The sequence below is a fragment of the Colias philodice genome, chromosome 26 (genome assembly GCF_061535455.1).
Source record: "Colias philodice isolate Cphi_HAF_F1 chromosome 26, ilColPhil1 Martin Lab GWU primary, whole genome shotgun sequence".
Taxonomy (NCBI): domain Eukaryota; kingdom Metazoa; phylum Arthropoda; class Insecta; order Lepidoptera; family Pieridae; genus Colias; species Colias philodice.
Window position 1 is genome coordinate 9,581,431 of NC_143111.1, and position 118,962 is coordinate 9,700,392.

Here is a 118,962-nt window from a genome sequence, read left to right on the forward strand (position 1 = left end):
TTTTATACTTGTAAAATGAGTATCTATCTAATTGCCAATAATGTTATTATTAAAAATAATAAAAAACACCGCGTAAAAATGTTCACAATTTTTTATAGTAATCAGTAATCACCTTGTAACAACAAAATAAAGGTATCAAACTGCTAAAGCGACATAACGACCCTAATAAATAGGCATTCCATACTAAAATACTCGTAAAAAAACAGAGATCACTAAAGATAAGACCTATTTTTCTTTTTAAGAAAGGCGATCAAGAAGACTGTAACAACTATAGACCTATCTCGATTTTACCAACATTAAGTAAGGTATTCGAAAAGTTAATATTAAACCAATTGACTAGTCACTTTGCATCTAATAATTTGCTGCACACCAAACAGTTTGGTTTCACAAAGGGGCGCTCAACCACAGATGCTGGAGTTGCACTACTAACACATATATATAAGGCATGGGAAAACTCAAAAAATGCTTTGGGGATATTTTGTGACCTCTCCAAGGCATTTGACTGCGTTGAACATTGTACCTTATTGCGTAAACTTAATCACTATGGGATTAAAGGACAAGCTCAGAACCTCATAGCCTCATACCTGCATGATAGGATACAAACTGTAGTTGTTAATGGAGAACGTTCTAGCGGTGCGTCAATTAACATTGGTGTTCCACAGGGATCTATTTTAGGACCCTTCTTGTTCTTGGTATATATCAATGATCTACCTTATTATTTACAGGATAGGTGTGAAATAGTTCTGTTTGCAGATGATACCTCATTAATATTTAATGTGGATAGGCATGACCCAAATGTTGACGAAGTGAACAGTGCTCTTTTACACATATCCGACTGGTTTACTGCTAATAATTTATTATTAAATGCCAAAAAAACAACTTGTGTTGAATTTTTACTACCAAACGTTAAAAAGTTAAGCAGAAATATTACCTTGAACGGGGAGGTATTACACCCTACAGAATCGACTGTATTTCTTGGGTTAACATTGGACGAGAAACTACAGTGGGGAGCCCATGTCAACACCGCTGCAGGTAAGCTCAGTTCAGCAGCATATGCAGTCCGAAAGGTAAGGCATCTCACCGATGAAGATACAGCTAGATTGGTTTATTTCAGCTACTTTCATAGTATTATGTCCTATGGAATTCTACTATGGGGCAGGGCAGCAGATATAGAAACTATATTTATCTTACAGAAAAGAGCCATTCGTTCTATATATAATTTACGTGCTCGGGACTCACTAAGAGATCTCTTTAAGAATACTGGTATCCTTACTGTACCATCACAGTATATATTTAATAATATTTTGCATGTACACAAAAACGCCGACTTACACACAAGAGTAGGAGATAGACACTGTTATGGCACAAGGAACAGAAATAGAATTGAAATGCCATTTTTCCGATTAGCTAAAGTTAAAAATTCATTTATGGGTCAAGGTATACGCTTTTACAATAGAATTCCTCATAATATTAAAGAGTTTAGTAGTTCTAAATTTAAAACTTATATAAAAAATGTACTAGTTCAGAGAGCGTACTACAGTATTCAGGAATATATGGACGATAAAAACCCATGGAGGGTTGTCGCGTAAAAACCACAGGACAGTTCTTTGGCATGTTATTACAATACTTATATGTTGTTTACATATGTATTTTGTAAAATTGTAAAACTGACATGATTTAAAAGAGCAACTATGGAGTTTCTTGCCGGTTCTTCTCCGTAGATACTGCTTTCCGAATCGGTGGTAAATTTTAAAATATGTAATGACGTTTCAAAAGTGCTTCTTTAAGAAGTCTAATTGAATAAATAAATGTTTGAGTTTGAGTTTGAGTTTATGTTATTTCTATGTTCCTATACTTTGCACGTAAGTAATAAAGTATTCTCTACATTTTAAAACAAGTATCCTTGCGTTATCGGTTAAATATTTCAAACTCAACAAACATTTATTTATACAACTAGACTTCTTCTAGAAGCACTTGTGAATGGTCATAATATATTCTTAACATTTACCACCATTTTTATTATATGCCAAATGATTTTACCTCAATTTGTGAACACTTTAATAAAACTGAATATAAGGGAAAAAAGACCCACGCAAAAGCTTTTAATGGTACCATATCGGATTTCGTTCCGCGCTAACCGACATGTACACAAACACGATCGCGGTTTACTTGCATATTTTATGAGATATACGAGAACTGTATACACTGGTATATTAACTAGCTTTTCCCTGCGGTTTCAGCCAGTAATTAACGATACGCGAAGCCGTTGCATATATCATCTTCTATTTTATTTTCAAGATCTTCAAGATCTATTTTATATCAGATCGATTCAGCATTTTGTTTTAAATGCCTAACATTTTTTATCAAAAAATTATACTGCCTCCAAATTATCGGAATTAAACCAACTTTAAATAGAACCACATGGGAGCTTTCAATTAAAAAAGAAATATCTAATTGAGTTCATCCTTTTTTGTAGTCGTTAAAAGTAGCCTATGTACATATCATTGTGCTATACCTATTGTATTAAAATCAATTGAAAGGTTCAAGGTGTAAAAACATAACAAAACGACTGAAATACAGTTTCTTTCTGATTTATAACATTAGTTAGAGTTTTATATAACTGCTATAAATTACCAAATCGCCAAACGGTTCTACGTCACAAATATCATTATATTCGCATTAATAATATCAGCTATGAGTCATTGTCACGGCTACATAACTTTGACAATAGCCAGGTGGTTCCAGAAAACTTTACGAGTTCTTCATTTACTTCTAAAGTTCTTTTTAGGAGTTTTTTCTCTCTTTAGTGAATATTAGCTGGGTTTCGCGTTAATAAAGTTGTATTAAAATTAGGATTTTTTCTAATGAAATTGTAGATATTAAAATAAGATTAAAAAAGAGATATTAATCCCTTGTTTTAATACATCACTTACATTATTTAAATTTATACAGTTACACTATTATTATTTGTATATTTAAACTAGCGGTCCGCCCCGGCTTCGCCCGTGGTACATATTTACGTTTTCTCTACATAAGAACCATCGTCGTACTTCAAGGAATATAATAAAAAAAGAATTATCGAAATCGGTTCAGCCGTTCTCAAGTTATGCGCTTACCAACACATTTTGGGATTCATTTTTATATATAAGAAGACTATTTCGCATTAACTCGCGATTAATCTAATGACTCTACCTTCGACCTATGTTCTAATGCACGGACTGTAGGACACTAAAATAATAAATATGTTGTAAATTTATCAATTAGTCCTACACCTCCACCTAGTGAATAAGATAATAAACTCAAACATTCGCAAATATAATATTAAAGAAATAGGGCTTTTACATCTAAAGCAATTCGATTTGCTTATTGATTATTGGATTATGACGGAAGCTTTGTAGCATAACATGTCAAAATTCAATATTGAAAGCAAAACGAATTATTCATTGATATGCATAAACTCCAATTCACTTATTGTATACATATAGACAAGATGAATCAAGCCGATTCTATTTTTTCTGAGTATTATTTTATTTGAATGTTGCTGTCTGATAACAAATAATAATCTGTCTATACCAACATTTATTTCGAGTATTCATTCACAAAAATGGCATTTATACATATTTTTACACGCACATTACAAACTTTCGTCCAAAGTTTGAAGTACATTAGTACCCAAGATACGGCTAGAATCTAGATTCTAAGCTTTCAGATCTTATTTAGCATAATCCTTTTAACGTTGTTGCGATTTTACGACTTCGTTCTCATAAATATTAACTTGATAAAGCCACTAAATCATATTACTGCTTCATGTCAACCATTTAATGTTCAGTTATGTAACACATAGGTACTAAGTAGCTACTTGCCAAAATTCCGCATAAATTGCTAAGAATAAACAAAAAAAAATGCCTTTGTAACTTAGGAATAATGTAGTTTACTACAATTGGTAGAATTTTCAAAATCGATTGAGCACTTTCAGAGCTTATTTCGTACAAATGATCTAATCTTTATAATTTATTTGTATTTATTACATTTCTCTACAATTATTTTGTACATTCAGTTAAGATTTTATAAGACATATTCAATAATAATAATTATCACAGAAGGCTATATTTTTCGAGTACATGTAAATAACAGTCTATTTTTAGCGCGCTCTATCATAGACGATTATTTGATACTAAACTATATCTATAAATAACAGTAACAATGCTGGAAATAAACCCACGACTAGTTTACATTGTAGCACGTAATCTCGGACCCAATAGCTATGCAAATTGCCTACTCGAATCCGCTACAAATTGACAATTACTCGACCATCCATTATATCTCTTGTTAAGCCTAAAAGGGTGCTCTGTACAATATAATTTAGGATTGAATACTCTATTTATTCTATAATGTATTTGCTGACCTATACTTTTTTTATTAATTAATTTTTGTAACATTTTCATAACAATAAATTTATTAAGAATAGAAAAAATTCGATAAGAGGCGGCACTCGAACCCGCATCTTTTCGCGCCAGACCGGGGCGGATGCCTGACCAATTCAGCCACTCGTGACCCGCCAGAGCTGTCGAATTTCATAACTTGGTTGTACCCTTTGTTGTACCGTAATGTTTAACCTTCCTCAATATATAAACTAAATAATATCTGACACAAAATATTCATTGTAATACGATCTCTGAAGTCAGCACGTTCTTTCAAACATACAAAGAAATTTAAAACATAATAATATTAGTACCTACTTACAAATAAATATGTTATAGACATACTTACATCACATATAAAATTCCATGATGATTAATTTTTATAAAATCCAACCGTACATTTTGTAAAGATGCTGTGATATTTTTTGTAAAGTCTTGTCCCCATCAATCGTGTCGAAGTCCTTTTTTTTTTAATAAGATTAATGAGTTCGCTCGAGAAACTTTTATACTACAAGTAATGTTAGTGGATATGCTTGTCTCAGGTATGTGATATCCTATCCTAGCCTACTAAATACTACCTATAAATGCGAAAGTTTGTGAGGATGGATGTATGTGTATGTAGAGTTTAATATTATTTCAAGCAAATACAACTGAACCGATTGCAATGAAATTTAGCACATATATAGAGGGTAAATTAAATTAACGCATAGGATAGATTTAATCCTGGAAATCTTACGCGAACGGGAACTCAGGTTTTTCTTTGTAAACGCGGGCGAAGCCGAAGACGGAAAGCTAGTTACTTATACTATCGAACGATTTTGTATAATCACCTAAAATCAATATGAACTATAATTTTAATATATTGTACGCAGTTAAGCCACTTGAAATTAGCATAAGTGCCTTTTACTAGAAGACTTTTATTATGGAGAGTATCAAGTTTTACTCTATGATGTGAATTATAACTCTATCTACCAATTATAACTCTATAGGTAACGTTATTTAGAGGGTTAGCTTTTTGTATATTTAAAGTACCTAAGTGTTAGGTAAGTGATGTTATGTTTTACAATTGATAATATTTCTAAGGGCTGATTTTTCAATCCTTGGTTAAAACTTATTCGTCGAATAATGTATAAAACTACCATTTTAAAAACGTATTCTAATTGCCCGTATTTGACAGTTTACGTGACATTTTAATATTATCGTGTAATACTTTATTGGACGGATAAGTTTTATCCAAGCATTGAAAAATCGGCCCTAAATCTAGTAACAACCATCGCGTTCAATTACAAAATTCGGTCCCTACCTAAGGTCACTCATTATGACATTTCAAAAGAAGTCTAAATAAATAAATAAATATCTGTTTTGTGTTCTTATTTTCCATAATATCTTATTTATTACTTTTAGCTTACTACCATCAGTTTCCATCGAGAATCAAACCTAGAACCTACATACTAAACATTACTCCATCAGTCCATTTCATTCCTTACTAAATAGTTACAGCAGTTTTGGGTTCGATTTTAACTAAACAAAGTAACTCGAAACATAAACAAAAACTTTTCCAAATTATCCCTCTATCCGCAATCAATTGGTATCTCATAGTAATGTATGTTTCAAACTGAAACTGCACTGAAATACTGATATTTTTTACAATTCATAGATTTGAACACGTAAAACCATAGCATGTCACTTTTTACGACGCGTTTTCCCCGAAATTTAAAATTAAATTTAGATACTATCGTATTTACTTAAAAATGTCATATCTATTTTTACGCATTTTCACTAAATGTGTAAGGTACATGCTTATTTTATTACCTTCAATACAGTTCTACTTATGTTCACTATTTATATGCTTACCTTTGGGTTACCTGGAAGAGATGGCTCTGTAGCCATAAGGTCGCCCATTGTGCAATTTATGTGTTTTCTATTTTATGTAATGTCTGTAATTTGGTGTGTACAATAAAGTTCTCATTCATTCATTCATTCATGCTTAATTATGTATGAAGTGGCGTCGTCTAAAATTACCAAGATCATTTATTTTCACACCATGTGATTCTTGTGTCTGATAACTGAAAACAAAACTCTAGTCTCAGGCTAATACTAACTATAACTTTACTTAGCTGCGAACTTTGTTTGAACTTTGAAAGACTTTATCTCGGTGAATACACTTTTAGTTCTAAATATTTTAAGCCTATTTTAGTACCTACCTATAGTTAGTATTTTACTCGATAACGTAAAAACTAAAAATTTCTGAACATTTTTGAATGAAATTATCGCTTAAGAAATTTTCTCCTTCAAGAAGCCTTACTTTTTAGTACTTTTTTTTTTAGTAAATGGTTCCGGTAAACCCGGATTGAGCTGGGTGGAGAAACTAGTCTTACCACAAAATAATAACAAGTAGTCTTACTACGATTTTAAAAGTAAAAGTTAATAACGAGCCTCATTAAGGGGGCGCATAAAGCAAAATAACCAATCTTCTATTAGATGATACGTGTAATATGCAAGACCAAATCTAAAAAATAAAATATATATCAAACTAGATGATATGTTCAACGATTCTGTTTAATCAAAAAAAACCGGCCAAGTGCGAGCCGGACTCGCGCACCGAGGGTTCCGTATGTGATGTAACTAAAAATTTATGGTTTTCGTAATTTTTCCTTTATCTATGCTATAAGACGTTGCTTCGTACCAAATTTCAAGATTCTGAGTTCACGGGAAGCATCCTGTAGGTTTTGATTCCCTTGCAAGTGGCGAAAATTTGCGGCATAAACGGCTGTATCTTTTGATTGCATTAGCTTAGAAGTTTGATTTTTTCACAGCTTCAAGGGACAGTAGACCTGAGTAATTGATATAAATTTCAGCTTCATAGCTCCACGCGTTCCTGAGATAAACGGTCTTGACAGACGGACGGACGGACGGACGGACAGACGGACAACAAAGTGATCCTATAAGGGTTCCGTTTTTTCCTTTTGAGGTACGGAACCCTAAAAACATAAAATATTAAAATTTACTCAATAAAAAAAAATCACCAAGTTAGCTCTAATTTTCACACTTTTACGTTTTCTACTTGACATGGTAATACTTACTTTTTATGATTTTTTTTTCATAAACAATTATATTAAAACATTTGCAAGATATTTGTCAGAGCATTTTGTGTAATTACTTTTAGTTTTGGTTTTATCTGCGATAAACCACTTTTATCGTGACAAAATCAAACGTTTATCTCGAGAAAAAAAGAGCGCCAAAAGTGGTTTATCGCAGATAAAACCAAAACTAAAAGTAATTACACAAAATGCTCTGACAAATATCTTGCAAATGTTTTAATATAATTGTTTATGAAAAAAAAATCATAATAAGTATTACCATGTCAAGTAGAAAACGTAAAAGTGTGAAAATTAGAGCTAACTTGGTGATTTTTTTTATCGAGTAAATTTTAATATTTTATATTTTTGATTAAACAGAATCGTTGAACATATCATCTAGTTTGATAAATATTTTATTTTTTAGATTTGGTCTTGCATATTACACGTATCATCTAATAGAAGATTGGTTATTTTGCTTTATGCGCCCCCTTAAGATAAAAACATCTAATCGGATATGAATGAAAGCCACATAAATAGATTAAAGTCCAAATTAGCAAATTGACGTGAATGCAGCCACGAGGCAAAGCAAGTTATAAATAAGAGAAACGTACCGCAATAGAATAGCTCTACCACATTATTCATTACGAATGCGAAACTAAGAGCATGTGAAACGGAATACGAAATCATGTGGTCATTTCAATTATAGCATAAAACTGAGGATATTTATATATATGTATCTGTAAGTATATAGATTATAAATAATGTGTTTGAGTCTTGCTATGATTGATTGGTGATGCTTTTTAATCATAAAAGTATTCAAGCTGTAAAAAAATCTGGCTATTTATTTTTGGTCTGTCGACAGTGCTCGACGGTCAAACAAAATGCCACGTGACATTTTATTTGTTCATATGTATGATACTGTTCAAATAAGAAAAACCTACGTTAAGAACTTTTGCATATTTGTTTGCGTCAAATTAAAACATTAAAATGCCTACTAAAAATAACAACAAATTACTGTCTACCGTAGATGGACAATTTGATGACAAAATAAGATCTTATTTACAAACAAGGCAAACAGACCCTTTCTAAAAAGTGAAATGTAACAGAATCCCTCATTATTCGATTAGACCCAAACTTTGTTCGGATTTATCTTTACATTGAACGGTAAGAAACTAACGAACTATGAAGGCCGAAACACGTTCCTGGCTCAAGCGAACCCTGGTTTTTACTTCCTGAAAAATATTTTGACCCAATACAATAGCTCAAAATCTGCGGTGTAATATAAATATAAAATGTATGTTGATGTGCCTTTTTGTAGCAATTTATATTATATACCTATAGTTGCCTATAGTATCCATTATTGTTTATTATTGCTTTTATGTTAATTATCTTATTTTGCAGTAAATATAAACTGTTTTTATTTCTATTATTTAAGTACACTATACATTTGGGTAGATTATAATCAATACCGAACCCGTAAAATGGAATTTACACTTGTATTTTTAGTAAGAGGAAATCTGTGTTCAATTACACAATAATTACACATATTTAAGAAGCACATATTTAAAAGGACAAATTAGTACAGATATAGAAGCAAAATTTTAAAAAATATGAATCTGACTAATAAATTTTCCGGTATTTATGAATTATAGCAGTCTAGAGATCATATTCCGCACAGACAAGAAAACACTAACACCTTAACAATTTTATACATAACAGACGCAGTCGAGCAAATATATCATAATTTACCTACCATTTCTCCTATCATGCATCAATACTCAGCTCTGGATAAATTAGAAATAAAAACGTAAGTATTTTCAGTTCAGTCGAATTCAGTGAACTTGTACTTACATTTAACGTTGCAGTTCACATTGCTGTTTTATTTTAGCTTGCTTTTTATGCAAATCCAACTTGTTGAAATAAGCTGTTTAGGAAGGTTACACACTTGCGACTTACTTTGTTTTTTTTTTTACAGAATGATGCGTGCAAATTAATTCTTGTAGAATGATGAATGTCCCTAACATTCATGTAGAGCAGAATTACAAGTCAACGCAACAAATTTATTTATTCCTAGAACAAAAATAGCTAGTTGGCATTATTTAACTTAAACTTTTAATTCTAATTCTTTCTTACACGTATTACCTGTATCACCATGTACCACGTAGTACCATAAACAAACGAAATTCCCATGGGAATGAAATGTTTCACTTCAGTAAAAGTTGCCTATGTCACCATCTAACCTCCGGACTATCTCCTGATTAAATATCATGTTATAAAATCGGTATTGTAACGTGAAGGAAAGACTAACAAACAAATACAGTTAAAATCAGTATTAGGATAAACAATTCTTTTAATAAAATAACGCAATAAAATCGGACGTTTATAAAAAAACGATTTTTCACTTCGAGAAAGTTTCTAGGTTATTAAACCCGTCAAAATAACTGTTTTGTAAGACATAGCATTTGTTTAGTGTAAAGGTAAATGGAGCTGAAAAGTGTTTGCGTCTCTCGCAATGTCAAGGTGTACTTAGCGATTTTGTTTTCTCTGAAAGATCCTTCAGTAAATAACCCTTTAATATAAAATTATGAAATATTTTACTAAATATTTCTTTAAAAATATTATATTCTTTAGTTAGGCTAACTATAAATTAAAAATTCTACCCGATAGGTACACCACACCCGATTTCGAACTCGTTAAGTTATTAAGTTCTAAGTAAGGTTCTAAGTATCTACTTAATATTCCTTATATACCTTTATTCCTTATTTTTATTGTTGATTTTTCAGTATCCTGAAGGTTCAGCCAGTGGAAGTCCTATCAAAATTTGTGTCGTGTTTTCGTGACGACTATTTAAGACTGCACCTTCCCTACAGGCTACAGGTATCATTATAATACTAATATAATAAGCTGAAGTTTCTGTTTGTTTGAACGCGCTAATCTCAGGAACTACTGGTTCGATTTGAAAAATTCTTTCGGTGTTAGATAGCCCATTCATCGAGAAAGGCTATACATACAGGGTGCCCCACTGTTGGTATACTAAGCTCAAAGGAGGTTAAAGTTTTGCATACGCTGAGTACGTAAAAAATACTTATAAAATTCCAGACGCAGTTTTTTTTCAAATAGATGAATTCTTAAAACTCTAAGTGTACACCCATAACAAGCAACCCGCCCAGGTTTGCTACCAGCACGTGACCTATCGTTTAAGATTATGTTTTCATAGACAAAATGCTCACATTAGCAAAGTGGTATATGCCGGCTGCGCGAAGCTAGAGAAGAAAATATGGATTTTCAGGAAAAATTTTGCAAAAATTTTTTGATGTAATTTTGTTGTTTAAGTATTTTTTACGTGATTAGTGTATGCAAAACTACAAGTCCCTTCGCGCTTAGTATACCAATAGTGGGACACCCTGTATATCATCACGCAAAGACCAACAGGAGCGGAGCCACGCGAGTGAAACCACGAAGCGTAGCTAGTACATAATAATACACACATTATAATGTTACCTTTACTTATACAGGGTGTCACACTATTGGTATACTAAGCGCGAAGGGACTTATAGGTTTGCATACACTGATCATGAAAAAAATACTTAACAACAAAATTACGTCAAAAATTTTTAGCTAAATTTTTCCTGAAAATCCATGTTTTCTTCTCTGGCTTCGCGCAGCCGGCATATAACGCTTCTCTAATGTGAGCATTTTGTCTATGAAAACATAATCTTTAACGATAGCCCACGTGCTGGTGGCAAAGCTGGGCGGGTTGCTTGTTATGGGTATACACATAGAGTTTTAAGATTTCATCTATTTGAAAAAAAAATGCGTCTGGAATTTTTTAAGTATTTTTTACGTACTCAGCGTATGCAAAACTATAACCTATTTTGAGCTTAGTATACCAACAGTGGGACACCCTGTATATGTGTGTGATACATTATATCATTGTATTTCTATTACAATACAGTTATGTTCATCGATACCTGCCATGGAATGCAGGTGATAGGCGTTAGAATGAGATAATTACATTTCAACTAGCAGCTGATTTGGAATCGATTGATAGGAATTAGGCTCATTTGGATCAGCTATAAAATAAAATGTCTTGGTCTATTAACGCAAACTAATCAGCTACTTAACAATTCATAAATAAAACAAACTAAGTAGTTAAAAAGCGTAACTTGTATTTATAGAAAGTGTCACTTTTATCGCATAAAATGTTTCTTGTGCAGAATAAATAACATAAGCATATAATATAAATAATATAGCTTAAGTCCTCAAAGCTCAGATTTATTTCCATTATCAAAAATCCAATTAAAAAAAATCTCAAATGAAATAAAAGTAATAACTATCCATATTATTAAACTATTCCGTTTGCATCACGAATTTATAAATATCAATACAAATTTCCAATAAATCGTCATAGTCTAAATAAATATTTCATCACAAAATATGAAAACCATAATATTATTTTAGGTACGCATCGCTTAGATTTATTTCATGGGCCTACAACAAAAGAGTTTTGTCATGGTCGAGTGCAGTTGTTTCGTTTGTACGGAGATAAAACAAAAAATATGCCGAATACAGGAGTGTTTGTCGCGCGAGGTTTAAATGCTTGCGATTTTGGGACATATTCTGAAAAACTGGGACTTTTCTATAAAATAATAGCTTATTGTTTGATCTATTGTTTCTGAATAATTTTACATTTTCCTTCTGATTTTATTTAAATTAACATAATGGTTTCAAATGTATTCTTTACTTTTATTTCTATTCTAGTAGGTACGTACTATAAAAAATTACAAAACGCCTTGACCGATTTTTACGACTTTTTACGTATTTTATTTTGGGCAGGTCTGAATCTGAAAAAAGGTCGTAAACTGATTTTATACCTTTGAGTGATAAGGCAGAACAACGTTTGTCAAGTAAGCAAGTTAGTATTTAATAAAATTCCGTTTTGTAAGAATTATTTCTAAAAGCATATAAAAATGAACATAATTAAGGCAGTTATAACATACCTAAGTATAAGTTAAGACTTGAAGTTAATAAGTCATAATTATGGCAACACTGTGCTGTGACATTAGCAGCTTGCAAGTGGCAGGCATTAATTAGTAATATCTCATAGTAATCTGTTAAGCTCAACAGTGTAGCGTAAGTCACTTGAAGCACTGTAGTATTTTAATGCTTGTTACAGTATACTAAGTTAAGACTTATAAATAGTAAATAGATCTTTATTTCAGACACAATATTCATATTTATATAATTACAATTTTGTACACATAGCTATGTCACAAAATACTTAAAAGTAGCTTACTATGTTTAGGACAATTAACAATTTCAATTCAAAAGAGAAAGAAAAGCTATATGCTAGCTATTTTAACTACTGTTCTAATCAGATTAACACATAACCAATAGTTACATTATAACTTATATGATATTCACCCTGTTCATTGTATGTTCATGAATAAAATTAATTCATAGTACATTAATGTACTATATCTACATTAAATTATGTATTTTATTCTTTAAATATATAAATAAATTGTAACTAAGTATGAACTTGTTCCTACACTTTTTGATTGATCGATTATTGATTGATCGATTATTGATTGGTCGATTATTGATTGATCGATTATTGATTGATCGATTATTGATTGATCGATTATTGATTGGTCGATTATTGATTGATCGATTATTGATTGATCGATTATTGATTGATCGATTATTGATTGATCGATTATTGATTGATCGATTATTGATCAGATCGATTATTGATTGATCGATTATTGATTGATCGATTATTGATTGATCGATTATTGATTGATCGATTATTGATTGATCGATTATTGATCAGATCGATTATTGATCAGATCGATTATTGATTGATCGATTATTGATTGTTCGATTATTGATTGATCGATTATTGATTGATCGATTATTGATTGATCGATTATTGATTGATCGATTATTGATTGATCGATTATTGATTGATCGATTTTTGATTGATCGATTATTGATTGATCGATTATTGATTGATCGATTATTGATTGGTCGATTATTGATTGGTCGATTATTGATTGGTCGATTATTGATTGGTCGATTATTGATTGATCGATTATTGATTGATCGATTATTGATTGATCGATTATTGATTGGTCGATTATTGATTGATCGATTATTGATTGATCGATTATTGATTGATCGATTATTGATCAGATCGATTATTGATTGATCGATTATTGATCAGATCGATTGATTGGTCGATTATTGATTGATCGATTATTGATTGATCGATTATTGATTGATCGATTATTGATTGATCGATTATTGATTGATCGATTATTGATTAATCGATTATTGATTGATCGATTATTGATTGATCGATTATTGATTGATCGATTATTGATTGATCGATTATTGATTGGTCGATTATTGATTGATCGATTATTGATTGGTCGATTATTGATTGATCGATTATTGATTGATCGATTATTGATTGGTCGATTATTGATTGATGGATTATTGATTGATCGATTATTGATTGATCGATTATTGATTGATCGATTATTGATTGATCGATTATCGATTGATCAGATCGATTGATCAGATCGATTATTGATTGATCGATTATTTATTGATCGATTATTGATTGATCGATTATTGATCAGATCGATTATTGATTGATCGATTATTGATTGATCGATTATTGATTGATCGATTATTGATTGGTCGATTATTGATTGATCGATTATTGATTGATCGATTATTGTTTGATCGATTATTGATTGGTCGATTATTGATTGATCGATTATTGATTGATCGATTATTGATTGATCGATTATTGATCAGATCGATTATTGATTGATCGATTATTGATTGATCGATTATTGATTGATCGATTATTGATTGATCGATTATTGATTGTTCGATTATTGATTGATCGATTATTGATTGATCGATTATTGATTGATCGATTATTGATTGATCGATTATTGATTGATCGATTATTGATTGATCGATTATTGATTGGTCGATTATTGATTGATCGATTATTGATTGATCGATTATTTATTGATCGATTATTGATTGGTCGATTATTGATCAGATCGATTATTGATTGATCGATTATTGATTGATCGATTATTGATTGATCGATTATTGATTGGTCGATTATTGATTGATCGATTATTGATTGATCAGATTGATTGATCAGATTGATTGATTGATTGATTTTATATAAGGATATTAACCGACGCCCTTAGTCAATAAGCTTAACACTTGTTTATATACGAATAAACTGATTATGTATTTGTTTCAGAAGATTCATCATCGTCATCATCATCATACACGTTACCACTGCAGGGACACGGACCATAATCCACTACGCTGGCCATCAGATGTCACATGTCGTCCAAATTTTATTTATTGTTGTTGTTACACGAACAAAAAAGGGATAAAATCGTTATAAATTGTATCTGTTAAACATACACAATCGATAGACTGAAACACTGGATATTAACAAATCGATGTCACTCGAAAGAAAACTCAAAATACGTCTTAGCTTAACATCAAGCTTAGCATTAAGCTAAAAATGGAAGCTGAAGTGAGTCAATAGGTACTGTAATAAAAAAAAACAAACAAAAAGTTATGAAATTGAAGTTTGGCCGAATGCGTAATACTTTATACTTATTTAAATTATTGTATTACAACAAAAAAGCCCACGTATTGTACATTTATGTGATAAAATAATTGAATGCCTTTTATAGCTTTCAGTTAAAGTAATAAAAACCCGAAGCATAAAAAGTTTTGTTCGTTTTAATATCAGAAAATTAACATAGAATATTTCTGAATGGTACCTATAGCAAAAGTGTTCATTTTTATAAACGTTAATGTTTGATACAGGTTAAATATGCGCAATACTATATCGTTGGATTAAATTTTTCCATTTAATTTTAAAGTGTAGGTATGCTTTGAATTTGCTCATAATAGAAAATGTGTTATGACTCCTGAACATGTAAAGATGGTTAAATATTAAAATATAATATCAATGGAAAGCCTGTTTAATAAATATAAAACACAAGCTTTTAATTTTTTAAAGGCTGTAAAAACACTTACCTACATCTGAAATTCAGGTTAACATGTGATATAGAGCCGAACTACAACTTTATAAGTAGGTAGATACCTAGATACCTAATATTTTACTATTTTTCTATGTTCGACTATGAAAACATAATTTTATATAACGAATTTTAAGTTCATTAAAATAAATAGCACAAGCTATAAAATAATATAGTAGGGTCAATCAAGGTAATTGCTAACTCTATACCTACCTTAAGAAAGTAGGGTCAATCAAGAGAATTGCTCGAACATTTTATACATTTATTGTAAGTTATTCCAATAACCCCTATTTACACTTACCCTGGTTGACTATAATTTCGTCATATAAATATTCTAAATATTCAGGACAATTTTCACACACGGCACGATCTGATCCCATACTAAGCTTTCGCTTGTGTTATTTTGTGTTATAGAAACCAGATGGCTGTTAAACATACATATATGTATAATTTTTAAATAAATACTTATATAGATAATTAACGCCCAGACACAGAGCAAACATCAATGTTCATCACACAAATATTTGCCCCGGGTGGGAATCGAACCCACGACCTCTGGCTTGGAAGGCAGGGCCACTACCAGCCAAGCCAACCGGTCAGTCAATAATTAATATAACCTCACTATTTCAAATATTAATAAAACTAAACATAAGACTCAAGGTAATTGGCGATTTTAGCGTAATGAAGCAATTTGCCAGGAAATTGCTTTAAACAAAAGCGTTTTGATACCAGATAGTGTCCTGTAACATAATAGACCTTATGGCTCTCCCTCGTCAACGTCAATCGCTGCTTTTGAAATCCTTATAAATAATTTGCACATACGTTGATGTGAGATATTGAACACAACACGAATGAGAATGTATCTTGGTATTTTATTCTTAAATAGAACACGCATTATCCAGAAAGAGTATTTCGAGTGCAGGTTTGACGTGGATTTTTATTCAAATAGGTATATAGTGGGATAAGAAAATAAGTTGACAATAAAAAATAAAATACGTTTAGTCATGCAAACAAATATTTAACAAAAGTTCGAATGGCCAAATAATAAAGCCTACACACTGACTAGCTTTCCGGCCGCGGCTTCGCTTTGTCTGAAAATTAATAAATTATATATTAAAACCATCCTCGAGAACCGTTCTATCTATTAAAATAAACATAAAAATCCGTTGCGTAGTTTTAAAGATTTTAGCACATATAGGGACAGAGAAAGTGACTTTGTTTTATACTATGTAGTGATATGTTTACACATTTTATCGCGTGTCCAACCCTATCGAATGAAAGTGGCTAGTGTTTAAATATAGGTAAAACACATTAGAACAACCACAAGTATTAATAATATTAAATTTATTGTTTTACTTGAAAAAACTAAAAGGCTCGTAAAATTCATTAGTTATTTGGGCAAATGTAATGGTAATGTACATTTAACAATAAACTTCTTCAAACACGTTAATTTTCCAACATTTTCTCAAATTAAAAGTTTTATGATAGCAATTCCTAAAAAAATTACCTATGGATACAAATCACATATAATATAATGAAAATGAAATGAAAATGAATGAATGATGAAAATATACCTACATACAAAAATAACAAGTATACATACCTACACTTCAATTTTCGTTTTCATTGATATCAAGTGCTATAGTCACATTTGATAACATTTATACAAATAGGGGAAATTGAAATGTATGTTTGTTATACCAAAATATTTGAACAAATACTTACTCGTTTATAATAATAATATCTAGTTATGTAATAATTTATTTTCAGCACAAGTCACATACTTATAGATTTAAGATATTTAAATAATAATAGGTAATAGGCATTAGCAAAAAAATTTTAAATGAGTGTAGGTATTATAATATTTGTGTATAAAAAAACATTTACCAAAATTCTTCGTGCTTACTTGCTCCGTGTTATCTCAAAAACGACTGGAGAGCCTTTTTCTGGCTCTACATCATCACTACATAGTATAAAACAAAGTCGCTTTCTCTGTCCCTATGTACATTTGTTTGCTTAAATCTTTGAAACTACGCAACGGATTTTGATGTGGTTTTTTAATAGATAGAGTGATTCAAGAGGAAGGTTTTAGTATATAATTTATTAGGTTTTAGACAAAACGGGCGAAGCCGCGGGCGGTAAGCTACTATATAAAATTCTTATGGAATAGTTAATCAAATAATAATGCATACCGTTTGAATACAATTAGGCTTGGTACAGATTATAAAGAGAGATATTAATAAAGTTTTGTTCCCACACGTGTGTACAATGCTTAAGAGGTAGGGCTATGTGTATTATATTATCTCAACTTATAAGTACTTTTACCCGTAAAGAGCAACCCTTGTGTGTGCAAAACATATTATGTTTATATCCCATCAACATAGACTTTTAAAATTTCTATTTACATTTACTGTATTTCTACTTTAACTACATACTTGTAATACGAATCGTAAAATCCATAATTATAATGATAATATTATCAGAATTGATCATAAATCATAATATGATAATTTAAACTACATTATAATTATTATAAGTACTTTTGCAACGTACTACCACACTCGGAATTTAAAATCACAATTCATTTTTTTTAATATCGCCAATTAAGGTTAATAAATTAAAACGTATTGTATTTATACAATACGTTTATAATTATTAACGTATTATAATACGAACTGGAGTCTGGAGACACGTTTATTTATTAGAATTCGAATTATCTAGTTGAAAATCATAAATTGTAAGTTGATGTGTTCAATACACGAAATATCTGAAAAAATTGATTCAAAATAATGTTGCTACATCATGTAAAATACTTCCACTTTTTCAACCAGGCCAAGGCCTTTCATAATCTAATTGTAACTTCATAATAAACAACTTTTATATGTAGGTATGTTCGGCATTGTAAGTTTTGGTGTGTACCCTACTAGCTAGGTAGGTATTAATTAAAAGTTAGGTCGCTGCAAAACAAGTCCAAATTTAACAAGTCGCACTGTACCAGCTTTAATGCAGATTTTAGTTTCCTTGTTTTATTTGTAATACAAATACGGATAAATAATGAGACTTTTAAAGTACCTACCTAAATATACTAGAAATATAGATGACCATTGTTACCAAGAATATAATTACATTTTATCGTGCATGTAGTTTCAGATGATTTTCATTTTCTTTCTTTGATTGATTATTTAATTATGGTACACTAGCCCCTGCACTAGCCAATATCCATCTTGCAGCCTTCCTATCTGCATACACCCATATCCTATACTACTAATATTATAAATGCGAAAGTTTGTGAGGATGTGTGTGTGTGTCTTTGTTACTCTTTCACGCAAATTCTACTGAACCTTGAAATTGAACTTGAACATTGAAATTTGGCACACATATAGAGGCTAACTTGGATTAACATATAGGATAGGTTTTATCCCGGAAATCCCACGGGAACGGAAACTATGCGGATTTTCCTTTGAAAACGCGGGCAAAGCCGCGGGCGGAAATCTGGTCATATGGAATCATAACATAACCGCTCCGCGACTTAATAAAACAAACACACTTTAATTGCTTTATTACTTTAATGCCTTTTTTTAGTGAGTATAAGTTCTTTTATCTCCCTCTCCATTAAAGATTTTACCCTAAATAAAGTCTATACCTAATTATATTAATATATCTTTAAATATACGAGTCTTAAAAGCTTTTAGGTCATATATTTAACGTGTTATTTTTTGTAAAAAAGATTTATGTCCTAACACAAGGATACATCCATCAAACTTAATGAGTAAGCACTGAAAGGGTAACCTACTTTTAAAAACATAAACCTATATTTTAACTAAAAATTCATGACTTAGAAATATATTTTTGCATCTTCGATCCTCCAGTTAATTAATTACCTACATAATAGAGCAGTTAATTTCACATCTATTCTGCTGATCTTTTGAAGAAATATAAAACACTAGCTGTGCTCCGCGGTTTTACCCGCAGTGCTCCGCTCCTGTTCGTCTTAGCGTGATGATAATTATACATATATAATATATCCTATAGCCTACCTCGATAAATGAGCTATCAAACACCGAAAGAATTACGAAACTAGCACGTTCAAACAAACAAACTCTTCAGCTTTGTAATATGTATTAGTATAGATATAAGTATTCATTAAATACATTTCATGTTAGGTAATTAAAAAAAAACAGGTTGAACGTAAAAAATAAAAACAACCTACACATTGTTACATACAAACTATCACATTCTGATGCACCCACTTTAATTATATTAAAAACAAATCAAAGTTCACGATACTGCGGGGAATCACTTACAAGTTGACAACATTGTTTCCGCGTAAATACTAACTTTGCCAACTTATAATTAGGTCTATTTTTAGCTTAAGTTCTGTGTAACCGAGAAAGGTCGATAGTTCACTTGACGCTGTAATGATGTTTTACAATAAATTACCTCGTAGTCATAAATCGGCGTAGCTCTACCACGATAATTATAAGTAATTAGTGAACGTATACAGCTAGTTAAAAGCATATTTTTATATAGGTAAGGATATCGTAGAAACAAGACTCAGTGATCAACTGGGCGGCAATAAACTGGGCCACGTGGACCAGTTGTACATAATTAATTATGCCTACTATTTTTGTGGCCAACTGGGCCGAACGCGCTTTGATCTTGCGGACGTGATTTTATTATTTAAACAATAAAAATTTAAGGCAGTTTGGTATAGTTACGAACACAAGTGTATCAAAATAAATTTGTCAAAAGGTAAATTGTGTTGGGACTTTGAGAGGAAAACAAAACATCATCAATCAATGTATATATTTCAAAAATCAACAAAATGTAGTTGTATAGACAAAGCTTAGCTTACAATAAAATGTTTTATATAACATGTAAATAATTTTTCTTATTAATCTAAGTTTTAAAATAAGGAATATAATTTTTAAAAAACACTACTGCAATCACAAATTGACATATACACGATAAACATTCATATAACACAATACAAATAAAATTGGTTAATCCTAAAAATCACAGATCAGTTCAGTATAATTTTAATAGAACTACCTTAGCTTAATATAATTTAAGTCTCAATTCAAAAATTATGTATGGCAAATGAGCCATAACAGTGCATCGTTTAACATGTTTTCTGGCTAATTTTGATTTTGTGATATTTAACTCATCGGCTTTTCGCCACAAGCTTTGCGCAAAATGAAAATAGCAGCCATTGATCTGTGATTTTAAATATTTTTATTAAAAAATCAATGTTGTATCCTGTTATGCTCATAATTTTTGAATTGAGACTTAAATTATATTAAGCTAAGGTAGTTCTATTAAAATTATACTGAACTGAACTGAACTGAACATAGTGCGATTATAAAGTACCCAAGTTTGTTTTCCGAACGTTGCTCAGTCCGTTATTGCTCTAATGTAGCTTGATAAAAATAAATAATTTATTTAGAGTCGGTTAAACATCTAATGCACATCATAATTTAATACAAGAATGAATTCCGAGATGATTAATGAACACTAATTTGTTTACCTTCACTCGAGAAATGAAATGCAAATAAAAGTTATTCAATGTCGGCTGAAGGCTGGAACAATCCGCTTACAAACTCCATTAATTAACACTGTCATCGTTAACACAAGACACTGTAATTACAATGTTTTTCTTGTAACTTTCTTTGACATAATAATGATATTTCATGCAAAAAACACAGCGACTAATAATCGTTTGCTCCGGCTAATGAAACTTAGTATTTATTTATACTTTTTGTAGTTAGCGATATATTTAGATTTTTTCAAAACCTTCATTTATACAGTGTTATAGGTTTAAATGAGTTATTCCTTTTATAGGAGACGATGCAGTTAGAGTTTACTGTACCTACTTACCTAATTATAACTCTTCTTTTTGAGTAGAATGATAATAATATGTGTCCGTCTGTTATTTTTAAGGTATCATACATTGGTATCATACAATATACTAAATGAAATATATTTCATTATACTAAATGAAAAATATTTGCAAGGCTCTGTGAAATATAACCAAAATAACATAACGTTCTCAATCGTTTGAGCTGAAATATAATTACTTACCAAACTGTCTCTACATTAGGGTGGAGTGATAATGTATGAAAGAATTTTTTTTTTGTTTCTTTTCAAATGGCATAGCGACAGAAAGGTGCCTTTTAATGAGTGAATTCAGCATAGAAAATATTGTTTACGTGTCTTGATGTTTTGAGATGCCCCAACCCAATTGAAAATTAGAAAAATATGATTTTTTCGCAAACTTTGATTTCTTTTTTAATCACAGTATTTTTATGGCCTTCAAGTCTATTATATAACAAACTTCTTTGTGATACACTAAATAATAGCCTGATTAGTTGTTTTAACGTATTTCATTAATGAAAATGATATTATAGAGGAATGAAAATATCAGAAATAAGTAATTATTTAGTACTAGCTGCGCTTCGCGGTTTCACCTGCGTGGCTCCGCTCCTGTTAATCTAAGCGTAATGATATACACTATACAGCATAGGCTGTATAGTGTATATCGAGGAAGGCTATATAGAGCCTTCCTCGATAAATGGGCTATCTAACACCAAAAGAACTTTTCAAATCGGACCAGTAGTGTTTGAGATTAGCGCGTTCAAACGATGGTTCAAACAAACAATATCTTCAGCTTTATAATATTAGTTGTATACGTAGTATATTATTATTAGTCTGTGATATTAGTATAGATTGTAATATTAGTAAGTATAGATATGGCTGTTTTTTTTTTGCAAAATTGGGCATTTTTTTATATATTGAAATATTGTGTATTCTGTATCTTTCCGTTGGCAACCAACGAGATAACACAGAATCCTGATTTAGCGTTAATTTGTCGATTTTCGACTAAATTTTTTGAATTTCTGAAAGTTCATGATGTTGGGGGCACCTCTAAATGTATCATCTGCAAAGTATAATTTTGCATGTGTATTTATGAGCAATAATGTCATCTTTTTACAGGTATGCCGAAACGAAAATGAAAAAAAATATTTCACTCCACCCTACTCTACATGCTCATTGCTCATTCAATAATGTAATACACTGCCATCTAGTTTTAAGCCCTGAAACTACAATTTATAAACAAACTAAAAACTTTGTATTAGTTCCACCATTTACCGTAGCGTTCAGTTTCTTTTATATTTTAAATACCTACTAAATGTTTTCATCCTCGTATCAAAATAAAATTCGATTTGTAATACATGAGAGACTCTCTGACTAATATATAGTAATCTGTGTGAGAGACCATGGTTGCAATTTACAAAAATTATACCACATTTTGTAAATAGTTACATCAATACAAATAAATGCATTCCAAACGAAATAAATTCTATTTCTTAGAATAGCAATTTTATTAAAATCTATTGGTCCAATTTACGAACAATAAATTACATAATAGCTAAGTATATTATCTTAACCATTCTTAAATTCACCTGAGAAGAAACAAGTAGTAATTTAAGAAATTAAACCAACTGCAAAGATGAATCCGCTTGAAGAATGCATAGAAAATGATTTGAAAAATTCTTTTGGTGCTAGATAGCCTGTTTATTGAGGAAGGCTATAGAGTATATCATTACGGTAAGACCAACAGGAATGGAGCCACGCGGGTGAAACCGCAAAACGCAGCTAGTCTAGTATACAGGGTGGACGGTTAAGATGGGGCATGAAGGGCAGGTACCTTAACCGTTGCAGCTACATGAAAACATTCTTATGAGACTATCCTTAAATTCTTGAGAAATTTTAATCTGCAAAAATTGTTCCAAATGAACAATTTTATGGTATGAGCGCGTTTGAAGACTGTTGTGAGGTGGAGCACCATCTTGCTGAAAATAATTTTTTCGCAATTCTATCTCTATCGGATTTTGTTATGTATTTCCCGGAATCTCAGGGGATTTTCAGTGGACCAGTAATGATGGTTTCTTCGGTTGTACATACCGTTATTTGAGAAATTGGATTCATCCTGTATAAAACATAAGAGAGTGAAAGAGAAATAATGATCGGAAGTCAGTCTCGCATAAGACGTGCACCATTGCATACATTAACTAGGCCTTATAAAAAATTAATTATAACAAATACAGTTCATTAAAATTTTTTGTGTGGGCTTTTATTTCACCAAAACCAGCGCCTGCTCACACATCCGTCCATAAAATGTTATTCATAAGATCATTATCTCTACAAAATTGGCCCCGTAACCATCTGCAAAATGCAACTCTGCGTGCATAGTCCCCAGATTGCAATGCTTGGACTAATCGCCCATGGCGGTAGCATTTGTAGCTGTATTTCTTCCATGTTTTTAAAACTATCCAGTGCGAACAACCAACTTCGATTGATATGAATTGCAGACAGCAATTGAATGAAGATAGCTTAATATTTATGAACATATTATTAATTGCTCTGACTTAAAAGAAAAAGGCATACAGGCATTTAATGTTTATATAATATTTATTATTCCTTTTTAATAAACAACAATCCATTAGAACAATTTTGATAATAATTTAGGTATTATTTATTCACATACTCAACAACAACTCTTTGAATATCTCAATATATATACAACACAATTTAATTGTAGTTACATGGAATACATAAAATCAACATTAATTTTACATCCATCATCTGCATGGTTGCAATCTGAAAACAATTTTTTAAGTGACATTAGTACCTATTTCGTGATAATACAAAATGTAATACTGCTTATACATTAAAAATAAAACAAATATTGTTTTTGAATTTTGAGTTTCTCTTACCTACCTATACATTTAAAAAAAAATATTAAGTGCTTAATGATAATTGATGGTTATTATAAGTACATTAGACTTTAGAGTAATGATTTCATAAACACCAGTTTGGCTAATTTATTCAAATTCCATTAAATATTCTAAGTGTAACAAGCATAATATTATGTATATTTTGAAAAATATTAAGTAAGTATTTGATTGATGAAGTTGGATTATATCTCTCTAATGCTTGACAATGTGCATTGTGCACTTGAGTGTTATCGTTTCACTAATTACTAATTAGGTCACAGCACAGGGTCACAGATATAATATTTTTTTTTAATCAATAATTTATATCTATTGTGGAATTGAGCCATTAAGTTGGATAGGACTCCTATATAGGACAAACCAGGATAAATATATGCGACACATTAGAGAAATATACACTTACTTCTGCTTTTCTGTATATCTCTATAATTTAAAGTTAATAAATAATAAATAATACTTATAATAGAATATGTCATTCAAATTATTTATGCGCATAGCATCTACCGCTACCCGATGAACAATAATGAATGACGTATGACAAAATATGACAATTGACATGTCAGTTTTGACAATCTGTGTCCTAAACTCAGTGCTACCAGCTCACCAGCTCCTAAAAAATATATTTTCTACGTTGTTCTGAGCCTTAACGCTCTAAGTTCTGAGCAGACCGTGTGGACCTTGGTGTGGACCACTTAAATCAATATGATTACTTATTATTAACCTAGTCTTTTTGAACATAGCTAAGAGCATGAAGAGTAGTAAATAATTGTAGAAACTACTAAATTAATGATTTAAGTACCTACTTCATGTAAACCATTATTACACTTCCCTAAATTTATTTCAGATGCAAAAGAAAGTAGAAGCTTATAATCACACTGACGTGCGTTGCGTCATTTTCCCGGGGTAAAAAGTAGCCTATGTCCTTTCTCGGGTATCAAAATATCTCCATACCAAATTTCATGAAAATTGGTTCATATTAATATTCAATTATTTTTTTTTAATCATGAATAAAAAATTGGGCTAATAAAAGAAGTATGTATGTGACATAATGTGTGATATAAGTTAGTACCAAGGTTTTAATACTACATGCGATTGCACCATGATTGCACGGTGCACCGTGCACCTTCTAATAAATTAATTTTATGATTCTGTCAGTCAGAAACCATCCTGTCTTCTGAATTAAGGATGCTAACTTTCTAAATACGATGATGACGACTAAATCTACACGATTAGATTGTAATGTAAGAAGCCCTTATGTCAAAAGTCCATACATATATTAGTATAAAAAAATTACTCGTATTTTTTTACCATAATAAATAATATATCCCTAGTCCAAACGGTGACAAATCCAACAAACCATATTACTATCACTAAAACCCCATTCTTATCAATATCAATAATTTGATATTGATAAGAATCAAAAATCAAAATTTTAATTCTTATCAATAATTGAAGTATTAAAAGTTAATAACTACCTATTACCTGTTAGCACAGCCTGTTAGTTTATTTTGTAAGATTTGGTCACAAAATTAGAAGTCCGACTTGGTTCCGACACTTAAAGGTGGAAATATGATAAATAAATGGAGAATAGTACATATTATGTAGTATACCTGTAGTATTAAAAAAAATATTGACAAAATATACTGCGGTCACCAACCCGCCTGCCCAGCGTGGTGACTATGGGCAAAATCCTCCCATTCTGGGGAGGCCTATGTTCAGCAGTGGACTTCCTACGGCTGATATGATGATGATGATGATGAAACTACAGAGTCTTAAACTTTAAATATCAACTAAAAAAGGAGAAAACTCTGAAGTGAAAACTGAAGAAAACTTTCATGAAACCTATTTAATACACTGGCTACACTCACGCTACACTCGATTCCAAATATAATATTATCTTTGCCTTCTCATCCCATATTTTCACCTGGGAAAGATCTCCGTAATATTTTAAATTAATTTGCTGTAAATAATTATGATAAATATTATGATGAAACAATTATTATTTTATGCGATCAAATTCACTATATAGAGGTCTATAAATACTATTATTAAAAAGCAAAATGTATGTTATTTTATTAACTATTTTGCATTACCGTATTAAGTAAGTGTATAAAATATTTTATCAATATTCTTGTTCAGTATAGTGAAAACTGAAAAGTCTATAATATTATCATACATTGTGTGTGTGTGTGTGTGAGTGTTGGCTTTGTCTTATTTAGTCTGTTATAATGTAAAAATAAATAAACAAAAAATAAAGAGGTTATACGAATGCCTTATCTTACATATTTTAGAATTATGTACATTTCGATTCAAGTAAAATTAATATATTTCATCATTAGGATAAATTGTTACTCTTATAAATATTTTATGTAATTTTTCGTCATATTTTTAGAATTTAGTTTTACCGCGCTTTGCATAATATCAATTCTACCAACATTAACCAAAAATAATGATGTGTTTATAGCAGAAAAAATAGGAATATCATAGATTATATACAAACTGTACTTTAATTTTAAATAATTTATATACGAAATATAAATTTGTATTTAATTTAAAAATGAGTTTTAAAAATATGAATAATGCATATTAATACATTTATAACGTGCTCTAGCTATAAAAAACCTTCTTCTTGACGGAAACTTTAAAATTTACTCTGGACAAAACTAAATGTAAAATAAAAAATGTTTAAATTTAACTATCAATAAATTATTAATATAACGAAATTTTAATAATACGAAAAATTTAGTGCCTGGCTGATAAATTTATTATCTATATTAAATCATAGACAAGATCTTGACGTCCGACGCCGTTCTTTCTCCTTTTGTAAAGTTGCTATTGCTGTTGCTAACGCCATTTTTGTTAAACACTCGAAGCTGCATAAGGTGATTTTTTGTTACTCATAGGGAAGACGCATGAGTGTGAAAGAGAGAGTTGAATTGGATTGCCGTACGTAGCTTCAACTTAACCGAATATTTTCTACAAAGCTTATTTACGACGTTTCTCATTGTCTATGCTATAGATACGCATCCCGAGCGATACATACGGTGTTAAGCATTTACTGACAAATGTATAGTAAAAATGAAGGAAAACGCTGTACTTAAGTGGCAAAAAGTGTACAATCCTAGTGGCCCCCAACCACGACCCCGACATGGCCATCGCGCGGTCGCCATAAAGGATTTGATGATAGTTTTCGGCGGCGGAAATGAAGGGATAGTTCACGAGCTTCACGTCTTCAATACCACCACAAACCAATGGTTCGTACCCGTCACCAAAGGCGAAGTACCTCCAGGATGCGCAGCCTACGGTTTCGTAGTCGACGGAACGCGTCTTCTAGTTTTTGGCGGCATGGTAGAGTACGGCAAGTATTCGAACGACCTCTATGAACTACAGGCTTCCCGTTGGGAATGGAAGCATTTGAAGCCCTTGCCTCCTAAGCAGGGCCTCCCTCCGTGTCCCAGACTCGGTCACAGCTTCACTCTCCTCAATGGTAAGGTATACCTATTTGGCGGTCTGGCCAATAAGAGCGATGACCCAAAGAACAATATACCGAGTTATCTTAATGATTTGTATACTCTCGAACTGTATCCCAATTCATCTATGACAGTATGGGACATCCCATTGACGTATGGTCAATCGCCACCCCCCCGCGAATCCCACAGTGGAGTTGCTTATACAGACAAAAATACTGGAAAATCTTCACTGATCATTTATGGAGGTATGAGTGGTTCACGCTTGGGTGACCTTTGGGTTCTAGACGTTGATAGCATGTCATGGTCTAAACCAGAACTGGGTGGTGCTCCACCACTGCCCCGCTCTCTTCACACTGCTACTGTCATAGGCCACCACATGTATGTTTATGGTGGCTGGGTACCGCTTGTACCAGATGAATCAAAATTAGCAACCCATGAGAAGGAATGGAAATGTACTAATACACTTGCTTCACTTAACTTGGAAACTATGACTTGGGATGATATATCCCTTGATAACTTCGTAGAGAGTGTACCCAGAGCTCGAGCTGGTCACAGTGCAGTCGCTATACAAACCAGACTGTACATTTGGTCAGGCCGTGATGGCTACAGAAAAACATGGAACAACCAGATTTGTTGTAAAGATTTGTGGTATTTGGAGGTGGGAGTGCCCCCACAAGCTGGTCGTGTGGCCCTGGTTCGCGCTGGAACAACTTCATTAGAGCTATGCTGGCCGGCTATGAATACAATAACTACTTATCTACTGCAAGTTCAGAAATGTGGTAAGGTGACTCCAGCTCGATTCCCAACTGCAGCTGAACCGGTAGCTGCTCCACCCCCACAATCTCCCGTCGCTTCCCAACCAGATGCAGCTAAGGCTTTTGGCCTTTCTTCCCCAATTGCAAGTCTACCACCGCCTCCAGCCGAAGTGCCTGCTCGAGCCACGGTGGCAGTTGCATCAGCCGCTCCTACGACAAGCACACCTCAAAAAGTTGTTGCAGGTCCTATAAAAGTACCAGGACAAGCTGCAGTCAAGATTTCACCGAGCACACCTACCATTAAGCAAGCATACCCTGGCAAAACTGTAGTTAAATCTCCTGCAGCTGGCTCATCACAGCAAATAAAGGTAGCAGCTGTGACTCCACAGGGTGTTACAAGGATAGTAAGCGGTGTAGGCACTCCTGCAACAGTTCGCGTTTCAACACCACAATCAAATGCACAGATAGTTCTAGGTTCACCCGCAGGATCCAGCACACCTAGATTTGTGCAAGTCAAAACTGGTACTAGTGGAGGAGTGCCCGTGAAACTTGGAGCAGGCAATGCAGTGAAGTTAGCTGGCAACGCTGTACCTCTCAAGATTGGCGCGGCAAACATTCAAGGAAAGTTGGCCAACAGCGTACAAAAAGTCGGAACCGCAAATATGCCGTTGAAATTAAGCGCCGGAAATGTTAAAATCGGTACTAGCAATGTTTTGGTTAAAACAGCAGGTGGAGTTCCAATACAAGCTGGTGTACAGACGAAAGTAGCGGCGGGCGTGCCCGTAAAGCTTGGGGCTGGTAATTTGCCCGTCATTGGTAGCAGTGGAGGAACAATACAGATAGCTAGTGGAGCTCTTTCTGGCCAACAAGTGAAAGCTCCCGTATACAAAATTGTGACAGCTAAATCGGGCGAAGCGACAGTCGTCACGTCATCCGCAGCCGGTACGCACACGGCGACCGGCGCTACAGTGTTGAGACAAGCTGGAGGCAACGCTGGCATTCCAGTCATCATCAAAAAGACGCCGGGTTCCAACGCTCAATCTGGCTCAGCACCTCAATATGTAACGCTGGTTAAAACCTCCACTGGTATGACTGTAGCTACAGTACCCAAGATGGCAATGGTACAGAACAGAGCAGCGGTCGCCTCGAGCGGCGGACAAGCACAAGGAATGCCCCCTGGGGCGACAATTGTTAAGCTAGTGTCGGCCAACACAGTAGGTGGTAATAAGATTATCACTCTGCCGTCGAATGTTTTGCAGTTAGGCAAGGCGGGAGCAGGGAATAAGCAGACAATAGTGATTACGAAGTCGGCGAATCAGACGACGCAACCCGGTCAACAACAGTGAGGGCCTTCGTGCTGAGCCTCCATGTGAAGTGTTTCCGAGTGTCTTATCCGGCCGTCGCGCCGAGTGAATGTTGTGGTCGCGTCTGCTCTTTAGTAATGTAAATTTTACGAAACTATAGTGAATCATTTGAACTAATAGTTTTAAATCATATGAGTTTTGTATGTTATGAAGGTTGTAGAGATGTCCTCGTATAGTTGTATCTGAAATATTTTATTTACTTTTAATGTTATTTTTTAAATTTCTATTTGTGCTTTGTAATGGACTCGTGATGATCTGGATGCTGCTGTTGCATTATCACTGGAATTGTTTGGTTTCATGCTCTGTCACAACTGACTGCTTTGTGACCTACATTTGGTAGACATAAAAGTGCCTACAAAGCAGCTCATTTCAAACTACTTTAAAACAAAATTGGCCAATTAATAAGTGTATTTAGATCTTGTAACATGAAAAGTATGTAAACTTAAATTTTAAAACATGACTGCAAATATTTCAATGATCATATCAACTGAAAATTTTAATTGTATTTATCTTATATATAAAAATGAATCGCAAAATGTGTTGGTAAGCGCATAACTCGAGAACGGCTGAACCGATTTCGATAATTCTTTTTTTATTATATTCCTTGAAGTACGAGGATGGTTTTTATGTAGAGAAAACGTAAATATGTACCACGGGCGAAGCCGGGGCGGACCGCTAGTTGATTATATTTACAATTATATGAAGTGACTTTGGACGCAGGCACTGCTTAACTCAACAATTTGATTTAAAATTTTTAGTCTTCCTTGCAGTGTTATATTGGAAAAATATTTTTGCATAATTTTTAAACAAGAATATTGTATTGTAATTGTCATAGATACAATGGTCATATTTTAATTACTAATAGTTCACGAAGTGCTCTATTTTCATAAGTAGCGATGGTTAGTTTCAATCACAATATGATAATAATAATATATAATGCACTATTTAAGTTTTATATGACAAGCCATTGTTAATGTTGTGGTGTTTTGTTTAAATTTATTTTGGGTCCGTGGTGAGTCTTGCGTGATCTTGCAGATGTTAATGACTTCAGTCTGAGGCTATTTTATGTTGACACTCCACTGATCTGAATATATAGCATATTCTAGTTACTGACTATGAGGGGTTGTAAAGTGTGCATCCCTATTGATATCCCTTACATATACATTCAAAATCTTAATGAAATTTCAGCAAAAATATGCAATTCATACCCAATTTAATTTGTAATAGGGTAATATGATTTTGTTCTTGTCTGTATATATTCTACTTTACTTCTCATCATAGTCATAAACCTATATTTTATAGGTGCAATGATTTTTGTGTGCACATAATATTTCTGTATTAAATTATAGAGGGTGCCGATTTGGCGAGGGGCACTTCAAATCTGTATGTACTCCATTAAGTCTAACTGCAATAAAACAAATATAATATTAAAACCTAACTTCATTTGCAAATAATTGGAGAAAAGCGCCCTTACATATAAATAATTGAAGTATTTAATTATGTTTGTTCTTTTTGCAGTAACCCGAGACTTGTGGGGAACTTCCAAATGGTTTGATATAATTTATCAATTATTTTTTATTATGTAAGATAAGCAATTGACATAATATATAAAGAGATGCAGAGTATATTTTCATATTTACAAAATCTCAATTATGTAAGGTAGTTGGCAGTGTGTCAAATTAATTGGATTTTTTATTTTTCTATTTGAAGCAAATGAAAACATATTCTGCATAGGTTTAGGATAAGTGTTTAGTTGTATGTTAGTTTAGCGTTGAGTTAAGTGAGGAATGGATTATGGAATGTAAATATCATTAAGTAGGTAATGTTATAGTTTGTTCATAATATTATGTTCATTTGCTTGAATAAACGATTTGGATAAAAGTGTGAATTTCATTTTACCTGAAATATCCTTTAAAATAATCTATACTAAATATTATAAAGAGGAAAGGTTTGTATGTATGTATGTATGGTTATCACGCCTAAACTACTGGACCGATTTTGATGAAATTTGGCCCAGATAATCTTTATACCCTGAGAAAGAACATAGGCTACCTTTAATTGCGAAATATGTACCAGGGGCGGACCGTTAGTTAGAATATAAAGTGCTCGTAAATACTTGTATGTGTTTTTTATAATGAAATTGATGCCAAAGCTATGCAGCACAAACCTTAATTATTCATAGAATCATAATATGTACCTATTTTATCATATATCAAAGTCCAGTTATAAATAGTAATAGCCCATTCCCATTCATTAATTTAAATAAATCATTCATGTTATGTTCAGACACGAGTAGTAAAAATTTTCGGTACCTATATAGATCGTCCAAGTTATATTTTCTAGGTAGATAGCACAGACCTATGTAAGTTAACTAAACCTATCGAAGTTAATTTAAGCGCCATCTATATACCGTAGTTCAAAGTAAGATGTTTACAGAGATTACCGTTGCTACTCTTAACTGTGGAGGGTGCCACTAGATGTCGCTTTTCTCAAAATAGTGTTGATGTATTATAAAACGATAATATTAATATCTAGCGGTTTGCCCCGGCTTCGCCCGTGGTACATATTTACGTTTTCTCTATAAGAACCATCCTCGTACTTCAAGGAATATAATAAAAAAAGAATTATCGAAATCGGTTCAGCCGTTCACACGTGATGCCGTGACAACGCGAAACGGGTGCGGACCCGCCGCCTTTTTATTATAGCTCCCGCCGCCAAGCGCGTCGAACGCGGCAACTGATACACAAAAATAATCCTTATGGCATGATTCTGAATTCACGCGCGATGACTTATAGATGCTTATAGCTTATAGCGTATATTTTCATGTATAACTTTGGTGTTTCTATACCGATTTACATGATTCCTTCTTTAATGAATAGGTAATAATGTTCACTTTTTTTAATTAGGGATGAGTAAGAGTGTTGTAAACGTAAGAGTAGACAAATATAATCATCAGGTAGAGATTTTCTCCCCGGCATCTTCTATAGGTACTGCATTAATTAATCCATTATTCCGCAACGCCGTATATGAATCATGGAGACAAGAGGAAAAAAATCTCTACCTATATCTCTCTTTCGAATTCTCATTTGCACTCAGGTGGACAGCTTTCAAGTGACGTCATAGTGCTGAAACTGCTGAATCTTATTATTTTATGCTCTTATATATCACAGACTAATAAAAATATACTACGTATACAAATATGTAATATTATATTCTCTTCTTCTTCTTCTAATTTTTGTTATTAAAATAGTCATAAGAGAACAGTTATCCAACGCTACCTTATAGGTAACCTTAACAAGGTAAATTTGAAAAGAAAAATAGGGTCATACTTAAAATAATTTATTACAAAATAATACAAAAAAATGTTTAGATTTATTTTTTAAAAATATCACTCATACAAATTTCGAATACCACCAAGAATATTACAGATTACAAAAGCACAATATGTACTGGTTTTTAATAATAATTTAAATTTACACCTATTACACGATAATTTATTATTTAAAACTACAAACATGCACATTGTACATAATCTAATCTTTTACCTGTATTGAGTATAATTATTATAGTAATTATAGTAACTAACTAATTCGCAATTAATAATTGTTATTATTGAATGTTAACAAAATAGTTACTAGGTACACAATTAATGTAAACAAAAAGCGTAACATATTTCGATATTCAATAGATATTTTTGATAATTTTTTTCATTCGTGTCCATAAAAATGATTTTCAGCCTAGCAACCCACAAGTAACTCTGCTAAGACAGCCTCTACTTTCGCCTTCTGGTTGAGCAGCTACTACCCGTTTCTTTTTCTTCCCGTTGGCGTCGTAATGCTTCTCTTCCTGAAATTAGTAATAAAACATAATTACATTTCTTATATTTGATTGTGATACAGCGCCATCTAGTTTCAAAATTCGAAAACATATTTTTAGGAAAGAAAGCAGGGACAATTTTGTATAATTACTAGCCAATAGCCATAGCTGACCCGGCAAACACTGATTCTGCTTACGCCTTTAATTTAAGGGTGTAAAAAAGATGCTGGCATAAATCTGCACGATATGCATAAGTGCAAACTTTCATGAAAACCGGTCTAGCCGTTTCTGAGGAGTTAGGAATTAGGATAGAAAATGTATAAAAATAAAGATTTCCTTTTTATGCATTTTAAAATACAAGTTTATGAAAAAAAAATATAATTCATAATGTGATTTGCTAGAAATATAAAAGTTGTTTTTGTAGGACTAATCATTTTATTTTCATGTTTCATAATAGGTAACTATATAATGTAGCTGTTACACATCATACAATGCAGTATTTGCCATCAATACAACATTATTGTAGCGAAATGCTCTGGGCCCAATGGCCAAATATACTTTTACGCCAGATGGGTATGGGCCATTCTTACTGTAAGAGCTCTTCACACGAATGCAGATGAAGAAAGGCTATTTGTTGCTTTACTATTTTTTTTCAAGTATATTTATTTTCGTTTTGTTTTACTTATGTTATAATAGGTATTCCGAATAGATACAAATACGAAGTAGATATTATGCTAGATATCAAATCATGTTTCACTTTTTTGTTGTATAAGTTTAACAATTTTTTATGAACAATGTAAAAGGCTAAAACGATATCTTGGTTATAGCCTCTTTCATTGGTGACTACAGAATAATATTCATCGCAGAAATATTTTTAAGCTTCGCCGTTACGACGCGCGGCCGCGACGTCCGCGTCGTGTGTGTGAAGAGCCGTTATAGGAATTACCACTTACTCGAATTAATCAATTACATCATTACTAGCTTAGCGCAGCGCCATTCTATTGCCAAATGTTTTTCGAGTAGGGCGAGTTGATGGAATATTTCTTATTATTTGGAAGAAATTACAAATGAAACAATGTGAATTGATTTGAAATAAATATTATTGACACGAAATTTGAATTATTTCTCACAAAGTTTTGTATTCATAATTACAGCATTAAAATAAAGCCTAAAACTTATACAGTGCATACCTACCTACTCCATCAAATGGAGCTTCTTTTTTATTATCTATTATTAACATGAAGTAGATAATGGCGATGTCAAATGACTGTGTTTTATGCACATATAATATAGACTTTGTAGGTAGGTATGCACCTAATATATCTGCATAATGCCGTAATATGTTTCAAGTTTTTTTTTTAATCTGCTATATATAAAAAAATCTGCATGGTTATATTTTAAAGTCCTATCTAGTTAGCATAAAATCCGTTTAGAAAACACAAAGAAATCCTATAGAATTTTTCAAAGCAGTTGAACATTCAAACCTTGAACTCGTGGCATTTTAGTATTTTGTTCGAATTAATGCACGCCTCATAAGCGAAGCGTTGAGGTGGGTACTACTGTCACTTCGCGCAAAACATCTGATTTTTCAAACTTAAAATGTCTTTATGTATCATACATTGCACTTGTAAGATAATACATACACACACATATTAAGAAAAAACACTATTTTTAACATTCATGATATTTTTGATGTCATTTTTGTTATTTAAACTAGTTAAAAAACAGTTTAAAAAAGTTCTGTCTTGGACGTCCGTGTGTCTGTATGTGCGGAGGATTTTCTTGTTAACACGACCGAAATTCTTTACTAATCGAGACTTTTTTTTCTCTTACGCTTGAGTATGCTCAGGAATAGAACCCTTTCATTTTTCAGGGTCTGATTCGATGTGGTTTAATTGTTATTAAATAAACAAAAATAATAATTAATAAATAATTATTAAAAAAAATTATGAGGCGTGCACTTTTGGATTTTCCAAATTATTGAATTTTATTGGCACTTTATTCATTACTAATAAGTCGGCGGCAATTATCTAAAATGTCACACTCGTATCGATACTTTAACCTTCCTAAAAGTTTTCTAGAAACAATTATTTTTCTTCTAATTCTAATACGCTGGAATAACTAAAAATACCTTTATGATTATACTCCCACATACCTATAGTTAATATGTTATTAATCCGATTCGATTCCTTTGCGTGCATAAAGCCTATATTAAGTCTTCACGCGCGCAGTCATCTATAGTAGGCACTAGGCATATAGGTACCTAGTACCTACGTTAAAAATAGGTATGTTAAAAAATATGACATAAAATAAAATCATCTTATATCTTGATCTAAGCAAGATTTCGTATGTGGATTGTGGGTACAGGAAGAGGAGTTCAATTACGTATTTTTTTTGTCATACTTACTTCAACCAACTCTCCAATCTTGTATTTGGCGAGGATGGTGTACGCGTCTGCAGTGTGGCCGGCCTCCCCGAAGGTTTTGCTGACATCCTTGCCGCCTTCATCTATCAAGATGTCGGGACCAGCTGGATGCTGCAAGAAGCAAATTTTTATTCTTCTTATTATGTTATTTTTACACTTTCAATATCAAGAGAAAATATGGCTTTTAAAAATAATTTAATTTAAAAAATGGTAAACATCCGCCCTCTGTTTACTCTTAAGAGCGCATATTCTATTTAACGCAAGTCAAAAACTCCGCGATCTATTACGATAGATCGCGGCTTGCGCTATCCTTTTACTATGAACAGCATAGGTCAACAGGAGAGCGCCGAGCAACATGTCCTCTCTCTGGAAAGGCTCGCTGCCGACTGATTTTGATCGGGTCGCGCGCAGTGTTTTATAGTACTTTAAAAAAATTTGTAGAAAAATAATAGAGGTACCTTAGTTGATTTTTTAAATTTTATCTTATAAGTAAGACATTCTTTTATTGCAATATGTATAAATTATATTCAATAAAGTAAAATATCTTGGTGAAAATAATCATTTTGTCGACTATAATTTCTAAAAAAATTCACATTGTTCGGATTTTAATTTCGTATGTTAGGAGTCCAAAATAAAAAAATCTTTTAACTAACTATTTTAATAAGGATTTTTGCAGTTAGTTAAAAATAATTGTGTGTTAGATCTGTCAGCAATTTCAGATATTTTTAGCTTTGAAATTGACACTAAAAGTGAAATCAAGTAATCATCGGCTCAGTTATCTTGATGGTATTCAGAAATACTGTATTAATTGAAAAAAACTCTTAACTAACTACATAGACAATAAAATTTCCTAAAATTATTAGTAATTCATATGTTTGTAAGATAAGTGGTTGATGGACAATCTGGTTTGAAAAATCACATATTTGAGCCAAACAGCGCACGGACCGCGTACACGGCCTTAATTTCGTTTCGACGTGTTTGTTTTTAAAATGAAAATAAATGGGTATTTAAACCTAAAAATAATAACAATTATTTTCTTAATTGACTACAGATCTAATATTTAAGTAGTTGTGTTTCGAATGTCTATCTATAAAAACTGAAAGTATGCACACATTCCGAGATAAATTTTGCGATTGCTTATAGATATCTTATTATGTAAACAAACACTTGAAGGTAAAGTCCCGAGTGTATAATTTCTGAAATACTTTGCAACTTTTGTTGTTTCATTATAAACTAAACTAGCTGTGCCCCGCGGTTTAACTCGCATTGCTCCGCTCCTTTTGGTCTTAGCGTGATCATATATTATGTATAGCCTATATAGCCTTTCTCGGTAAATGGGCTATCTAACATTGAAAGAATTTTTCAAATCGGACTAGTAGTCCCTAAGATTAGTGCGTTCAAACAAACAAAGAAACAAACTCTTCAGCTTTATAATATAAGTAAATATATAGATTAGCAGGCTTAGTAAAAAGAAAAATAAAAAAAACTGCAAGTGCTCGTCTTCACTATAAAAACAAAATATAATTATATAATTAACTTTATGTCTGCAATTATAACAGATAGTGATTAACTATTATACATCCGAATGATTCATAGGTATTATATCAAGCATATATATTATATATATATACTCATCAAATGTATGCAGCTGAGCGGATTTTATCAAAATAGATAAAACAATATTATAAAGCGTAATTGTCACGAAAATATTACTGTAGAGCCTAGAGTGAAATAGATTGCGAATATTTGAAGTGATCTTGGAATGTCTGAGCGTAGCTACGATAGAAGTGGATACTTGTAATGCAAAGCATGACAGCTGTGCAGTATAGTATTAGTATTTACCAAAAAAAAAAAGGAATATGCTCAGTACAGTTAAGAAGTTTTCACTTCAATAAAAAAATAAACAGAAAGTTAAAGGTATATTTGACTTTATAGCCCAGCAGCCCGCCGCCCAAGACGTCCGCGTCCCCATAACATCGCACATACAATTTATATCAAATCTGCAATCTTTCTTCATCATAATTCATTACTATCAATGATACAGAATCCTTAGGAACAGATTCAAAAACATCTCAAGCACATGTTTACCAGTTTATCACACTACATAGGTACATCTCATCATACATACATCATCTACCTTCTTATTAGAAATTACAGGATATCTTACCTCATCAACATATTTGGTACAATCATAAACGGAGTCCTTATATATAATCCAGATGGGAGCGCCGTTCTTACCGGTCTTGGTTGCTACCTCAGCACGTTTGTACCTTTGGAGGTCGGCCATTTTGCTGAAATTACAATTACATATTATACAATTACTTTACAGCGAATATACCTAAAAGTAAGAAAAAGCTGCGCTCAAAGCACTAGAAATGGTTTCAAGGTAACTAGTTTTTAGACGCGCCCTAAGCTAATAAGTTCGTGTTAGAAATTAATGCCACTATATGTATTATGTTTGGTTGAAAATTGAAAATTATAGGTAAGCACTCTCTGTAATAATCTGCGCATCCTACCGAAAAGATATATTTACTTTCACATTGAAATCAAATCTACATCTTATTTATCTTAGATAACTGTGTGTTGCCAAGTTAGTCATTGCATAAAAATTACGCAATAAAGCGTTTTTAGCAAAGGTAGTTTAGACCTACGAGACAAGGGAAGAAAAACAAAGGACATTGGGCACAATCTGACCCGTTTTGTGAAATGCGCGTACAAAAACCAAACTAGGTTTTAATTGTTAAGTGAAACCCCACTTACAATAAAATATATTTTTTTTCTTTATATACTATGGGAGTAAAAAGTTACAGTACAATAAAAAATCTATGTTTTTGTGAGATATCCTTACACGACATCCTCAATTATGAATTGAATCACTGGGTACATTCAACCAGACTAATCGCTAATTATCGATTGCGAATTTTATCTAAAAATTCATGGTAGACAGAGTATGGAAGGCTACTACTGTTCTTGCATTCACGGCCGCCGCACCATTGGAAGCTGCGCGCATATAGCCAGCGTGGTATAATTTTTTATCTTGGGCCAGACATCAAGGACAAATAGATGCACCGGCGGCCTTTTTAGATGATACAATTGTACCTCTAGACATTGACCACATTGAATAAATCATAAAATAAAAGTTTATTTTTAAGTACTTAGTTTTTTTTTCCATAGTCCCTACATTAATATTTGATTAACAGTAATAATAATTGATGACGCAAAAATATAATGAAAAGTTATTAATAATATGTAATTAAAAAGATAATTATTAATAAAAAATATATAGACTTGGATAATACATTTTTTTTATTCCTGACTGACAGTACCCACATTAATGCGACCCATACTATCGTAAACTAGAGACATTACTCTGTCTATTCCACCCTATTTCATTTCTGTACAGCGTGGGTATATTTTTCATACTATGGTGCCCAGTGACCTTTTACAACTTAAAATTAACGATAAACATTTTAGTATAATGCTTATCGTTAATTTTAAATTGCACCACGTTGCACTCCAAATTAAAACTTGCTGAAGTAGAGTAAAAATACATCTCGCCGAAATGTATTTGTAATATCAGTCGCAATCGCAAAAAAATATCAAACGCAGCAAGGCACAAGTGAAACAGGTAATACATAGTGGGATATGGAAATGAGCAAATCCTTGGTTTTTTATTTGTATTTGTACCGTGATGCATGGAAGTGTATTACCCTACATTGGAACATGGGATGGTATATTCAACACCCATCTCGGGGAACGAGCATAATTTCTTGATATAGTAATTAGTTTAGTAGTACTTTCGATCGAACTAATTGATCAATAAATAATTAACTATTCAAATGAACATTTCGTCGACACAACTCTACATACATTTTCAGTGTCTATTACATCGACAACTACTGAAATACTAAAACTTTGCCATATAGGCAATAATACAACCAACCTTCAACAACAACCAGCATTTCGTATCTATAACTTATAACACTCATAAAATAATAATTTAATTACTGATATAATTCTGACGTTTTCAATTAAGCCGATGAAATCACCCGGAAATGAAATCGTTAATTTTACATAAACCATTTAATGATTAAACAACACGCTTCTATTGAAACCCCGCTTTAGTTCTTTGTATTTTTAACCGACTTCAAAAAAAGGAGGAGGTTATCAATTCGGCCGGTATATATGTTTTTATTTTTTATGTATGTACACCGATTACTCCGAGGTTTCTGAACCGATTTACGTGATTCTTTTTTTGTTTGATGCGGAATGGTGTCGAATTAGTCCCATAAAAATTTTATTCGGATAGGCCCAGTAGTTTTTATTTTATGAGCATTTTTATCTGATCTCGATGACTTAATTGAAATCTAGCAAGTAATTTTGATTCACTTCCCGGTAACCGGTTGAGCTGAAATGTTGTATACGTATGTAAATTGGATAGTGATCAAACATTATCATGACATAGAGCTGATTTGATGATGTTAATATATTGACTCAACTTTATCGAGTTTGGGCTCGTTTGATTCGTGTTGAAAAATACACTAAAAAGTATTAAATAAAAATAACTACGTTAAAAACAACCGACTTCAAAAACGGAAAAGTAAATAATATGTAGTAATTAATAATATCAAATCTTTTTTATTTTTTACTTTTCCGTTTTTGAAATCGGTTGTTTTTAAAGTAGTTATTTTTATTAATATTAAAATAAATTTTGGGATTAAAATTAAATTAAATAAATAATCCACTTACGTATTGTGAGGCGGACGGCAAATGCGGGTGAGTATCTCCGGTACCGTATCGACGCTGCAGCTGATAAGCGATCACGCACACTTTATCCAAAACATTATCTTTGCCATTATTGATAATGTTCAATCGTCATATTTGGAATTGTCCCCGCCCTTCTGGGTATTTCTAGCCTAGAGACGGTTTAACATCTCAATCTAAAAGACTCTGTTTTGAACGATATTTTCCCTATCCATATATTTATGTTGCAAAATAAAATGAAAATCACGTCGAACTAATTAAATGAAACCCAACTATACTAGCCATTCGTTTTAAGCTGTTGCTTATCAGTCTATTTAAGAAACTCAATAATGAATGAATAGTCAGAGCAGGTATTATCCTTAACTGACACAACTTTGTAAGTAAGTACTTGACATTTTAGTATGATAAACAAAACTAATTGTATATTCTCAGAAGTGCGAAGTTATTACTCCTAGTGATTAAAGCCTACACTTGAAATGATTATTTAGTGATAAGCGGTAAAATTAAATTGATTTTGAATTTATCCACTTATTTTCAAAATCACCACTACTCGAAACGGTGACGGAAAACATGGTGAGGCAAAAGGCATGTCCAAGATGAAAAAGATAAACCTGTGACGTCTACTAATCAATACTTGAATAATTATGGCCAGAAACCTCATAGGAACAGCCTATATATTTTGTGCCCAAATGTAGGCAATATAATATAGCCATAAATATAGGTATATAAGGCAGATGATTACAATTATTGTATGTACTTAATTTTTGTCATAATCAAATAAAGATAAATACTTATTTATATCTGTCAACTTGCATATGTTTTATAGAACATTTATAAAGTTATTTTAATATTTAATCATGTTATATCACATATTATGTCTACTACCGTCTATTTCAGGGTTGTCTGATAGAGATAGCTTCATCGCGATAAGACCTTTTGTACCCTTCTTGTACTTGAACTTGTATTTCCTGTGTTTTATAACACTACATGTACTTTTATGTATCTATTTCTACAACTAAATCACTACTCATATATAACGGAATCTTTGAATTGCCTGAATGTCACATATTTTCTAGGTTTTTTCTTGGTATTTCTAACATATTTGACTTAATATGAAATGTTATAAAAAATATTTGCAAATACGTTTATACACACTTATTATGTAATAAATCGTAGGAACGGTTAATTATTTTTTTATCAATATCAATGTAGTTAGATAATAAATCGTAAATAATTATAAAATTGATAAGATATCTGGAAATACCTGGTGATAATAATTCTACTCATTCCTTGCATTGTTACGTGAGATAGTGCGATGACAAATCGTATTATTATTTACTAGCTGCGCCCCGCGGTTTCACTCTCGTGGCTCCACTCCTGTTTGTCTTATTAGCCTGATGATATAATATAGCCTTCCACAATGTATGTGCTATCTAACACCGAAAGAATTTTTAAAATCGGACCATTCGTTCCCGAGATTAGCGCGTTCATAGAAACAAACAAACAAACTCTTCAGCTTTATAATATTAGTATAGATTGCTATATGTTTATAACAAATTATAAAAAAGATTATTATATTTAATCACACTGTAAAACTACTCCATATTATGCAACTGAAGTGTAAATAATTAAAGGGGTGGGTTGGAATCCTGTATTGTGGGCTTTTGTTAAGGATAAAATTTTATTGTATTATTATTTGTTCTACGTGTAGGTAATTTTTGTTTTATAGTATGTATTTCTGATAAATATGGATTATTTCAATTTAATTGGAATTACATTTAAGTGTGTTATTTTGAAAAAAATTGTAATGTAAATGTAGGTGAAACTTAAAATTTATTATTTCATTTAATTTCAACATAAGTAACTACTTATAGGTCAATAATAAAAACACGGTTTGAATAAAACATATTTTATTATTTTGAATGTGAAGTGAACAAAAGAAGTGCTAAGTAATTTAAAAACAACATTTATGAGCGGGTATAGATTTTCAATTTTTTGAAATCCACCACGTTTTTCAGGCCACCTGAAACAATAAAGAAAATTATTTATTATTATCACACCTTCATTAGCTTCATAATATTATAAATGAAGCATGTTAAATATAATTGTTTGTTATAAACTTCTTAAAGTACACCTAAAAAGTAAGTTTTGGTTAACTAGTTGTTAGATTATATTATTATAGTTTTTTAAAGTTATTATGGCAATTACAATATAGACAATTTTTTATTTCAGGCCAAATACGATTTCTCTAATCTGCTCATATTTTTATAACTTCAGTATTTTCAATTTTATTGGGATTTTATAATTTAGGTGGCCACACTGGCTCTTGTCTCGAGCAGTGTCTTTGTTTTATATAAATTACAAAAAAAAAACAAATACTCACAATTACACCAACTTTATACGGCTGTAAAGTATCTTCCGAAATGTAGGGAGGTAAGCCAGAGGAACGCACTGCTAATGTGTCTCCGCCTGCACTATTTGGCGAATACTGTAAAATATTAAGAAATACTTTAATGTCGTATAAAATTAAAAACAAGTACATACGAGGGTCCTTTAAAGTCGCGGATATCCGAGACAAGATGAGAGAGAGCAGACTGCGATGGTTTGGCCATGTGCAACGCCGTGACCCTGAACACATGACCCAGAAAGTAATGTTTATGACCACGGTAAACCAACAAAAAAATAGGAAGAGGCCGTCCCCCGACTCACTGGACTTCGACCATCAAAAAAGACCTAATGACGAAGGGCCTGACGCCTGAAGCTGCAAAGGATAGAACAATGTGGAGAAAGAGTGTTGGTTGTGCCGACCCCAAATAAATGGGATAAGGCAAGGGAGATGATGAGATGATGATGACTTTAATGTCGTTTTACTTTATCTTTTGAGCAATATATATGTGGGTTCTATATGTATAGTAAAACACTGATAGGCATAGATTTGTGTGTATGACTTCACAAATTTTTTTGCAAAAACTATAGTTAAGTTATTTATAAAAACATAATAGGCCAAAAAATTATGACAGAGGTCACTGTATAGTCAAATGTTTAATTTCTTAACATATTAGGATTTCAAACAATCGGTCTTATCAATGTACTATTATATGGTCAGTTTACGATAAAATGAACTCTATTCTTTAAAAACTTTCTCAAAAACAATTTATTTCAATTATTTTCTTTTGACGGTATCAATGTTGACTCCACACGAGAAATTAGTGTCGCCTGAAGTGTATTGTATACGCCAATATCGTTTCAAAAATCTATTTTAAATTTTCATTGAACAGCGATTGTTCTACACAAAGAATATTGTTCTAAAGTTAACGTTTAAACTTTAAAGCCCGTATCGTCCCGTGACCGATAAATAAACCGAAACAAAACAAATATGCCAGATACAGGCTTTTAGAAATTTGGTGAAGCTAAAATTATCTTCATGGATCTATATCCGAGATGAATTTGTGAAAGACTATAGTCTTTCACAAATTCATCTCTTTCGTGGTTAATCACTAAAATGAGTGAAGAGGCTTCGATCCCCGATTGAAATAAACCATCTCTGGTTAGTGCTAATCATCTAATTGCACGATAGAAAATTCATAGATCAAAAGATTTGTTCCAATAATATCCCTAACTTATTGCAGGACTTTTTACTTCCATTTTAATAACATTAAATGCACTTTAAACACGTTTTTCTAATCATACGTTTATGCCGTTTATTAGTTTTGGGTAAAAACTTAATAAAACACAAAAGCCTTGTCATAAAATAAACAGATCTACACATACTCAATTTTTTAAGTGTTAACTTAAAGTCATTGTTGGCACTCAATTTGTACTGTATAATAAATAAATTACCGTACTTTATCCTCCATTATAATTAATTATTAATAATAGTTTGAAACATACCAAAATTAAGTTAGAAATATTTTTCAAGCGCATTATGTAGCAGTAAACTAAACAACAACTGGGCCAACGGTTCAGTTATTCGCAAAAGCTTTTACTTAACTTAGTTAAGTGTTAATTATCGCATAGCACATTATTTTATATGCCGCATTAACCCTAAATATTATTACTATGTTGCTGTTACAGTATGTATTCATTATATTTGAGAAAACTAGTGCATTCTCCTTCTTATTAACTACTGACATAAAAATGGTTATTTGTAAAAAAGATGTTTGTTGGATAAACATATGTTATGGGTTTTCAACAAGAGATCATTTCTAATAATTTCATTTCATAATCAAATAGCACCATTTAATCAAGAGCCTAGCCTATTAATGTAATTGCTAATTTAACCAGTTGACTGTGATATAATTAACACGAGTTTCTTTTACATATTACACTAGCTAACGGCTTCACCCGCTTCGTCTAAAGCCAAATAAATTATAATTATACTTAAAACTTCCTCTTAAAATACTAAATCAATTTAAAAAAAACCGCATCAAAATCCGTTGCGTAGTTTTATAGATTTAAGCATACAGGGACAGAGAAAGCTACTTTATTTTATACTATGTAGTGAAAGCGATTTATCTTTAATATATTATATAAATCTCGTGTCACAATGTTTGTCCTCAATGGACTCCTAAACCACTTAACCGATTATAATAAAATTCGCACACCATGTGCAGTTCGATCCAACTTGAGAGAAAGGATAGTTTAAACATGTAGGTACCACGGGCGAAGCCGGGGCGAACCGCTAGTACTTACATATGCATTGAGCTCGGTGACGTCATACACGATGTTGTCAACGACAATGTAGAGCGGGCGGCCATCGCGGCCATCGTATAGAGACATCTCCGACCATTTGAACGACGACTGCGTCTGTTATATGGATAAAAAAGAGGGCATATCGGTAACTTGGTATGGACAAAATCTTGTGCTTTAGGTAGGATATAAGAATTAAAATATAAAAGTACAGTATATAACAGGAAGCCTTTTGAATTTCACTACTTGTTTTTACTCTCGTAGTCACAGATTGCCTATATTATGTTTAAATCATTCTATCCAGTGAATGGAAAATCTTTCTCTATTTTTCCTTAAAAATAATAACAGAATTTATTTTCTTATATGGCATAGGTAGGTTCTAAATTTTAATTAAATCAGTCGCATACACTTTCAAAATATCTTCAATTATGTACCGAATGAAAATGGCAAGTTACTGCTATTACCCAAATAAACGAAACTTATGAAATGAATATATGCTCTCGAAATAAGCCAATAGGTACAGAAACACTAAATGGTGCTGATACCAAATATTGATGTCATCCGATCTGCTTTCAATTTCGCGCCTTGTACCAAATAGTTCGTATTTGAACAGTTTTCTATATCATGACATTATTACTTGATATTTTGATATGGTACTGGTGGAGGATTACTACCTACTACTCATGATAATTAATCATAAGTACCTATAGGTATTATATTGATTTAATTTCAATGAAATATATTTTAGTAGCTACACAGCATTGACTTTTAAGTTTTTTCAATGTTGATCTTCTTAAACTGAATATACCGAGTTGAATATAGACAAGTGTTGTGTCCCATTATTTTTACCAAAAAAAAAACTCCTCCTCTCTCCTCCTTGGAATAATTGAACGCTACATATTGTAGGGACACACATATGCAATTCGCTGATCGAGCTTTTTGTATATGTGTGCGTCCACATTGTTTCCCCGACGCTTTCTACATTTTATTAGAATTATTATTTAGTAGTGCATAACGGCTAGCTTAAACAACACCTATTGTAAAAAAGGATTAAAAGTGATTAAAGTAAAGGCGTTATTATTTGGGCAACCTTGGGGGCAGCAGCACTACTCAACACATATTAATATTATAATTTCATAATTATCAAATTCAGGTCATAATCACAAATATTTCAGTACATACCAGCTTAGCCTTTTGCGCCTGTCCCTTCTCTCCGGTGGCCCGCACGGAGGTCTGCGAGCGGGACACTGAAGCGCTGCTAACCTTTACAGTTTCTGGGTCTGGACGAGCTGATACTGCGAACCAATTCATCTTTATTAACAATCTATAACTATCATATACTTTTTCTTCATATTATAAAATTCGTCTGAAACGTCTGTTCGCGATAAATTAAAAATCTACTGCACCGATTTTCATTCTGTTTTCCTAAGCGGATAGCGCGGACTCCAAGCGGACTCATACTTCTTAAATGTAGATGAGTTAGGTTACTTTTACAAGTAGGAATATAATGGAATTTAAGTCACGAATATTTAATAAAAGGCTAAGCTACATATTAATATTAAAATTAGGCAAATACTTATCGGTTATTATACAAAAATACTAAATTACGGTACTAAATTACGGTAATAGTGCGTTTGAAATGCGGTGCGGATCACGAAATTTTACACTCTTTCGCAGTTTATTTATTAGTAAGAGCATGAAAATACATATAGCATGATATATTTTGTAAAGAGCAGTACATATTTTCCTTTGTTAATCAATTAGTTAATTACTGTATAGATACCAAATGAACGTACAATAATAATATAATGGCGGATAAAATTACAGCTTTGAATTATTTGCCTCGTATTTTACCTCTATTGTTAGTACATACATATATATTAATTATAAGAGAAAATGCAAATAGAGCTATTATTTACCTCGTTAAAAGAAAAACGTTTCGATTCGAAGAGGGTCTTAATGTATGCAATTTATAAAGATCTTTATTAAAATGCAAAACGCGGTGAAAATGGGTCAACTTATAAGCTCGAAGCGAAGTGGGAAAAGATACATTTTATGTCGATTTCTTCCGTTGAAACTAAATTTTTCACCCGTAAAATGTAAGAAAAATGTTAGTTAATAAAAATAACCACTATGGTGATTGATGATTTCGAATATTGTTTTTTTTTATCATTAAATTGCAAGAGGCATTTCTTTTCTTTAATGTCGATCGAACCTAGAACCTAAGTATTATAAGCAGTAACTTATTTATACAAAAAAGAGCGTGTGTGTCGAGCACACGTGTCAGAAACGAAACTTCATTCGCAAGATTCAAAGATACCAAAATCGTCGCCTTACCCCATGACGTGACGATATTGCCATTACGCGACCTACAAAAATTTTACTCTCAACGCGCCTTATAAGTTTCACGTAAAAGAATTAATTAATTATTGCAGATTGTAGCATCTATTTTTAGAACATTTATTAAATGAAATATTATATACTATTATTACTCAAAGAGAGCATATAGAACACGTACGTCGGTTATTTGTCCATCTGTGTGGGCAGAGCTACACAACTGCTGCAGCTATTTGCGATTGTAATTAATTAGATGAAGCATTTACCTGAAAGCTCTGTAATTAATTAAATTGATGTACTAAGGGATTGTTTAAGATTTATATCATTGTATATTTCAATGCGAATAATTGCATAGGAAAAACTTTTTAACGAACGTTTAATTTGGTTAAAGTTGGAATTTATTTTCTATATTCCTGTCTGACGTAGAGGAGAAATAATTAATCGATCGTTTCGAATCTTGGTGAAGAAAATACTACTCACTAAAATAAATAAGTATGCAAAAATAATTTAAAATGATACAATTGCCTGATGAGAATACCAAACTTTTCAAAAGTGAACGTAGATACAAGACATTGAAATATGTACCTCTAGGATCTAAAGTAGAGTCAAATTCAGTCAAAGAATGACTGCTCATGCGAGGATGTATGAACTACAACGATGATGATACTATTCCAGTCAATCAGAAATACATTTCCAGAGCGTTTTCATATTTCAATCTTTAGTACCATAAAACACTAGGTAAATCAATAAACACGTGATCGCAAACAAAACAGTAAAATACACCATATCATCGGTAATCTGTGCGAGTAAATATAGTTAATATTAGGACATCAATTTATTACCGACCAATCTGCGGACAAACAACGCCTGTGTGCCCAGCGCTACGTGCTCGCCGCCCTCGACTTATTTGCACAAGCTTGTTCATCGTGTATGTGAGATCTGCACTTAATATGATGCTATTTATTCACTATTTGTTTTATTAAACAGATGTATCAGTGGTTATAATTGTGATGCTTATATGATGGCTGATTATCTAGGTCACGCTTATGAGAATATCAAACTGTTTGTTTATGCTTTAAATGGACAAATAAATTTATTTCATTTCATTTTCATTTCACCTCATTTCATTTCATTTGTACCAGTTTTTATGATTTTCTATAAAACATATTAATGTTATTAATGTATTTAATTCAAATACTTATTGCATTTATATTTTACATACGAAAATAGATAATAATCTTTAACCAGACCAGCAAACCCGTTTGGTATTTTAGCCTTAATTCTTAAGTTGAAACAGACGAGGAAAGCCACTTGCTACCACTAGTATGATATAAACCACAAAGTTATACATCGCGTCGCGCCAATGAATGTAAAACGCGAAATAAAAACGGCAATAACTTTAACTGCGAGTACTAATTGATAGCTCCGGTTTACGCATACAAATAATTGTTCATCGAAGTTATGCTCCCGACGAATGCCACTCCCAGTACGAAATTAATCGTTAAACTATTATGATGTTAATTATGAAATAGAGTGACTGAGTTTGTTGTTATAAAAAAAAAATACCTACTAACGTATTCGTAACGTAGTCGCGCGGTTTCAGTTTTCACCCGCGTGGCTCCGCTCCTGTTGGTCTTAGCGTGATAATATATAGCCTATATTACTTGTGGATAATGTAGCTTTCGAATGGTGAAAGAATTTTTAAAATCGGTCCAGTAGTTTATGAGCCTATTCATTACAATCAAACAAACAAACATACAAACAAAGTTTTCCTCTTTATAATATTAGTGTAGATATTAAATTATTTTTTGAAAAATAAGGTCATAAAGAAGTTTCACTTCTTACGTGTGTACTCTAGTACACGCACACATTTTTTTTTATTATACTCGATTAACCGTTGATATAAGTACGAATAATTGTTAAGGTTCCTTTAAAATAAACTTATTATAGTTCCAAGAAAGCACCATCGTGTTCTGTTTCACTGCTCTTGGGGTGGTGGGCTTCTGGGGATTATCCATACAAAGAAGCATAGTTAAAAAAAGAATAATATTTGTGTTTTGGTTTGAACCCAGTGCTACTACTATATGCACATCTGATAATCCTAACGTTTGTATTATGTTATAAGGTTATTTTAGGCTATTTGTATGTAGCAATACTAATAAGCTACGTCTTCGAAGTGCCAATTTCATAGCAGAGCAGATAATGTAGAAATACAGCGCTTTCGCTCAGGTTCGAGTCCCGGTAGCAGGACCGTCTTGATTTTATATCTATTCATCTTATTGATCTAAATTTTAGGTTCTAAACAATATGAACTCCTTCTGATAAACTTAAAACTATCCACGAGTTTTAACGTGATACACTTTTACTTTAAATTAATGAAGAAAGATAATTATTAAAGCTATATTTAAAACAAAACTTTTGATTGTACACATAACGTCGTGTTACATAAACATAATTTATGCAAATTTGTATATTTATTTTTAACTCAAAAGCAGTAGAACCATCTTGGTTGTAAATCGCTTACAGACTGCTCTAAATTAAGACATTTAGGCTTCATTTATCCAGTCGTACTGCAAGCGACATTTAGTCCAAAATAAAGTTGTCTTTATTAATCGCTGTTAATTAATAGACGGACAGTATTTAGAGCATAAGGGAAACTGTCGGAAGTTTTTACGACTGCCAGTTCAACTAAGTTTACGAGCCTACATTCGCGTTAACAGTTTGCCAACAATTGCTCTTTATGGCACGTGACATTAAATTGTTGTTATTACTTTAATTCTTCGGCACGGCGGAAAATTCGATACAGATATTGACGAACTTTTGAATGTGACAATATTTTGTGACTGGAATTAGCACAGGTAAATTTTGTATTTATTTTAACTGAAAAGGCTTTCTGATACTTATTTCATGCCTGTAAATGTTTTTCCAATATAATTTTATAATAATATTTACTTAATAATTGCAAAGGTTTTGAGATACAATATGTGGATTAAAATATTGATTTTAATTTGAAACGTAAAAATAATACTATGGATTATTGTTACTGCTATTTAAATATTGTAATCGTTTCACCCCAGCTGTAGAGCACAATTAAGAGCAGTCTAATGATATTTCTTATCTCCAAGTATAATTTTTTGTCATAGATATAAATTGCGCAGTGAATATTTTTTTTTTATAAAACAAGCCTACAGCCTGTCTGATAACGTAAATTTTTGGTAGACTTGGACGACCACTAAAAAGACTGAGTAATTTCGCGCTTAGAAATAGATTACAGTTCAAACACAAGTAACTAATTATTAAAACAAATACACAATACCTTCTACGCGTCGCATATTTTTAGGTTGAATCGTTACTAAATGAATTTATAATTATCATTTAAATTCATTATTGCAACGAACAAGAGACCTGCCAGACTCCACAGTACCCCAATTGCTATCCTTAAAGGATTCTAGGCTTCAATAGTTTCAGTCATCATCAAGACGTCATCAATGACGTCATGAGAATATTCAAAATGGGCGGGGCTTCAACAGCCATGCGCTGGATGGCTCCGCCCATCACCCTCAACTCAACCAACTGGTATATAAGGCTTCGGAGGCTTAAAGAGCATTAGTCGTGATCGAGATACTGGCTAGAAGCTTACTGTCCGTTCCCGAAAACTTTACCTCGAAGTATAACGGTGAGTTCATTTTTGAAATTATGTTTCAGTTCGTGAAATATGAATGAGGAAAATGCAAGAAAATTGCGATATAGGGACACATGGTTTATAATTAGAAATGATTATTACATTTACTTATATTTACAAGCACACTGTAAACACTGTTTTCAAGTAATTTTCCCATGGGAAAGTATTTCTGCTTATATAAAATTTTTAGTCGTAAATCTATAACCTAATAAATAATAACTATATTTTCCAACAACAATCTCAATAAGTAAAATTTGAAGCAGAAACTTTACGATTATTTAAAATTATATAAAAATTGAGTAAATACTTAGGTATTAGAAATAAAGAACAGATACAGATACAGATAAGTTTAAAAAATAATATTGAGATTAATGCCTTGAAAATTCCAATCATATAACATTTTGTATATTTAAGAAAGTAGAAAACACGCAGCTGCTAAAAACTAATACATGTAGGTTATTTGTAAAACAAAATCTCTTCTGTCAAAAAAAGCATCACAAAAACTAATCAATGATTAACTGGTCTATATTAATCATTAAAATAATGGAATTATAAGAAACTAGTGGTCCGCCCCGGCTTCGCCCGTGGTACATATTTCGCAATAAAAGGTAGCCTATGTCCTTTCTCGGGTATCAAAATATCTCCATACCAAATTTCATGCAAATTGGTTCAGTAGTTTAGGCGTGATTGAGTAACAGACAGACAGACAGAGTTACTTTCGCATTTATAATATTAGTATGGATAAAACCGATAAAATATGATACAGAATATATAAAAAATTGAGTAATGTTTACGGATAAAAGCCAAGAAATGAATAGTTCGTTTTAGTGTTAAAAAATAATAATTATCATATTAATTACAAAGACAAGTCCAAATGAATTAAAAACATTAAATAACAGTAAAATACATACGATGTACTTACACTTTATATCATGGAATGTCTACTTTGACTTCGTTTTTCGTTTGGCACCATTGAAAACAAAAGCTCTTTGCGCTAAAACTTATCCGAGTAGGCTCTCGTATTTTGTTGACTCGCAAAAAAACTCTATCTTACGGTACGTGTATTTTTCTATCAACTTTATGAGGTGTTTTTCCACGACTAAAAGAATATTATAATACAATTTATATTAAAAGAGAGCTATTTCTATCGAACGGGGCAAAAAAGCATTAAGAATAAATGTTGAATATAAGAAGTACATTGTAATAGAAGTTACAAATAAAAATCAAGCTAATTTTTATTTATATAAATTGAATACCGTTGAAATAATTATAATTTATTTATAAGTCTCCTTATTAACCAATAAATCATCTCGATCGACTACTAGGCATTTATCAAATCAACAACTTTAAGCTCATTAAGTCCATCTATTTCAATAAAAGTCAAATTTTCTTATAATTCTGTTTAATAGCAAACAAATTTGATACAAAATGATATTGATGAGATTACTGGGGGCATAAATTTGTTCCATTCAAGGGAAAATTCATTTCAATATGTCATTTAGGACCCAATTTTAAATTATATTTATAGTAAAATAATTAAGTCTTTATCTCGCACATACTGTTAATGTTAATTGCATATTTCAACGTTACTTATTTAGTTTTGAAAATGAATAGAGTAATAAACGAAATAAATCTGTTAGATTTGGATTATTCATATAATAACTAATAAATACCCATGTTTTATTGTAGATGAAATAACAAGTAGAAACTAAATACTAAAACTTGTGGTCTACGGTTTAATGAGTTCATAAATTTAAATCTCAGTTAGATTTCAGTTCTGACAACGTCTATTAAAAAGAATTTGATTTTACAAAGTTTTTTGAATCATTCTGTAAGTGTCTGCATTAGATACCGTTTTAAATTTTTAAGTAAATGCCGAATAACTTGCTTATTAAACAGGCGGTTTTCATTTTAATAATGAATTAAATAATGCTTATAAAGGTATCAATATTATTCAAATCAATATATTCCTTGTATCATGTATGGTATAATTTCATTTGTGTCAAAATTACATAAAATTCATCCTCCAAACTCTATCTTATATGGTATCAATGTTAATGATTTTAAATGGTTATTACAACGAAATGTTAACAAATATATATTTTTTCCCAATAATAACATGTTTTCAATCATTTATTTGTATATCGAGCCCGTTTTGTATCAATCTAATCCGCCAAGTACTGCCAGCCTCGCCCGCAAAGTAATTCATCAAACAATCTTTGTTTGCGATAAAGCTCATTGTATATGTGCGTTTGTTTACATTATTTTTTCATTTGTCAAACGTGGATTTACTAAAGTCATATATATGTATATTTGTTTCTTTTGTCAAATTTTGGCGGTCGAAAACTGAGTTAGATCGGACTGTATATTGTTGTATAAATGGATTGTGTATTGTAAAAAATATTGCTAAGTACATATGGATGTGAAGATATTTGTTGAAATGCAAAAATTAAATAAAAAACTATTAATTGGGATACATGTTTAATAATAGTAGATTATAAAATAGCATAAAAAAATACATATTTCTACTAAAGGATTCACTTCTCAGTCAATTATGACACGTTATTGATTATCTTATCTTCTTCTTATATATAAAAATGAATCGCAAAATGTGTTGGTAAGCGCATAACTCGAGAACGGCTGAACCGATTTCGATAATTCTTTTTTTATTATATTCCTTGAAGTACGAGGATGGTTTTTATGTAGAAAACGTAAATATGTACCACGGGCGAAGCCGGGGCGGACCGCTAGTGTAACTATAGAAATACAAATCGTTTTAAACAATTGACAAATAACATAATATTATAAAATTAGAGCAAACAATACTTTCGTAGCCACCATCTACGTACGGTCTACGAATCCTCTACGCGAAACTAAAAGCGGGTCTACATTTTCACTGCATAGCCACGTTAGAAACTTAAATACTTCAATTTTACAATTATAGCTATACTAGCTTATCGCCCGCGGCTTCGCCCGCTTTGTTTAAACCTAATAAATTATATACTAAAACCTTCCTCTTGAATCACTCTATCTATTGAAAAAAATGCATCAAATCCGTTGCGTAGTTTTAAAGATTTAAGCATACAAAGGAACATAGGGACAGAGAAAGATACTTTGTTTTATTCTATATAGTGATTTACTATTTGGGTGTTAAATGAAAATCTTATGACAAACATAAAAATTTAAAATACAGATTTAACAAAATGAGCTACGGCTTCTGCTTAAAATTAACATTTTTATGATATTTTAACGATTTATATTACTAAGTAAACCATTTTGATCCCTTGAATTTCGATATTTCGCAATTCAATACTATACAGTAATAAACACCTAAATATTAATATTGTATTCGTTAAAACTTAGTTTTCAATTAATCCGTGGAATGTGTATTTAATTCTGGAACGTTTCGCTTATAATCAAAACCTAACATACGATATAATTAATGAATACTCGAACTATTATACTTATTATTAAATACTGAATCGGTTATATTACCTAAAATTGGCAAACGAAATAAAAAAAAATGTGTACTAGTGTACACACGTAAGAAGTGAAACTTCTTTGTGACCTTATTTTTCAAAAAATAATTTACTATATGCAACTTTACAGAAATACGTCGAATCACGCGTGGTAGGGATAAGAAAAAGATGGCGCGTAACGGAAAAATGTCACGCGTAACGAAAAAATGTTACACTAAATTTTTTTCCAACCCCGATAAAGAAGTTTCACTTCAAATAGATTCCTATGTCAACAAGCATCTCTAAATTTAGTGTCAAAGTATAAATAGACATAATTAACGAGACCCATTAACTATCTTTTTGTCACTATTACCTAACAAGGAGCTAGAATTCATCCAGATAAATATTTAAATACACAAATAGAAATGTTTTCCCCATTGTATTGGCGATAAATGGTAAACGCTTAGCGAAATGTAGACCCCTTTGTTTAGCAGTAAGGTCGGGGGTTCGTCTCAATACTGCTCAATTATAGAGGGACTCATTTATATCTTAGCTCACTGTTTGACTTGAAAGAGATATATTTGTACGTTCTGTTAGACTGAGAACAGCTTGAACAACAAGGTCAACAATTTGAACGGCTTTAAAAAGAGATTAGACTTGGAACGTTTTAAAGCTAAAAAATAATATATTTGTTTATTAATTTCGGAGATTATAGAAATAATCTCATCACTATTGATATTGTAGTTAAAACAATTCATGATAAATCTTGATAACCATATAAATTGCTTGGAAGTTATTTATACAAATTAGTAAGGTATTCGTATAATAATAAATCAATTGCGTATGTTAGTTATATTACGTAACTTAACTTAGGAGTAGGGAATTAAGTTATATTAAAAGTTAATAAAACTATATTTGGCACAATGCTTAAATATTTAAAGCAATAAATATTAAAACGTATGACACAATACACAAAGGTACGTAAGCCGAGTGTATCAAGATTTGAAGCAAGCACATTAATAAAGTTATATTATATTCTAATGAATAAGCTAAAGACTTCAACAATCCGTATTTATCAGTAATTTGTAGCGAAATAATTAATTCAGTGAACTGAACTAATAGTTGCGATGTAGAGTTATTCAAATGGAGGCGTCACCTGCGAGAGAGTTAACTCGATAACTTATTGGAATTATTTCATTGCTTTTATTGTTTTATATAATTTAATATTCACATTATTTACATGAAGTGGTATTTCATTTAATATTTTATTAATTTGTACTACATATGTAACAAATAACAATATTACCACTCGACCTCAACTTCACGTTTTCACATGATAGTCATACATATTTCCATGCCTTTCCGAACCAAGTTATGTTGAGAAAGAGTAGCCTATGTTCTAGCCTAAGGTGGGGTTTACTTGTGTTACAAATTTCATCACTATCTATCAAGTAGTCTATGCATATACGTTCGATAGACAAAGAGACGAACATACATATAAACAGAGTGATTTTCGCATTTATAGCATTAAGTAGGGATTAATAGTAATAATAGTATAATATCATGGAATAGGACTTAACGCTAACTTGGCAATTGTCAACGTACCATATTATAGCATATAGTCTGCTAGTTGAATGGCCTATAACTCAACTTTCAACTTCTAAGCATCTCACACACTAGACTTTATGAATAGAAATGTTTCATAAATATACTAGATATCGGAGTTTTTATTGAGCGGAGTTAATAATACAGAGGATAAGTAGGTTATTTTTGTTTATCGAAGTCACAAAGTATAGCAGCCGCGATGCTGGATCAAATCCTGAGTATAAGCAAACGTAATTGAATTGTCTTTACTTTACTATTTTTGCGTTTCAAAGTGGACTTCCCTGCTTTCATGCTCATTTGATAAAATTAATGTGGCTAATTTATTTTTTATTTAAACATTCAGCACATAATGAATCTTTTGGAATAATAAGACACTTTCTAGTTGTGAATATTTAGTGATAATACCCTAGTGAGATATCTATTGTTCAGAAGGTAGATTATTTCAAATTAGGCTTAGTTATATTATTTTAGGATGTAATGTAATTGGCATAATTTCATACAACATGACTAATATATGCTTGGATAATTTGAAATTTAAATTACAAATGAATTAATATAATAAATAGGTTTTTACTACGTTCTTCAAGTACCTAAACCATTTCGATTTTTTCAATTAAACTTATCTCTATACGAATATAATATAAGAGTATTGGAGATTCCTCAAGAAAACTGTTCCTTGGCCTTTGGTTTATTACAAGAGTAATATAAGAGTCTTTGTTTGACCGAGCCTCTTCATGTAAATAGACTCACTTTGTTATCAGTCGTGTAATATTACTTTTTGCCCATTTCAGACTCGTTTTATGAAAAGTGAGGACTGGCTGGCTTTTATGATGTAATAGGCGCTAAAATTTAATTAATAATTGAATATTCAACCATTTTTTTATTGAACAGAGTAAGTTTATAAAATCATTTCGAATGAGCATGCACGAATAAAATCACTTTATACATTGTACTATCTTTTTGTTTTAAAATATTTTTGATCAGTAAAATCAAATTAAAACATAATGAAATTGGGAAAGCATTTACCGAGAACCTACCTTCACGTTAAATATATATTCGAGGGTAATAAAAAAGAAGTTACCTCTGTTACAAAATAAAAAACGAGTGTAATTTTCCAAAGGACAATATAAGCTCATGAAACATTTAAAGCCTCAATTACATTAAGCCTTCAAGCTGGGTTGTATCCATATACCAACATTTGTTATTTCAAAATATACCTAATTCAACAATTCATTTCATTGTATTTAAAACAATGGCTTATAAAATAATTACAGTAAAAATCCATCCTAATGTTATGAATTTAAAGGTCTGTTGAAATTCATTTTTATTTTTCACTGTTAAAATGTAAAGGATATTTTTCATTTTCAAAAATTTTAAAGGTCACAACGATCCAAATTTAATTTTAAGACGCTACTAGATAAGTGTGTAGGGTATGATGCAAGCGTTACATAAAACAAAATATAAAATTAAACTACGATGCAAAAAGCTAATGCTTCGTGAACAACAACAAACAAAATAACTGGAGCACAGACGCAAAAACACTGGCATTGTGGTGCACAGATAAAAAAGCACAAAGTAAACAAGAAAAAGTTCGATTTAATTCAGCAAACGGAAACTAATAAAACCTAACGCTCGCCAGTAATTGCCGCCATGTTAAAAAATATAAAAACCGCCATTAGGGCGAATAATAAAAATCAGCTGTAGGTAAATAAAGTTAAACAATGGCTTAGTAATCAATTTACAATAAAAATTTAAAAAAGCGATTTCCATACAAATTGCGCGCCAGTTGAGTGCGGTTTCAATTACGTGGGTTTTAAATTAATAAACTTTTTAGAGTTCTTGCAATTTTGGTTTTTGAATACCATTTATCCTATTAATATTATAAATGTGAAAATTTGTATGTATGGATGTTTGTCTCTTTCACGCAAAAACTACTGAACCGATTACAATGAATTTTAGCACACATATAGAGGGTAACTTGGATTAACACATAGGATAGGTTTTATCCCGGAAATTCCACGGGAACGGGAACTATGCGGGTTTATCTTTGAAAATGCGGGCGAAGCCGCGGGCGGAAAGCTAGTTTTAATAAATAACGTGCTAAAATGTCACGGAACGGTCCATACAAAGGTGCCTTATTCATTATTATATTTTAAAATTAGTTAAACCAAGTCATGATTAGATGCAATATAGCAAGAATATAGCCAGATGTTTAACGCGATTTTTAAAGTACATATTTAACGTTTTGTCAACCTCGTAATACATCATTCGTCAGTCCAAAAACATTAGAAGGTACGTATATGTATAAATAATAAACATTAAAAAACTATATTAATTAGCCAATGTTAACAATGATCCCACCACTATTAAAAATTGTTACACAGTTTTTTAGAGATTGTTTAAACGATAAATTACTTTTAAATAAAATCAATTTAAAAATTCAAGATTTAACTATAAAATGCGTGACGTTCAATTTAATTTTGTCCTGCAAGCGTTACCCACATCAGAAGGTGAGCGTATCTGACCTCACCTTACATAAATAAGGCTCTTTTGGCCCTGGGACTTGGGACCTCAAGTGTCTCTCGATACCTTGAATATTTTATGACTCCGCAGTATATAATAATCGCTGATAACTGAATGAATTATGATTTTCGATGTTGTTACCAAAATTGAATAGTTACTTAATAGAGACGATGGTAGGTATAAATTCTGAATTTTTGCATAAGTTTGGATTAACTTATGAAATTACACTTAGTTTTTATTTATAAACATACATTACATTGAATACTTTATGCATGTACCTATAATGAAAAAGAAAACGAATAAAACAATACAACGAGAACTATTTTCTGTATTTTAGAATATAGTTCGTTTTAAACAATAATTTAATTTCAATAAATTTTCATAAAAATACAGAATATTTTCTACACGGCAAGTTTATAACTTGAGAGAAACAGATAATAGGAATAAATAATTAGATTCCCACGATGCGGCGAGCAACAGTTGGTTCTCTTGGTAAAATAATCATTCCTTGTGGCAAATCAAATATTAAATAAGTCCTGATTGACCGTAATGTTCAACATAAATTTTGTTACGAATCTATTTAAAAATAAATTCTCAATAATTCAAGAATATATTAATTAAATATTCTTAAGCAAATAAATCAATCAATACATCATGCGGAACCCGGATAACGATAGCAAATAGTAGGTATCAAAATCGTATCAATAGGTAGTAAAGTATAAACATACATCTCTACATACATTCAAACTCTCTCATTAAAATAATATATCATAATAAGCAATAAATATCTAATACGTCAATTATAACGGAATTTATATTGATTTCAAATAAATAAAGTCGGCAGGAAAATAGTAATTTCAGCACCGTAAAATATTGTTCTCGCGCTATCATAGCTACCCTCGTTTCAGATAAAAATAATAAATCACGCGTAAAATATGCCTTTGTGGAATAAAATATCTTTTATCTCATTTTTGAACCGACTCAGAAGCTTTAATTTTTAAAGTGTCAGCATTAAATACATTGAGTGTTATGCTATGAAACTATGGTTATAATATAATCTGTCCATCCTGCCATAATAAGATCATTAGTATATTGTTCTTATTCATATAAGTAACGTGTTAGGGTGTTTGATCGAAAAACTCTTGAGATACCTACCTACCTATATCAATCGTGAAGAAATATTCAGATTGTGTTGATGTAAATGAACTGAATTTTATAGTAACAAAAACGTAAAGATGAATGGATGCATGGATGCAGTCAGAAGCTGTATTTTAAAATAGAAACTCGAAAGCATATTTTTGTTAAAATAAAATGTAGATCATAACAATTCCGGTATTAAGCTAAAATTCCTCGAGCGTACGACAAAACTACACTAACAAATATGGTAAAAATATTTTTAAAATAGTAATTTATTTAATAATCCCTTTCCGAGCTGTATAAAATTTACAAATTTTAATAACTTAGAACTTCAAAGCATTCCTTTGCTTTAAGATTCTATGTAATATTTAAAAATCTCAGCTTTTAATATTCCTGTTGGCGCCTGACAAATTTTATAATGAATAAGTTGCTTTCAGATTCACTGCACTACTACAACACACAATGAAAATTTATATTCTTGTAAAAGATATTTGCAAAAGATTTTTTTTATTCTACCGAGACTGTGATCACGCATAAATTGCGTTTTATATCAGTTACGAAACTATTCATTCTGAATCTTTTTTTTTTGAATAATTTAAAGCGTTTATATTGTCCCGATAAAATCAACAATCACTTTACCCATCAAATAATATCGATGAGAGGCACCCAATAGGCAATATTGTGTAATAAGAGGATGTATCCTGACCTTTTCCTTTATAAAAAGATATTGTACCTTTCTTAAAATCCAGTGAGTGGAAGTTATTAAGTGAGATTCCGATAAACACGATTCAGATCGTAATGTATTGTGAATTTGTGAAGGAAATTTTTAATATTTGAATCGATATCTTTCAACGTCTGTCAGTATCGTACAATACTACTTAATTAAAAGTTTAATCAAGTGTTAAAATTAATATCGAGACGGGAGTTAGAGTTGTAAATAAAGGTATTGATATGGTAATATGCTTTTGAACAAATCGAAATTATAGAGAATTTACGATGTTTTCTCATATTGTTGGTAGAATATTTAAATCTTTACGTAATATTATGATTGACACGTAATATTACTGATTGATTACACGTACTTACCTCCCTAAGCGTATTTATATGTGAGTTGTGTAAGTATTACGTTTTTTTATTATATCAAATCGACGGTGCCTCTCCATCGGTGGGATATTTTTAACATGTTTGGGTAAATGTGCGAGTTAAAATATATCTGCCGTCCGATTAATCTACTTGTTAATCGTTTATGTATTTAAAGCAATAAGCCGGAGCATTTAACATTACATATAAAAAATATTGGAAATTTCTTAAGGTTAAAAAATCCAGACCAAAATATAAATAATTTGGAAAATCCAAAAGTGCACGCCTCATAATTTTTTTTTAATAATTATTTATTAATTATTATTTTTGTTTATTTAATAACAATTAAAAACCACATCGAATCAGATCCTGAAAAATGAAAGGGTTCTATTCCTGAGCATACTCAAGCGTAAGAGAAAAAAAAAGACTCGATTAGTAAAGTATTTCGGTCGCTATCATGTTAACAAGAAAATCCTCCGCACATACAGACACACGGACGTCCAAGACAGAACTTTTTTAAACTGTTTTTTAACTAGTTTAAATAACAAAAATGACATCAAAAATATCATGAATGTTAAAAATAGTGTTTTTTCTTAATATGTGTGTGTATGTATTATCTTACAAGTGCAATGTATGATACATAAAGACATTTTAAGTTTGAAAAATCAGATGTTTTGCGCGAAGTGGCAGTAGTACCCACCTCAACGCTTCGCTTATGAGGCGTGCAATACAATATAGTTCCTGGTAGGACGTTATTTATAATCGGAAATACATATAAAACTAAAAACAGGGTCGCATTAGTGCAATACAAGCGTTCAAAACGGAAGCTGCCCCATACAGTGGCCATTTTATTGCCTCGGCTACACACTCGATAATTTTTCAACTTAATGTTTGGGAAATGACAAAGCACCCAGCTTTAGCAAAGTTTGTAATTGCTGCGTTTGTTTTTGCGGGTTTTTTAGTTCTTTGAATTAATTTTATAATAAAGGTTTTACAGTATCTATTATTACTAGTATAGTATTATATTATCTATAGTATAGTACTATAGTAGATTACGTCGCCGCTTGCTATACATTCTCTTAGATAAATTAATGAATATTTTTAACCATATACTCGTAGGTATAATTAACCGGTTTTATTTTATGTTATTGCACGCCTCATAAGCGAAGCGTTGAGGTGGGTACTACTGTCACTTCGCGCAAAACATCTGATTTTTCAAACTTAAAATGTCTTTATGTATCATACATTGCACTTGTAAGATAATACATACACACACATATTAAGAAAAAACACTATTTTTAACGTTCATGATATTTTTGATGTCATTTTTGTTATTTAAACTAGTTAAAAAACAGTTTAAAAAAGTTCTGTCTTGGACGTCCGTGTGTCTGTATGTGCGGATCCTTTTTCTTGTTAACACGATAGCGACCGAAATACTTTACTAATCGAGTCTTTTTTTTTCTCTTACGCTTGAGTATGCTCAGGAATAGAACCCTTTCATTTTTCAGGGTCTGATTCGATGTGGTTTAATTGTTATTAAATAAACAAAAATAATAATTAATAAATATTTATTAAAAAAAATTATGAGGCGTGCACTTTTGGATTTTGCAAATTATTTCTGTTTTTCTCTTTCTTTTATGTGTGAAATAACGTTATTAATAAATAAATATTATCGGCAATACACTACTTAATGAAATTCTAGACCCAGAAAAAGGCATAGCTACTTTTTATCCGGGAAATCCCACAGGAACGGGAAGTATATTTTTCTTTAAAAATGCGGGCGAATCCGCGTTCGGAAATCTAGTCATCAATAAATGAAGTTTAACGATCCATTCATATTCATAGTTTTTATTAGTACTATAATTCTATCAAACAAGCGACACTAGCCAGAAATATGAATATTAAATAATCCTGGTGGCTGGTCGCAAATCACGTATGTTTGCACCTGCCCACCTACGTACACGATCGACGCGTAAACAAGCGGCTGAATATGAAACTATCGGCTATATTCTAGCAGTATAACATAAGATATTCATTCATTGTCGAACGTAAACTAAATAATATAATATACAGGCACAGAATACATAATAGTTGATACAGGGTAAGTTGTTTGTTGCGCGATATACAGGGTGTCCCACTGTTGGTATACTAAGCTCAAAGGAGGTTATAGTTTTGCATACGCTGAGTACGTAAAAAATACTTATAAAATTCCAGACGCATTTTTTTTTCAAATAGATGAATTCTTAAAACTCTATGTGAACACCCATAACAGGCAACCCGCCCAACTTTACCACCAGCACGTGACCTATCGTTTAAGATTATGTTTTCATAGACTTTTGCCCACATTAGAGAAGCGGATGTGCCGGCTGCGCGAAGCTAGAGATGAAAACATGGATTTTCAGGAAAAAATTAGCAAAAATTTTTTGACGTAATTTTGTTGTTTAAGTATTTTTTACGTGATCAGTGTATGCAAAACTACAAGTCCTTTCGCGCTTAGTATACCAATAGTGGGACACCCTGTATAGATAGGTTGTATAAAAATAAATTCAAATCAATATATTTATTGATACATATGCTATTCTCGTACCTACCTTCGTCCTTAGTCCGCATAGGATAAAATTTTTAAGTGAGTAAATCTTAAAATTGTAATATAGAAATGCATCTCATTTAACATTGCTAAATACTGTAATATATTTTAAATAGAATGTATATTTCAACGCAAATGATAAAACTCTAAGTATAAATATAATAACGATATCAATTCGATGGAAAACATCAGCTTTTACGGTTTATAAGTTTTTGTTTTGCAAGTTTAGATAATTAACGGTGGAGTACCTATTGTACAACTTGAAATCCTGCACGTGTTTGGGATTAAATGCACGCGATTGTTCTCATAATTCAAACTTTATTCAGGCTTTATACAGCGTGGCAACGCATATATTTTATTGACTTTTTAGACACGAAATCACGTGTATTATCTTTAACAAATCTGCATAGATATTTCCAGGTTTATTACCAGTTATTCTTTAATTGTCTTAATAATGGTGTTTAATTAATCTTATTATAGTGATGACCATCGATGTAAAAAAGTCATATTTCACATAATGAAACAATCACATATATAGCATCATCCTAAATCTGCAACTAATCTCTAACAAACCTATAAAGTCGTTTTCGTTACACTACTATAATAACTCAAACCGCCGAAAAGACATTTATATTTTTTTTATTTCTGGGCTAGGTATATGGTCGCTTTGAAAATGATAATAACTAATAAGATGTGATTGTTAAAAAAGTTGAAACATACCTAGGCGGAGCTGGGGCGAACAGCTAGTCTATTACAAAAGATGAAATATCACACAGATTGAAAGTTTAGCATAAAGAATGAGGATTCATTAATTTTGCCATACAAGAAGTTCTCGCCTTGGATAAATAAGCCTCATTAATTATTCTTGTGATTATTTCAAATATTATGTAAAACATTTTTCATAAGGTTAATATATTTTGGTCCCTTAGGTCGAAAGGAAAATTTATAAAAAATTCTATTGTTTGAGAAGTTTAACTTCAAATTATGAGGCAATCAAATATCTACGAGAAAATTAAAACAATAGATATAAGTACTAATTCCTACGTAATGGTATTGTGTAATACATTGTAATATATTTTTGTATAGGTATGATATGTGTAATTAAAAATTCGCAATAAGTTTCACACGATAAACAAAAACGTGTAAAATTACATGTTTGTTCAACAGCGCGTTTTCTATTTAACACACTCAGGTCAGCGGGTTTCAGTAAATCAAATTTAAACTCGATATATCAGCGTTTTGTGTAAATTGAAAAAACAAGGTCCAAATTATTGCGGACCCGCGCGGGCTGTAAAACATTAACTAACTCTCGAGTAACAATTATTCATTGGCTGACGTTTTTCAAGTTTATTTAGTGCTGTGCCGAGCGACGCGCCATTTCGGATTCCATTTTTAAACGGATGGACAATGGCTTGAAAATAGACCGAACTAAACTTTACCCTTTTCGCGTACATGCAAAATATATTATACTTTATATTGTATAGGTATCTTTGTATATCACACTGTAATCGGTAGTAGGTTAAGTACTTAAAAATAACTAAAAAATATAAGAACAGGTACTCACATGAATTTCAGCAAAAACACAGTCTCTCCAGTCATAAGTCACAGACTCAAACAGTCAGGAATAAAATAAATAAACACGAACCTTTCTAACATTGAAACCATTTAGTATTTGAATTTTTAAATATTAATTTAGTCTTTTAAATAAATATGTTTTATACAGTTGTTTCTCAAGCTTATACAATAATAATAAAACACTTTTCCTAACAATCGACACGGAAAATTTTAAATAACAACTGTTTTTAATTAGCATAAGTCTCCAGAATTTTCCACAAACTTAAATCGTTTAAAATACTTACGTGTGTAGTAATGAAGCGTCACAGAATGCCGCGGGGAACTGAGTTGGGGATAGTTCCCGCCAAACTTTCGCAAACGTTTTAAACTACATTTGCCACAGATTAACACAATAGCGCTGTTTGTTGCCAGTTCTGAAATTCTATTATATTTACCTGGTGCTTTAGGATATAACTTTAATTAATAAAAATATAATATATATATATATATATTTTTTATTAAATATAATGCTTAATTTTTATTAATAAGTATAACATTTTTTAATCCATAATAATTCATAATTATTATTCATCTAAGTTCGTTTCAGAATGTTGTTTATTTTATATAGAGTAAGTAGGTTTAAGGAAAATAATTTTATATAATTTAATTGACAATTTAATGACTATGCTTTTATGCTTATCTATGGATTATTATTTATTATCAATAAGGTTTTGTGATTTTATTCAATTGCATGTTTGTCCAGATGATTTTGCGTGACTTACATTATGGTTAGGGAGCCAGGTGCAAATTTGGTTAACTATTTCCTCTCAAGAGATAATTCGTCAGACGCATGAGAGTATAGTATTATAAAGCCTCGTGAACGTCAGCTGGCGCTCGGTTGGGGGGGTGAGCGGTTGTGGCCTCCCACGCACATAGGAAAAAAAAATACATTCATTCATTCATTTCCTCTCGGCTAAAAATTTGTCAAATTGTAGCTAACCCAATATCTCAACGAAAAAAAATAGTCAGCTGGTTACAACATGGTGTATTATACGTCAGCTGGTGTCTCGAACATGAAAGTTAAATTTAAAGAAAAATTTATTTTCCGTTATTTCCTCTCAAACAAAAATTTACCTGATGATAGCTTATATATAACTGTGGATAAATATATATGTCAGCTGGCTGTATCTTGGTGGAAAAACCGTCAGCTGATACGGGAGGCTACAACCGCTCTTCCCCCCAACCGAGCTCCAGCTGACGTTCACGAGGCTTCATAATACTATACTTTGATGCATTTTACTAATTACCGCTTGAGAGGAACTTGGTCATAAAATCTGCTGCTGGCTCCCGGACCATTATTCAATCAATTACCCGTTACCTCATTATCGAATCTTATATATAAAAATGAATCGCAAAATGTGTTGGTAAGCGCATAACTCGAGAACGGCTGAACCGATTTCGATAATTCTTTTTTTATTATAGGTATTCCTTGAAGTACGAGGATGGTTCTTATGTAGAGAAAACGTAAACATGTACAACGGGCGAAGCCGGGGCGGACCGCTAGTCTTCTTATATATAAAAATGAATCGCAAAATGTGTTGGTAAGCGCATAACTCGAGAACGGCTGAACCGATTTCGATAATTCTTTTTTTATTATATTCCTTGAAGTACGAGGATGGTTTTTATGTAGAGAAAACGTAAATATGTACCACGGGCGAAGCCGGGGCGGACCGCTAGTCTTATATATAAAAATGAATCGCAAAATGTGTTGGTAAGCGCATAACTCGAGAACGGCTGAACCGATTTCGATAATTCTTTTTTTATTATGTTCCTTGAAGTACGAGGATGGTTTTTATGTAGAGAAAACGTAAATATTATGTACCACGGGCGAAGCCGGGGCGGACCGCTAGTATCTTATAATTTTTTACATCCAAAATTAAAATTAATACCTACTGATTGCCCTTTAGAACCCTTCAAATTATCTTCGTTCCCATATTAAATCCATACATCCCAAAATAGACGGGGGTGGAAGTTTTTTATAAAAAGTTCCAATTTAGCTTTTAAGGTTCGTCGAGCGAATGCGGTAAAATGGTGAAATGTAGCGACTGCCTAATGAGGGCCTGAATACTTCACTTTTGTTTATCTTCTGCAAAGTGAAAGTGACTTATAAGCTGCTTATAAGTTGTGGGTTGAAGCCTTTCGGATTCTTTTCTAAATCGCTATGAAAGTTTGACTGGTTGAACTTTCGTGAGAATTATGAGAAATGGACGTGAATTATTATTTATTTAAATTGCTATTTTATTACAAATTTGATTACATTTGATTTCACATTTTTTGCGTTGTTATATACATTTTGTTCTGAACGTAGTTCATACAAAAATAATTACGATGAATAGGTATAATAATAATATTATGTAGTCCATAATGTACCTAAGTATTCAAATTTCCTAACCAGAAAAATTAAATTATTATCTTTCAGTATTACATAATCACGTAAATTCAGAAATCATAATATTTAAGCTAAACAATGTTAACGATACAACATGAAACGGCTAGTTTTGTTTAAAATGAAACAAATAAAAGCCTAATGAGTTATGCGATTGTGATTGATGCGTACGGAGCGCGAATACAAAGCGTTTAAACTTTAAACTTTTGTTCCACCGCACATTCTAGCAACCCACACACATCAAGCGAAATTCCCAAAGTTCTTAGTTACCGTATTTATTGTAATAACTTACGCGTGTATTTAATAAAAATCGCTCGTCACTCGCGTCAGCTTTACGTAAAGTACTTTCGTCAGGGCAATTTTAGATGCTTCACATACTTTTGGATTTTCAACTATGATATGTAATACTTTTAAACAAGTAGTGACATATAGTCAGCGATTTTGGAAAAATAAATATGAAGATGTATTTTTAATATTATCTGATGACAATAAATACGGTCAGACAACATTGAACGAGTTTTCCATTCAAATATTTTTTTAAACTGGCAAATAACAATAATTTTTGTTACTCACCACATGTGATCAATTCCATAAACAATAGATCAGAAAAGTATAATTTCAGCTTTCTTTCCTAAAGATATCTTTGTAAAATGTGATCGATTTGCACAGGTAGGCACCTATATCCACGTAGTTGTCATGTCACACGCTCCAAAGCGCTTGGTAACGAGAAAACTTGACAGTCGCAAACAAGCTCAATGCATTCACGCTTTTATTATAGCTATAATACACTACTTATACCTGTATACTAGTAGGTATACCTATACACTACTTTTACAGTACCTAGGTATACCACAAATATCGATCAGTCTTATTAATTACACACTACTTCTAAAAGAAGTCTAATTGAATAAATAAATGTTTAAGTTTGAGTTTGAGTTTAATTATTGAAAAAAGCATCATTAATAATTTTTCGAACAGACAACAAAGTTACAGTAAATTGTTAAAAATAAAAAGGTAAATTATCTCCAGAACTATGAAACTATTACTCACATTTTCCTGAAAAAAAAAACAATAAACATTTCCCGCTCACTAATGATGCAAGTACATCGTTTAGTCGCTAGATGGCGCTATGATTAATGACGTGACACGTCTGCGATGTTCCCAACATTAACAAGTTTTAAATTAGAAAAACGTCCATCGTCATAGATCGTCATATTCTTGTCCAGAGAATATGGTGGACTATGTATTTAGGTATAAAATGATGTTATTTAATTAACTGCACTCATGAATATTTAAGAGATTGTGTATGGTAAAAAGCCGTTATAATAATCAAAATTATATTATGTTTTTAAATTAAACAATTTTATTAATTATTATTAATAATTGTCCCTTTAATAAAAAAGTAAAAGTAAAGTTTAAAAATGTTATGTACAATTTTCGTATTCATTCAATCCTATGTATTAATATATTAATATTATGATGTTTTAGCATTATTTTTCTAACAATAAACTTATGTTTCAAGATTTTTTTTATACACTGTCATACAGCTATTTTCAATTTTCATTTTTCCGCGGGCGTGTTACAAATGGGAGATAATATTCTTTATTAGGTGAATCTATTCCTACAGGCACCGCTTTTACGCAAAAAATACAAACTGTAGATGCCTATTTCTTACTTCCTCTAGAGATAAAAGTGTACACAAAATATGAAAACACTTAAAGAGGTACACGTTTAGTATACACAAGCAAATGAATATTTACGAACAAAAAGAGCGAATTTCTGTAAAAAATATTCTCTCAAAATTTAGGCAATCATTGTCTCTAAGATGAAAAATGGGTGAAGGAAGAGTTTTTAATGAAAGATCGTCGATACCTTGACGACAGCGACAGTTTAATAACGTCGGCCGATAAGTTGTTAGGTCGCGGTCGTATATCAGCGGAAGCGATAATAGCTTGGCTATAGCGATTGGTTTAAAAAAAAGGATTATAGTTAGAAACAGAAGCAGTACAGCGAAAACTATGTTATTTGCTTTGAGCATTACGTAGAACCATGTAAGTAATTATAAAACCAACTTTTTCTAATTGACAAAATTCTTATTAGTGAAAAGGATACGTCGGTTAATTGATTATTTTTTCTTAGCCATAATACAAATATAGAACTATGCCATTGTCATAATATAATATAGTGTACTATGTATATACAATAGAAGTTATAAAAACTAGTAATTACTACTTACATCGGCAATACATTCTACGACATTGCATTCGCTTCTAGGCTACGTATAATTCGTAGTTCGTAGTTACGTAGCTTCAAGCTACGAAATATTCGTAGCTACAACTAAATTATTTTATGGTTATAAAACAATATAAACTCAACCTAACATACAGCGGCGATTGACAGATTAAGAGATTAAACGCTTTGAATATTATAACCAAGAAGCTTATATCTAATACACTGGAGATTTCGGTATGAACATTTGACGTGTAACAAGAAAATTGTTGTGTTTTATCACTTTCACACCTAACTTGGTATTGCCACTGTTAATACGAAGTTTTCCCAAGGCTACTATGTATGCTGTAATATTCTGTGCAAAAGGTTAGTTTCCCAAGGCTACTATGTATGCTGTAATATTCTGTGCAAAAGGTTAGTTTTTAAAGTGAAACTTTTATTACATCGTCTCAAACTTTTTGGTCTGTGTAGCGCATGTCGCGTGTATCGCGGCTGCCGAGTAGGTATACCTACTCGGCAGCCGACCGTCACGCGACATGCGCTACACAAAGCAGTGTTCGGAACCGTTCGAACAGTTTCACTTTTACCGTGGTTTCATAAAACCACACAACATTTTTTTTGTACATGAGTTTGTTGATAAATTGCCAACAACGTCATTCAGAAGCATTGTTGGATGAGACAATTATTATTTATGCTAAATAAAATAAGTATCTGAACTAATTATTAAAAAGCGATACTCCCTGATTATGGGTAGTTACCATAATAAAATTGTAGCAACTCTCACTTTGACAATATGGCATAATTGTCAAAAAAATTGCGTCGCTTCGAATACTTATTTAAGTTAATATTGTTGCGTATTTAATAAATATTTTCCGAATATAAATAATGTATTGCATTGTGAAAAATTGCAGAAGTTTTTGGACACCAAATTCTGGCATAAAATTTCACAGGCAAGTGTATATTTACGCTATTTACAATATTCCTCAATACTCATGCATTTACCTGTTTAGAATCATTTTCATGGCAAAAATCGTCAATTTTATCATCATTTTAGTAATCAATCATGCTAAATATCTTCTATCTATCTTCTTTTCCTAATAATTTCATCATTTTTCAATAAACCAATTTAACAAGTAAGGTAACCATGATGACGAGTTTTTACGGAGATAAAATATTGTAATAGTTAACAAAATTATGATGAACATTTAGAACACCATTTCAAAGATTTTTATACTAGTAATGAAACAACGCACGACATCGATATTGCACTCACATGTGGTTTTATGTTTGTTCTTCTTTAACATAGAAATTAATAGTTCTTTTAACTTACCAATTTTTTTTTTGTTTTACTTATTTCAGCTTTCCAAAAATGAAATAAAAAGAAATAAATGGCTGTCCATAGTGCCTATCAAGGGTAAAATTTATCAACATGCCAGAATATGCAGTTTGCATTTTAAGCCTGAGGATTACGGTCCAGAAAAAAAATACCTTTTGAAAAGTGCTATACCTTTTTATTTACCATATTCTTGTTACTGCGTCTCAACTGTGGATAAAGTAATTTTAATTATATTATAATTAACCACCATGAAACCATTAGTAACCGTAAGTACAGCTCCTGAAAGATATACGAATTTTTGAGAACTGTAATATCGTTACCACACATCAACACTAGCGATGCAACTCTCCCTTTGGAATATTGAAAAGTTTTAGACTGAAGCTTGAGTAACCAAAACGATGTTTTAATGTATGTAGCACTCATTTTAATTAAAAAACCGTAGTATGAGATCAAAAGTTATCAAGCGTTATTTAAAACTATCATTCTCTACCAATTAAAATGGTATGTACCTATAAAGATGATAATTATTCATGTAAGAGTAAAATAAGTTGACCAGTAATATTATAATATAAAATACTGTTAAAAATATATGTCGTTATTATTTATAGACCATGATTTTTAGTTTTTTTTATTTCGAAAAATCCTGAATATACAAACCAGTGTGGTCACCCACAGAAAGAGACAAAAAACAACACTGACGTCATTCAAGGTTATATTTTCTTGTGACAAGTTAATGGTCATAGTGCAATCTCCAGTGTATTAGATATAAGCTTCTTGATTATAACACCAGCATTTCTGTAATTAACAATCAAGGCACTTCAAGTTTTGACATGTTTGACTGCTTTTTGACTGTTATTTGAGAAACAAACTATTTACACGTGAACAAATTAAATGTTTTTCGTTAAACACTTCAATTTGAACAAACATTTCAAATTATTAATTACGAAATAACGATTAACCGGTTAAATTAATTTTTAGTAAATTACTCATAAAAAATTAAGCGACGCTTAAAATATAAAGTCTTACTGAATGTCAGAGAATTTGGTATTAAATAGTTGCGATTAAGCAGACAAAAGCTTTTAAATTGACCTGAAACGAAATTAATAAACATCCTATTATTAAGAACGTTTATTGTGTATTCATAAATGAACCTTAGCTCAATTAATACAATCCTATTAAGATGACAGTATCAGCAGCCGGCAAGATAGTCCCTTGTCAAGTGACATCATCGCAAACTGTCAGCTTGACAGCTCATTGACAAACTGTTTACAGATAATAATTAAAACGACTATATTTTACTTTTACATAGATAATAAATTTTAAATAACAAAGACGGGAGAATAATTAAAAAGGTGACCTTTGAAAATGAATTTGGATAACATTAAGTAGATGGGACATTTTCAACAATCTTTCAGCTCTTTGTTGTTTAATTATTTCTCTTTTTTTAAATTAAGAACTCCAGACAAAACTTTTTCGTTTAAGAATAGTACCTTTTAAACTGAGCTTTAAATGTTAAAACGGCAAAATTGTTTTAAAACTGCTTCAGACAGGTATAATATAAACTACTCACTCGCACAATATTTTTCAACAGGGGCTAAAGCCAGTAAATAACCCGGAATTTGGCCTCCAAGAAGTATTTGTTTAACTGTTTTATTGACACACGTGTTTGTCAACTGGCGGCGATAAAATAAGGCGTGTGCCTGCATATGTACTGTGTGTGTACACCCTTGGAAATTCACGGTCAAATAAACCCGATTTGATTTAAAACTTCAACAAAACGGTTGAACTGCTGGATTAAACCACGTACATTTTTTGAAATTTAATAGTATGTATTAAAAATAAGGATCGATTTGGGACTAGACCGTTTTGGTTCTGATTATAATATGTTTAAGAACCTACTTTATTTCGATGATTAAACAAATATTAATTTCCTTTTGTCAAGTTGAACGAAGAACATTGATTATGAAAGCAAAATCATTTTTGTTTGAGTAAATTAGCTCATAAATAACATTAAATCACGCTCAATAATATCCATTAAATATTGATCAGCGCATGTTTATTCATAAAATCTAAAACAAACTGATTTAATAGAGCAGGCAATTACTACACACGGCATAATCCGGTGCGTGCGACGAAACCGCTCAGCGCGCTTACCGGTGTTTGTCGTGTGTCACGTATTTCTTTATTAGGCATATGGGCATAAACAATACATTTATAAGGTTGGCAACACTCAATTTATTCAGTTGGTAACACTGGATATTTATAAAGTAAAAAAAAAATAATAATTACTGTCTGATGCGTTTGAATTTAGAATGTAAAAAAATATGAAGGTTAAAATAATATTGAATTTTGTTAGTTGTGTTAAAGATACCTAGTGATAATATAATCTAATTGGAGGTAAAATTTCGGAACCATCAGAAATTGACGGTAGGTAAACATTCTTTATGTTGATACTTTAAATTACCTCAATTATTGACTCTGAAAATGTGACAAAAACTTGATAAACTTCAAAACATGATTATGGCATGAAATAAAATACATTCGTATGAACTAATAGCTTATGAATTATTATATTATATTGTTAAGAGTTGTTAAAGCGGAATTGCTAAAAAGGTATGTTAAACCATAGTTCATAATCATTTATTGTACATAGAATTAGCAAAATACTTTCGAATATTTAAATTAGGTAATAATAATATAATTTTACCGAGAGCTACGATTCCCAACATGATGAAAAACTTCAGCGCCATTTTGTGTTAGCTTCAGTCTGAAAAAATTAAGTTACAATTTAGAAAAAAAGAAATCTGTATGTAACCTGTGTGGTATTATTATTTTTTTTGACTATTTACCAATAGATTACGAAATGTGTAGGTATATGAAAATTCAATAACGTTATTTCTTGATAGCGGGTATACATAAAATTAATATATTCCTTCCTCCTTCCTGTATACAATACAACACATAGACAATCGTTTTAGATTTTTAGACCAAAACTCAACTAAACTGTGTCGAATTTGTGAGAAATGAGCAGAAATCTGATTCCAACGTTGGTAATAAGTTGGAATACAATCGCATTACCTCCGCGGCTCGTAATCTCGCTTATTACCGCTCACTCCGACGTATAAATACTTTCATTTCTATTACTCATATAGATATAAATTAAGTATTAGAATAATTTATTTATTCACTGTTTTAATTTCTTAAATTATAGGATTATTGAATAAATGTATATAGTTATAATGTATCTAATGCTAGGTACATTTAACTCGATATTTTAAGCTAATCCTATTTAAATAAACCATAATAAACCATATGTATTATTTTTTCAAATTAATATAATATTCTTGGGCGTTAAAAAATAAAATTAAGGCCAGACCAAAATTATCAACTAGTTAATGTTTTGAAAGTTGACACAATATGTCCTTATTGTATTAAAAAAAAGAAAAATAATATATCACCTGTTTTCCAACACCGTAAAATATTCTTCACAGATAACTGACAGACGCAACAATATTCCCGCGCTTTATAAAGTCACATTAATGTCAATTTGACAACAAACGGGTTGTTCCCGCGCATATCTACACTGCATTTTTCATTTCAGAAATTTGATAAAACGAGTTTTCCGTGTGTTTATCATTTTACATATAAAAGTAATTGTATTTATTGACTTGTTTATAAATGGGATATCTAGATTCACATTTAAAGGTATGTGAAATGAGTAAAATTCAATCACGTGAGTTGTCTTCATAAAATTAAATAATCTTTAAACACATTTTATCATCGCACAAAATCTGTGCCTTAAAAATAGTAGTTCTTATAAACCGAATGAAATATCGGCTGTAAATATTTTATTAAAATTGTCTGCGGCTACATCGTAACACACAACATAATAAACTATCAACTGGCACGAACATGATCTTAAAAGAAACATAAAAATCTCTACAAATAGACCTTCAGTATAAAAGCTTAATATCCCATTCGGTTCTATACTGCAAATTATTTTCCTTTACGAACTGTGCAATTTTGATATAACTTTTAAGTGTTAAAACCTTTATATATACAGACAAATATGTAAACCTATATCAAAAAACAAATAATTATGTACCTACTATATAGGTATATAATCTATAAAATCGTGATACGGATGCCGTAATTTTTCGTTCCCTTTTTTGATAATAATAGCTTGTATATAAGTTCTAAATGTCCAATATACTCATAATACCTACTTCGTACACATAATAACTCATTAGTCCGCTAAAACAAAACACGATCCTAGATTAAAATTTAAAATGCTCAGATTAAAATCGAGCGGGAAACTCCCAAAGTATCACGAGAAGGGTAATTTTCGGCCGTGGCAACTCAAACATTCCAGAATTGTGAGCCTTTCTGCCCGACTCATAATCACCCCTAAGCTGAGTCCCAACGGAGATCTCAACTATTAACTGTACAATACTGCTAAACTGCTATAAGTCGAATGTTTACCCGACTTCGTGGCAATGAGGATTATGTTAAATTTTAATAAAAAACTTCGTTCACTAATTTTGAGTTTGAGTTTGATTGTTGGAACTTATAGTTTGGTATAACTTATAGTTTAATATTTTGTTGGATGAGTTGGTCATTTGGGATACAGACGTCACATTCGCAGCGATTAGCAATAAGCTATACCAAGGCAGTACAAATGTACGATTGTATAATTATGTGCTCGCTTTTTTCAATCTTCGACACAAGTTCCGTCACTTGTTAATTGTCTATGTGGCTGGTTTTGATTTCTTATCAAGTTAATGCATTTATTAGGCAGTGGTACATTCTAATTACGTTCACATCGCCTGATACCATAAATGTATAATATTATATTCACACAACGTCAACAAATTATAATGTTTAAACGTGGTTTAAACGTAACATTTCTTATGTTACAAAACTTTCGCATTGTGACTACAACCTACAACTTTGTTCAATGTAAATGACTTTTGTTATCTTTTAAACATTCCTGAAGAGTTTCTTATGTAAACGAATCGTATAGAAATCAATAAGTTTAACTAATTCAAAGATATCGATTCACTCCTTAGAACTTGGCCTAGGTTAGTGTAACAGCGGTGCTTTCTCACGATATTAACATACTATTACTTCCCATATGCCTTATTTAAAGCCACAAATTTCAAAAAAAATATAATTAATTTCTTAATCAGTAATGTAATATCACTTTATTTTTTCATGCAATGACTAATATTAATTGATATTATATTAATTACGTAACGAATGATACATATTCACTCAAGGGTTTGATAATGTCAAGCATTAATTAGTCAAATGAAAAGCATTTTTGAAGTTAACTGATCAGTTTATAAATTTCAATTGCGATTTTTTATTGTAATTGAAATAGAATATTCAAATTTTTATGAAGACTTGGCGCACCTCATTAATTTATTACTTAGTCAAATTTTAAAGTACCTAGTCCTATTACTAGTATCATAAATTATGTAAATTTTTCACAATAGTTATCCAATTTATTATTTTTAAGGAATGAATTTCTTACATTCCAAACTAATGTATAGAGAAACGTGTAATTCAGATGATATTAATATTTTTTTTGTGTTTCTTTTCAGGTAAGTCGCACTCTACTCGATATTCAGCGATATTTTATATTTCATCACACTTCGACCACACTGTGACTCGGTATGTAAATACTAATATATTAATATATATGTACATTATTTAAAACAAGCTAGCAAATAATATTGGAAAACCTCACTCACATTATTTTTATATTTATTCTAAGTTCACAGTAAACCATACTGAAACTATGTATTAATTATGTGCCTTATCAGATTTTTTTACCTTTTTGGAACGAACAAACGAACATAAGACATTCGCTCGTTTGACGAAACTTTGTCAACAGCATAATCTGCCCAAACTCATTATAATACATAATGACGCGACGTCGTGTCGTTTCAAATGAAATTCGTATTATTCGATGGTTTCCCATTCTATCTGTTTAATTAATACTCCTTTTGATCGATGAGCCCGGAGCCGTCAAACTTTGAGATGAATCTAAAAGTCGTAGACTTTCGAAATTAATACCTTCAGGTGTTAACTTGCACTATATGTGTCCGTTGTCTTTGTCATATCAAACTAATATTCATATAATTTAATTTGATATGCAGGATATACGATTTTTTCAGAATCATGTAACCAGCTGTAAGCTGTTATAATTATATACCTGCATAGATTTTTAAATGTTATGGAGAACTAAGTAAATGTTGCCGCGGTCCACTGCTCTGCATCTCGATTCAACAAAATAATTATGACCTTAGAATATTCATAATAATTCATATACAATCGGTGATCTGCCTTGATGGATATACTCGTAATAGTAATAGTCTTGTGACGTCACGTTTTTCCGAATCTTGGTCAGAGCGCCATATTTTGTAAACAGATTATGATCGATTTAATACAATACCAGTCATTTGTACAATATGTGACCAGATCCTTTTTTGATGGCTTTTATATTAAAATACACTTACTTAGGTTTAGATAAACCTAAATTATGACAAAATTAAAGGCGGCATAAAAGTTGCAGAAATATGTAACAAACAATATATTTTTTTTAATTTAATATAAATATAAACCCTTTCGTCTGTCGACAGCTTGTATAAAATACAGCCCTAGCTGAACTCATAAAAGGAGAATGGGCAAATTGGGCCTGAAACTTGGGCTAAGACCAATACACACGAAATATTGTTTTTGTGCTAGATCATTACACATACTTTACGAAAAAAATAAAATAAAAAAATAAATCAACCGGGTTCTTGTACAGTCAAGGCAAAAAGTTTTATTTATTTGGCTATTATTTTGCGCACAATAACGGTGTTTTTAATTCGAGTGAAGTAAATATAAATCTAAATGTCAGTGGAGTGACTGAGTTTAACCACAAAAAACGTCTAACTACGTTGAATTATAATAAACACGATATAGGTACCTGTTACAAAACATAATATTAGTGTATTTCGGTTATTAGAAGGCTTAAGATTAGTACATGAAAGTGAATTGGAGTAACATAAAGATATTATCATTGTCTTATAACAGTTATTTACTGCAAAAAATATTATACACAAAGAAATAAAACTCGATGTGACTGTACAAAAACCCGGTTGATTATTTTTTTATATATATTTTTCCCGTTATCTATGTGTTATGATCTATTATAAAAACAATATCTCATGTGTATTGGTCCAACTCAAGGGTTCAGGCCCAACTTCCATAGTAAAATGCCCATTCTCCTTTGGGAGCTTGCTTATAATTTCGTTTTATCGGAATTACTTCTTAGTTTATTAAAGGATTTGTTGGCAAAATGTATAAGTTAATTATTTAAAAGTATTTACAAAAGGTAACTGTGTCACGATAAACATCTATTGGCGTTATATTGAACATTATAATTCAGTGAAAAAGAGCAATTCGCTGGCAAAAAAGTACTCTATATTATATTATAAGCCACCTATACCTAGTCTATACTTGAGAATTGATAAACATAATATTTTGCAACCAGCTTGCAACCAAGACGATTTTAGCAATAGTTCAAATAATAATTAGGATGTTAGAATATATTAACATAAAATTACATACAAATTACAAACATAACAGTCTAAAATCACACCCAATCCACGCATCTGTCTAAAAATAACTTTTGAAGCGCTCAAATCATACTAATATTAAAATGGGAGATTTGGAAGTTTGTAACTCTTTCACGAAAAATCTACTGGACAGATTAAGATGAAACTTTACAGTAATATAGGTCATCATGAACATCAGAATAATACATGAGCTATAGAAATACATGAATATGCCCGCGGGTCTGTCCGCGAAACTGTGCGAAACCTAGTTATCATTAATGGTATTTTGTTCTGTGCCATTTAATGATTAATTCATCAATTGAGTATCGGCCATTAACGGCCCATTAGCCTGTCCGAGATTTGTCTAAACGCGCTTCCAGCTGCTGCAGGATTAGATGTGATTAATTGTTACTTATACATTAACTTTGTATGAAGTCCAAGTATACATATAACATATTAAGTATATTTTCCTATGCTTGACTGTCTTTATGTTAATATAGTAACAAATCATCGTAAGTTGTATATATATATATATGTCTGGAGTATGTGTCTGTTAGGTGTTCGCGTTAAATGCTGAATTTATTCAGATAACTTTTTATATGGAGAGGGAACTTGGCAATATTAGAATGTCTCCATCAAGCGTCCTTGCTTATTAGCAATTATTGTTGTAATATTATTTCTTTACTAACCTAAGTAATATACACGTCGTTAAACCTAAACCATAACATCAAAATACATCAACTTAACTATCAAAGAAAGCTATTTATAGGCAGTTTTTACATAATAAAACACCATGAAAATTGTCACGCGTTCACCACTTCCCACTGAACTATTCACTGATGAGGTCAGTTATAAGTAATACATACGGGGTCTCTAGAGGTCATTTATATTTATACGACACATGAGCAAGGATCTGCTCACATTATCCCCCTTATAAGACGATAAATATAAAAAATAATATACCTAGGTGGATAGGTTCAGTTTATTTAATAGTATTCAATTGTACACTAAATCAATTAAAATTGACGATATTTATATTAAAAAAAATATATTTAATAATGTAGAAAAACAGTTATTTTAATAATAACTATCCAATGAGAAAGCTAGAGAACCTTTCAAGTACCTTATCCAAACTTTAACTATCATAAAATTAAGATTTTCCTTTAATATTTCACTCCATTTTTTCTCATAAATGTTAAACTGTACCAGTAGGCTAGGATACATGCAAAATGAGTAATTCGAGATAGAATCAATAAGTTTGTTGGCACAAGTAATGTACGTGAAAGCCAAACCTGGTAACAAGTCACACAAACACTCCACTTTCGGCTGTTCTCTCTCTTTAAATATGACTATCATATTGAGTGGTTTTATAGCAAGGTGTTTTATCTTCGCGGTATCCAAAGACGTTGTTTGTCTTTCAGGCTTTCAATGAATTAACTTATCTTTCATATTTCTTCGAATAAACAATGGGTAAAGAAGATGTAGGGTAGAGCTTTTTTTGTAAAATTTTTGGTTATAAAGTTTATATTCAAGTTGCTATGCTATGCTATTGTATTTTCTGCTTGAAAGTAAATAATCAAGAACCTAAGTTTCTTAATTCATTCAAAATATTTTAATGTAAGTAATGGATTCATTTTGTAGTCTCCTATAATGTAATATCAATAGTAAAAAAAAACTAATAAATTTCGTATTAAGTAATAAACTAAATTATATTCCAGTTATTCGACGTATAGTCTCGTAATTAATTTGTTATCTCTATTGGAAGTAATATTAAATTAATTCAAGTTACATATTAGTTGCGTTTTCCTGCTAATTAAGGCGCAGAGATCGCTTTGTCCGTGTCTCTTTTTCTTGCGCTGTAATCTATCCCCCAGCTACAAATGCTAGAAAAATGCTTTGTGAACATGTTTACTGGCGTATGTTAATGAATACAAAAATAGCTTCAAACAAATGAGAAAAGATGTCTCTAAATCAGTGGAAAAGCAGAAACTATGGCTCTTTTTTGCGTTAGATTTTTTCTCGATTCTTTATATGTATAAGCAATTACTATTGCTAATTTATATAGCTAAAACTTGTTCATTTTCTTCATCTTTTAGCAGAGTATATTGTTAAGTATAATTTTCTTAAAACTGTAAGGAGCACACTTATACATCTGATTATTTTATTTATTTAAAACAATAAGTTTTTAAAATCGTTCATACTTCATACGTAGAACTTACTTTTGCTTTACCAAATCTCAACGCCCGTGCGCACATTCTCTAAAAAGTAAATAACATGATAATATTTTTCACAACAACAAAATTGAAGTCATTTTTACTCTCGTGCCTTTACTTTTCGTTAGATAAAAGCAATAAAGTGTTTTGCAGAATAAAGCATACAAACAGCTAAAAAAGTGCGGTTTGAGAAGAGTTCCACTTTTATTTCATTTCTTATTTATAAAGAATGCTTTGTAACGCTGCCTTTGTTTGTTCTATTGAAAACAAACGAGGTTAAACGTTTGTTAAAAGGGAATAAAAATACTGACCCTTTACTGCAATGAGCGCAGGCTCTAGAACTGTGTACATAATATTTAATAACACTTGTGATTTACCCCGATATTTGTACTTATTAAGTTAAGACCGTTTGATTTTTAAGAAATATATACCGGAGATTTACGCCATGAATTTATTATTGGGAGAGTATTATTTCTAAAACAAATCCAATATGTAAACTGAATAGTTAACTAAATGAAGTTAATTCCAAAAGCCATCTAAGCAGAGATCAAATACCATGAAACTGCGATAAAATACTAAAACAAGATTACATCTAGACATCAAACAGTGATCGGTTACTTAATAAGTTGGTTAAGTAGACCAAGTAACTCGACCCTTACGCTAAGTTTTACTAAGTATATTGTCAAAGAGACGGCACTTAACAAACATCTTGTGTATCTTATATAATTAAATAAATATATTATACAAGCGAAAGTGAAATACAATTAAAATATATAAGAAAAAATAAAAATTAACCTTTTTACACATAACCTTTAAATTTACCTTTACCTAAGCTTCGTCTAGCATGAGTAAAAAATATATTAAAAACCCTTGAATCTATCGTTTAAAATTTAATGATAACCACTGCTTATGATTTAATGTTATTATTTCCTCCATATATACAGCTGAAACGTTATTAACATTCAAATTGTGTTTGCCAGGAACTCATAATGTATCTATTTCTAAATATATATTTTCTACACTAATTCGGAGGAAAAATCACCAACAGTTGCAATTACTTTATAATCATTACAATTTAATTGCAACTAGAATGATATTGGACGATGTTGTGAGGTAGGTAACATACACAAAAAAAGCAGGACGCAATGCAAAAAAATCTTCCTGTTTTTGAAGTTATATGATAGAAACTAAATGTTTTGAATAGTAGCAGATTCCTTCCTTTTCCTTCTGGATCTAGAGACAAATTTGCCTTAAGGGTGAACGCACATCAACCCTATATTTACATAATATGTATGCTAATACCAATTGTACATGCATGTTCACTTGATTCATCTTTATGCATTGATTCTTCTCGGTCTGAGCACAATATTCTGTACCTATATTGAATTTATATTAATAATTTCGTACCAAAAGGAGGTCTACGAAAATATTAACTAATATTTAAACTAAAACGTACTTATGTACAAGACGTACAAGTAGGTAAGCCTTTAAAAAAGCCCAATCCTTTTTGTAATGTCACAATATAAGTATTTCAGTCAATTATTACATTATTTTGATATCATTAAACATTTAAAAAAGTGGATTTCTACCAAACAATACTATTAAAACATAAATAACCCAGTTCTGCATGTAACAGCACCTTAATTCAGAGCATTATACTAAACACTAATCAGCCAGTCTATTCAGCACACAGGTGTTGTGCCATTCATCACATCTAGACAATATGCTAATTGTCAGCCCTAATCCAGCCTGATATTGTTCTGTTTACGACTTCATCGATTCAACACGTATATGATGAGATTATTACACGTATTATTTGTAGTCTTACAATTAAAATCTTATATTTATTTGTGAAATTATTTATTCAACAGGAATAAAGGAAGGGCTTAACTATCGGGCTGATTTAGATAAAATTAAAACGCAAAGATTTAGACCAGAATCAAACATTTTTACAAAAATCAACGCCGAAGGTTTCAAATTCATAGTCAAGCATTTATTTATTCAATTAGACGTCTTCTGTAAACACTTTTAAAAACCAACATGACATATAGTTTTACCATTTACCACCGGTTCGGAAAGCGTTTTTGTCCGGCTAAAACCGCGTGATAGAGTTAGTTCTAAATTAATTAATCAAGAAGCATTTCATTACCTATCGTAGATAGACACAGGATCGCAAATTGTAGTTGTATTTAGTCAGCAATGTGCTGGAGTGGGACAGCCAACACTTGTTGCAAATACAGTGATAATGTGATATTAGAGTGCCTTCATACGAACTGATTGTCGCTACGTTTTATGTTTTAGATGTTTGAATATTTATTAAATTGTATGTCATTGTTAAAAGTGGTTCTCCCACCGCAGAGTATAACTTCAAACATTATTTAGTAATTTGGACCAATTCTAAAATGATCCTGCATTTTTTAAAGAAAGAAGTTGATAATTTTATAATTATAAAATTATCTAGATTATGTTAGTACCTAGAACTAACGACACACCAATATAGAATCTTATAGCAAAGAGTAGTTAATGTAAAATCATCATCTGCCCATATTTTTTTCTACTGCAGAAACGCAAGCCTTCTGCCAAATTTTAACTACCTAATAGTCCATTACCTAAACCAATTCCAATTTTAATAAATAAAATGCAGATAAATAAACCGCTGCAATGTTGTCACTTGCCAGTGTGAAAATTTCAGCAGCAAATGCTCTTTCGTTTTAATTGTGTGTTTTAGCTGTTTGTGATCGCCCGTAGCCAGCTGGAGCAAATTCGATTAAATGCGAGATTTGCTATCGCAGCATAAGCAGTTTTATTCAAACTATGTTTATAATTAACTTCCAGTGTCATCAGGTTCTGTGAATTTTTAAAAAATAACATCGCTATCAAAACTAGCTATCTTGAATACTGTGGTATGAGATAAATAAAATATTGAGATGAATTTGTTATATCTAAGAGATAAGAAAGTTATTATACATATTAGATTTAGACAAGCAGTTGAACCATCATGCCCTAATTAATATAATAAACAATTAAACAAAGAGAACATAATAAGAACATAAGAACCTTTTGTGTTTATGTTTAATAGTTTCGATTCAGCCTAAATGCATCGTAGACTAACGTTCTTAGCTTAAGAAGACATTATATTATTGATGTCCTTCCAACTACACGTATATTGTATATCCATTACATCGGAACTCGATACCAAAATAAAAGCTCCTCGCATCGATGTATCCGCTCATTAATAGTCCATACGTCACGGATTACGTAAAGCTGTCCCCGATAAAAAGTCCAGCTAATCCGACCAGTGGAGCAAGAGCTCTTGCACTTCAATGAGATGAATGCAGCCCGTTGTGCGCGTCAAACGGCCGCGCCGTGCGAGAGCTCAGCATTCGCTGGTCGGGGACAACGGGTCACCGCCTAACTATTTATGCCGATCTATCTTAGGTAATGCGACGTCAAGTAAATATAGATTATAGATGTTTGTGGTGGCTTTTAATATATTGATCCAATAACAATATATTATTTCCAGATATACCAATCATTCCGATTGTATTTTATTGATAGAGACGTAAAGGAAAATTGTAGATAAAGATGGGCGTTAATCAAACGTAAATTGAATAATTAAATAAGATATTAAACAATTTTCTAGTTTGTAAACAAACCACAGATTAATTCAAAATGTCAATATAACAAAATAGTTGTCTCAGTTATTTTAATCATCATTAGGAATGATTATAAACATATCTTTTATTGCACTGAATACAATAAAAATATATAAACAATCTTAACTCTTCATTTAATACTTACATAATCTTATAATAAATAACCATGAATATACCTTTAAATATATATTTAAACCGTACTTTACTATATAAGTACAAGATATTTTTAATTACCAGCTATACAGAAATGTTACACGGCTTCCAAAGTCGCGTGACGAAAAAGCAACGAAAAACAAGCAAAAAAACTTTAAGCCTGTGGTTTCCATCCCTTCCGTAGCTGACGAGTTCTTTTGATCACAAACATGAGAATCCGTCGACAGTGAGATTAGTGCCAAAAACAACATTCATCCAATAATTAAATGACGTAGTATAGATACATGATACTCTTAAACACAATCAGCCGTACAAATAAAAACTTGCTTATTCAAACCTTATGCAATGCATAGATATGATAAGAATAAATAAAGAATAAGGATGTCATAATTTCTTACAAATAAATTTGGAATAACATCAATGTAACTATGTTCACGCTATGCAATAGGCGCGAAGCGGCAACGTCGCAATTCATTCACAAAATTATGAAAAACATTGAAATTGTCTACGGTTAAGCCTTGGTGCTGTCATTCGCTGACGCTCGTTTGACAGTTGACTTCGTCGAATTTGTTGTGAAGTTTCATCATACGATGTTCTGTTTATTTATTTTTTAAATATTTATTGGAAATAATTTAAATATATCATTAAATATGCAAGCAAATGATAGATAACGCTATCCAATATCTGGAGAACAGAAGATATACCCACCTTGAGATAGAGAGTTGCCAAATAACTGGTACTCAAAACATACAACTCCAGGCGGCAGGCTTAGAAGATTTATATTTTCAACGAAAGTGTATATTATTGTGATAAGTTTAGAAATAAGTTTTATGTATGTATGGTTTGGCGCATGTTGTAAATAAATAAATCATTATAAATATCAAAAGGGTTTTGCATAATTTCGTATATTTTGACATTTCATACAAAATTTTCCATTTCAATAGGTACGTAATGAAATTATTAATTTGCTCAACTTTTTCTACTTCTCGTATTACTCTCATTGCTATTATCTCAAATTTAGATTGAAAATTGCTTCTAAAACTTGTAAAACACAGCACAATGTACTAAAAGATATGTTACAACTCAGTTATGTCAGACTTATACTAGGGTGGTAGCCGTAATAAGGACGGAATAGCATTAGTATGAATACATATTACGAAGTTATACTAGGTTACATTTATTTCGTGTTTATTTGTATGATTTTTCCTTATTCTTAGTTTATTCTTTGCATAAAATGTTATAACTCGTTTATTTGTACGGCTGAATGACTAAATATTTCTCAGATTTTTATGTCAGGCAAAGCTGATGTTGTTGAAACAAAATTGGATTGAATTCATGAAAATATTAAAACAAATATTCAATGTTAGCGACACGTGTTACTAATAAAACAATGAAAAGATACGAATAATGAATATATCCAGTCCATATCCTAGGAATTAAAGGTTTAATTCTACGAATTGTTATTTATAACTTTATTGCTATATTTTAGCTTTGATTCACATTACTTATTGAAAACTAGCTGTGCTCCGCGGTTTCACCCGCATTGCTCCGCTCCTGTTGGTTTTAGCGTGGTGATATATAGTCTATAGCCTTCCTCGGTAAATGGGCTATCTAACACCGAAATAATTTTTCAAATCGGACCAGTAGTTCCTGAGATTAGCGCGATAAAACAAACAAACATACTCTTCAGCTTTATAATATTAGTATAGATTGAACATTTTAAATTAACTCTTATATGTATAATAGCAACCTGATCTGACAGCGTTGTTTTACCAGGAAACCACTTAGTGGTTAATATAGTTTGCGATCTATTCTGAGATCTTTCTACTGAATATACACATTTAAATCGTTTAAACTGTTTCCGAGGATATTGGTAACAAACATCGAGAACTTTATGTATATATATAGACTTATTTATAGATGATGAATAGATGGTTTTCTCTAGCGGATTTGCCAAGGAGCTGAGTAGGCTGATGCTTATGGCGGCAAATGATAGGAGCGGCAAATTCGGAGACTTCTTTAATGTCTTACAGAAATGGAAATATTCATATGGTTGATAGGAGTTTATCTGGCTACGAATTTTCGTATGTTCCTTGTTATTCAAAAAGATGAAGTTCATTAAATCTCGATTTAAAAGAGCTTCTAACATAAGTTTAGTTGAAGGAATAATGATATTATTAACAAAATATTTTAAAGCTCCACTCCTATTACTTGTAGTCTCATATTATAAAGTAGCGTATCAAACACAAAAATACGTTCGAACCGTTCGTTTGAAGAAGATGGTATGCAAAGTAACTAATATACAAAATAAACTCTTCAGCTTTAGTATTAGACATTTAATAAAAACGATATAAGTAGTAACTAATAAATTTCTTTGTACAACAGATGCGTTGCTGTGTGGCCGCGCTGTGGGTGTCAGCCCTCGCGACAGTCGCTGTAGCCAGCGCCGATCCCGCGCACGACACTCCACCACAGGTAATATACAAGTACCTAGTAGTAGTAACATATACGTGAAGGTAAACAAGAGTTGTGTTTAGAAGAGAAACACTTAAAAAATACGCTACAAATTAAGAATCTCAGGTCAATGGAAAGTCATATATATGTATATCAATGTAATTTGTAACAAAATTAAGTAGTGTGATAGAAATAATACTATTCATCTACACATAGCTCTACATACATAAAAGTTTGAATGAAAAAAAAGTTTTGTACCTATTTAATTACCTATTATGAAAGTTAGTTACAGATTCAAAACATTAGTTGGTCAAATAGCCACGAAACTAAGTTCCTCTATAATTCATATACAACTTATAAATACACATGTTGAATGTGGACGCTACCCAAAACCGTCAACAAACCAAAATAACATATTATTTACATCACCACAAACAAAAAGACAACAGTTCTGTCCTCACCGTATTTCACGTCATCTTCACACATTTCAATGTCTGAGATTTATTTCATATATATTAGTTTAGATAAAACAATCGAGCTGTCACCGAAACTCGGGCCATTCATCGCAAGCAAATCATTTGTTGTGAAGACGTTACAGCCTTGCTTTGTTAACGAAATTACATTTAGCTAAAGTCTCAACATGATACGAGTAAAGAAGTACCTATTTGATAATAAATTAACATTTAACATAGCTTTTCCTAATAACATTTCTAGATTATGTAATTTATAATATAATGTTTACAAAGCGAAATGAATAATTGATGAGCATTCCATTTAAATCGATATATGTATTAAAATCTTTACAAATATATTAAAAAATAACAAATTAAATATTTCATCGCAGCCGAGGACTTATTGAATTCGTAGAAACGTCAGGGAAATGCGTTTTGCTTGAAAATACAAAGGCACATTGCATGGAAGAATAATCGGATAGTCTATTAGATTCGTTGCTCTTTGTTGTATGTTTGTATCAAACATTCACAAAGCTATAACGATACACTAAGTCAAGCAAAAAATTTTTAAAGAAAGCAAAGAAGTATCATTAGAAATGTGTATTGTGTAAAACAATTTTAATGTAACTTTGCAGTAAAAGATAATGCACTTCTTCCTTTCTAATGTTTGTGTTGACTTTAAACTAGATATTAAATATCAATTTTTATGAAATTCCCGTTACATGTTAAGAGTTAAATATAAAATGCAGTATTGTTTTGAAGTTCTAAATACTATTCAAAATGTAATAAGAATAAATAATGAAACTTATGTTTGAGTTGTTGACCTTTAAAATACACATAAGCTGATTAAATAGTAACTCTACCATTATTTTTTCAAGGCCTATAAATAACTGAAAAAGCAACACATCTATCGTCGTAAACTTTAAAATCATCCACAAATCTGTAATACAGCAGCTTACAATATTTTCGTTCTAAAATCCCCGAGTCCACTTTAACACATTTACACGTTTTGAAACCGAAACGCCGCATAAATCAGTGTCGTTAAACAGTTTTCCTTCGGGGTGCTTTCTGAGATCTTCTCTTATGATATTAGCCTTCACCCCCCCTCCCACACCCTCCCGCCATCCCTTGCTGTAATAACACTTCATGGACTGTTAATTTCAGCTTAACTCGAGATTACTGCTATCATTATCATGGAAATAATTTTTAGTTATAACGCATGAAGTAGATGTGTGGCAGATGTTTCGTACATATATCAATTAAAAATATGTAAATTAAAAATAAACTACTGACGTTATCTTTATCCTTATTATCACAACACAACAACATATATTTTTAATGTTTTTTTCAAAATATACTACCGATGATTGCAAGAGTGCATACTGTATAACGAATAACGAATTCGTTAAAAATACGTTTGAATATAATATGCTAGACTTAAATTGAATAAAAAAGTCCTAGCTCGACGAATTATTACAATTTTATTCCTTTTATTATACTTTTCACATTTCACAAATCATAAGCTATTTCTTAAATCGAATGGCGTTTACTTAAAATTTTAATATACATATTAAAAATAAACGTGTAATCCTCAAACATAAGATAGTCGATACTATTGCTGTAACAACTGTTACCCCGTCATCAAAGAAGCCAGATTGAAGTAAAATAATAATAACGGTCCCTATTAAGGGTGCTATTGTCTTATTTGATATTTAAGCCTAACTTTTGTAAACCATTAATAGTTGAAATGTTTCTCTCATTAACCGGAGATAGGGTTGCCATGCACGTACACAATTATAAAATTCTACAAAAAATTGTATTATCTAATAATTTGTAAAAAAAATCCATTTTTATAATCCTGACAAAATGTATTTGCCACTTTTCATTTATTTAACTTTAAAATAATATTATTGTAAATATTTGAGTAAACATAACATTTATCTCTATCAAATCTCCAGATTTTTGTGAAAAAGAACTGCATAAATACTATTCCAAACCGTCGACCTTCTTCAGTGGCACAGATTTCAACTCAAACTCAATTTATGCAAACCTTTTTATCCATCGGGTACTGTAGAATCCTATTATTTTTTTCACATTTAGATTTATCTCTAAACTTATTTATGAAAACTAATTACAATAACATTGACTAATTAATTGATTTAATTTATTACAAACTACAACAAATTTAAAATTAGGAGAAAAAAATACGATTTACTTTGAGCATGCTACTAAGAACAGAATATAATTACTAAAATAAATTGACAACCCTTAGCAAAGCCAAAGCATCCAATTTCTCAAGACAGGCAGGTGAATATGTTTGTATAGATGTCGTAACATAGACGGGATCAGACATTCAATATTTGCGTGATGTCAGACGTCGTTAATTATTGTTTGGTTTCTAAATAACCCGCCTCAGCCTCTCCGCTCCACACATTTTATGATACACATAAAATTGTTTTGATGGAACATGCCGGATGTGTGATAAAATATTTTTGAAAATGTATCAACGTAAAAGGAAACAATATTAAAATACTCAGTACTTTTATTGCAATTTGCAGATTGCCAAATGTTTGATTATGTAAAAAAAATCAGTAGTTTAGAGAATTGTTTACCACTAAAAACTAAAAATATTGATGGTGAAAAAATTCCATAAAATACTTGCACGATTGTGCTTGTTGTACAAACCTACTATTTATTTCTAAAATCATCGTTTTTGACATAATATACTAAATTTTATTGTAAAGACCTTCAAATTGTCTTCTCTCCTCAATCTCTCTTATTAAAGTTCTTTCCGAAATCAATCAATACTCTGGCATAACTTAAAAACCGCTACAAAGTAAACTGATTAACATTCTTGAAACACTTCGGTTGGATATTAATCTTGTGATTTTGCTCACGCCGCCGCGCATTTTTGTAACTATTCCGAGATTTCAATCCGAACCAACTAATTTCATACTAATGGCAAAATAATCTCTATCCAATCAAAACCACTTTGGGAATATGGAACTTATAGGCTCGTGGTCGTGATGGAATACAGATGAGCGTTTGTAATCTTAGAAGAGGAATGTGAAATTTTTTTTAAAGAAACTTTATGGTATCAGGAATATCTTTATTATAGATTTCAATATTTTATACCATTGCAAAAAGTTTAATTATTCTTCATTAAAACATCCTAATTTAAAATGATCAGACAACCTAGTGCCACTATACCGTTGCTACTAGCAACGGTGCCGCATCTCCCTTCGACTTTGCAATACAAAAATATGACGCTGTACAAAGCTCCTGTTGAAGGTTACCCAATCGCTTTATAGCCGCTGTAACTGCATTATTTAGTGCTGTGCAACGGTAAATGCATTTCCCTCACTCTCGATACTAAAGTTTTATATCCCACTACACTTGTATTTGCCGCCGTAACGTCTAACACACCGACCGAACGACTTCGCATTTTCTTATTTAACATCCACGCTACCTAGTTTGTATTTCAAGGGAAATGATCTTTCAATTTTAAACACGTAAAGCATGAATACAAAATCTTTAAAACATTAAATTACCTTCATTTCTATAGGCACAGCAAATATATTATCTACGTAGAGATGTTTATTCCAAACTCAGTTACATCAAAAAACCTACACATAAATACAAGTGTAATTATGTGACAGACATACAAATAACACCGTGTACCTACAAGATATTATTTATCTCAAGAAATATTTTCTGCTAAATCGATGTACAGAATTATAGGAATAAAATAATTAAGACTCTTAAGGATGTAAAAGGACGAGACGCGAAAAATTACTTATCCGAAAAATATAATAAATAATTTAAATTTGATGGTGACCCATGGTGTGTCCTTTTGTGATAATGTTAAGCATTATTTAATTTATTTTATTTACACGTTCTCGGTAATTAATCAACAGAATTGATACATTAGAGACCACACAGTTTCACGGTATTGGTAAATGCTATAATTAATTTCGTGTTCGATTAATTTCTTGATTTGTTACAACAGAACGTAGGCGTTCAATAATAATTATAAGTTGATTTTCTGGTTGTTGGTTCTCTTTTTATTGATATAAAATATATTTATTAATGGTGGTTAAATTGATTTAATTGAATTGGAAAAACGATTTTCTTGTTGTAACAAAATATACTATATATTAATTTATTTAACAAATCACTTAACTCCGACATTTTCCTTTCATAAAAAAGGTTAATATATCGTTTTGGGTTTACACAGGCCGACAATGACGTACAACTATCAGAAGAAGACAAAAGGGCATGGGCCAGCTTACACGGGGGCGGTGGTTGGGGCAAACGGGGTTGGCAGGACCTGAACTCAGCGTGGGGCAAACGCGCTTGGCAGGACCTCAACTCGCCATGGGGCAAGCGTGCATGGCAAGACTTAAATACCGCTTGGGGCAAACGAGCGTGGCAAGATTTGAACACAGCGTGGGGCAAACGCGGCTGGCAGGACCTTAACTCCGCTTGGGGCAAAAGGGGATGGCAAGACTTGAACGGTGCGTGGGGGAAGCGCGCGTGGAGAGATATGTCGCAGATCCCTTGGGGCAAACGGGCATGGCAGGACCTTAACACCGCGTGGGGCAAACGGGGCTGGCAGGACATGAGCTCGGCTTGGGGCAAGCGAGGCTGGCAAGACATGAGCTCCGCGTGGGGCAAGAGGACACCTGTAAGTTGTGATATATAGTCATTATATTTATATAGTGAGATATAGTTATTTAAAAAACTATAAAATATAGTTTAACACTCGGTTACAATATGACAAGTACGAAAAAATATAAAATGAATATCAATCCATAAGTTGTGCAAGGTCAACAACATGTTTAATTTTTTCCAAAGCCAATACATATAAAATATTGAATACAGTCGATATCTCGTATAACAGAGTGTATGGGTGTGTTTAGGACAACTGGGCCAATCTGCACGGCGCGTGGGGCAAGCGCTCGGCGGAGCCCGATTACGAGGATTACGAGCTTTACGCTGACCGACTCGCGCCACTACCACAAGTAAATATACGCTCTGACTTACAACATTACACAAAACTCTATTGTCAACAGAACTTACCTAACTTGATGACTTCTCTAAAACTAATTATGTAATCACAGAAAACAAGTTTAAAAGATACATTTTAAATAAATAATACTGTAGACAATACGTAAGCAAACAAAATAGGAATTATCACATTACTGCATGTGTAGCTTTGCTTGAAAATCTGATGTTATTAAGAATTATTTCTTATCAATTGAATATTTCACAGGTTGACTCCGATCACATGTTAGTAGAAGCCCCCGAAAAGAAAGCATGGTCATCACTACACGGGGCATGGGGCAAACGGCCGATCAAGCAGGCACAATACAATAGTGGTATGATACACCTTTTAACAGATTAACTTTATATGTTTCCCTTTTAAAAGAAACCTAAAAGAATAAAATATCTAAGGAGAGACAGTTTGTAGGCAATTTAAACTCATATTTTCCCTTTAAAATGAAACCTAACAGGATATATAGTAGAAACAGTTTTCAATTTAAAGATTCCATATGCAGATAGCGCAATCGAAAGCTTTATCTAAATTAATTAAATAGTACACTGCACTAATCTCGCTTTTATCTTCAATACAAAAATAGAATTTTTATCACAAACGATGTATCTGTAATCATATAAATCTAACCGCATTAAATAGATTGTACCGAAAATAATTGCGGTATAAATATTCATTGGAATTCTATTTTTATTTCCCGGATTACGGTTTATATTTGTATCCGCTATCGATATTTAAGTGCCCAACAAAAATAGATCCAATATTGTTCCGCAAATTGACAAAAGTGATCTGTTTGCTTTGTTAAGATACTTATTTATTATACGGTAACGTAGACTTAACTTTGGTTTTAGAAATATCAACTGTGAGCTTTTTTTAGAATAGAATTTAATTGACTTTGATATTAAAACAAATTGAAGCATTAATTTTATTCTATAGGTTGATTTGAAAGCATTTGTTTTCATGAACACAACATTCGTTTCGATAGTTAAGATCATTAAATTATTAGGTTAAATAGTTCCATAGCCTGATATGAATAGGAGTAGGTAGTATCAGTGACACCACTTTAAATGATTGACAAATAATTAATTTCAACAATGATGTGGCTAATCTTAAAATAAATCCAAATAGTTATTACCCACTGCAATATTTTCATTTTTCACTTGTAATATAACGGATTGCGAAAGAAAACTAAGAGTAATATTAAAGTAATCCGTTAGAAAGTGCAATAATCCTCGGTGGAAATAAATTAGCGCCATGAAAGCTCAGATTTATTCGCTAAAGCTGCGATCCGGGATTAATTGCCAAGTTATTCTTGAGCGGGCGGTTTAAAATTGAAATCGGTACGTTTTTAACAAAGCGTTATAATTAGTGAGAACTTCATTAAAGATATAAAGCTGCTGGTTTGGCGAATATTTCGTAAATTAGTCGAATTGATGACTGAATACGTTGATTATAGCCGTAATGAGTTTATGGAACATACTTATGTAGAATAATAGGTGCAGGCCAAAATTCTGTTTAAAATAGATCGCTATAATTATAATAAAGTGTTTCAATGGAGATAATTTTGCGATGTTATTACAACACATGAAAACCAACTGGTATAAATGACAAACAGGAGCATATTACTGGAAGCGCGAGCCGGGCTGGACCAACCTGCGCGGGATGTGGGGCAAGCGCTCTGCCCCCGGGGCAGACGATGATGGTAACCGCTCGAACTAGATCGATTGCTTCTCTTCTCTTTTGTACAGCACTGGAGCACTTCTTTTATGAATAGAGGGTTTAGCACTGTAAGGGGCAATTCTAGATTGCCTATCACTCTTTAGTAAATTGATGTTTTAGCACTGTAGACTGTAGTAATACTAAATCGTCTGTCACTTCTATTTTCTCGGTAGACTTAGCACTGTTAGTAGCAATTGTAGTCTTACACAGCACTCTTAGTAATTCTACATTGTCTAGATAACTTATTTCTAAATGGTAATTTTTGTCGTTCACTTTAGTAACTATTCCCTGCACTTAGCACAATAAATTTCCATTGTTTCGTCTCATTGAATCTCATCAGTCGCCTCTCGCTGCACTATAGTGTCTATAATAGTAGGTGTGAATCATTATTATTTTCATTTCTTCGGTCATTTAGCCACCTTCATACGACTTTCCTTTTGTATATAGATTAGCAAGGAATCAGCACAGATTATAAGTAGTTATATTATACTTTTTACAAGCATGTTTTATAATTTGTAGGTTTATTCAAGTTAGAAGTAGTACTTCGCAGTTCTCACATGTAAAATATTTTTGCACTGAATATAAAAATAGCTCAGTTTTATAATGAATCAACATAATACCTGCATCCAGAAAACCACATTATTTTGTAAAATGTAGATCTCCATTTTATTTCTCACTTCTTTTGCCTCACCTTTTCACCGACACTTCCTTTTTTGTCTAATTAATGTACAAGTGTATATATTATGTACCTAGTTAAATGTAATTGTAGAAGTATTTTAAGATAATTTTAAATAGTTATAAGTAATGTACGTAGTACATACATAGGTGAGGCATAATATATTGTCGTCTGTTAATATTGTTTGTATTATTTCCCAATCAAGCACTCAACAGTTTTATTTGCCCAGACTATTTTCTCTTTTACTAATATACAATAATGTTTTAATACTTTTTTATTACTTACAAAATTTGTCCGTTCCACTTTTTACTCGATCCTTGATTATAACTAGTTCCAGTCGAATGGAGACATTCAGGCACTTATTGAAACCATTTATTATTTTTAGCGCGACGATTAAGTTTTTGTATTTCTATTTTGCGCTACAATTTTGCATTGAGTGCTTCGTGAGGAGCCTACGCTTTGAATTCATGAAAAAACGTATCAAATAATGGATACTATTTTTGTTTAGTATCCACGTACTTATATTACAAAAACAGAAATACCTAGCTATATTTTCGCAAAAAAATTGCAGCCCATCAATGGTACAAAAATTTGTAACGAAGTATGTGTAATATGAACAACATATTACACACTGTATAAAAGGAAGGCATTTAATTTAACGTAAAATAATTGTGTAAATGTCTAAAAGAAATCTGAAAGTCTCCGACATATTGGCGTTAATAGAATGTTATTGTATCAATAATCCGTAAAACGCTTCGTTTACATCGATAAATAAATCTCGTTAAACCTTCATCAAAGCAAATTGCAGCATTTAATTCAAAATTGACACAAAAGGGCCCGTCGCGTAGGTATATTTCATAAAATCATTTAACTCGAAAGGTCATTAATGACACGCGACATCAAATGGTCCCAAAATAAATACAAACTTGTTAAACGTCGAATATATTTACTTGAGCCTACACCAGAGACCGGCCAACAAGCTGCAAACAGAATTGTCAACAGCGATAGGTCCCTAATCTGAAACGAAAATACCGACTGCTGTTAACTTATACGATAAAACCCCTATTAAGGCTTCCCACTCACGATGCGACAAACGATTATTTAAATAAACAATTACCTTATAGTGATGTGGATTGTATTGTATGCCATATTTTTTCTAATTACAAAAACAATAAACAATACCATTCGAAAACTATCGTTATTGCACTATGATGATATTTTTAAATCGATACGAATAGCAGAAGCGTAATTGAATAAATAAATATTTCTATAAACTTTTATTATTCAATTACGCTTATTTTTTGAATAATAAAATATTGCAATATTTCAAGCCCTAGAATATTGCACGCCTCATAAGCGAAGCGTTGAGGTGGGTACTACTGTCACTTCGCGCAAAACATCTGATTTTTCAAACTTAAAATGTCTTTATGTATCATACATTGCAATTGTAAGATAATACATACACACACATATTAAGAAAAAACACTATTTTTAACGTTCATGATATTTTTGATGTCATTTTTGTTATTTAAACTAGTTAAAAAACAGTTTAAAAAAGTTCTGTCTTGGACGTCCGTGTGTCTGTATGTGCGGATCCTTTTTCTTGTTAACACGATAGCGACCGAAATACTTTACTAATCGAGTCTTTTTTTTTCTCTTACGCTTGAGTATGCTCAGGAATAGAACCCTTTCATTTTTCAGGGTCTGATTCGATGTGGTTTAATTGTTATTAAATAAACAAAAATAATAATTAATAAATATTTATTAAAAAAAAATTATGAGGCGTGCACTTTTGGATTTTCCAAATTATTTCTTCAACTAATATTAACGTAATGCGAGTAGTGCGACTTTCTTGTCGTACCTTTTGTGTATCGCTAATCGGAAATGGACACAATATTGTTACCCAGCAGACCCGCTGTACACTTACTGACCGAAATAAACTTAAGCTGAGGACACATTAGGACCTTCCCGACTTGTAACCCAGTTTTATGTAACTATATAGTAATACTACGTTCTTAGTAAAGTGCCGACTATAATAAAACCGTTTAAATTTAATAAATTAAAACTAAATCATGAAAAAAACTTTTATAGAACCTAAATATTTCCTTTTTGTGAAAACTCTGCCATTCCCAATCTGTGAAAGGCAGAGTTTGCACAAAAGCACCAACAAACCAAATAGGTGTGGGGCAAATTGCCAAAGATCCTCACAAAGCATTGGGGCAAGTAAATCAGGCGACACTACAGTGGCGTCGCTAACGTCACCAACCTGTCGCCTACATACGTGTTTGCTCAATCCATTTGCTGAAATGGAAGTGTGGATCCACTTATGTATATTTTATTTTAATATGTCTTACATTTGGGCGAAGCAACAGACACCTTGTCCACAGTAACCAATACTTGTAATGCCACTTTCATCTATCTCTATATAATATGATCAATTTTATTTTCAAGAAAATATAATTAACGAGTCCCATACTCAAACTTTTAAGCTTAAATTAACTGTGGGTTTTTTATATTTGTTTTCAAAGCTACCAATTTAGCTTTTCTGGGTTTCATATATTTCATGTAATTCCTTTTTAGTGGTATTTTAATCTCATTATAACGAGCTTTTGTCCAAGTTTCGAGTGTTTAACATCAAGAGCGGTTGTACATTAATGAATCAATTAACGTGTTTATATTATGGGTCCATATTTCCAGTTAATCATCTAAAAATACCAGTTTGATGAAAGGGTTGACTCTCATCCTAATTAAGCGTGGCGCGAATACCTACAAAGTTCCATTACTGTTTCAAATTGTTAATCGTTGTTGGGATATCTGTATTGTTCCTCGAACCCGACTTCGCAGCTGAAAAACAAAAAGTGCGTACAATTTTAATAAAAAATTGAGCCATTAAAGTCGTTCCCATCCGTCACGCGCGCCGCGACCCGAATTCTAAACATTTGTGCGAATGACGTTAATTGTAATTAAAATAAAGCGGCATTAAATCAAAAGCCCTATTCAGTGTAATGAAGGGAACGTGTTGATTAGCACAATAAAAGTTGATTGTAGCGGGGGTAGACGTACAGTTTCACTTGCGGAATGAAAAACTAGTTCCCTTATTGGATAAGTTTCAGTATTGTTGGAGTTGTGCTCGCAAGCGGGGCTCTTGTTTTTATGCTCTTGTGGTGCTTGAGCAGTATCGCTTTGTGCAAACTGAGCTTTTATAAAAAACGTTCAACGAAACCTTGTGATTTGTACCGGGCGCTCGTGTTCTGCCGTTTTGCGAAGCGTTTGTTGTGAGCCAAGTTGGAAGGGAAGTCGAAAAAGTTTGGGAGTCGGCTAAAAACATTTTATTTATTAGAATCTTAATTTATAGAATTGATCATTTAATTTCCTTATTTGATTCTCGCGTCAAGATATAAAGTTTTATACGCGTAGCGTAGCGTAAAGAAATACAATGCATTTTTCGGGTTAATTATCCGTCACATTCTCTATGTAGCGTCAGCTACTCGACATTGACTGCATAATATAATTAATTGGTATGTAGTTAGGTACCAAATTTAATGACAAAGAGCCTAGAGCGTTTATATCAGTGGAAGTATAATCTCCAACCAAGCGCGGATCCAGGGGGGGGGGTCACGGGGTCATGACCCCCCCCCCTGGGCTAGGTCCACGACCACTAATTCAATATTAACTTTTTTAAATTAACAAATTAATACTGTTCAACATGATGTTTTTATTGAATTTTGAGACATAAAAGTAATATAGAACAATGAAATCAATTACAAACGGTAAAGGAAGAGAATATAACAAAAATTATAGAAAAAGTTTATTAGGGTCGACCTGTGGTCGTAATTTAAAGACAAAAAACAGCTTTTTCGATTTTTGAAAAAATCTATAACTGCGGAATAAAGTGTAATGGTAAAGTTGTATGTAATTATTTTTTTTTCTACAACTTTTGCTGTTACACTTTTCACACAAAACCTCAAATATCGAAATATCCCAGTTCGTGGATAAGACATAAAATAACAAATTTTTTTTCAAATGAACAATAGAAAATACAGTCAAATTACAACAAAAAATCGGCCAAATGCGCGTCGGACTCGCGCACCGTGGACTCCGAGGCCCGAGCAAACATATTTTTTCATTATGTTGTATCTTACAATTTTGTTTAAAGGATTTTTTTCTTTATCTGTGCTTGTAAGTGCTTAATCGTTGCTTCTATCCAAATTTCAAGACTGTGTTCACGGGAAGTACCTTGTAGGTTTTGATTGATGATTCCCTTGCAAGTATAGTTGCGAATTACAGAATATGCGGCTCTAATTGCTTTTTCTTCAGATTGCGTTGACATAGAATTTGAATTAAATAACAGATTAAGTTATTATAGACCTGAGTTCTGATGTGAATATCAATTAAATACAATATGTAGACGTTCGTGAGTAAAGGAATTGTTAGTTTTTAAAATGATTTAAAAAATATATTTTTATTTAATTTAATTAAATAATTAGGGTTTTCGCAATTACTACATCTGTGCTATAACACGATACTTTTTACTCAATTTCAGTCTGTGTTTACGGGACAGGGTGCTCCCTGCAGGTATTGATTCCCTTGCTAATGTTGAAATCCTACGGTCTACGGTCCCTTGATGCTTTGAAAAATTCAAATGTTTTAGCCAACGCAATCAAAAGATGCAGCTGTTAATGCTGAAATTTTTCGCAAAATTCGACACTCCCTAAGAAATCAAAACCTACAGGGTAGTTCCCGAGTACACAGAGTCATGAAATTTAGTACAATCAAACGTATAATAACGCAGACTAGCTTACCACCCGCTTTCTCTATAACCTTATAAATTATATACTATTCCCCTTGAATCACTCTATCTTTAAAAAAAACTGCATCGAAATTCGTTGCGTAGTTTTAAAGATTTAATCATACATAGGGACATAGGCACAGAGACAATGACTTTGTTTACTAATTGCGAAAAGCATGAATTTTTCCTTAGATTATAATATAAAAAAATATTTTTTTAAAATTTTAACTTAGTACTACCCTGTTACTCATGAACGCTGTATTAACTGACATGTATTAACTTGATATTCATACCAAAAACTCAAGTCTATAATACCTTTACGCTATAATAAAATTAAACTTCTATGTCTACGAATCAGAAGATAAAGCCGTAAATGCCGAAAAATTTCGCAAATTTCGACATTCGCAAGGGAATCAAAACTCAAAACCTACAGGGTACAACATATAAAAATGTTTGTACGGAACTCTTGGTTCGCGAATCCGACTCGCACTTGACCAATTTTTTTAAATCTACCTTTGAAAATTGCCCACGTCTATGTGACCCCCCCCTGGCACTAAGGCTGGATCCGCCCTTGTCTCCAACAGTGTCTTTATAATTGTTACTTATTTAATTTCTGAAAAATATCCATTAACGAATATAGATGAACTGTAACAACTAATCTCATAATATGACACCACATTATTTCTACCCCAGTCGTCACTTTCAGCAGTAGATTTGCAAACAATCGCGGATTAACACGCGCCCCCTCCCCCTTCCTACTCCCCCTTCCTCTCCCTCACAGCTCAACAATTAATCTCATTACATTATCCATGTTACAACGCATCGAATCCTTATAACTTTTACAATTAGACGTAATACTATGAAGCATGGAGAAAACTAGTTACAAATTACAATTTAGTTACTGATGCATTTAACAACTAACTTTAGAAAGATGTAATGATACAATGTTAGATACAGAGAAATACTGTTTAAATATGGAAACAGCAAAAATTATACGTAGTTGCAACTTTGTCTAAAGGCAAAAAATTTAATTTATTTCAAATTTTGTGAAGAAATAACAATTTGTAGACACAAATTTCAGAAATATTTTTGACAGTAATAAAAAAATAACCAGCCCATAGGTATAATGTTAACTTTTTACAAAATTGAGCAATTTAAATACCAACTCTCCAAGCTCTATTTTGTATTAACAATATATATAATTACAACAAAACAATTTGATGTGCGTACATTTGGGCGGATCATGCATATTTATAAGTGTACATTGTATTACGCTCATGTCGGAATTACGCGCCAAACGGGGTTCCAAGCGAATGGTCTGTCACGAGAGGTTATTAAGGCTGACATCGCTTGATAATATTTTACTGCTTCATGTTTTGGGTGACAGATAGGTACTTTTAATAGACTTGCAAAAGAATTTTCTGATGGAAAAAACACTTTAAGTAATGGTACACCGTACAATCCATGTATAAGGTATTAAAATACATATATTATATGAGCTGATAATATGAAATTCGGTTAATATTTTGCGACGGTCGATATAACACGGAAAACGCGAACTGAGCATATTTGCATTTCGGTAATCTTAAAACTGCATTTTTACAGATATATTTAGTCATTATTTTACTATACTAAAAAATCCCTCTATGAACAGAACATTCACAGTCCTAAAAATTTATGATAAGTCGCCCAAATTATAACATATACATAACATATACCTAAATGGGTAATATGAAGAGATAAAATCAATTACAATAAATAGGAAGATCCATCCCAAATCCAGGATCCTTTGCATCCAAGATTATCAGAACACATTACTTGGACGCGTGCGAATTAATTTCTCCCACGGTTAATGCGCTTTCGAGTTGAGATCGCATAACTTAATATAAACGTCAAAGTGACAGATGTTTAGATTAACACGTTCAACTGATACACGCGAAGTTACTAAACCAATTAGTTATCTGAAATATATTGAACAAGTTCTAATATCATATGTACGAGGTATAACATTATATTTATATTGCTACATGATGATTAAAATGCATAGAAATCTAAATAACAAGACACATAGAAGTGCTTTAATGTCATAATTCGTATGAAAACCGCTGTCGCCAAAATCAACACATTCAAACCGAAAGCTAAACAGTACACACAAGTAAACTATGCCTTTTATTGGACAGCTTGATTTTAGTGAAAACTAACTTAACTATTAAATTAAGCTTTTGAATATGTATCCTAACGCACGAATTTACGGTTTATTTTAGAATAACATCCCTAAGTATATGAGACTTTTTGCTCCAATACGAACAAACGTGATAATAAGAATGGTCGACTGTGTCATTCATTGTTATTTCGATTACTATGGTGACACTCGTAATACTTGTAAATATTCTATAATTTTAAGGAAAAACGGCATTATTTCTAAAAAAAAATATTTTCCGATGAAATATTATTGAAGTGAAACTTCTTTATCGGGGGTGGACAAAAATTTTGTGAGACATTTTTTGCGTTACGCCGCGCGCGTTACATTTTTTGCGTTACGCCGCGCGCGTTACATTTTTTGCGTTACGCCGCGCGCGTTACATTTTTGCGTTACGCCGTACTCGTGACTATATACATGTTATATTAAAGTGATCAGCAAAATCAAAGGGTTTGTTTTAATTCTAATTCCAGTGAATTTCTAAAAAAAGTAAATAAGTAATTATATCTATTTTTCTAATAAGTACTTAGGTGTAATAATGGTATTTATTTTTCTAAGTTATTTATGATTAACCTCACTTTTTGATTGTATTTTTCAATACACCACGTGGGTGGAATTATGGTATCAATTTTTTCTAATACTTGAATGTTGATTGTGGTATTTATTTTTCTAAAATTGTATTTAAAGTTAACCTCAGTTTTTGATTGAATTTTTTAAAACACCAACACGTGGGCGTGATCATGTTATTTATTTTTTTTTTCAAGTTATTTAAGCTTAACCTCTTATCTGTCTTAATATGTATATATTATGTACTATGTGCGTCATTAATTTCTGACTGTTTCGAGATTTGGTGCAAAATAAAACAGTGTGTAAATAAAATTAAACAATTGAGTAAAAGTATAATTTCATAGATAACACGTTGAGAAGTTCCCTGTATAAATATATAATATACATATCTTGTATAAATACATACATAATATGCCTATATAGATCTTTACTCAATTGTTTTATTTTATTGATTTTTTACAAATTTTATTTACACACTATTTTATTTTGCACCAAATTTCGAAACAGTCAGAAATTAATGACGCACATATTATATATACATACTTACGTTTTAATATAGAATATTTTTTTTATTTTACAACCTTTACAACTTGATCATTAGGAATTTATTACCTCTATTGTTCGAACAAAAATAAGTTACCGACTTTAAGAACGTGCCGACAATGTAAGTACACTATTGTTTCTTAGAAAACATTTTAGGAGTATACGATAATAAATCTATGACTCACGTAAACACGTGTTTGCTTGATTGGTGTCAGGTGTTCAATTATAATTTTATGAATTCAAAATTTATAAGAATAAACCTCAAACTCTCTGTCCAATCAAAATCCGCCTAAGTCGAAATCCTTTATAAGCTGAAAACGGCAGTGGCCGGCGTAAATATTCAAATAGGTAGCGAGGAGCGAAGCGACGAGCATCTTAGGTTAACTTTTGAACTACCGCACGAGCCGAGCGAGCGAAGCGAGCGAGTTGCAGCAGCGGCCGGTGTAAATATTTAAATAGGTAGCGAGGAGCGAAGCGACGAGCATCTTAGGTTAACTTTTGAACTACCGCACGAGCCGAGCGAGCGAAGCGAGCGAGTTGCAGCAGCGGCCGGTGTAAATATTTAAATAGGTAGCGAGGAGCGAAGCGACGAGCATCTTAGGTTAACTTTTGAACTACCGCACGAGCCAAGCGAGCGAAGCGAGCGAGTCGCGGCAGTGGCCGGCGTAAATATTCAAATAGGTAGCGAGGAGCGAAGCGACGAGCATCTTAGGTTAACTTTTGAACTACCGCACGAGCCGAGCGAGCGAAGCGAGCGAGTTGCAGCAGCAGCCGGTGTAAATATGTAAATAGGTAGCGAGGAGCGAAGCGACGAGCATCTTAGGTTAACTTTTGAACTACCGCACGAGCCGAGCGAGTGAAGCGAGCGAGTTGCAGCAGCGGCCGGTGTAAATATTTAAGTAGGTAGCGACGAGCGTGTGACTAACGTATTTCTTTAATATTGTATATAGTAAATTATTTTTTGAAAAATAAGGACATAAAGAAGTTTCACTTCTTACGTGTGTACTCTAGTACACGCACACATTTTTTTTCCTTTATAAGTATAATTACAACTTGTGGAAGAATTTCCGCAATGGGAATTGCTGAAACACACCATGTATACACTCATACGTCTCCAGAGCAACTGAACAGTGACGAATGCACTGGTGATGTGCAAATCACCTGAGTGGCGACAAGGTCACGCACGTTTACGACTTCTAGTGTCTTGTTATTTAGATTTCTATGTTAAAATGTCTTTTTTTTAATTTTATTCGTGCAGGTTTTAGTTTAATCCCTAACAAACACATGAGGAAAGAACAACATAAACAAATATTTCCTGTTTATAATATTAATTTATAATATTAAGTTTAAAAAGTATTGTTTACAGATAATTCAGAGTGCATTTGTATTTTTCGTAGGATAAAAACGAGCTACTAATTCCTACTATATATTATCTGTATCGAACCGTAACAGATTAGGGGAAACTATTACCAACGTATTAGATTCGGTTGGATTATGCGGATGTCCCGGTTTGATTCGATTTGTTCACCATAAAGCAATCCTTTCGCATCAATAATGTCTATTGTAAACTAGATAACAATACGTGTTTCAAATATTGTAACATTTTTATTAAAACAATTACAACCGCACATTTTTTAAATAAGTATGTAAATAATAAATATATGTATTATGTCCATCCAGCGTGTAGAATCGAGCATACGTATTTTATTTTTTGTTCTTTATAAAGCAGTGCAAGGACGTTACATTGTTTTAATTTGACTAACACAAGTTTTGTTTTACAGAGAACACAACTGGAGAGGAGGCCTAGATCTGGACTTAGTATACGATAATCCAATCATATCGCAGCATTATGTAACTCATACTTCTAGAAGATTCTCAACACATTGGCGGTATCAGTTCCTATTTATTTTCTTCGTCTCATCTCATGTTATCCGTACAAATGTCACCTTCTAGAGATATAAGATTATTTTTATGATATTATATGCTTAGATGTAAGGTTGAGCCGGTGTTACTATACGTGAGATAATTAATATTGTAATTAATAATTGTATTTTATTAGTAATGTTGATGTATTAAATGGCTTCATGACTTTAATGTTGTCCAATAAAAATTTATTCGGAGCCGAAACTTGTTTTATTTTGATAACCCTTTATCTACACGTACTTATACAAAAAAAAAAACAGTTAATTGCATAATCGCAATAAATGAAGTAATAATTAATGATAAAACTTCATTTCACGTAAAAACCTTTATAATATTATAGCGGAACGTAGGTTCGAATCCTACATGACTATTTTTATAATTTTTGACAAAAATAATTTCACTCCATAAGACACTGATCAATTTATCATCTCGCTGTCAACATTTCTAGCTTCCCCTCCATTATTAGATATATTTATTGTTATATTTTCGCTTATAATACGAGGAGGTGTAACCAAGGAGCCAGTCGAAATTAAAAGTAATACAGTATGCGATATTATATATTAATTATGAATCAAATAAATAAAGTACGAATCCAATAAAATATATTATAAATGACGATACAATATACAAACTGAAAAAGCCTTCGCTTCCAATGAACGTCACAGCTAAAGCTTATTACGAACGTCCATTGACTACTTTCTATTTGTTAATATTAAATAAAACCAACGAATTGTGGTGGCAACAGATTTATTTTATTAACATAATACAAACTGAAAATATAGGATTTATCCATTTCTATTGAATTACTAGAGGCAAAACAATACGAATATAAAATAACACTCATAATGACAGTATTAAAATTAATTTCCAAGCAACTGCACCGGAGTCCAGTAGTAGTAACACGTCTAATAAGCTTATTTTTATTCTATCCAGATGTTTCTTTACCCTGAAAAGAAAGATAAATTCATATCATATTTATTTGCTAGATAGTACCTAGTAGGGTTGTAACGGAGGCCTACTTAGCGGAGGCGGAGGCGGATGCGGAGGTGAAGAGGTTCGCCTCCGCGGATGCGGAGGTTAACGGAGGCGGAGGCGGAGGTGTAATTTGTTCGGAAAAATTATAATTATCGTCTACTTCTACAAAGTACTGCCAAATTTCACTAGTTTTCGGCTTCATCACATTATTTAAATAACATCTATACTAATATTATAAAGCTGAAGAGTTTGTTTGTTTGTTTGTTTGTTTGAACGCGCTAATCTCGGGAACTACTGGTCCGATTTGAAAAATTCTTTCGGTGTTAGATAGCCCATTTATCGAGGAAGGTTATAGGCTATATAACATCACGCTACGGCCAACAGGGGTGGAGCCACGGGAGTGAAGCCGCGCGGAGCAGCTAGTAACTAATAATTACGCACAGAATTACTTAAAAGTTAAAACAATCACGGCTCAATCGCGGTACCGAACGCTTTGACAAGTTGATTCCTGTTATTCATTCACTCACACTCCCACCACCCGCTTGGCCGTGTTCCCGTGGCTTAAGGCTGGTTCACACTTTGATTAGTGCGAGTGCAGGTGATTAGTGCGAGTGCAGGTGTGTAGTGCGAGTAGTGTCCAATTCAACTGCGAGTGCAGGTGATTAGTGCGAGTGCAGGACAATGGTGAAATTCGCGACGCTACACACTACGCTAAACACTAAACACTAAACACTCCTGTCCAGACGTGTTTAGGCAGGCACACTGCGAGTGAGGGGGAAGGGAGGGCGCGCGGGACGTGGCTACTCGCAGTCCACTCGCAAAAAAATAGAACACGCTTCTATTCACTTTACTACACAGCCTACTAAACACTCGCACTAAACAGTCGCTGTCCACACATAGTACTACTCATCACCCGCACTCGCACTAATCAAAGTGTGAACCAGCCATTAAGCAAACTCGACCATTTCACTTGAAAACACGCAGCCGAGCGGCCGCGTCGCCTAGCGTCGCTCCTTGCGCGTTGTTTGTGATCGTAAATGAACTTCCGATATGGCTCCGCATAAATTTTGCGGAGGCGGATGCGGAGGCGGAGGTTAAATTCTTTGCGGAAGTTCCGCAGTAACGGAGGCGGAGGCGGAGTTCCGTTACAACCCTAGTACCTAGTTAAAAATTACCTTAGATCATTAAGTAATGATCTAAGCAAATTACAGATGTTTTGATTACAATGGTATGTGGCTAATACATTCCGCCCATTGATTGGGTTAATGCAAATATTAAAAAAGAAAAGGAATTAATCTTATTAGTTTAATGTACACACAATTCAATTATCAAAATTAAACGTACACAATACATTTTTACACAATTAAATGTACACAATAAAACATACACACTAACTTTGCCTTTTTCAAAGTCAAAAAAAGAAGAACAATTGGTAAAAATAAGTCATAATTATTATTCTCAATTAGAATTTAGAACTAAGCTTCCTTTCAATTGTAAAAATATAACTTTATAATTGGAAAAAATCGTTTTTGAACCATAGTGGCAAATTATAGTCATAAGAAGTATTAATATTCATAACAATAAGCCGCTAACCGAGCCTAGATAATTTGCAAGTTGATCAGAGATGAGTTGAGCGGGCTGAGCGGTAGATACACATCACCAAAATAATTATCATTAAAACCCCATTTCTCATTAAGACGTCACCGCGGGCTGCTTGCTTCGCAGATTCTTCAAATAACCGTTTAAATTTACTGGATTTGTGCTATGAATTAAAGGATAGTTAAAAATTAATATTTAGATGATTTTCTCAAAAGTAAGTAATTGATAAATCTATCGATTGTCACTCAATGTAGCACAAAGAAATCAGGAAAAACCTTTTTCAAATAAAGAAAATCTTAATTCAAAGTTTTAATTCAATGCAAAAAGAAACACATAGAGTTCATACGCCAAAAGGCCAAAGGCCAAAAGGCTCTACTGTAAAGTTTCAACCATATTGAAAAGTAACAAACACCCAAACTCTTTAGAACCTATTTAAGTAGGTAACTAACCATTCTATAAAACATGGAAGTTAATACTCTTGTAGACAATAATCCACATCTAACAAAAGCTGAGTGACACGACACGTGAGATATTTCGTGACAAATAGACATATAAGTACTTCACTTATACTCATTGTCAAAAGAACTGAGAAAAAATGGTGTAATAAAGAAGATAACAAACTAGTTATCTACTATTATTAAAATTCAGTATCAAAGTAATGTTCTATGTAAACTCAACATGTTGTTGAGTTTATAAAGAAGATTACTGATGTTTTAATGTCAAATTGTGCTCCAATATATTTTTTATTTGATTGCTTAAACAATTGAGCAAAACGATTAGATATATCTATTATTTCAAAATTAAGCAGACACGTCCTAATATAAAATCTATCTCTATGGGTTATTTCTTGGATGCATTTCACACACGTTTGACCGATCGATTTTACGAAGAGCTTTTCATGGTCACCAGACTAAAGCTTTTTTGACTGAAATCCGCAAGCTTACTAACTATTAAGTGAATAATAAATTAAAATATTAAATAAAGCTTATGTTATGGTAGTATTTTTATATAAAACGTTTTTCGGTATATGACAAAATAATCTACTGGGCCTAATATAATGCGAAAGTTTATAAAGATGGATGAACTCGTAAGTCGTATGTATGTGTGTAAATAAACGAAAAAACTACTGGACGTATTTGGATGAAACTTTACTTAACTTAAACTTTATAGTTATAAGTATGTTTGGGGGACTATAATGACTAAACATTGTGAAGTGGTTTTTAATACTTTGTTTTTTTAACATCCACGAAACTTCATTGCGATTTGCGGTTACAAAAAAACTAACCTTTGAATATGCATGCAAGAATATCACACCCAACTAGACTATCATTAGCCGATACGACAAATCCATTCAAACGCACAAATTACATCATTTAACTACAATACGAATCATAGTGAAATAGTCTACAATAATACAACTCCAGTACCTTAAGATTAAGATAGTCTACACATACACAATACATACACATAAAGTGACTAGACAAAAATTCACAAAAGTAAATTAAAATGTCTAAAAATAACAATGAAAAAGCTGTAAAACTTCGAACTAACGGAGCAGCAACGCGCCTTCCATCCAATCTGCTGCTGACACCATGCCTTTGGGACTTCGGAGACCTTTTGTTTATATATTTGGCTAGAAAGCGTCTTTTGAGACACAATTCACGTAAATTTCAATATGAAGAAGCTTTTATATTCCTTAATAATTGTTGGCTAATAAATTATTATGGTTCTTATTAATTCAATATGATTCTGTTAATTAGTTTAGACTATTAGTGCTTTTCCTTGACCACCGGGTTGTATGGAAGAAATCGCTGCCATGGCGATAAAACCGTTATGTTCTTCTCTGTGTGTATTTATATTAATTTTACTTTTGAGGTATAAATAATATGAAACCACCAGATTTAATCATCAATACGCAAATTACAAATTTGTTATAAGCGCAAAATTTAACAAAAACTTATACCTGGCTATCCGTCCCCTTAAAAATAGTGTTGAATAAAAATGTTAGGTACACTAAGATTCGCAATTTACCTGATTGTATGCGCTACAAACACACACGTTTGTATCTGTTTTTTTATAATAATCAATTAGAAGTACAGAAAATATAAGGCCATTGGTTACTTTTGTCACGTAAACTTAAGGTAATGAAGGGTTACTTGGAAGAAAATTTGTATGGAGAACGGTTATCGCTAATATGAAGTGACATGGCTGAGGATGGGAAGTAAGTATTTATTATAAGGAAAGTTATTGACTGACGAGCACGATGTACTGCATTAAAAACATGCATTACTACTGACTTTCAAGAAAGCTGAACTATATTTGCAATTTATTTGAGATATAGTGAAGTAATTTAATTTGGATAGAATTTTGTATTTTTACTGTGTTCAGTTTGTATAGGTTTTTATTGTTTTGAGACAAATATAATGAAATAGAGACGCCTTGTACTGCGATTATTTCACGCTTTCCATCTACAATCAATAGTTAAAAGTTTAGTTATCATACGAATCAAATTAATGAATTAAAATAGCATTTAATGATTAAGTACATATAAATTAATTTAAATGGCAATAAAAGACGGTAGAGACAGAAATCATCTAGATTCTAGACCACTATAAGTAGTAAAAAGGGCAATTTATCACCTAAATACTAATAAGAATTTACGCAAAAAAATGCGCACAAACCACTGCATCAAAGGAGAAAATGCATGCAATTTGTTGAGCTTATAGTCTCATTAATGTGATGAGAATTAATCCTCTTTTATCTGAAGTATTGCTTCTACGTTTCACTCAAAATAATTAATTCTTTTCATTGATAAATTAAATGATTTGTATTATTTATAATAAAACATCGATAAGTTCATATGGAATTAAATATATCTTATAACGAGCTTGCTCTCTGCGTCAATCAATTTAATTGACTCTTTGCGTCAATCAATCAATAATTAAATAGAGCATGTTATGCAACTTTACTCAAATATTTAATTTTCTTATGCTGAAACTAAGTAGTAACTATTAAAACTACAAGAGACAAGTACAAGCCCGCAACTAGTAATTATTGCCAGCCCCCGCTTCCTGAAAAACCACCAAGTTGCCATCCCTAATTAGTTTAGCTGCAACTTTGCACACAGTGTTTGCAGGAAGCCAGTGAGGAGCTGCGTTAGTTATATTGACATTTAAATTTAATGAGGGCAACACATTTGCTACTGATTTAACCGCAGTTTAACTTTATATGTACTAGTCACCGAAATAGAAGTGACGATAAGTTTGAACTATTTGAATCTATCAAAGGTCAATTCAGGTCAGTCTCTACGTAAAAAGAAAATCGAAGTATGATTTACTCTATCAATATAAATAAACTGTATGCAATTATTATAGGTAAATGTCATTATCACAGTTGTTAAATTGATAAATTAACGAAAGTCAAACGATCCAATGGAGTGGTTGACCTCAATTAGCAATAAATATTATCATAAAAAACTGTTTCAGGATAGAATGAGGGCATGATCTTATTAATAAATCCTACTTCTCAGAATTAAACAATCACATCGCAACGATTCCTTCTAATCCACGAAGAAAATAGCATTAAGTACTAAATAATATCCATTGTACATCCCTGGCTATCAGTTGCTCACACACACCACTCAGCCACTCGCCGTCTCCTAACCTTCTAGACATTTCATTAGTTCTTTTAATTTAATTTGGCATCAGAGAGAGCACGGTAAAAGAATTTCAAAAGTAATGAAACAAGAATGTTCATTTCATACTTCCATATTGCAATATACACACAGCAACATTGCACAAAGGGCGGAGGTTAAAAATAATTACTAATACGAATTTGTAAAAGGACAGTGAAAAAAGCTACATAAGAACGTGCTTTGATTGTGGATGAAGGAAAATCTTTCTTCAGTGTCTTCCAAATATATCATAATTTATAATTAACTAGTGGTCCGCCCCGGCTTCGCCCGTGGTACCTTAAGTACCATAAGTTTAAACTATCCTATCTATCAAGTTGGATCGAACTGCACATGGTGTGCGAATTTTATTGCAATCGGTTAAGTGGTTTAGGAGTCCATTGAGGACAAACATTGTGACACGAGATTTATATATATTAAGATTGGTGATACAAAGAAACTGCGTACAATGCATGTTTGTATACAAAAATGGTCATACAGGTTAAGATAGCAAGTAAGCAGTTCTTAAACAGCAACTAGAATACTCTCTTTATTCTTTCGTCAATGTTTCATTACGCTAATCCCTACAAACTACTTCAAAAGCAAGGTTAAGATAATCGTCGGTCTACCATTCATATGTTTCCTAACGTAATCCTAAACGCGGTCAACAGTAACAGAGAAGTGCACTCAGTCCCTGCAGGCTGCAGCATTAGCCGCCATTACATTGCGGCGCCGACACGAACTGTGAAACCGTTTTAGTTTAATGGCCCGGCGATAGAACGCTACATTTGTGGAGTGAGTTCAATCTGTCAAGGAAACTGCATATGTGTCGTGTGAAATATTAGATGGATAAATGATTTTTGAAATCTAACTTTCCACGGAAAGTGTACGAGCGAACATTTTCCAATCATTTTTCCAAACATGTTTGAAATTGCATAATATAACTATAAATTATAATTAATTAAAATTACATTACATAATTAATTTGTACTTCATCAGTACATAACATGAAAATATAAAAATTCCTTTTTAAAATAAATTTTTCATCTTTGTTTACACCTCTGTTAACTAAAACATCGGTGACATTTCATTTTCCCACGACGAGTCAGATCACAGTTCACAGAGCCTCTACACACCGCATACTTTCATAATTACTTTTGCATCATTGTCTATTTTCCGTTTGCAGTGTTTGTTCCATCTGTGTGCTGGTGCTAATGCTTAGCTGTTTGTTTTTGTGATTGCAGCGATGCTACACTGGCCGCTGCTTTCCGACAAATGAACGCACAACAGATGTTTACCTTTTATTAGTGCTAAGCCAATTAGGGGTAATATGAAGGTAAAATTTAATTCGAGTAAAAATTATGAGTTTTAATGTAAAGATTTAAAGGCAACTGTTGGGTTTAGCTCCTATGCTGGGTCTGTTGAATTGAATCCTTACTACGATAACAGTACCTACAAATGTATGTTCCGATTCCGCAATCTATGACTGAACCTATTTCGATCCATTTTGCGTAGAGGTCTTTTATTTTGAGGAATATTTTGATAGAATGGTTAGATACATATATTTTTCATATACTTCAGTAAGGCTATCTAAAACATCTAATTATTATAACTTGGAATTAATAACTACTTACTAAAAAAAGACTACTTAGTTACAATAAGACAATATTTTGTACAAAGAAAACATATTTTATTAAAATGAACTGTAACCGAGCATTGCAATTGTTTCCCTCAAGTGATCAAATTCGACTTCTAACATCACATCTTGCAAGCCAGTTTAATCCTTTATGCTGTATTATTACAGTCCTGTTTTCCCTATCATATCTAATGGAGAGGACAACAGCTGATTATTTAGATGAATTCATTCAAAAGAGGGTAACTCCGGGTTATTTAAATTGCTAAACTGAGGACAGGATTTCCAGGATTATGGGAATTAGCGCGCAAATAAATATATTACTGCGTTTATATAATTAATTCGGAAAGGGCTGGCATTTATGAATACAGTTAAACGGATCTGTTTTGACATGAGATTCAGCGGAACTCAACGTAAGCCTGCGATCACAAACCCTTTCATTTAAAATATCCGCCTTGTCCAGTAATTTCGTCTTTTTCGTTACATTAAAGATAAAAACATTATCGGGTACGCTTTCTAATATAAGTTATTCGAATGCTATACATGTTTCTATAATAATTTAATAACTACAAATCCTTTTAATACGAGTAACACTTATTCCTTAGGAACTTAAAAATAAAAATGTTGTGTATTTTCAAAGAAACCTGAAAGACGCTCATCAATATGGCGGCACTGTCACAACTCAAAATGAAGTTTTTTTGCGTCCATTAGAGCTGTCAACCCTCCATTTGCACCTCACTGATATAAATAAATTTACAATCATTAATTATGGCTGAGGTTATGTTGGACGAAATTAGCATTGTATTTTAAAGAACAAAATTTTGAATAATATTAAGATGAACCTAAAAGTAGGCATTATTCTGTTTTTGAGAAGATTTTTCATTTATTTCATAATATTTCCTCTGCTTCTGCAAAATGTTATCATTTTTTATGACAGTCAGCTGAGTAACAGATGAAATATAGATTTTTAGGTGTCTCTACCACAGTCTCTACTCTCTATCTTTAGCCACATTTTGTTACAGAACGCATGACAACTCCCACACACACACAAGCACGGAACGCACTAAATGTCTTACTATTTTACCTTATTTAACTTGTCCACTATTTCATAATTACTAACTATTATAGTGACCGTTACAAATATTAATCAAGAACCGGTAATGAGTCCTTCAAATAATACTTCTAAATAAACACTCCGTGAATAGTTAAAAAGGTTTGTAAAGGAAACAATGGTTAATGTGGTAGGGACCGGGAATTCACCGATCGTTTATACGACACGATTTTATCCCTTACGATTATATATAGAGCATAAAATTATAATATTTACTGTTTGTATTTCAAGTACTCATTTAATTAACTTCTCATATAAATATTCTAAGAAATTGAGCACTACGAAAATTTGCCATAAAAAAATCATCAACTTAACAACATTCCTATAAACAGGTTTCAACCATAATGCAATATTCTAACAATGCATGTATAGTATTGGCTTTACACAATATTAAAATAATAAAAACTCAACAGCTCATGCCTAACATGATTTAATAAGAAATTAAAAAAAAAAATATTTAATAACATCGTTCAAATGCCCTGTAAACCGTCTGTTCCGCGATGGTCTGTGATGCGGAATACATTAGGACATATTTTACATTTTGTAATTCATGAGCGCGACCTCCCCTCTTCCCCCCTCTCGCCCCTAACCCTGACAACCTCCCTTCGCCTCTAAACGATTCATAATATTCACTCATTATACAATTTGAATGTACCAAAATCTTATAATTTATTAAATCTTTTAATACAGGTAATATACTACAAAATTAATATATCGATATCAATATCAATAATGACAGTATATTGTGTAAGCTACCATTTCCTATGATACAACTATCCCAAGAATAATTTCACTTCCGGGTACGGAAGCATAAGTTGAAAGTACATACAATATCCACGCATAACATGAGTCCTTAATTTCACTATTTGGCAAAGTACATAATATAGGTAGATACAAATATGTAAAACAAACACACTATAAAAGTTTTTAAAGTTTAGAAAGTGTGTGATAATATAATGCGATAACAATGTGATGAGATTTGTCATGGAAATTGAAACGGTCACTGTACACTCATGGAACCTACCTCACGAGTTATCTATAATAGTCTACAAACACATCTCCGTTTCTTATTTTCTCGAGTAATTCGAGCAAACTTCATGTCCTCGATAGAAAATTATACAAACTGGTTTTTAATAGGAAAAAACTTCAAGTATAGATGATTCTCGCCACACAATCCCATACAAACCATTCGCTATATCCACAACTTATGCAAATGGGTTGGCTAGCGGTAATTCAATCGTTTGAATCTACACTCTATTCCTCAGTATTACGATTTAAAATTCATCAAACTGCACCTTTATCAGAATTCCCAGAATATCTTTAGGAATGCAATGCGAATTTGAGCAAAAACTCGAGGGGATAGAGTTGATATTTCCTTGTCGATTTTAGCAAATGGACGGCCCAATATGTCGCACTCGTGTTTCGGATTGAGATAAACGTATTTGTTTCAATAAACGAAAACCAAAAGTTTCAGCGTATATTTTCTTGTGCTATGGGAATTGTGCAGGAATGACAATTTTAAGGTTTTTTTTGTGTGTTGTTCGTTTTTAAGAAATAGTATATGTACTTTGGCATAATAAATCTATAAAGATATATAACAAATTATTAATGTTAGAAATACTTCTGAAACACAATGCATTAATTAATTTTCGAAAGTCGGTAACAGTCTCACAAAGGTAACTTTGTGAGTGCTCATGGGCGGTGGTGATCACCTCACTAGGTGACCCACCTGCTCCGTTACCCGCTCTATTATAAAAAAAAATGTATGATTTGCAGTTATCAAAACCAAAAAATATTTCTTATTATTGCATATACATAACTTAATTTATAACAAACAATATTTTTGTGGTCATAAATGACCTATATACTATGAACAAAGGTTATGATTATAAATGTTGAAGTAACAAATAACTAAACACAGCTACGAGCTACGGAAACTACATGCTACGCCGCTACGAGATTGCGTAGCGGCGAGCTCAGTGCTTTAACTTTTAAAATAGACGCTTTTGCATTTCTACCACACTTTTAAATTTGTTTAAAACTTTTTATCTATGTCTAACGATCTAATCTACCTGTGAACCGACTATTTCTTCATTTAAAATAAAAAAAGCTTATACTTTAAACTCACGTTAATCAGTATTGATTTACTCATAAAAGAGATTTTATCTTAATTCAATGCATTTTTGATCGAATTCGAAGGCTGAATAACATTTTCTTAAAACGAAATTACTATCATAACATCATATTCATACTATATTATAAACGTGAAAGTTTGTTAGTCTTTCACGCAAAAACAGGTTATCGGATCTTTGTGAAATTTGGTTAACAGATAGGTTATAGTCCGCATTAACACATACTTTTTACCGCGAGAGTTGAACTGCGAGCTAAAGCTAGTCATTTTTCATTATATTATTACCACAAAAATGCACTCTGACATTTAACAGTGAGTAACGTCGTTATACACACTTGTATCAGCTAGCACCTATAACCTATATATATAGCACCTATAGAGGCAGCAGATTGAATTGTTTCGTGGCGAGTGCACTTGTATTCTTTAAAACCACCGGTGAGATCGTATTTCGCGCATCGCGCCGCTGCACCCGGCACTAAACTAGCGAGTGACAGAAGCGTATGCGATTATATTATAATACATATTTTTTTTTCTAGTATTTAGTGATCGAGTACGTTTTTTGTTCGAGGAAATTCGTTATGTCTAACTTCAAGTTCAGTTTTTTTGATTAAAAGGTTGATGAACCTTTACATAATATGGTTTTATTCAGTTATTTTTTTACACTGGTCAATTTATGACAGGTATAAATACTACATAGTTTCTATTTTCCTAAATTAAATTCTTCTTTATAAACTTTTCCATCCGCTCCTGTGATGGCCTACAAGAAATATATTTCCCCCGACGCTCGGCCGGCAAGCGGCACAAAGAGCTTTCTATAATCAATTACTTAACAATACATTGTTTCTTTAATTGTACACCACATTGACACTACTTTACACTCCGATGCTCTGCGATACTGTTAGCCGTGCGCGGTGCGACACTTAGCTGACGATAATCACCAGTTAATTGAATTGTGGTTCGAAATATTTTAGAATATGTAAATTATATGTGCTACTTGTTATGTCAAAATACTTTGCGTATCCGTCTCTAAATGCTTGCAAAATGCTAAACGGTCGACCGTATTTTTTTATATTTATTTAATACCCATTCTTGAAACAAATTGAGTATTTATAATAACATATTAACGACTTTATTTTAAATGGACATCCATATTCACATGAATACAACGTATAGATAAAGTAAATTGAAATAAGTTGAAAACAAACTTCTATTCTTTCGAATCTGATGATATCTTTAATTCCTTTCACTAATTAAATTACCTCTTTCAAAGGACGATGAAAGAAAACATTTAAAATAAATTAAACTGCAAACATTTTAAACTGTTATACAGCTTTTGTGAATTATCTTTCAGTTCTTCTACATTTTAAACTTGAATCGAGATTCTAATCACAAACAGTTAAGGGTAAAATGGAAGTAATTTAATTTGAAAAACAGAGTTCTAGCTAAAAACTATTAAACTTAGTAACATATATCAATACAGTTGAATATCTACGAAACTAATTTTTTTTTTTGTTTATGGCTTAAATAATACAAAATCTATTCACGGCCATTCCGCGATCATCACATTAGTTTTACTTTGGTCATGTGACGAACATTATAAAAATATAATAAACTCTACCAAAGAGTATTCTAGAAATTTAAATTTAAATACTTTTTTATTAAAATAAATTGTTTAATTATAATACATATTATGCGTCTCGACTCTCGTCTCATCTGTATCAAGAAGGGAGTCACGAACTTGATACTTTCATTTGTTAAAAATCATTTACGTAAATAACGTGAAAAGGTTGCATAAATCAAACGGGAAACAAAGAGTGATTTTGTTTCCACACTAATAAAGACGCAAACGGCGAGTATCCGTTAAAAATGGATGCCGGCAAAAATGGCCGACAATGAAGCGAGGTGGAACAGTCACAAAGTCGCACAAGCTGTCTTGCGCTTGCCTTTAGGTGTAAAAGTTTTCCCAGGGGCGCACTGCACTTTCTAGGGCTTTATAAATGTATTGCGGTCGATTATTATCGCAAAAATAGAGAGCTAAAAGTTTTTTAGATTTCTTTGTATGTTTTACAATCCAAAAAGATTACATTCTTAAATATAATTTTCTAAGATTTACTTTTATCTTCCTTTCAGTTAAAATAAGAGATAAAAAAAATCCCTCCCCAATTTTTACACAAATCATG

At 31.9% G+C, this 118,962-nt stretch overlaps 4 protein-coding genes across 5 annotated transcripts; 2 read left to right on the top strand and 2 right to left on the bottom strand.

Moving 5' to 3' along the window:
- Positions 1 to 27,282: 27,282 nt before the first annotated feature.
- LOC149477102 (uncharacterized) lies at positions 27,283 to 30,439 on the top strand. The gene has a single exon (XM_089711532.1). It carries the CDS (start codon positions 27,474 to 27,476, stop codon positions 29,964 to 29,966), a length of 2,493 nt encoding a protein of 830 aa, XP_089567658.1. The 5' UTR covers positions 27,283 to 27,473; the 3' UTR covers positions 29,967 to 30,439.
- Positions 30,440 to 33,647: 3,208 nt separating this feature from the next.
- Positions 33,648 to 41,022, bottom strand: LOC149477103 (cytochrome b5-like). Its single transcript, XM_089711600.1, has 4 exons — positions 40,975 to 41,022; positions 38,393 to 38,516; positions 36,208 to 36,336; positions 33,648 to 33,830 (listed from the first exon to the last, which is right to left on the bottom strand). Exons 2-4 carry the CDS (start codon positions 38,510 to 38,512, stop codon positions 33,717 to 33,719), a joined length of 363 nt encoding a protein of 120 aa, XP_089567726.1. The 5' UTR covers positions 38,513 to 38,516; positions 40,975 to 41,022; the 3' UTR covers positions 33,648 to 33,716.
- Positions 41,023 to 42,918: 1,896 nt separating this feature from the next.
- LOC149477104 (uncharacterized) lies at positions 42,919 to 74,420 on the bottom strand. The gene is made up of 5 exons (XM_089711565.1): positions 74,360 to 74,420; positions 46,861 to 46,973; positions 45,682 to 45,795; positions 43,373 to 43,477; positions 42,919 to 43,012 (listed from the first exon to the last, which is right to left on the bottom strand). Exons 1-5 carry the CDS (start codon positions 74,400 to 74,402, stop codon positions 43,004 to 43,006), a joined length of 384 nt encoding a protein of 127 aa, XP_089567691.1. The 5' UTR covers positions 74,403 to 74,420; the 3' UTR covers positions 42,919 to 43,003.
- Mip (Myoinhibiting peptide precursor) lies at positions 51,638 to 105,867 on the top strand. 2 transcript variants are annotated; one of them, XM_089711560.1, is made up of 7 exons: positions 51,638 to 51,691; positions 87,670 to 87,759; positions 92,428 to 92,877; positions 93,113 to 93,214; positions 93,466 to 93,571; positions 94,862 to 94,948; positions 105,522 to 105,867. In XM_089711560.1, exons 2-7 carry the CDS (start codon positions 87,670 to 87,672, stop codon positions 105,545 to 105,547), a joined length of 861 nt encoding a protein of 286 aa, XP_089567686.1. In that variant the 5' UTR covers positions 51,638 to 51,691; the 3' UTR covers positions 105,548 to 105,867. The 2 variants fall into 2 exon arrangements, with proteins under 2 accessions (XP_089567686.1, XP_089567687.1); XM_089711561.1 differs by lacking the exon at positions 94,862 to 94,948.
- Positions 105,868 to 118,962: the final 13,095 nt, after the last annotated feature.

Bases quoted from the DNA above. Each gene is read 5' to 3' on its own strand.
- Mip (XM_089711560.1), top strand. From the start codon at position 87,670: ATGCGTTGCTGTGTGGCCGCGCTGTGGGTGTCAGCCCTCGCGACAGTC. The intron at 93,215-93,465 runs GTAAATATACGC...AATATTTCACAG, and splicing joins GACTCGCGCCACTACCACAA to GTTGACTCCGATCACATGTT. The intron at 93,572-94,861 runs GTATGATACACC...AATGACAAACAG, and splicing joins GCAGGCACAATACAATAGTG to GAGCATATTACTGGAAGCGC.
- LOC149477104 (XM_089711565.1), bottom strand. From the start codon at position 74,402: ATGGCGCTGAAGTTTTTCATCATGTTGGGAATCGTAGCTCTCG. The intron at 46,974-74,359 runs GTAAAATTATAT...ATTGGTTCGCAG, and splicing joins GTTGGGAATCGTAGCTCTCG to TATCAGCTCGTCCAGACCCA. The intron at 45,796-46,860 runs GTATGTACTGAA...TCCATATAACAG, and splicing joins AGGCGCAAAAGGCTAAGCTG to ACGCAGTCGTCGTTCAAATG.
- LOC149477103 (XM_089711600.1), bottom strand. From the start codon at position 38,512: ATGGCCGACCTCCAAAGGTACAAACGTGCTGAGGTAGCAACCAAGACC. The intron at 36,337-38,392 runs GTAAGATATCCT...TGCTTCTTGCAG, and splicing joins GTACCAAATATGTTGATGAG to CATCCAGCTGGTCCCGACAT. The intron at 33,831-36,207 runs GTAAGTATGACA...TACTAATTTCAG, and splicing joins AGATTGGAGAGTTGGTTGAA to GAAGAGAAGCATTACGACGC.
- LOC149477102 (XM_089711532.1), top strand. From the start codon at position 27,474: ATGAAGGAAAACGCTGTACTTAAGTGGCAAAAAGTGTACAATCCTAGT.